This window comes from Octopus sinensis, linkage group LG2 (genome assembly GCF_006345805.1).
Source record: "Octopus sinensis linkage group LG2, ASM634580v1, whole genome shotgun sequence".
Lineage (NCBI taxonomy): Eukaryota > Metazoa > Mollusca > Cephalopoda > Octopoda > Octopodidae > Octopus > Octopus sinensis.
The window spans coordinates 169,697,741-169,815,240 of NC_042998.1; the positions used below are offsets into that span (position 1 = coordinate 169,697,741).

A 117,500-nucleotide genomic window follows, 5' to 3' on the forward strand; every position below is an offset into this window, starting at 1 on the left:
TGTGATTTTATTACTGGGTACGGGCGTATTGTGTGTGTGTTTGTGTGGGTTGTATTGTAGTTGTGTGTGTATCTGTGTATGTGTGGGTGTGTTTGTGTGAATGTGATTTATAATTGTTGGGGTGTGTGTAGGTGTGTGCATGTACATGTTTACATATGTGTGTATATGTGTTGGCTATGGTTTCTAGAATCATATTGCAAGTGTATATATGTATGTGTTTTTTCTTGGAATGTGTGTGGGTTTGTGCTCTAGTGTGGGAATATTGTGTATGTGTGTGTGGTTGCGTCGGAGGTTTGCATTGTTTTGTGTGTATGTTTGTTTTGGTGAGTATGTTAGAGTATGTTGAGTTGTGGTCTGTATTTTTGAATAAGATTATTTTCCCTATTTATTTGTGTTTGGTCAGTGGTGTTATCCAGGCATTGGTATAGTGGGAAAACTAGGAATTTGGGGTTCTTGTTGTGTGCACAGAGATCTAAATGCCCACTAATTGGTATCTGTCTTGTGGTGGGATCCCTCAATTGTTGGCGGTGAACTGTCATCCTTTCTCTGAGGGTAAGGCTTGTGTGCCCTATGTAATCTTTGTGGCACCCTTCACTCCTTATGGCAGAATAAAGTTGATGTATAATGTGTACAGTAAATATTCAAACATTATCACTATATTTCCAAATCCTTCTGCATTTTGCAAGGAAATTTTGGTTTTTCAAAGTTGTCTTAGTGTATAAATCGGCCTTCCTTTTGGTGGGTTGTAAATTTTTTTCTGAAAAATTCAACTTCTGTGCTGGAAAATACAATAGATATTTCCTTAGAATCTATGAACATTCTCTGCAAGACATCCAGCATGAGTTTTCACTTTCTAAAAGTTTGAGCTTGAATAAAAGTTCAACCTTACGGTTGAAGGAGACAAGTCATAATTTTTCTAACTAAAAGGATTTGTGATTGAAAATAGGAGGGTTGATGGTGGACTGGTTACCTAACTGGGTTCAAGTGAATGGAGGAATATTTGTACATGTGTACATGTCATAGTAAGAAAGAGGAAATAGAGGAGGTTCAGAATAAATTTTATTGAGTGCATTTGTAGTTATTTTACCTTATTATAACCCTATGTAGAGACTCTTTTATTGCCTCATTCATTGTGAAGTTGAAAGCAAAAATTGTGGAGTCTTTTTGAGTAAGAGTGCTGCTTGTAGAGCCAGCTTAATTGAGGAGTGTTGATAGGGGGATTATACAAATTATTGGGTCTCTACCTTTTGACCTACAGTTTTAAAAAATAATTTTTTGTAACTAAACGCTTTTAAATTTCAGACACTGGTAGAATGTGTCATATAAAACATCTTTTACTCTTAGCATTTTTGAGTAAAACTTATATTTACCAAGTTATTTCACGTTAAAGTTCTCGTATTTCAGTAATTTCAACCAATCAATGACATGTATTCAGCTGAATAAAATTACTGCTGTTGTTTGTCAACAAGAACTTCCAGCGGTGTATATTTCATTTGTCACTGTTATTTATGACAACCCTAACACACTAACCCTAAAACCAGTACAAACGCGTGAATGGTGTCATAAATAACAGTGACAAACAAAAAAATACACTCCCGATAGTTGTTGTTGACAAACAACTGCAGTAATTTTATTCAGTTGAATACACGTTATTGATTGGTTGAAATTACTAAAATATGAGAACTTTAACGTGAAATAACTTTGTAAATATAAGTTTTTCTCAAAAATGCTAAGAGTGTCCGAAATTTGAAAGTGTTTAGTTACAAAAAATTATTTTTTAAATCTGTAGGTCAAAAGGTAAAGATCCAAATTATTACACTACTACAGGAAACAAACTAGCAAATAAAGTAATAGTAAATCAGCAGGGCTGTAAGATAATGGTTTAGCCCTTTAGCATTCAGATTACTGTCAAATGTAATGTATGTTTCTTCACATTATTTTGAATTAAAACAGATATAATATTTGGGTTGGATATGGCTAGCTTAAATACTAAAGGATCAAAGTAGTATAGCTAAGCTGTCAAAAATGATGACATTTTAAAAGAAATAAATTTAAACTGGTATTTCATAAATCATCGACTTGACATATATGCCATATATTTGGTGTAGACCTTGTTTCACAACATCTCACATATTTTTGTCCCTGATGCTCACTACTATGTACTAATTTTAATCCAAACAGTCTCTTCTACCTAGCCTCATTCAATAATAGTATATTTCTACTGAAAAACTAAAAATTATTGACTCTAACTGACAAAATGTAAATTGTAGTATAATAAAATTTTCCTATTTCACCAATACTAATTTGACTACTCTTTTATATCAAAAATAATTAAGATCCAAGGTGTTCTATGAAGGAAGATTTGTTAGAAGTAATTCTTTTTTCAACCTCAAAAAGAAGGATTATGTCTCTTATTTAGTTTATTTCTTTGAAAGAGACCAATTGTTAAGTTGTTTTATGTATTCAGTCATTTGGTTTTAATTTTGATGTATTTTTGTTCATAGCCTTTTAATTGATAAAGCAGTTTTTATTTTTTTTAGTTTCACAAGTTTTGTCTTATACTTAAGTTTAACTTCTTTCATAAATAGTATAAAATAACCACAATGGTAGAACTATGGTCTTTAACCCATTACTATTTAAACCAGCCATATCTGACCAAATATTTTACCTGGTTCCAGCATCTCACACCTACTCTACCATTACATGATTAATTTTAAAAGTTGTGAATAAATAAACATTGACAGAGTAATCTGAATGCTAAAGGGTTAAAGATAAACTTTAATAGGTTAGAGTAGCATGTAACATGGTAATTTATATTGTGTATGTATATTGGGTACTTTCAGCCTATATACATAAGATTCATAATTAGTCTATTTACAAACAGAGACCTGAGTAGGTGGCACCATGTATTTACATTATAATATAATTGGTTGTACCATGAGGAGTTGGAATTAAAGGTTTTGTGTACTGATACCACAGCCCTGGTTTTGAAGGTGATTGAATTAGGCACATCCTAAAATTTAGTTTGTTTCTGCTTTGTGTTTAGAATTAGAATCTTACTTTAACCCTTTTGATCCCAACCTGTCTCAGACTGCCCTTGTTTCTAAATACAAATTCACTGTTTTCAAGTGATTAATTAAATCAAAACTTTCCATCAAAATTTCTTCTTACTCATCTATGTTCCAAACACCAGCAATAATAAAGTTATTTTGCTAAATTCTTCATTAATTTCAAAATTAATTGAAAGGAAGATAATGTATTTCAACAAAAATTTAGTAACAAAAGGGTTAAGTGTTGGTTAAAGATATAAGGTGTAAAATTCTTCAGAAATTCCATTGCTTAGTTCAATTTGTAAATGACATGATAAAAATGAAGAGTTACCATTTGTGTTGTGCATGGCTTAACATCATCCATTCAACAAATAGACATTTGATTAGTAATCAAATCCTACAGAGTTGACCACACTGGTATAATTGTCTAAATAAGGTAAAAGAAAAACAATTCTAAGAAAATGAAATAAAATAGACAATGTTGGATGAAAATAGAATTTTGAATGCACTATAAAAAAATAATCTGAATGACATCAAGTGTTTGACAAGGAGTTATAAATAGTTCTTTTATTTGATTGGCAGGGTAGGAACCACATAAGGGCAATAATAAACTATTAGAGCAAAAGAATGTTGGTAAAAGTTGAGTTGGAATTTTGAAGAGGTCATTTGAATGAACTAATTTTGGCAGGGAAAGTTTAGATCTGAGGTGAAAGTTAATGGTCGTGAAATTGCAGGTAGGATTTAGATGTTGATATATATATTTAGCATGGAAGTATGTGCTATTTTCACAGTCAGTGCAGTTGAAACTTTCTAATAGCATGAATGTCAGAAAGAATAAAATAGGTCTCCAGAAAATGTGATTTGTCTCCTCCCAACAAGAAATCCTACATGGAGAGCTTGCTAGCTTACAAGTGGTGTCTGAATCTGGGTCTGTTCCAAAAACATTTCTTTGCTTCTTCATTTGTTTATATTTTATAATTACTTTTTAAGTATAGCTGTCTTTATTTAAATATTGTTGACAAAAAAAAATTGTCTTAAAAAATTATCCAATTTTTAGTTTCCTTCCCACCACTACCATTACTAATATCACCACCACCATTACCACACCACCAACACTACTACTACTACTATTATTACACTATCATCATTATTTCTCACACTCGCGTAAGTTAAACATCATACTATTTTTTATACTATGTTCTAACTTACTCATTTTATTTTTGTTATTAATTTTGCTTCAGTTGTATAACTAAACTGAAACCTTTTGTTTGATTTTCTCTTAATTTTTTCTGTAATAGTGTAGATAAACAAGTTCTTTTTTTGGCAGATTTGGACATTTGCATATTTTAAGAGCATTTGTTATTATTTTGGTGCAGGTTGGTCTGATTGAGTAGACTTAAGACTTTTCAGCTGTAACCATCCCATCTCGTTTTCAAATAGTGTAACTTTAACTACATGAACACTCATCATTTTTCTTTGATGCTAATTTGGCCTATGAGAGGGATTTAGTCATTATCTCTAGCAGATCAAGTGACCATTATAAAAGCTTCATTAGGGCTCATTTAGGAAGTGGTTTATATGGGTTGATGCTCTTTTTATTGTTAATCAACTACAATCAGAGTTTATTGCCAGACAGAAAAATTACAACAGGTAACAGTGTATATGTGGCCCAGGGGTACAGTGCAGTGGTTGTTTATGTTAATATCTACTTGATGTTTTTTTTCCCTCCTATGTGTATTAGACCAGGCTTTGTATTGTGTTCTTGAACAAAAACACTTCATCTCATGTTGCTCCAGTCAACTCGGCTCTGAGTAACCTTGTGACAGACTGCTTTAGGGGAAATGTGATTTTGGTCACTTATATGGCTTGAAAACTGAGTAACCAGCCCTATGCATCCTTGGATTCAAGACAGTACTTACTTTATGTGCACTAAATTGACAGGTTTTTATCATTAACAATCACTTTATCAACTATACAAATGTGTAGAAGCATGAATATCACATCATCTACGATTGGAGTAAATATTTTGGGATTAGTTATTCTTTCAATGCCAATTGCAAAGTGTTGAGGGATAAGCAGGTCTTATAAGATTTGAGACTGATATTAGTTGGTAATCTTACAGATATTTGTAAAGCAGCATCATTAGCATGTCAGATGAAATGCTTAGTTTGACTTTGCTTTTCATCCTTTCGGGGTTGATAAAATAAGTACCAGTGTACTTAGCCCTTCTCCCAAACCTGCTAACTTAAAGTCAATCTTACAGATATTTGTGGTCACTTGAATGAGTTTTACAGTGTGCTCTTTATATTCATATAAATATCGAAACTTCTTTCATTAGCCAACTTATATTTGCATCAGAAAAAAAAACCCCTGAAATACTAAGTCCTTTTCTAATTCTATAAGTCGACTCTACTGTATTTTTATATCATACAAGTTGAAGTTTTCAGACCAAAATTTAGTCAAAAAAGGTAGGATAACTTATACACTAAGACAAAATTGGAAAACTTCTTTCATTAGCCAACTTATATTTGCATCAGAAAAAAAAAACCCCTGAAATACTAAGTCCTTTTCTAATTCTATAAGTCGACTCTACTGTATTTTTATATCATACAAGTTGAAGTTTTCAGACCAAAATTTAGTCAAAAAAGGTAGGACAACTTATACACTAAGACAAAATTGGAGGACCAAAAGTTCTATGTGAAATGTAGTAAGATTTGAAAAGATAGTGATGATGTTTGAATGTTTACACTATATACTATTTTGACTAGTATACAGAAAATGTATAGTAATAATTAAAATCTTGTGATAAATAGACTCAACTGTCTTTCATTGCAAATATTTTCATTTATCTCCTAATAAACAAATACTCTTTGTGATTTAAGCAATCTCCTATGGTTGGTCAGTGTCCATTTTACAGCAGTCACATAATTTATTTGATATTATCATCATCCTCATCAGTTTAATGTCCACTTTTTCATGGTTGCATAGTTTCGATGGAGCTTATTCAGACAGATGTCTCAAGTGTCCTGTCTCTCTCCGACCTTCACTTGTTTCCAAGCAGGATAGTGTTTCTCTATGGCTGGACATGTATACATGGAAATGAGAAAATGAATGACAAAACTTGTTTAACAGTTAGGCTTGTTTACAACTTGGGTTTTGGTGTCAAAACAAGGAGAAACAAATACACACACATGCACACACATGATGAACTTCTTTCAGTTTCTGTCTACCAAATCTACTCTCAAGGCTTTGGTCAACCTGGAGCTATAGTAGAAACACTTGTCCAAGACACCATGCAGTGGAACTCTGTGTATGTGTGTGTTAAAAAGTTTGCTTCCCAACCACATGGTTCTGAGTTCAGTCCCATTGCATGTACCTTGCCCAAGTTGCCACGCAGTGGGACTGAACCCAGAACCATGTGGTTGGTAAGCAAGCTACTTACCACACAGCCACTAAATCTTTATTTAACTTCAATTCCTAGTTATTCTGAAAACATGTAAACTGAAATTATAAAAATATGAATGATGCAACAAACCCTCTATCCATAAAATCACTAGCCTTGCTTCAAAACTTGAAACCATTAATATTACTATTATCTTAATACTATTAGGCTGGCACAGATGGTAACCTACTGAGTAGTAGATAATTTTATTGATTAATGACTAATTTCAAATCCTGCCAGTCATCATCAACATTGCATTTTATCCTATTGTTGGTCTGTAGAAATATTTACTATATTCAGTTCAACAGACCACAGCTGCTCCACCATATCATCATCATCATCTGTGTGTGTGTGTGTGTGTGTGTGTGTGTGTAGATACAAATTATATTACTGAGAAATTTATACAGGTGTAGGAGTGGCTGTGTGGTAAGTAGTTTGCTTACGAACCACATGGTTCCGGGTTCAGTCCCACTGCGTGGCACCTTGGGCAAGTGTCTTCTACTACAGCCTTGGGCCGACCAAAGCCTTGTGAGTGGATTTGGTAGACGGAAACTGAAAGAAGCCCGTCGTATATATTTATATATATGTGTGTGTACATATGTTTGTGTGTCTGTGTTTGTCCCCCCAACATCGCTTGACAGTCAATGCTGGTGTGTTTAGGTCCCTGTAACTTAGCGGTTCGGCAAAAGAGATCGATAGAATAAGTACTAGGCTTACAAAGAATAAGTCCTGGGGTCGATTTGTTTGATTAAAGGTGGTGCTCCAGCATGGCCACAATCAAATGACTGAAACAAGTAAAAGAGTAAAGAGAGTCAGCATGTCACCAACTGACCAAGGTACACCAAAACCCAAGTCACATGGTGAGCAGAGATGATGACAACAACAGGACTCTTTGCTTAGTATAGAGGATTTGGTTCCATTGAATTATGCTTTTCCTTTTAGACAATGATACTGTTAAATACTTTCAGGTTCCTACATCTACAATACTTCCATTCCTTTAAAAATTTACCCTTTTGTTATCATATTTCTCTTGAAATACACTGCTTTTATTGCAAATAATTTAGAAAATAAGAAAAAACTTATTAAAGCAACTTGATCATTATTAAGCTGGTGTTTTGAGCATAATTTAACATGAAATTTTGAAGGAAGGTTTTAACTTAGATCAGTTTAAAACAAGAAGTTTGCATCCTAGAACCAGGGGCAGTTTTGCTCAGGTTATCAAAGCATTAATTTCATTTTCTTTTTTAGGGTTAGTAACTTTCTACTTAGGGTTAGTAACTTTCTACTTACAATCAACAAAATTGGATGCAGGAGTTAGAATAATGGCTAGTATTAGTGCTAAAATAATAAGTTGATCTTGTTTTTGTTGAACAGCTGAGAAGCATTTTATCGACTTCAGTCCAGAGTTGATTTCATTATGTTGTGCATGTCTGCATTCCTGTTTATCTAGAACAGCATGGGCTTTCTTTTTTGAAAAGTGGGCTGCATGAGACATGGCTCATCACCAGGCAGGCCACACTACTAAAAAGGTTTAATGTAATATTTCATTAGAAAGTCCTCAGTTTGCTTAAGACTTACATATGGCATTCCATCAGTTACAAGAATGAGGGTTCCGTTGATCCGATCAACCAAACAGCTTGCTTGTGAAATTAATGTACAAGTGGCTGAGCACTCCACAGACATGCACACCTCTAACGTAGTTCTCAGGGAGATTCAGTGTGACACAGAAGTAACAAAGCTGGCCCTTTGAAGTACAGGTACTACTCATTTTTGACAGCTGAGTGGACTGGAGCAACTTGAAATAAAGTGTCTTGCTCAAGGACACAATGTGTCACTGGGTATTGAACTCACAACTTTACGATTGTGAGCCAAATACGCTAACCACTTAGCCATGCACCTTCAAATGACTATGACTGATCTAGAAGTAACTGACATATTACATAACCAAAGAGATATGTAGTTGATAGTAAGAGAAACTCTTTGATGTTGTCCTCCATACTAGCCTAGAGTAAGCACCGAGTTCTTGCCAGTAACAAGAAGAACAGAGTTCCTGGGTTGTTCTTTTTGTTTCTATTGTTGTGAGTTGTGTTAATTCATTATTGATTACTATCAAGGGAACCTGATTGCCACAGTTTTAGAACTCAAACTTTCTTCCTGCACAGCTTTACATTGTAAGCAATTATGTTACTGAACACTTCTTGTAATCCCTCAAGCTGTCGTGTTCTTTCAATTTCAATCTCCATTCTTCTTCCTTGTGAAGATGTTTTGTATAGATCTTTTTGCTTGTTTCAGTCATATTAGACGAAAATTACATACACCCTACCATTAGTCTGTAGTCTCGAGTCAACCCACATTTCTACTTCTTCATGCAAGAGTTAGAATCAACATTAACATCAGTTCCTCCTGCTCATTTGAGCTCATTGGGCAGCAAATCGACACAACTGGTTTCTGTTAGCTATAGTTTTCTCTACATTTATCCATTTACTATTGGCCTTTTTCATGCCAGTTATGAATGTTCTGCCTCTTGTAGTTTTCAGTTTTTTTTCTCCTTTGTTTTTCCTTCCAGTGGTGTCTGTTTGAAAGCTGTTTTAGAATGGTATTGTTCTGGTAGATGGAGTATGTGACTTGCTAGTTTTAATCTTAGTTCTGTTGCGATTTTGTTAAGGGGTCTTCTGTTGGCCCTCTTTAGAATATCATCAGTTATGTGTCTTGCCAATATGTTCTCAGAATCCTTCTGTAGCAGGAGTTAGAATTGAACACATTAAACTATGTAGCCCTATAGACCTAGATCACATACTGGAATAGAATTTGGCTATATTCATTTCTAGGAAACCATTAATGATAAAATAAAACAACTTGGTCAGAACTGACCTTGTGCTATTTAACAACAAAAACAACGACAGTAGTGATATGGAAATTTGAAATTTCCACTCTTATTAATTTTTTAATTTGTTTCCGGTATAATTTATTTGTACTTATTTTGAAGTCTTGCCAAATATGTGGTTTAAGCCTGTGAAATTATTCTTTGTTTCTTGGGTACAGGCAAAAGCCAATAGATGTGTGTGTGTATGTGTGTGTGTGTATGCACATATGCTCAATATGATGGTGGAAGACCTCCATCATTCAACATCGAGGATTCCATTGTTCGATCAACTGAGTAACCTGCTCTTGAATTAACATGCAAGTGAATGTGCATTCCACAGGCATGTATACACTTTACCCTTTCATAACTATTTTTTTAATGAAATACCCTGCTTGTGTTTCAATTAACTTTGAACTTAAGAATTTAGTAAAATAATTTTGTCATTATTAAGCTGGTGTTTAAGCATAGATTAACATGAAAGGGACTCTTATATTCACATATACAACAACAATAACAGTAGTGTGGAAATTGGGAATGTCTACTTTTCTTTTAATTTTTTAAATTTGTTCTCTGTAAAATTTTATTGAATTTATTTTGGAGTCTTGCTAATGTCTGGTTTTGAGCATACTCTATTTTCTGACATACAAGTTGAATTTTTCAGCCCAAAATTTAGAGCCAAAAGGTTAGAGTGACTTATACTCCAAGACAACTTTGGAGAACCAAACATTCCATGTGAAATGCAGAATTTGGAAAGATGATGGCAATGTTTGAATGCTTACACTACTTCATCATCATTTACTGTCCATTTTCCATGCTGGCATGTGGATGGTTTGACAAGAGCTGGTAAAGCCAGGGGCTGTACCAGGCTACATTGTCTGTTCCAACATGGTTTCTATGGCTGGATGCCCTTCCTAACACCAACCACTCTACAGAGTATACTGGTTGCTTTTTATGTGGCAACAGCACCAGTATTAATTCTGCTGTGATGGACGGGTCCTCTTGAGAACAGCAAGGTGCAAGGCATCTCGGTCCTTTGTCATCTCCTTTGTAAGGCTTAGTGTCTTGAGATCAGCCTTCAATACTTTGTCCCACATCTTTCTAGGTTTTCCTCTTCCACAATTTCCATCCTCTTTAAGTGATCAATACTTCTGTATGCATCTTTCTACATGATCAAACCAACACAGTCTTATGTTGTTTGTCTGCTGGAAAATATCATATTAAATTATTCTTAGTTTCTTGAGTACAGGCATGACTGAACAGATAAAAAGTTCACTAGACAGTCATGTGATTCTGTATCAGATACATCACTTCACAGTATTTTGAGTAGATGTCTTCTATCATAGCCTTGGTTTAAATGAAACCTTGTGAGTGAAATATTTAGTTGGCTGAATCTGTGAAAGCCCATCGAGTGGAAGAGGGAACGAGAGAGAGAGAGAAGAGACTGACTGACAGAGAGTGAGCGTTTGTATGCATATGTATAGGCACAGCTGTGTGGTTGAGAAGTTTACTTTCTAACCACATCATTTTGAGTTTGCTCCTTTTGGACAGCACCTTGTGCAAGTGTCTTCTATTTTAGCTCCAGGCTGACCAAAGCTTTGTGAATGAATTTTGTAGATAGACCCTGAAAGAAGTCTATTGTGTGTGCGTGTGAGTTATTGCCTTCTCATCTTGACACCGTGTGATATTTGTAAATGAGCATCACTGTCATACAAGCAGTATCTTTCATTTACAATCTTCCACAAAAGCATGTCTGGCCATGGGGAAATATTATATTATTTGGAAACAGGTGCAAGTTGGTGACAGGAAGAGCATCAAGCCATAGAGAATGTGCCTCAATGAATTCCACCTGCATGGTTAAAATAGACATTAAAATGACAATGATATACACACACACACTGCTTTTGGACATTCTTACTCATCTCAAAGCATAATAATGATCCTTTTTGTAATAGGCAGAATGCCTGACAATTGGAGGGAGATAGTTGTAAGTCAATTACATCAACAGTAGTGTTCAAATGGTACTTATTTTAGCAGCCTCAAAAGATGAAGGGCAAAGTCAGCCCTGGCAGAATTTGAACTCAAAATACTAATGGTTGTATCAGCTCACTGATCTAACAATGATAATAATAATAATAATAATTTATTTTGCTATCCTAGCCCATTAATATGTATGAGAGAGAGAGAGAGAGATGCTGACCCTACCCAGTGACATAATTTCTTGTTACCTTTGTACCACCTGCTCATGCTGTACTACAAATGTAACAGTAAGCCAAATGTTAACATCACTACCAATATCCCTGGTATATTCTGTTGCCCCATACATTTCAACACAGCCTATGAGCAAGTGCTCAACACCAACACTATCTGTCACCTCTCCTCATCCTTCGTTGTAAAACTATGCACTTTCACATATCTAATACTTGTTGATGGAACACATATTGTATCACACTGTTTTATGAGCATATGGAAGCTCCATTCTATATTGGTAAGACAGAAAATGTCATTACCCTTTTTGTCCTTTCTTCAATTAATTCATCAGACAAGGAATCATTGTTTTGATATACCTCTCTCACACTTGTTTTGCCAGAAGTGACTCGTGTCCAATATCTCCCTCTGGCTTTCAATGCTGTTAAGGATATATTATCACTACTGCTCTTCTTATAACTGAAAACTTGGCTATCACCATTTCTGTGTGTCAATGTTAAAAAGTCTGTTTTGTTTTTCTTATATAAGTGTGTCTATTTGTCGAATAATTGTCATTTTTTTTTCAGTGTATTTTTCAAAGTGTATCTATGTTTATTAGTGTGTCTGTTTGTTCAATTGCTGTCTTTTTTTTTTTTTTTGCTTGTCTTGTTTTCATTAAAAAATTTTGTTTGAAATTCTTGGTTGTATCTTTGTTGTCACACTTTACACTACAACCCCAGAAGTAAAGACCATGTTAAAGCAGGAGTGAACCATATTAAGACATGAGTAAATGAATTTTTTTTTTTCATTTAATTTCAATGTCCACTTTTGTAAGCTTGCATGGGTTGGATGGAGTTCATTGAAGTAGATTTTATGTGGCTGGGTGCTCTTCTTGTCACCAACCTGTTCAATGAACAGTATGCGAAACTCTGAGTAGCAGTTTTTTGTAATTTTTTTTGTGATGTTTTTGCAGCTTTAATAATAATAATAATAATAATAATATATATATATATATATATATAGTTTGGACTCGCATGTAAATTATGATGAGTTTAAAAAAAAAATTATACTGTGAATATCTATGCAGTTTGTTCACAAGAACTGCTACAGGGTATTTTTAATCAAAAATCAAGCAAAGGAATTAATTCTATTGAAAATTGTAAAGTATAGAAAATGCAATAATAATAGCAGATATATATATATATACACATGTGTTATTTATCATGTTTATACTGAATCTGTTTCTTATAAAATCTTTCTTTATCATTGCAGAGCCAAGTGTCAAAGTTGACTCTCAAGCTCTTCAACTTGAGCAACTAGCTGCTGGAATACGACGTAGCATTGTCTTAGATGAAGAGGTTTTCGAAGAAACTTTCCTGCGCTGCATGATTTGCCGCGACCGTTATGAGGAAAGTGTAAAAGTTCCCAAAATACTTCCATGTCATCACTCTTTCTGCCTGCCATGTTTGATGCAGCTCTATCATTCAGAGTGTGCCCAAAGAAACAGCCTCACTCATTCTCGTGCAGTTGGTGTTGGTGGAACCATAACGTTTCAATGCCCCAGTTGTCGTAATTCTTTTATGACATCGGAAAGTCATGTTGTCCAACTACCAACTGATCATCGAGTTGTTCAACTGTTGGATTTCGTCCGTCATACAAATACATATACAGTTAACTTCTGTTCCAAGCACCATCTTCAGCCATTAAACTTCTTTTGCGAGCCGTGCATCAAACCTGTGTGTCGTGATTGCACTGTCCTGGATCATAAGGATCGACATGGCCATTACGTTATGGATGTGAATGAAGCACTGAAGAAGTATCGCCCTGTTATTGAGTCAGCAGTCTCTAACATGGAAAATGAAGCAACTTCTCTAAAGAGCAAAAGCGAAACTCTTGAAGATTTGGTGAGATGCAAAGATACTAACAATGACACTATAAAAAAAGAAATTAAAGACGTGTTTGTTGTCCTGAGAAATGCCCTGGAGAACCGTGAGCAAGATTTGATTGAAATAGCAAATCAGAATGTTTCGCGAGAAAAGCAACGGATTATACAGATTATGGATAAGATGGAAGAGAGACAAATGGTAATCAAGGAGGAATGTTCAAAACTCCGGGAAGCTTTATCTGACAGCAATATAGAAGAAATGTTTAATCTGCATGAAAATCTCAAGGCAAAAGCTAAAAACCCAATCCATGTAAGGGAGATAGATGACGGTCTCCAAACTAATTTATCCTTCCATTCAAATATAGACTTTCTATTAGAACAAATTGATAATTATGGTAAGATAGAAGCACAGGTAACCATAAACAACATCTCAAAAATGTCTAAAAGTCATACATAGGAGAAATTATGGATTACTAGATAGAAGTCATGTCTGATTCAAAAGGAAATAAAAAAGCAGTTTTAAAATTACAAAATTCACTGCTTAAGTACTTGGCAAAGTGCAAGGGTTCTTATACCCACTCACCCCCACAAAAAAAAAAAAAACTCCCATCATTATGTAGGAATCTGCAGAATGAAATTCAGTGTTTTCACTCCAATCAAGGAACTATAACTGTGCTCAAATTATCAAAGGGAATATTTTCGATACAAAAACTTTACTAAATTTATTCCTTGTCAATGACTCTTACAGTAATTAAAAAGACTGAAATGATAAAAAGAATTATTTATATGTATTTATATATTTATGTATGTTTGCTTAAATATTTGTATAAAATTTATGCACTTTGAACAGTTGAAGTACAGGTGCATAAATTATCTTGCTTTCTGTTCATCAATAATTTAATCATCCAGCTTCATGCAAGCATTTCATTTCTTAATGTCTTACTTTGTTATTGTATGCATTTGGAAAACCACTTATTTATTTATTTACTATATACTCTGATCAGATGTACATTTTTCTATAATTTATTTTGAAATGAATAACTGATCAGTTAAGTGTAGCCTGTGTCTATTATATGTATAGCTTTTTTCGCTCCAACTTACATTCATGGATTTCATAAATCTAACAAATCCATGGATAACCAACATTTCCATTCATTCTTGCAATAAAAATAAAACTCACCAAATTGTGTAAACTGTATTCATTAAAAAACTGTTTTTGTTGTTCTGTGTAATTGTTTTCATCGTTTTCCTTAAGGAATCCAAAGTTTTGGAATAAAATGTTTATTTAAATAAATTAATAACATTTGCTCTGGTTTTGTTTATAAAAGCACATTGTCATGAAGAAAAAAGCTGTGAAATTGAGTGATATACATACTAGTAAAATAGATGGTCATGAACTGAAACATAACAAGATCCATTGTGTTTTGCACCTGGGCAAGGCATATAATTTTACTTACCCGAGGCATATTTTATGATATTTTCTGGCATGCAAGTCAACATAGTAAATAGTGTAAACATGTAGTGTAAATATTCAAACATCATTACTATTATTTTGCCATGTCCTACTACATATCACATGGAATTTTTGGTCCTCCTAAGTTGTCTTGGTGTGTAAGTCAAATAACATTTTTTTGGCTATGAATTTTGGTCTGTAAAACTCAACATGTATGTTGGAAAATACAGAATGTTACAACTGTGTGTTAACAATAAGAAGGACTGGCAACTGTAAGGCAAAAAAAAAAAGCTGTCCTAACAATATACAAATGTCCAAATTTGCTAAAGACAACTGCTAGCTCTGAAAGTCAAACCAGTGGCTAAAATGCCTTTTGGTATTTGTTTTGGCTCTTATGTTTTGAATTCAAATCTTGCCAAGGCCACCTTTACCTTTCATTCTTCCAGGATCAATAAAATGAAATACCAGTCAAATACTGGGACCAATGCCCTCCCATCAAAATAGCTGGCTTCACACCTAAATTAGAAATATTTTTTACATTAAAACTTAGAACTATTTTATCTAAATCTCATTTTTAGAGCAAGTTTCATTACAGTAATATTCATAAAGTGGTGGCATGGTGTCAACTTAATGTGACAGTCCCATGAAAGGGAATAATACTACTGCTATTTAGCCCTAGGAAGCACTGCTTCCTGTTGGCCTTGACACATTTCCTGTGTCCTTATGTTTACAAAGAGAGAGATAAGCATCTCCACCTAGTGAAGCCAGCATCCAGAGACTAGTTTCTCAGTCATTGCTCATCATCAGTCTAGAGTAGCATGTGTAGCAATGACTTAGAAACTAGTTTCTGGATGCTGGCTTTGCTTGGTGGAGATGTTCATCTCCCCCATTGTAAACATAAGGACCCAGGAAATGTGTCAAGGCCGACAGGAAGCGGTGCTTCCCTTTCATGGAACTGTTGCATTAAGTTGACAACATGCCACCACTTTATCATGTTACTACTGTATAAATCTCTCTGAGAGATTTAGAAATGTATTATTTCTATTTTAGTAATATTCATGTCAGAAGATATTGATTGACTTATATCAAGATTATTATACTGTTCATGAGCTGGTGGTTAATGGTTGTTAGATCAGGGGTTCAATTCTCATACAGGTTAGCTCATTTGTGTCTTTGAGCAAGGTACTTAATTTTATGTTACTTCAGCACACTTAGCTGAAAATGAGTATGAGTGGCACCTGGAGGTTAACTCTAGTCGAGTGGCTTCCATTCAAAGACAAGTCTTGTACCTGTAATCTAAAATATCTTCAAACCCAGGTAAGCTCTTGTCTTATGAGCACATGGGCTCAAAGCAGAATTTTATTTCCTTGTTATTATTGTTCATTAGAGCTCTCACTCCAAGCTTGAAATTCTAATATTTTTGGAATTCGGGTTCTTATAATAAAAAATATTTACCAGTCATGTTCTTATTGTGTAGCCCTCAGGTCAGTTCTGGTTGAATAGACCTATGGCATGCTGATAGTTTACCAAACAAAAAGGCAATTCACTTTGTTATAAGAAATAGTATTGTGAAATGAATCCGTGTATAAACATTTTTTCTCACTTGTTCTCTCTCACCTTTCACATTATAGCATTTATACACAAATGTTTATACTTGTAGTGGTACTATTTTAAGATTTCAGTTACTATGAAGTCAAGAAATGTGTTAAAATATATTATTAAATATACTATTAACATTTGCAGCGTGGAAGGTGTTTATAAGCCATTTAAGAAACACAAAAGCCGTTCGATTCACTTCAACATTTAAGTTTAATTTGTCAAAATATTTTCGTCGCTAAAATCCGCGACCTGTTCACTGACAAAAATCCGTGTGTTTCTTAAATGGCTTATAAACACCTTCCACGCTGCAATTGTTTTCGTTTCAGCACACGATCTCAGATCAAATTACTTGCTATGCGAGTACATTTCCGTAACTATTAACATTGTTTCAATTCAAACATTTTAGATTTTTAGAAAAAAAAGTAGGAGAAACTATGAGTAGAGAATTATACCTTTTGTTAATATTGATTTCAAATTTTGGCACAAGGGCAGCAATTTCAGGGGGCAGGGTAAGTCGATTAAATCGACCCCCAGTATTCAACTGGTACTTATTTTATCAACCCCAAAAGGATAAAAAGCAAAGTCAACATCGGCAGAATGTAAAGACAGACAAACTGCCACAAAACATTTTGCCTGGCGTGGTAATGATTCTGCCAGCTTGCCACCTTACCTTTTGGTAATATTGATTCATCATCATTATTACTAAAGCAAGTGAGCTGGTAGCATCGTTAGTACACTGGGTGAAATGTTTAGCAGTATTTCATCTGTCTTTGTGTTCCGAGTTCAAATTCCACCGAGGTTGACTTTGCCTTTCATTCTTTTAGGGTCAATAAAACGAGTACCAGTTGAGTACTGGGGTTGATATAATCAACTTAATCTCGCCCCTGAAACTGCTGGCCTTGTACCAAAATTTGAAATCATTATCGATGATTACAACGACCTTTGGGATTCTATTGTGTAAGAAGTATTCTTCAGTAGATTCATTTAGAGTTTGGTTTAGTTTAACCCTTTTGCCATGGCTCTTAGACACAAATTTCCTATTTTAAAGTGAACTAAGTTAAAATCATCATCATCATTGTTTAATGTCTGCTTTCCATGCCAACATGGGTTAAGTGGTTTGGCAAGGAGCTGTCCAAACTCCAATTGTCTGTTGTGGCATGGTTTCTACGGCTAGATGCCCTTTCTAGTGCCAGCCACTTAACAGAGTGTGCTGGGTGCCTTCTACATGCCATCTGCATTGGTGCTTTTTATGTGGCACTGGCTCCTGAAAGGACAAGCTTGCATGTGTGGAAGACAGCGATTTTACTTAGCTTGACATATCAAGTACAGCAAATTATCACATCTCCCGGAAGCACAGTGTCCACAGATCCTTTCTCACCACTTCGTCCCATGTCTTTCTGAGTCTGCCCCTTCCACAAGTATCCTCCACAATTAGAGTTCAGCAATTCTTTACACAGCCGTCCTCATCCCTACACATCACATGACCAAACCAGTGCAGTCTTCTCTCTTGCACACATCTGATACCTCTTAAATCATTTACACTCTGTTGTATGTGTACACATATTACCCATCCAGCAGAGCATGCTACCTTCATTTCTTTCAACCGTGTGCAAATCCTCTGTAGTCAAAGCCCATATTTTATTGCCATGTAAAATCTTTCTCCAAAATTTCATGTTAATTTGTTCTAAACTCGAGCTTGATAATGAGTTATTTCACAAAATTCTTCATTATTTTCAAAATCCTTTAAAATAAAGTAGTGGATTTCAACAGAAATATAGTAAAGAATGGGTTAAAGTACCGTAAATCTTTGAGTATAATCTGCACTTTTTTCCCAAAATTTAAAGGTCAAAATCCCCAGTGCATACTATATACGAGGCTAAAAATGAAAAATATTTTCTAAGCAATGTCCAAGTCTCTATTTGCTGTCCGGCAATGTTTATTCAGACGCATTTTGTGATGTCGGGCATGAAAATACCTTAAGCTAAGCCTGAAAGTAATGAAGAATCATCTATAACTTGCAGTAAGAAACATTTATTAAAATAAAAGTATTCAGAACACAGAATAACATGTGACAAAAACAATTTGCAAACATATTTACATTCCCATATAACAGTTAGGAATATCATTATTGTATTACACATGTGCGGAAGTGTTTGTTCGACTAGGTGCTGCTGGCTTAATTATGCACAATTCAAGTTAGAGAAGGGGTGCGTATTATACACAAGGTTTAGGTTTTTCAGAGGTACAACCCCCTAAAAATTCCCTGTGTATTATACTCAAGGGTGGACTATACTCGAGGATTTATGGTAGTTTACTAAACATGGGCATTGTCTTCTCTGTAACAACTTTCATTAAAATGTTCATAAAGCTAGTATAAGTGAAATAGTGAAGCTGGATATGCTTCATACAGTCAAAAAGCTCTTATAGATTTGCTCTATCAATTGTTCTCTATAAGAAGAGGTATCAATCCAAAGAAGACTGAATAATAGATAAATCATATACCTTGCAAAGTTATAAAGAATTGCTTGTGCTCACTCATGGAACCTTATAGCCAAGTAATAGTTTTTTGCGCTTTGTTGATATTTGTCATTTTGAGAACTGCTGCTCTCAATGTGCAGAAATAGCAAAACATTTTTTTAAAATTTAGAAATTGCCTGATATGGTTAGAGAGTGGGTCTCTCCATGCTTAATATCACCAAAAATGGAAGGGTGACAAATAGGCAGAATCATTAGCAAGCCAGGCAAAGTGCTTGGTGGAATTTTGTCCATATTTACATTCTGAGTTCAAATTCCACCAAGGTTGACTTTGTCTTTTATCCTTTTGGGTCAATAAAATAAGTACCAGTTCAGTACTAAGGTCAATGTAATTGACTTACACCTTTGCCCAGAATTGCTGGCCTTGTGCCAAAATTTGAAACTAATATTATCATAAACAGCTGACTCCCAGAAATTGGCAGTTATCAAACACTGCTTCTTACATTCACAATCATGTTCTTATATTGTTGCTGATCTTATATTGTTTATCTGCAGTGAGACCCAGTACTTGTCTAAGGCTTTGTGCATCCCCCCTCCAAAAAAAAGCTAGCAAAAGCCCTTATTTCAATGTTTTAGGTAGCAACATGAAAAGTGTCTTGCTCAAGAAGACAACACAGAGCCCAGTCCAGGAATTGAACTCACTACTCTATTATTGTCAGCTCGATGCTCCAACCACTGAGCCATGTGCCTTGACTTAAGGGTACACCCCAAAATATCTTCACCATCTCTTTCTTTTCCAACAGAGGTAGCCATGTATCCCCTCTACAGCAAAACACCTGTTTCTGTCTCAGATACTTTAACCTCTCATCACCTGACACAAAACTACCTCCTCTCTGTTGAGGAGCTTTTCTCTTGAAAGTTACTTGGTAATCTCACTGATACTGGCGCCAAATAAGTACCCAGTACACTCTCTGAAGTGGTTGGCATTAGGAAGGACATCCAACTGTAGAAACCATACCAAAGTAGTCTTCTGGTTTGCCAGCTCTTGGTGCTGTCTTCTTGCTTGCCCAGCTTCTGTCAAACTGTTCAGCTTGTGCCAGCATGGAAAATGGACATTAAATGGTAATGTGGATGACAACAATTGTTTTAAAGGTCTGAAAATAACTGTAAGTATTGGTTGACTTTCCAAGTGTCTTTTTTTGTTTTTGGTTGGGGAAGCACAAAGTGATGCTACCAATGATTCTCTGTAAATTCATCCCACACTAACCTTTACTAAACTGGAGAATTTTGTGATAAATTATCATACATCTATATAAATTATATTGGTGGTATACTATATTGCTAATTTCTATTTATATGGCTCAGTAGTTTAGAGTGTTGGGATCACAATCACGAGGTAGTGAGTTCACTTCCCGGACAAGGTTGTGTTGTGTTTTTAGACAAAACACTTAATTTCATGTTTTGCTCCAGTTCACTCAGCTGTAGAAATGAGTTGTGATGTTACTGAAGCCAAGCTGTATTGGCTTTTGCCTTTCCTTTGGATAATATCAGTGGTGTATTAATTTCTGTTGGTTTGTCTGTAGATCAAAGGCTGTCACCATCTACTTTCCAACTCCTATTGATACGTGAAATTCTCCCTCACAGCTTCAATTTTTTGCATCCTTCATTTCATGACTCAAATTATCAGTTCTATGTGGCTAGGATGATCTCCCTTCTTTGGAAGTAGCGAGTTTGCTTCAGCTTGGAGAGAAGCTGAAAAGAAAAAGTTTTCCAATGTTCTGTAGCATGAGGATCAGAGGTTTGAGGTGTTCTGGGTTACAAGACAGTGAGTCAGATAAACATCATGATGCTGTAGGAGAGAAGTGTGTTCTGGTTGTTTATGGTACACTTGTACTTAGTGATTCTGCATATAAAGAAGCATGGAAGTGTCACTATGAAAGGCAGAAGAATGTAGAGAATGCATGGGAGGAGAGTCCTCCTAATATAGAACCAACAGTCGGAACAGCTATTTAAGTTAACAGTAGCATGATGACCACTGAGAGGCTTAAAACTGGCGGAAGGGGATATGGCTTAGTTAACCAGGTTGTCCAGGAAGAGGTCATACACTACTGGTGTAGTTGCATTATAGTCAACTGCTACAAAGGTAAAAGAGATGCCTCAGACAGAGATAATTACAGAGGTACCAAATTGTCAGGAGCAGGTCATAAAAGTTGTAGGAAGGGGTCATAGCTTGACTAGTTATAAAGGAAGTTAACCTAGATGAGGTGCAGTGCCAGGGAGAAGTACTACTAATGCTACCTTCTTAGTAAAGCAACTGCTGGAGAAGCACTTAGCAAAAAATAAACTGCTGTACTTGGCATTTGTTGCCAAGGAAAAAGCTTTTTATAGGGCCTTTCTTTTTTTGATCTTGTGGTCATTGCAGAAGCTAGGGTTAGATGAGTGGATGGTGAGAGCTGTCCAAAACGTACACAGTTGCTATTAGTAAGGTGAAAATCAGCAACGAGTATAGCACTGAATTTAGTGTGTATGTAGGAGTTCACTAAGGATTGTATGTTAAATGATGAGGGTGGTGATGATGATGATAAAGTATGTCTTCTACTTATATTTCTTCTGATGTTATTTAATACTCTGTTTAGAATCATACATCATCATAATAAAAATAATGAAATTATTGTATACAGTGCTCAGGTGCACCACAACTTGTCAAAAGTGCGTATAAAGCATATGCAGTAATGTACAAATGTCTGGGAAGTGAACAGTGTATGAGTCAGATACATGCTTGCGTGTGTATGGAGGGGAGAAAATCAAGTGTAGTGTTGGTGAATCTCAGGAAGCATGGAAGTTTTGAAGGATGCGGTGCTCCAACAACTAACGACTGATGCCAGCAGTTTGTTCCTTACTTCAGCAACTCTTAGCGTGAAAAAATGTTTCCAAAGTCATGGGAGCTGTGCTGTTTTCTGACTTTGTAAACATGTCCACGGGTGTTAGACAGGTGGAGTTTGAAAAGATCATAAAAAGATCTCTCTTTTTCAAACTGTATATCTATTTCCTTTCACTCCCATATTTTGTATATTTTGGTAAAACTACCCATACATTATTTTATATTTTTACAATTTAAGTTAGGCATGGAGTTTGTTCCTGATTATCTGTGAACTTCGCATTCTATTTCAAGTGACAGCCTGGCTGCGTTTCGCTTGTTCTAAGACATGTACTAAGGGAGAGCACCGTGAATAAACTTTAAATGTCACGATTGAACTCGGTCGACTCGTACGTAGCAGATAAGGCTTACCAGTCCAGGAAGGTTACAAACTTCTCAATTCCAGATTCAGTTACAACAGAGGTTCTCAACGTGAACAGTACCGCCTCTTGGGGAACTCTGGGCATGCCGAAGGCGGTGTTCGGCTTTAGGGGACGGTGAGGTAACAATTAACATACTAAATTTTACTTATGGTAGTAATTATGTTACACATGATAAAATTAGTAATAGCTTTTAAGATAAAATGTGAACTCATCGGGCACAGGTAAGTTGTTGACTTGGAATATATAAAGTAAATTTACACCTTCTGTCTTCTTTAATTTTTTAATCATTTCACTGTTAAAAGCTCATACAGGTTCTCTAGAAGTAGTAGATAAATAATTTCTGCTACCTAGATGATCTAATTAGCAGTGGAGGAGAGGAGGATGTACTGAAAGTATAAGTACTAGAATAAGAATAGGACGGAGAAAGTTCAATGGGCTTTTACTTCTGTTGCCAACCAAAGGTTTCCATCTAAGAGAAAGGAAGATTTTATGATGTATGTGTATGAAATACAAAGCTACATGGTAGTGAGACGTCGACCTTGAATGCAGAAGACATGTGAAGACTAGAGAGGAATGTAGCAGGTGTGCTCTGCTGGATGTGCAATGTCAGTGTACATGTGTGACAGAGTGTTAATGTATTGAGAAAAAGGTTAGGTATAAGAGAAATTAAATGCAGTGTACAAGAGAGAAGACTGTGCTGGTTTGGTCATATGGTGCATAAAAAAGTGTCAATCACTTAAAGTGGATGAAATTTGTGGAAGAGAGAGACCCTGGAAAACATGGGGGTGAAGTATTGAAGGCCAATTTCAAAATGCTGAGACTTATGAAGAAGATGACAAAGGATCAAGATATATGTTGCATTGTTGTACTCAAGAAGACTCACCCACCACAACAGAATTGATATCCTAAAACCAATTTGGTAATGCTTGTCCATGAGGAGCTCTGCCTTGTCAACTTCCTCCCACTACCCATATTTCATCCCCTAACACCTATCACTACTATTACCTAAGAGCACAGAATAGGCCCGTACTACACCTGCACCTCTGGCTTTTCCCAGTTATCTTTATTCCCCCATCCAGCCAATTACCTTCTTCCCCAGCCTACAGTCTTCACCAATCACCTCCTTTCTGTGCCTTTTCTCCCCTCCTTGTGCTGCTTTCTACCATCAATTCCTTATTTGCTTGTTATCATCCTCAATGCCCTCACAAATTTTGGTTTCAAATTTTGGCATAAGGCCAGCAATTTCAGGGAAGGGATAAATTAATTTGATCCCAGTGTTCAAGTAGTACTTATTTAATTGATCCTGAAGGAATGAAAGGCAAAGTTGACTCAGTAGAATTTGAACACAGAACATAAAGATGGACAAAACGCAGCTAAGCATTTTACTCAACATTCTAATGATTCTGCCAGTTTGCCACCTTGAATAAAAATAAATATTTCATTTGACACAGTAATGTTGATGCTTAACCACCAGGTCTGTTAAAAGACACAAGGTAATAATCATAAAAGGAAGACAAGAAGCAATAACTGCAAGAAAAAATACCATTTTACATAGGGATAGGTTTAGATAAATATATTGAAGACTCAGTAAGTAGTCGTAATTTAGATTTTGCGAATGGCTTTTAAATTATTTTATATTTTATTAAATTTAAAAAAAAATCAAATATATAAAATGAAGAATTAATATAACTGAAATAGTTTTGCATGTTTTTCTCTCCCCACCTTCAGTCGTATATTCATGTTCTATCTTTGGAACATATATATATATAAGTGTGTGTGTGCTCTGAAGAGAGAACACAAATATGATAAAGGAATGGGATAGAGGAGAAAAACATATTTGGAATGTGTAACATATATATATATATATATTGTTAAATATTATTATTTTGAAAAATTAAGACAGTTCTTAAAAGCCAGGAAAGCATAACCAAGTATAAATAATTAAGAGTTCTATCCCAGTAACATTGGTTACATATTCCAGATTAAAATGGCTAAGTTACCTCCAAAGAACAGATACAATAATTTGTGTAGTTCATATGTTATTTCAAAACCAAATCCTTCACCGACAACTACATGCCAACGCCCCTTGAATTTTTTATCCATAGCCTCTTTAATTGATCGGGCAGCCAATTCATTATTGTCGACAAACTTCTCACAGGCAACAATGACAAGTTCCAGTGTTTCTGTTTTCATTTCTGGTACCATGTCTGAATATTTGACAAGAGCATACCCTGGGAGAGCAGCTTTTTGTTCAGCTTCCTTCTTTTCAGTTGGTTCGGCCATTTGTACTTCACATAAGTATTTCAAAGTTTATTTGTCTTTCATTTCTCCAAGGCAGTACTGGAAATACTTCTGAACTGCAAAGAGAAAGCAGCCTTAATGGGTATGTGCCAACACCACTTTTATCTTAAACAATTACATCATATATAACACTCTTCACCTCTTTCTAGCCTTTAAACCCAACCTTTAATCTGTTGTTGTTACATTCACTACTGCCAAAGAGTTGTCTGTGGTTAAAATGTTTGCTTTGCAATTACATGGTTTCAAATTCAGTCTCACTACATGACATCTTGGGCATGTCTTCTACCATAGTTTCAGACTGACCAAAGCCTTGTGGTTAGAATTTGGATGGTGGAGACTATATGGAATCTCATCAGAGTAGAGTTGGTTTTAAGCCAATTAGACAGATCTGTTCAGATTGGGCCTCTTGCTAAGAGAGGGGGCCCCATGCCAAGAGAGGGGTTCCAGACACTCTTGAACAGAGTATGCTATGGTGGAGTTTTAGTATATCAATGTGGCTAATGGTGGAGCCTCAAGCCCTCAATGCTTTTTGGCAGGGACTGGCATACTACACAAAGCATAAAACATCAATCTTCAGCTTTTGTAGAGTAGAGGGCCCCACTAACAATTCTCCGATCATGACATTTCCACAATAGTTACTTTTTTTTCTTCCTTTTTCCTTTTTTTCTACTTTCGTTAAGGTATCTTATAGCCAAATTTTAGTGCTGTCAGCTATTGTTGAATTTTTCTTTCACTTTCTTGAAACTTCAAATGAAAGTTTATCAAAAGGAAGTTTATCAATTTATGAACTTTTTTCAGCCCCTACCCTTGGCTTGGATACAGACTGATGCTGGTGGGGGGAGGAGGAGAAGATAACTCATGTCAGCGCCTGAACTCACTACAGAGTAATGTAAATATGTTGCAATAAATGAAAGCATGGAAATTCGTCAAATAAGAATAATAATAAAGCTGAAGTGAAGAACAAATATATAGTGCGTGTGTTTATTTGGTAAAAAAAAACCCCCAAAAAAAACCGACCTTCACGAAATGTAACAATGTCTGTTTCAACACACGACTTCACATCAAGAATATTGCAAAATAAATACATAAATGTAACTTCTAAATTTAAAAAGCTGGTACCACGCAGCTGTAAATAGATCACAGTTGATTGTTATAGTCTGTTTGGGAACTGTATATTTGGCAAGTAATTTAATTAGCTTTCTATGCCAACCTCAAATCATCCCATGGACTTGAAGCAGGTAAGGGGAAACTACTGTTGTGTAACATGTTTTGAATCAGGACATAGAGAAAAAGTTCCAAATAATATTCCAGCATACCATAAGATTATGTTACTATATTTTCTTCTCTGTTATAATGGTATATAATCTTTGCCAGTAATGAAAATATAATTTGTCTTTTGGGATGTTAGTTTTTGAATAATTTCCAATAAAATTGAAGAATCAAATTGCAATCACTTCAACTTTTAATCAGATGATTCTTATAATGATGTATGTTGTTGTGATTGTTATGTAGCCCCAGATCAGCTCTGAAAAAGCAATAACTTTGTACTTAGGTTGTCAGATCAATGACATGGTACAACCCACAAATCCTTCTTTGTTATATCATCTCTGTCTAACTGAGTAGCATAATGCACAATCCAACATGTAGTGATAAATCACATGGGGGTGCAATTTATTAATCTGGATGTATTGCACAATCTGCACTGTCAAGTCTACTGCTGCATATCTGCAGATTCTGGTGCTGGCTAGAAGTGGCCAAATTGATGTCAGTCAGAATGCAACAGTTGCTGGCCCTGAGCACTTATTGTTAGTATGGTGCATCACAGCACGGTATTTGGGACCTGTGGTGCTAGTCATGTTGCAGCTAATTCTGTGTATATGTGTTGTTTTTTCCCCATTATTGTCTAGGCTAAGTTGAAGAGATTATGTTTTGTAGCAGTGCTCTGTGATATTGCACCTGTTTAGGTGTTTGGAAGATTCATATAGTGTCAGGAACTATGAGAACTGAAAATTTATTTGGCAAAAAACTGTGTCCTGAGTATGTCTATATGTACTTTAATTTTCAGTAATTTTGTTTTGTTGTGTAGGTTGTCCATGTGTGTGTGTGGTCCATTATAATGTAATGAGCTTATTGTATACAGTGCTCAGGTACACTACAACTCATCAGAAAGGGTAGCTAAAAGTACATATACAGTATATAGAATAATGCATATTATGAAGTTTAGTGCATTGTTTTGTGTTCTATTTAGAGCTTGGCAATTTGATGTGGAGAAATCGAGGGCTTATGTATGCCTGACATAGTCAGGTAAATTTAATATATTGTTTTTATATCATTGTTGTTGTTTCTTTCTGTTTACCAAATGTGATAACTGTAAGTGCTCTAAATATCTTTCTACCTTGTTTTAATAATAATAATAATAATGAAATTATTGTATACAGTGTTCAGGTGCACTACAACTTGTCAAAAGTGTGTATAAAGCATATGCATTAATGTACAAATGTCTGGGAAGTGAACAGTGTATGAGTCAGATACATGCTTGTGTGTGTATGGAAGGGAGAAAATCAGGTGTAGTGTTGGCGAATCTCAGGAAGCATGGAAGTTTTGAAGGATGCAATGCTCTGACAACTAACAACTGATGCCGGTAGTTTGTTCCATACTTCAGAAACTCTTACGTGAAAAAGATGTTTCCGAAAGTCATGGGAGCTGTGCTGTTTTTTGACTTTGTTGTCTTTACCTCCTCTTTTTGTATGAATATTGTAACCCTTTGTATTTTAGTTTTCTATGTGTAGTGTGATTATGTTGTTGAGTGTGATATTTGGTCATATTGCATATTTTCAAGTGTTTCTGGTAAGAAAGGGAAAGACAGATTTTTTTAGACTGTAGTTGTTTTTGAATCAACAGCCGATCTAGATTTTATTTCTTTTCAGTAAACTAAAATTGAATAAATTTGTGTTTTATTTTAACCTTTTCATTACCATATTTCTATTGAGATACACAACTTCAGTTTCAATCAATTTGCAAAATAAAGAAGAATTTAGTAAAATAACTTGGTGTTTGTGTGTCTGTGTTTGCCCCCCCCCCCAACATCGCTTGGCAACTGATGGTGGTGTGTTTACATCCCCATAACTTAGCGGTTCGGCAAAAGAGACCAATAGAATAAGTACTAGGCTTTCAAAGAATAAGTCTTGGGGTCGACTGGCTCGACTAAAGGTGGTGCTCCAGCATGGCTGCAGTCAAATGACTGACACATGTAAAAGAGTAGTAACTGGAATAGAAATTAACATGTAATTTTGATGAAAGGTTTTAATTTAGATTGCTCTAAAATAGAAAGTTTGTATTATAGAACTGGGGACAGTCTCAGGCAGATTGATATCAAAAGATTAAATAGAATGGGGATTTTTTATTTAGTTACACAAAGTGAAAGTGAAAGTTAATAAAAAGAGGGTGGTCAGTGAGAATCCAAACTATATCTCTGAGAACAAAGATTCTAAGCATATTGAGTAGATAGATTTAAGGGTACTAGTATAACAGTGTTGTAAGGGAGCTTAGGGTACAATGTTCAATAAGTTTAAGGTAGAGGAGCACTGATCGCATATTTAATTAATAAAAAAAGTGAGTCCAATTATTTCGAATGATATCAACAAGTGAAATTCACTAGGGATAAACATAGGGAAATTATTAAAGGTTAGCTAACAATATGGCATTTATTATTTATGCACAATATGACTTAGAGTGAAGCAGTTGCAAATGGGAATAACAAACACAATATCAATACTACCCCCAAAAAATAGTAAAATTTATTTCTAGGAAACAGTTGAATTACTATTAAAAATGTTCAATGATAAGAGTTCCCTATTTAACACTTGATGAGAGAGTTGGAATCTAGTTAAAAAAGAGGATGAAGACTTTGTCACATAAACAGAATGTGCAAAAGATTTAAACTGAAGGAACTAATTCTTAATATGTTTAAGTGCCTCATTTGGTACAAGGGCTTAGAGCAAACAAAGATGCAGAGGCACTTACAAGAATTCTCACTAAACTCGAACAAGCAGACCAGAGTTTAACCCTGCAGACAGTTGTAGAGGAGTGTCAAAGAATGGTAAACTTGTCAGGACATAAAAATAATTGAAGAGTACAGGCATGTCAATCAGAAAGGAATAAACAAAAAAATGTTAGGACCACACCCATGCTACAGATGCAGAGGCCTACATTTCAGGAAGGACTGTCCTTTCAAAACATGCAAATATTAGTTGCCAAAAAAATAGGACACAAGAAATCACATTGTAGAGCAAAATTAGGAAGGTTGAACATAAAAAATTCTAAAGTTCTCTCAACGGAAAGTAGAAATCATACCAAAAAGAGGAAATTTGTACATGTAAAAGTAAACAAAGTGAATATTAAATTACAACTAGATACTGGTAGCAACATTTTGATTATTGAAACTGACACATGGAAAAGAATTGGGAAACCTACATTATGAAAAACATCAAAAATTGCATGAAGCATGACAGGTGAAAAACTACACATCATAGGTGAAATTTGGAGCGATATTACATTTTGTGGTAAAACCTGTAGAGCAAAAGTTTTCATGTTTAAAATGCAACCGATCTGTTTGGTACGGACTGGACGAAATTGTTTGATCTATGGGACCTCCCCATAAGTCTGTACTGTAAAAAAAAATAAATGGCTGTTCCACCAGTAAAATAACTTATCAAATGAATTGAAGAAAAGATTTTTAAACTTGTTCCCTGAAGTACTGTTGGATAAATTAGGTCTCTGACTGAGGTGTGTTTTCAAATAAATGAAAATGTTGTACCTATGTTCAAACCCAATAGAATGGTACCTTTTGCTGTGATAAAACAAATAGAGGAAGAATTAGACAAACTAGAAAAAAATTAGAGTTATTCAAAAAGTGGATTATTCTAAATGGCAGCACCAATTTTTTGTATTAAAAAGAATATAAAAATCAGGATGCGTGCCAATTTTTCTACTTGTTTGACCAACTGTCTAAAAATGTGTCACTATTCACTACCAACTCTGGGGCATATTTTCACAAAATTAAACAGTCACAAGATATTTTCGAAACTGGATCTGTCTGATGTGTACCTACAGATTAAAGTAGATGAGGAATGCTCAAAATTTCTAACTGAATACGCATAAAGGACTATATAAATATAACAGATTGCTATTTGGTCTAAAGGTTGCACCTGCAATTTTTCAACAGGTTATGCATGCAATGTTAGCAGACTGTAAATTTGCAATTCCATACCTGGATGATGTATTGATTAAGTGAATCTCGTGATCAGCATGTCGAATATGTAAATTGTATTTTTGAAAAATAAGGAGATTATGGTTTCACACTGAGTGAGGAGAAATGTGAATTCTTTTTTTTTTGCCTAAAATTAAGTATTTAGGATAAATTATTGATAGAAATGGAAGATAACTGAACCCATCGAGGGTAGAGGCAATTATTGGTATGCCTCCTCTGACTAATATAACAACCTTACAAGCTTTTATAGGTCTAGTGAATTATCAAAACTACATATCAAACATGTATAATTTGAGAGTTCCACTGAATAATTTGCTAAAAAAAAAAAGGATATACAATGGAATTGGTCAAAAAATTGTCAAAATGTATTTGACGATATTAAAAAAATATTAATATCGGGTTTGTCGTTGGCTCATTTCAATCTTGCAGCAGAGATTGTAGTTTTTGATGCTTCTGAATATGGGAAACTCTGCTGACAAAACCTTGGGCAAGATAGAGTTATCCCACTTAGATTGGTTCCAGTTACCAAAGATAGTTGACGATGGCAGAATTTCACTAGTTGGCAATCAACAAATTCCAATATTTTGAACAAGTATTTCTTCTGAAGAGGTCACTGGCTAAACACCTCTTTTATGGAGTTTAAAAATGTCCCCAGGTCAAGTGAGTTTTTCAAGATTCTTGCTCTTTTGGCCAAGCAAAGTTTACATCATTTGTTCCCATTGATGTATGGCCCTGGTTGTTTTAGGAGCTTCCATTTAATTATGTATGCTGTACCCTCCTTTTTTAAACACCATATGTAACTGGCCAGGGATATGCTGTGTTGTTGTGCCCCTCTGATATCCTAAAGGAAGACCTTTGACTGTTTAAATGGGCAGTGTGTCTGTGCCCTTGTGCTGGTGTTGTTACAACTACTGTTGTTGCCAGACCCATTGCTGGTGCTGCTTTGTTTGTTTGTTGAGCGAAGTGGTCTTCGTCCCAGAGCGGGAGAAGTCCAAAACGTGGTCCTTTGCTATTCGTATGACCCGCAGAAGAGAAAGCAGGTTAACCCCCGACACCGAGAGCATTGACGGATGGATGGATGTGCATCCAGGCTCAGCAGTTGCATAGGAAGTCGAGGATAAGAAACAGGAAAAAAGAGTGAGAGAAAGTTGGAGTGAAAAAGTACAACAGGGGTCACCACCACCCCCTGCCGGAGCCTCGTGGAGCTTTAGGTGTTTTTGCTCAATAAACACACACAATGCCTGGTCTGAGAATCGAAACCGCGATCCTCCGACCGCGAGTCCGCTGCCCTAACCACTGGGCCATTGCGCCTCCTGTTGGTGCTGCTGCTGGTATTGCTGCCATTGTTGCTGTTATTGCTGGACATGTTGCTTGTGCCACAGTTCCCAACATTGCTGGATGCATTGTTGATGCTGTTGTTATTACTGCTATAGCTGATGCTGCTGCTTAATGTTCAGCCAGTGTAATTGTCACCACTACTACTTCCATTGCAATTGCTGTTGCTGTTGTTATTATTGGCAGCTGTGTTGTTGGTACACTGCTGTTATTGCTACCAATGCTGCTACTGAAATTGCCAGAAGCACCTCAGACCCACACACTACACCTTTGGAGTTGTATTGACACCCCCCACCCCACTTGCCACTCATTGTTATCCCTGTATGATCATCCAGCCTTTGCATGTGGTTTAGAGGTGCTCACTAGTACTTTTTTAATGTTGTATGCACAGTTGAAAGAGACCTTTAAGTTGTGTCTATTAAACAAATTCCTGTATCTAAGTAACTGTGAGAAGTGTTTATCCACTAATCTAAGGAATATTCTTACAATCATGAGTGCAACATCCTAACCAGGAGGCCAAGTGCTTTCAGAGTCACTCTATATCAGCAGTTCTCAACTGGGATCCATATGACCCCTGGAGGATCATTATAAGATTTTTAGAGATCCAAGCAAGCAAGATAGTAAATTAGGTGTATGCAGTAGTATATTAAGTGTCCATGAAAGAATATTGATTTAGATGTATTTATTGGAAGAAACAGCTAGTTTTCTTTCGAAAATGTTTCACATAGTTCAACCTATACAAGTTAATGTTTGAAAAGCAAAATAGGAATTTTGAAAGAAGTACCATAAATCCTTGAGTATAATCTGCATGTACTATATACGAGGTTAAAAATTTAAAATATTTTCTAAGCTGTCCGGCAATGTTTATTCAGACGCATTTTGTGATTTCGGGCACGAAGATACCTTAAGCTAAGCCTGAAAGCAATGAAGTCATAAAAGAATCTTCCATAACTTGCAGTAAGCAACATTTATTAAACTTTATTACTGTTATTTCTTTATTTTCTGCAAAAAAAATGCACAAAAAAGTTACACGTTTGCATTATGTTTTATACAATAATAATAAAGGACGTTACCATATACATTTTTACAAACCAAGGACGTTATATAGACCTCCTTGACTCAAGTTAGAAAAGGGGTGCATATTATACACAAGGTTTAGGTTTTTCAGAGGTACAGCCCCCGAAAAATCCCCTGCGTATTATACTCAAGAGTGGACTATACTCGAGGATTTATGGTATCTATAAAACTAGCTTTTAAACATCGAGAGGCTATGGGGGTCCACCAGATTAAAGTAGTAATTAAAGAGGCCCATAGGTAAGAAATGGTTGAGAACCATTGATAGGTGCAGGCATGGCTGTGTGGTAAGAAGCTTGCTTCCCAACGACATGGTTTTGGGTTCAGTTCCACTGCATGGCACCTTGGGTATGTATCTTCTACTATAGTCTTGGGCTAACCAAAGCCTTGTGAGTGGATTTGGTAGACGGAAACTGAAAGAAGCCTGTCATATATCTATCTATATGTGTGTGTGTGTGCATGTGTTTGTCTTTTACTTGTTTCAGTCATTAGGCTGTGGCCATGCTGGAGCACTGCCTTGAAGAATTTATAGTTGAATGAATTGATCCCAGTGCTTTTTTGTGAAGTACTTATTCTATTGACCTCTTTTGCTGAACTGCTAGGCTACAGAGACGTAAGCACAACACTAATTGTCAAGTGATGATGGAGAACATCCTCAGACACACACACACACGTGACAACTATGTGGTGTGGTTGGGAAGCAAACTTCTTACCACACAGCTACGTCTGTGCCAGATTAATTCTGACATCTTCTACCTCAAGATATGATATAATAACCAGTTGGGGTTGTTGGATTGAATTCTTATTTATTAACCAATTACACTTGTTTGGTGCCAATGAAATTACAAATAAGCACAATTTCTAATTTTAATTAGTAATTTCAGATACAGAGGCCACCTTAAAATTTTAATTACTACTTCAGGTGAGTGAGAGTACAAAATTTATTTCTGCCTTATTACATATGGGCTATAAGCCAGTGAGTGTGGAGGCGCAATGGCCTATTGGTTAGGGCAGCGGACTCGCGGTCATAGGATTGCGGTTTCGATTCCCAGACCGGGTGTTGTGAGTGTTTATTGAGCGAAAACACCTAAAGCTCCACGAGGCTCCGGCAGGGGATGGTGGTGATCCCTGCTGTACTCTTTCATCACAACTTTCTCTCACTCTTACTTCCTGTTTCTGTTGTACCTGTATTTCAAAGGGCCAGCCTTGTCACTCTCTGTGTCATGCTGAATATCCCCGAGAACTACGTTAAGAGTACACGTGTCTGTGGAGTGCTCAGCCACTTACACGTTAATTTTATGAGCAGGCTGTTCCGTTGATTCGGATCAACCGGAACCCTCATCGTCGTAACCGACGGAGTGCTTCCATAAGCCAGTGAGCTGTCAGAATGATGAGCATGTTGGACAAAATGTCACTAAGCATCTTGTTTTGCAATTGTCTCTCTTTATGTTCTGAGTTCAAATTTTGCCAAGGTTGACATTGTCTTTTATCCTTTTGGGATCGATCGAATAAGTTTTTTTTCCTTTCTTCGTTTTTTTCTTCCTTTTTTGCTTGCTCGTTTTTTTGTTTTCTTCAGTTTTAGATTTGTATTTTAATGTAGTTTTGTACGTGTTAAGGCATTCTTTCGATATGAGTCCCATTTACGTGTATTTGTTTACATTTGAAGAAGAAGATCGCCACTTTCCGTAAAATTTTTATTTTTTTATATATGTGGGGTTAGGGGTGGTGGTGGTGGTGGGAGTGTATATTTTTTCTTCGGAAATGTAAATAAACCCACGTGGGTTTATAAGTGACAGTTATGTTAATAGTACTGAATGATCGCCATATCTCTCTCTATATAAACGGCAGTTTGTCTGTGCGTGTTTCTGTGTGTCTGTTTGCTTGTACCCTCACCCTGACCACGGCTTTCAACCGATTCTGATGAAACTTGACACACACATAGCCCAATGTCATAATTCAAAACTAACGCAGCGAAAATTTTGAAAAGTTCCCCCAGTTCTGAAAAAAATCGATAAATTCGACATGGGGTCGAGAATCAGGAATACGAACCACAAACAGTCTAGGGGACGCAACTCTACCTTTTTTAAATCTCAAAAAAAAATTTACCATCATTTTTTTCCATTTTTTTGCTACTTTTTGGCTATAACTCTCTAAAAATGCTTTATAGTTATTTCCCTTACAAACCTGAGCAACGCCGGGCGATACTGCTAGTCAAACTATATAGATTATATCAGATTAGTATTTTCAATAAAGATTTTCGTTAACAAAAAAATAAAAAGTCGAAGAAAAAAACCCTACACTAGTATGGAAAAATGAAACTACAAAAATAAGTACCAGTTGAGCCTGGGGTCGATATAAGCGACGAGTCTCCTACCCCAACAAAAATTCCAGGCCGTGTGCCTATACTACAAAGAACTATTACATATTGACAGAATACATATAATGCTAATTTCGCATTGAAAACTTCAATACTTTATGGTATTATACATTCCCTTTGTATACATGTTTTCATATTCACACTTGCTCATTCATACACCCTGGGGACAAAAAAAAAAAACGGCAACATTTAGCTTTTACCCCTTTAGTGATGAATGAAAGAAAGATGGTAGAGCAGTGTTATATGGGGAAGGGAAAAAGACAAGGAGTTGTGCAGTTATTTCTGTTTTGTTTTGTTTTATTTCATTTAAAAAAAAAAATTTTACCTTCGTGTTTTTAACATTCCTTTCTTCCATACAACGAGATTTACGAGTCTGAAGTTTTTAAAATCTATGTTTTTTTTATCTACATCTTTCTTTGTCTTCCAGTCCCATTTTTTTTTTCCTTCCCACAAAAGTAGTGACAAGTGTTCCAAAAGTCCGACATCAACAGTTGCGGAAAATAAAATATTTTGGCAATCCCTGCCTCTCAGCTATCGAATGCGTGTTTGTTTCTTGTCAGCATTTTTCTAAGGTCACCATAAGAATTAATGAAATTGCTGAACGAACCTTACTAACATTGATCAGGACGTAACAACCTATTGTTTTCTTTATTTAGACTTCCAATGTGGAGTTCCTTTGTAGTCGCTCTACTCGCAAGAAGTAACAGCCAAATTCATCTCAAATCACATCCGGCTGTCTCTAAAAGGTATACATTGAAAATATTCTGCCGAGGTCGACTTTGCTTTTCATCCTTTCGGGGGTCGATTAAATAAGTACCAGTTACGCACTGGAGTCAATATAATCGACTTAATCCGTTTGTCTGTCCTTGCTTGTCCTCTCTGTATTTAGCCCCTTGTGAGAAGTAAAGAAATAGGTATACATTGAATAATGTGGTCTGAGATAAACTATACCTGAAAAGAAGGAATTACAATGGCTTGAATACTATTGGCTGTGGGTCTGCTCAATCAGAGCCGATCTGGCACTAAACAACAATTCGATTATAGATAGTTATCTCTATAAATACACAATGTGAGTGGATTTTTTAAGGAGCCCCTAAGACCAGCAAGTTTTTGAAACACACACACATATTTGTTTCATTTCTGAACGAGTAGTACTTACCAAATAAAAGACATAAGCCCTGCCATTACAGTTGGATCTTTTCAATCTGTGGCGTTTATGGAATTGCAACGTATGTTAAAACGCAAGAATCATCGAATACCGACAATATTTATATATTTGCAGTTTTGAAGATAGAATCAGTTTAAATTGTTAACTGCACACGGAGATTTGATGTAATTTATCAAGATTACAAGCTAAAAGAAATTGTTCTTAGGTTAATTCACGACTGAAAATTATGGTATTTTGAACAATGAAACAATGATTCAAATCAGAACCTTTTTATCTATTTATTTTTTCTTTACAGAAATGTTTTATTTTTATTTTTTGGTCGAATAAATCACGACTTTTATTTACCTTTTAAATGCTTCCTGGGCAACGCAGTTTTTCCGATTTTGTTTCCTCATAACTTTCAGAAAAATAGCTCTTTTTATAAAGAAATGGTAAATTTTGGTGGTAAAAATTTACCAAAGAAATTTTCCGCATACAACTTTCAGATGATGTAGAGTACAATTATATCGGAATTTGTTGCGGAAAAAAAAAGGATAATTTTCGATCCTTTCGATCTTTTCACTAAAAAAAACAACACTCGGATTTTTTGCATGGAATCAAGTACCCTGACCTCCCAATATGCTGCAAACGCCTTATTTTTGTTCAGAAAAAAGGTAGTGTGGGAAACCGCACTAATCATTGGAAATTTTTCTTTTTTTGCGTTGAATGAATTCCGGTGACCTTTTAATAAGCTACAAAAGCCTTTTTGGGGTTCAGAAAACAGAGTGGGGTGGGATGGAACCCACAGAAATTTCACCCCACCCCCATTTTCAAATAGTTCTTTCTATTTCTTTACCCATAACTTTAGATAACATTTTGCAGAAATACGTTTTCGAGAGAGTGTGGATTACATTGGATTGAAAATTCAAAGAAGTTTGAAATGAATAAGTGAAAATGCAGAGTTTATAGAAGTTAGTGATAACGAAGTGTGTGGAGAAATAACGAACGATAAATTCATCTAAAAATAAAACACGGCAGAGTTTTTGCATGTATGTGTGAAACGAAGTAAAAGTATAATATTAAAACAAAAATATCTTTTTCCTACCTCTTCAAATCACTGGATATAATACATATAATAATTCCAGATCGCAGAATAGATTTGAAAAACTAAAGCATTTTCCCTTTGCAATTTTTTACACCGAAACGAGTTTCATTTTTGTGTGTGGGGAGAGAGAGATGGGGGTAGAAGGGAGAGAGAGAGAGAGAGAGAGAGAGTGGGTGACGAAGTTTATCTAAACTTTGAATGGTGTAACAATATATCATAATTATATATATCATTAAATATCATCATCATCATTTAACGTTTGCTTTCCATGCTGGCATGGGCTGGGCGGTTTGACTGAGGACTGGCAAGCCAGGAGGCTGCAATAAGGCTCCAGTCTGTTCTGGCAAGGTTTCTACAGCCGGATGCTCTTCCTAACGCCAACCACTCCGCAAGTGTAGTGGGAGCTTTTCAAGTGTCACTGGCACGGGGGCCAGTCAGATGGTACTGGCATCAATCACATCGGCCGGTATCCCCACCCTTCCCAAACAAAAATAAGGGGTTTGCAGCATATTGGGAGGTCAGGGTACTTGATTCCACGCAAAAAATCTGAGTTCTTTTTTTTTTTAGTGAAAATCGTGCAGGATCAAATAATACCAAAAATAGTTGGCATGTACACTTCTCGTATATCTACAAAATACAATCATAATCTACACCATCTGAAAAGTATTTATAGAAAATTTCAGTAAGAAATATCAAATTTTCTGAAAATTATGAGGGAACAAGATCAAGAGTGTACGTGTGTAAGCATACTGTTTTTTTCTGATGTCATTGTAGCTCCATTTCATTGGAAGTGAGCATAATCTATCAGTTGCACAATAGATTCCTTTTGATTATATCCGAGAGCAAGTTCTTAAATTTACTGAATCAACTCCAGAAGTAGAGAAAATTTTGTGGCTTCTCTTTACTAACAAGGCAATAATTCTGCCTTCTTTGATGACGAAGTTAAAACATTTTTAAGTGTGGTATATATGATTTAATTTCATTATGTGAATACATGACAATCTGTCCATTGCGTTTTTATCTTTAGAACCCTACCAAAGGGTTTGCTCCCTATAAGACACTCTAAATTACAGTGTACAACTGGTATTTAATCCACAAAAATGTTTGATTCAGATGGTTGATACCAGTGGCCCAAGAACGATGTTTGCTTAGTGGGTGCGAACTCATGTCCAAATTTTTTTTATAAACAAGGCTGACTCTTTTTTCAATCTCAATATCAAAACAAACACAAGTATAATAATATTTTTTTATTATTATACATGGAAAAGTAATGCTTCAAATCACTCCAAAATTTTTTTTTATACTCGCTCGTTTTGGCGATGAAGTTTTCCAAGATGATGTCCAACGTCTTTTCATTGCACAATATTTTATGTATATGCATTACAGGACAGTGTCAGACAATGCTGTATCGTTGTGGTTAGGAGTCAAGTCTTCAAAAAAAAAAAAGGGAAAATTTTCCAATGATTCTGGGATGGGGTGGGCAGTTTCCCACTCCACCTTTTTTCGAACAAAAATAAGGGGTTTGCAGCATATTAGGAGGTCAGGATACTTGATTCCATGCTGAATATTCTCTCGCTTGATGCAATATACATTCTCATCACAAAGTCTTGTCCAAAGTGCTTTCAGAAAAATGGTGATTTGGTGAACAAAGTTCAATGCATCAGTGACCAAGGCAACCATAAATCCAACTTTTTGGAGGACAAAGTTCAGAGAGTGGTTTTCGCAGTGTACAAAATATGTACCAGGGAGCATGTATTTTAATCTCTTTTGTATGCCTGAAATGTTTCCGCTCATGGTGCATGCACTATCAAAGGCAAAAGCAGCATAATTTTGACGATTTTGTATGTGTATTTTGTTTAAAATGGGCCTTTTAACTGATGTCACTGGTTTACCGACCCTTTTCAGAAGACGACAGCGTGTAGTTCTGGATTCAATTGTTTCACCAATGCGCTTGGCAAAGTTCTCCACTTGTAAGACTTGTCTTCTTTACAGCTTCGCACTTAATTTGTGAGGCAGAAGGTTGAGAAACAGCCCTCGACTGACTCTTGTTGTCTCTTTCATGATATCTTCCATTTATTTTAGATATTTCATATGTTGATTTATCTTCTGCAAGTTCAGAAGTAATAACAGATTTCTCTGAAGCAGTTAAATCACATTTACGACCTATAATTACACAATTATCAAACTACTCGTTAATAATTTGGAACATCGAAAATTCGTGGAAATCATGCAAACGGTGGCAGTTTGGGCGGAGGTAAAGAATATGTACACCACCCTTTTCGGCGTAACAAAAGCCCTAACCTAACCCTAACCATAATCCTAAACCCTAACCCGGCAGAGATAAAGAACACGTACACCACCCATATTTGGCGTAACAAAATCCCTAATCCTAACCCCAATCCTCACCCTAATCCTAAACACCAGGTGTACATATTAACCCTAACCCTAAACAACGGGTGTGTGCATTCTTTATTTTCGCCGGCGGTTTGTTTACAATTGTGCAAAACATCACGTTTTTTACATACCACACGTATATAAATGTTGCCATCATTCTGTAGAAATTTCGTTAAATAAATTTTAAACAAAATAAACACATGTTACAATGTGAAACACAGTGCACACATACATGCACACGCGCACACACACACATGCAGATAGACAGATAGATACATAAATACATACATACATACTTACATATACATACATATATATATATATATGTGTGTGTGTGTGTGTGTATGTTATAATTTAGAACAAACAGTGAAAAGTTGTCATTATAGTACTCAGAGTTTCGAATGTCAGAGCGAAGAGCTACGATACATTCTCGTCGGCTATTAATGGCAACAGGCGCTATGAAAAGCCTCTTAATAAAAGGGAAGTTACTCTAATAGGTAGAAAAATAAAAAAATACCCGCAACCATATTCTCACAATACATAGACCTCTTGTGTTCACAACGTCTACATATGTACAAACATGTATACATACATGCACATTCACACGCACAAATACATATGTATCTACGTACTCATACATACACACATGTATATGTGTGTACGCAACCTCATCCTCATATACACATGGGTGCTTACATGCATATACGTAACATAATACATATATATATTTAGACCAGTGTTTCCCAAACTTTTCGCATCAAATTGCAATATCGGCCAAAAATGCTCCATCGCCGACCTGTGTAAAAAAAACCCGGACACAACCTCCCCAAGACAACCCCCCCCCCCGTATAATTTGACACATCCTATATCGTAGATTTGTTGCCCTGTTGGTGCCGCTTGGACTAAATATGCAGTTGTTTACAAATTCCTCATTGTGGGTTTGGTTTTGATATTTGTGTCCATAAAATTCTGACGTTAGCTCTTATGCAGACAGATTAACTTCTGGAAACTTGCGCTTTCTTTTACACTGATTTTCATTCTCTCCAAATGAGCCATTGATCAGAACTACCGATGCAAAATTAAATAATGATTGTATTATAAAGGAAAAGAATAAAACCTTTTAATGAGAACCATGTGTCTGGTGCGATGCAGCTAGTGCAGATACATTCAGTTTCAAGCTGGTCAGCTTTAGCCGCAAGTCTCCTTGTGTCACATCCAGTCCAATTCTTTTATGGGAAAGTAAAGTTCCAACAAGGTTAAATCCAGATTCAACCAGGTATGTGGTAGGGAAGGCAAGCAAAAGTAATTTCAGATGTTTCCACTACTACGGGTTGCTTGAAGCTAACTTTCTTACACCTCGATCCTTGGAACTAACATATATTGATTATTCATTTTTATACTTTTTGTGATCTAGTTATATGTTTTATAAAAATATATTTTATTTTTTATTTATGATTTGGTTTATGTATACCACTGTTTGAATTGCATAATAGTGTTTTTTTCTCTAATTTATATATATATATATATCTGCTACGAAACTCTATAAAATGTTCAAATTCCCCACAAAGGAATTGATTTGATTTGAAAACCCCACTGGATTGGGAGAAAGCGCTAATAATCCGAATGATATGATCTGAATGATATGATAGATATATATGTAAAAAATGTAATATATAAATAAATATCTATAAATATGAACCATCCGATCTGATTACCTCATTTTTTCTAATATATATATATATATATATAATATATATATATAAAATTGAATTTTTTAATGTTGATGATGCTTTAACTCAGTAATATATCTTCCTCGGAATTTGGGGGTGTTTTCTTTTTATTTATTTTAGCTCTTCGTTCCTAATTTCTAAGACTGGGAAAGGTAAGTTGGGAATCCAATATTGAATTTTGGAGCCCCAGAAAATTTTAGAGTGTGCAAGTGCACCCTGCACCCCTATTCCTGGGCCCTTGATCGATACATCCTATTTGCAATGTCTTTGTAATTAGTAACACGCTTTTTATTCTGCAGTCTAATTGTACTTAATAACGTCACGTTGGAATGAGCAGAATTTATTCACAAAGAATGTGGCTCAAGTGAATCCACATGGCTAGTCTTCAGTGGTGCAGGAAAACTTTTACTAAATAATGTTTTAAAGAAACAGCGCTGAAGTTGATGTTAATGGCATATGAACTTACATTTTGACAGTAAGATATTTTAAAATTCTTTCTTGATATGGAAAATTTCTTTTTAGATGCCCACTTATGAAATCCGTATCTTTAATTTCTATAGTTCCTTTTACAGTCAAACCAATAATCTGTTAAACTTAAGTTTAGAGTCTGATAGTCTGTGGTATGGTTTCAATACTTGTTCAGATCAATTTTTCTTGATTTTCAAAAATACTTCCTTTGAGAAAAGCATACGCATAACTTTCGTAAGCTCTTCAATATTTGTGCTATCAAAGAAACAACTGGCTCAATAAGCAATGAGAAAGTCTCAGAGAGCTACAATTTTGGGATAAAAGATTAGGTGAATCCTCCTCGAAAATATGAAAGACCAAGTTGACCTCTGCAGGATTTGAAGCTAGAACATAAAAAGTCGTAACTAAACTCTCCAAACATTTTATCCGACGCATTAAAGAAAGATGCTGCGAGAAGAGACAGATGACTCAATGAGCTTATGTAGAAGGTGATATGTTGAATACTTGTTTAAAGAAGAAAAGAAAGCAATAAAAGAATCGAGAGAAAATACTGTGTATTGGTGCAGTGTGTTAGTGATGGGAAATTTGCCTATTAATCAGACCCTCCCACTTTTCTTTGATGCAGTCTTTGTTTGCATATATATTAGTCTCACCTTCCCAGTAAGTTTCTGACTTCACAGAAAAAAGGTCCTTCGGTGTACTTGTTATGACATTGTTATAAATATGCAGTCTCCAGCAGAGGTTATCAGATGTGAGATTTGGTATGTAGAAGCTGCGAAGGTTTTTAATTGTGAGCTGTTTACGTTTTGGTGTTGTTGAATGAGACTGTTGTCATGTCATCCTACAAGGATGTTTACAATCTTTTTTGTTTATAGAAGTATTGCCAGGCTTCTAACAAACTAAATAATTACAGAATGTATTAAATGAAGTCACGAAAGATAATCAATAGCTTGTTTCAGGTTTTATTCAATTGTTACTTAAATACCAACTGCAACGAATTTGAAAAAAGACAAATGTTCGTATTATGGTTGATAGTTTGTCTACATCAAAAATCTCAAAGTCACTTTTTCGACCGTTCTACAGACAACCGTTTCCCTGTCGGCATAGGCGCCGAAGTAAGCATCATACCAGTATCCCTAACACCATTTATCAGGAAACCCACATCAATTCTTCCACAGGCAGTCAACCATTCTCGATTCCAACTTTGGCAAATAGTCTTTTACTCTGGACTTAGGCCTGCGTCAAGTTTTATTAATAGATTTTTTCCATCGTTAAATTGCCAAGTGCTATTTTAGGAACTGATTTCCTACACCATTTTGGCTTTTTAGAAGATATTAAGCAGTGTAAGTTTTTGATGCTACTCCCAACATCAGTGTGCAAGGTATAACTACCCAGATGTCCACTGTCAGCGCGGTTATTTTAGTCAGCAACCACACGGTACAACTTTATTCTCCTCAAGTACCCAGAAAGTTCGCCCAGTGTTTCTCAATGATTTTACTTTAGTTGGACAAGTGAAATACATTCCCTGTCTCAAGGAACTTGTGCGTAAAAAAATATTATATATCTTTATTAATAATTTTATTTACCTTTTATGAAATTAGATTTCATAAGAGATTATGCAAATCGTATCACTGACTTTAAAAGGTTTGGCTGAGCTAAATCCATGAGATGCTACAAAGATAAATTAAATGCAGCTATCTGGGTCACGATCGTGACCTGTCAACCTGTGCCTGATGACCACGATCATGGCCCGTCGCGCTTTATGTGTTAAATATGAAAAACGATATCTGAACTTGAAATACTTCAATTTTACTTTCAACCCGAACCTCATTATAAACATTAGAAACTCATATTTAGATTTAATTCCATCATAGACCTGAAAAAAAAAAAAGAAGAAAAAAAAACATTATCTCTTGGCAACTCGAAGTGTAAATAGTATTGGCGGAGGTAAAGATCATGGACCGCACCCCCTTTGGGATTTAGGGGGTGGGGGTTATTTTTACATGAATACACTATATAGAGGGCGGAGATTCCGAATCTGCAAAAAAAATCTGCATTTCAAAATTTATATCCCCCACTCCTAAATTTCTTAAATTTTCACTTAAAAAAAAAAAACATTTGTTTAGGCGAAATACGTAGAAAAATATGGAGATTATGATTCTGAAAAAAAAATTTTGTAAAATTTCAATTTTTCAAAAAGAAATAATAAACACCCCTCCCCTCCGCCCTATGAATGACAAGAAGTGAAATTAAAGTGTTTTCTCTACTAATGTTTCACGCATGCACAGAATTATAAAATAGCAGACGCAAAAAGTATCTAAACAGAAAACCTGACATGCTAGAAACGCGTTTTCAAAATTTTAATACGAGTTACCAAAGAAGAAAAAATTTCAAAATTTAAATACGCCCCAACCGGAAATCTGACAAGCTAGAAACAACAGCCGAATCGAGGATCAACTTTCTAAATCCGAATTATCAAAAGAGAAAAATAAAAATTTTAATGTAATTTTATTGTGTGTGTGTGTGTGCAAAAAGTGTAATTTGTATATACCTCTCTTCCAAAAGACCGCCAACCACATGTTCGTCATGAAACATTAGCAGAGAAAACACTTTAATTTCACTTCTTGTCATAGGGTGAAGGGGGGCGGATGTTTTTTTTTTTTTTTTTTAAATTGAAATTCTACAGAATTTTTTCCCCAGAATCATAATCTCTGTATCTTTCTATGTATTTCGCCAAAAGAAATTTTTTAAAAAAAGGGGAAATTTAAGAAATTTAGTGGGGGGGGGGGTAAATTTTGAAATGCAGATTTCTTTGCAAATTCGGAATCTCCGCCTTCGATATAGCGTGTTCCTGTAAAAAAAGTTTTAAAAATCGCAAAGAAAAATCTTTACCTCCGCCGAAGTATTTCGCAAAGATAGTTTTTAATTTTGATAGGAGTGGCTGTGTGGTAAGTAGCTTGCTTACGAACCGCATGGTTCCGGGTTCAGTCCCACTGCGCGGCATCTTGGGCAAGTGTCTTCTACTATAGCCTCGGGCCGACCAAAGCCTTGTGAGTGGATTTGGTAGATGGAAACTGAAAGAAGCCCGTCGTATATATGTATATATATATATATGCGTGTGTGTTTGTGTGAGTGTGTTTGTCCCCCTAGCATTGCTTGACAACCGATGCTGGTGTGTTTATGTCCCCGTAACTAGCGGTTCGGCAAAAGAGACCGATAAAATGAGTACTGGGCTTACAAAAGAATGAGTCCCGGGGTCGAGTTGCTCGATTAAAGGCGGTGCTCCAGCATGGCCGCAGTCAAATGACTGAAACGAGTAAAAGAGTAAAAGAGAAACAAATAAATAAATTGTGAAAACGGTGCAGTCCTAAAAGAACTCTTTGGAATAGAATATGTTAAAAGTCTAACGAGTCATCATCTGTAACCAAGCAATAGCGTACCTCATAAACGAGGGGAGATAACTCGCAGTTATCCCACCAGGTGTCAGTTAATGCCATTAAGGTTGACGATTGCTCACATGTTGTGCAATGCCATCAAATATATTTATATTACATCTGAAAAGAAAACTATTTCATCATTAATATTTTGTGGTATGCTTATTCCTGAAATAGTCCAAGTTTACAATATCGGTAAGTTCTATATTACTGTATATTTACTTACTCTTTAAGTATATTTAATCGCTATTTCAGTAGTCACGTTCGCAAAATGCCTGATTCGCCTTTCCTATTTAGATCTGTTTATAAAATGAAATTAGTTCTTTTGTCGTGAAACATACTGTTAGCTGTTAGTCACTTTTTTTAATGTTAGTCATACTTTTGTTTTGCTTCAGATATTTAGTTTACTTATTGCCGGTTGGTATATTTGATTTTGGGCAATCTTTCGTCTCTAGTAGACCTTTCCGTCGATTTCCGTAAAAAAAATTTTTTTTTTTCACATATGGGCTTGCGGGAACTTTTGAAGTAATGAGAGCGAAAGAGACTAAGAGAAAGCGATTGTATGACGAGGGAAGTTCTTTTGGAGTTACCGTGCATTGATGTACATGTGTGTGTTTGATGGGGTGTGGGAGACAGACAGTATGTTGTGTAAGTGAAGTGCTTCTGTTAGTGTGTGTGAAAGAAAGAGATAACTGAAATTTTTTACTCGGTGTATGTGTATATGTATGTATATTACTTCAAAAGTTCCCGCAAGCCCATATGTAAAAAAAAAAATTTTAACGGAAATCGACGGAAAGGTGTACTAGAGACGAAAGATCGCCTTAAAGTCATTCCAGCTGTGACTACCCCATCGTTTGGTATGTCCAAGAGCGCATTATTCCACGCGCTTTTCCTAATTTAAGACAGTATGGAGTGATTTGAGAGAGAGATTACTAGGTTGCTGTTTCTTGTAGCTTGAGCGACCACTTAGAGGTTCTCCTCAAAGATTTCCTTAATTCCTTACACTTTAACGTGCTTGCTCACATTATCAGTATCTGTGTTGTATATTTTTGAAATGTTATTAGTTTAAAATCACAAATAAATAAATCTACTCTTCCTCAAGTCTTTTACAGGTGAATAATTAACTTCAAGATAGTCATTTATATAAACGTAATAACTTCAAGATCTTTTACGTATTATTTTATTTCAAATGAGTTTCTGTTTTGAGCAGTTAAAACTGATATCTTTTTATCTTGTAATAAGTTTTCTTTTATTATGAAATCTAATCACGATAGGGTACCTTTCGTCACAAAAAATGTTTGATTTGAATGCCGTAAAGGAGTAAATTACTGTTTATACATCTCTAATGTACAAGTATCCTGTACAAATAAAATAATAGTCAGTGTTAGTACATAAAAGATTTTTTTAAAATTTCAATCTTTTATCTAGTTTTCTAGATTTTTTTTTTTATTACGAATTTTCACGAAATTTTTTCGACCCTGTTTTCCGTATAATGGAATTAATATGATTATGACCCCCTCCCCTTACTTTCCACTGTTTTTCTATATATTTTTTAAAATTCTTGTTTTTAAAATTAGTGTTAGTATCAGGGTCCGATTCTGTCATTCGTTTCTCTTTATAATTTTTTAAATACATCGAAATCAAAAGTGAAAAACTTTTTAAACAATCGCGCATGCGCGCGTATGAGAAAATCATTTACTATCAGAAAATTGTTATTAAAATAAACTATCTGTAACAGTTTCTGTCTACCAAGTCCACTCAGTAGAAGACACTTGATCAAGGTGCCACACAATGGGACTGAACCCAAGTTGCAGGTAACCCTTCTTTACCCTGTTATCATATAGTCCAAGTATCCAAAACTTCACCAACTTCATTTTCCTCTTATAAAGAAGGCTTTCATTTTTAGCAAAAAGTCAATTGACAGTCTTCACACTTTTTCACATAACCCTGGATTTCATATGTGAAACGCCAGGGACAAACTGCATGTCCATGAACAATATTAGCAGACAGACAGCTGTCTAGTGGTACGAATATTGCAGGGAAATAGGTACCTAAAAATTATTGATAGACAAGAAGAAATTAGGTGGACCGAATCATATAGTTCAGGTAGATGAAAGCCTTTTTAAGAGTGAAAATGAAGTTGGAAGAGTGGTGAAGAAAGGTTACCAGCAACTTGTTCCTGACTGAAAACATTTTGTGAAAATTCATAAAAATAAAAAAAAAATGTTATGAGGGATTTCAACATGTGCTTACATCATAACTCCTACGTTTGGGGGAGTGGTGACGATGTCAATTTTAAATGTACATTTTATCACTCTCGTTTTCTTTTAGAGTTATGATGTAATTTGGTTGAGTCATTTTAAATAGAACAATAGACAATAGTTTGCTGTGTTACTTTTGTTTATTGAGTTAACCATATGGTATGAAGTCATTTTCAAGATCTATAGGTGCAAGCATGGGTGTTTAAGAAGCTTGCTTCCCAACCATGTGACCTTGGGTTCAGTCCCATTGTGTGGCACCTTGATCAAGTGTCTTCTACTGAGTGGACTTGGTAGACAGAAACTGAAAGAAGCCCATCTTGTATGTGTTTGCTTCCCCATAATTTAGCAGTCCAGCAAAAAAGGTATCAGGTTTAAAAACTAAGTGTTGGGGTTGATTTCTTCGACTAAAAGGGGGTGCTCCATCATGGCTGCATTCTAATGACTGAAACGATGTGAGTTTCTATGCTATCAGTCCACATTGGAATCTTGGGCAAGAATGCCGAATCCTGAATTCAGTTCACATATATGGGATGTGTGTGTGTATATATATATATATATGCATGCACATATATACTCTTGTCTATACACACACAAGTATATACATGTGTGTGCACATTATATATATGTATACTAGCAGCTAAGCCCAGTTTCACCTGGTTGGTTTGGATGATGTGGTTGACTGTAAAACCTGCTGTGTAAGCATTCGACTTAGGTTAAAAAACAATTTTAGAATGACTTTTTTCTGTCAAAACACTAAAAGTAACTGACCAACAAAAAAAAAAGAAAATCAAGATTCAACCGAATGAAAAAATAAACCCTAATACTAAGTGAACAAAGATGAACCATCCCACTTCCACTGCACACACACACACATTCACATACCCCCCCCCCCATTACATACACACATGTATTCAGAGTTGAAATGCTGCTTGATTTATTTTTTCAGCATACAATTTTCATCATCCCACTACCAAGTATGACATTATTCCTTCTTTCCTTATTCATCTATCACTCCTTCCTTTCTCATTCATAAGCACAAGAGTATTATTATAGTAGATTATCTTGGTAATCATGGGAACTATGAAAAAATACAAAGCCCAGCATCACCACTGGATCATTCTACACATCTAATTTTTCATACAATTCCACCCAACCGTTTGACCATGAATCCCAAGACAAAGAATCGCCCATGTCAAATTTATATGTATAGATTGATATATATATATCAATGTATATATGTTTGCACTGGGTATGACTTTAAACTGCACCAAGTGGTGAGGTTCCAGTTTGGGGGTTTTAGAGAGCATGGAGTCACCACTTAGCCCTTAATTACCATTACTCCCAGGTCTGTTCTGACTCAGAGCAGTAGTACCCATCAGAGTTCCATCTATGGGTTAAATAGATTTCACAGGGGCAGCGGAGGCTCTTGTTATTTTGACAAAGCCATGGGGAAGGCAGCTTTTCTAGGAGACTTGCAATAGAATGGATTCTACTAAAGGCACCAATACCAAGAGGTGATGGATTAAGTTTACTCCCCAAGAACCAATGTGGCCCATTGACCAAGCTCAACACAGTCTCCTATCCAAATTCACTAATATGACGTGAGAAAACTAAAAAAATAAATGTTTGTGTTTGTTATTCATGTCAATTTAATCATCACCACCAAAATCAGCATTTAATAACTGTTTTCCATCCTGGCATGGCCAGGGTCCACAGTCTGTTTTTGCTTGGTTTCTATGGCTGGATGCCCTTCCTAATTCCATTAAAAGTACTATTATTTGATTTTTGTGGAAATAAACATTATTAATATAAAACCTCTTTTTCAGATTACAATTCTTGAATGATGAGGACCACCACTGCTGAAAAATTGGCTAAACTTCAAAAAACACCTCAAAACATCCGTAACATTTGTATTTTAGCTCATGTTGATCATGGTAAGTAATGCTGATAAATTACTTAAAGCCACTGAACTGTGTTTAAATTCATTGAGTGTGTAGTATTTAGTATTATACACCAATATTTCTGGACATTGTTATTGTCTTAGTTGTTATAGTCACAATATTCTGGCTGTTGTGCCCTCTGGTGTACTTAGATGCCTGTTGTATTCAATAATGCTCTTACTGTTTATTTAATCCATGGGGTTAGATTGTTGTCCATAACACAGATACTCTTATATTAGATGTTTTCCTGTTTGTGATATTGTTTGCTTACTTCACTTGAACCAAAGCATGTATGCATAGATGTGCACACACACACACACACATATATATATATATATATATATATATGAAGGGCATCCAGCTGTAGAAACTCTGTCAGATCAAGATTGAAGCCTGGTGTAGCCCTCAGTCAAATCGTCCAACCCATGCTAGTATGGAAAGCGGACGTTAAACGATGATGATATATATGAATGCATGTGTGTGTATATATATGTATGGGGAGAAAGACAGAACAGCAGTAATTGAATGTTCATCCGGTGAGTAAATTAAAGTACTTAACCAATACTGATAGTAAATATAAGCATTGATTATATTCACTATGTCATGTCCTGCAGAACAATTATGAGATGTAAATTAGGAACTTTAAACCTAACTTCTTTTTTACTTTTTATAGTTACACATTTAATGTTCTTACTCTTTTCATTAAAGATACCAATATGGTGTTCGTTTCTATGCTAGCCCTACTGAAGAACTTATCAAAGCCTAGTTCACAATCTATCTCTTTGAGCCATTTTATCTCTGAATGTTGTTTCTTATCTATTATTTTGACTTTGTTTCACATGAGTTGGCAATTTTCCTTTTTCCTCCATAATTGATCAGCCATGCCTTATTGCTTTTGCCCCCCCCCCCCAGCATTAGTGTGGGTACTCATGCCACCTAAAAAGCACTGGTGATAATACCACATAAAAAGCATCTAGTACCCTCTAGTTAGAGATCAGCTCTTCTTTATGCAGCTGTCCTCATCCATATGCACTATGAAACAACACTGAAAAATAAGACCAAGAACCCTTCCATATGCTTTCATAAGTTTCTCAGTATACTTATAGAGATGAACACCAAACACGTGCCTTTAATTAAGAAAGGACACTGTTTTCAACCATACAAAAAATAAATAAAAAGTTGGACTAAAAGTTCTTAATGTCCATAACCTAATTGTCCTACAGCACAATGGACATTGGATATAAGTGTTGATTGTTGTTCATATTGAGAGACTGCTCTCTAACTGGATGTCTGAGCATAGTTGTTATGTCTGTTTCAGATATATTTTATAATATAGTTTAGTCAAAATCTATATTGTGTTGTAAGAGAGATGACTGTATCTAGATAATTAAATAGTTATATACACCTATGTGTTAGGGCTCTAAAATGGGCTCTTAGTATTATTTCTTTTTATTGTAAGTTTGATTTCTCTGTGTGTGCACACACATACATACATAAATATGTATTTAAAATATTTCTTTTAAGTTTTGTTAGATTTGAATATGAAGGAAAAACCCAATAGCCATGTAATATATTTTTGTGTGTGTGTATGTATATATATATATATATATATATATAAAATTTGGAATTTTATATTTTTTATATTTTATATTTTTTTAATTAATTTTATTTCTATGTATTGGCTTATAATTTTCACTGTTTGATTTGCCTAATAGCGGTTTTATCTCTAATTTAATATAATATATATATATATATAAATAACAATAATCTTACAGTTATTTTATATTAACAAAATATATTTGCGTTATGTAGCTTAATTTTTCCATCTATATTATGTATAATTTTTTTATAGGAAAGACTACCTTGGCTGATTATCTTGTGGCTAGTAATGGCATCATTTCCCAGAGGATGTCTGGAAAGGTAATCATTTCTGTGTTTTTTTTTCATGAATTTTATCTTGTTTTATGTTGTTGCTCATGATCCATCAACTATCATACCACTGAACTAACAAGCTGTGTACCACTCCTGCCATAAGCCACCCAGGGCACCTACATTCATGTTGCATTTCAGTATTGACACCTTGTACAAAACTCTATGGTTAATCCATTATCCCCAAATCTGCAGCCTTCTGAGATTCTCTTCCAGCCAACATCTTTCCCTACATGTATTAACTTAAATATAATTGCATTGGACTGGTAAGGCTAAGGATATTCTTCTTCTTAGTGTTGTGAAATAAAAACAAAATTCATCTTCTTCTGACCTGTGTTGGATAGGTTTATGCATCATCTTACTTTCTAATTTTTCTAATTGTCATGAAATCTATATGAAAATGCAATGCTTATTCATTCATGTTATTTTTAATTTAGTTTGTCAAAATATTCTTGTGGCTTTGAAACCATGACCCTTCACTGACAAAATTCGGAATTTCAGCGCATGATCTCAGATCAAATCACTTGTTATGCAAGTACATCTCTGTAAATCTAAATGTAAATGATTAAAAGCCACATCATCTCGGAATAGCTCTCTGTAGTGAAGACGTTTTAGAGTCTAAACTACTCAAGGTTAAGACATCTTTTAGCCTTCACATTTATTTTGGTATTTTAAAGGTAAACTGGTAAATGAGTATTTTATACTTGTATACTTGTATGAACTGAAACCAAAATATCATCACCACTTTGCCATGCTTACATGGGTCAGATGGAATTTGCAGAGGCAGATTTTTCTGTAGCTTGATGCTGTTGCTGTCTTTAACCCTCACCTGTTTTCAAGTAAGATATTTCCCAATGGTCAGACATGTTTTTTATGGAGGACTGGAAACAAACAAAATCACTTGTATAACAGTGACACTTGCTTACAACCATCACATGATGTCAAGACATTGTGTGTGCTGGTATTTCCTTTGATAGATGGAAGGGAAATATATACATGGGTATATTTCTACCAAACCTACTCACAAGGCATTGGCCCAGAGCTATAGTAGAAGTACCTAAGGTACTGTACTGTGGGACTGAACCTGAAAACGCATAGTTGAGAAGCAACTACATGGCCATGTCTGCATCTATAGATTGTGTTTGAATTTTTAACAAAAATATCATCACAAGTCTTTTTATTTTTGAGATTATCTATTCTCTTCAGGTCTTATATTTATTTATATATTCTGAATGTAATAAAGAACTAGCTTACAAATAAGTTCACAATATCCAAAATGCATTTCTTTATCCTGGTTTTAATTAGTTTTTGTATCAAACTATTTAATGCATTTGGTGACAGTAAAACAATTTTTGTTTTAGAAATATCACTGTATTTTAGTAATAAAACTTTGTTTTGAAATTTGTAGATCCGTTACATGGACAGCAGAGAAGATGAACAGTTACGAGGGATTACTATGAAGTCCAGTGCAATTTCTTTACATTATGTACATGGTATGTTAACTTAATTTTCTTTTCATACACTACAAAAACAAAAGTTTATTATAATAATTCCAGAACTTTAACTGGCACTCCTTTGGTTATGATAAGAGTTCCAGTTGATTTGATCAGCGGAGCAGCCTGCTCGTGAAATTGTGCAAGTGGCTGAGCACTCCACAGACATGTGTAGTAGTTTTCAGAGAGATTCAGCGCAACACAAAATGTGACAAGATTGACCCATTGAATTACAGGTACAACTCATTTTTGCCAACTAAGTGGACTGCAGCAATGTGAAATAAAGTGTTTTTCTCGAGGACACAATGCACTGCTGGAAATTGAACTCACAACCTTGTGATCACAAGCCTAGCCACTAAGCCACATGTCTTCATTTAGAGAACTAATTGTGTTCCTAGTTTCCAGAAACTATTTGCTGAGCTATCCATAGTTGGTATTTCCTGAATACTCTCAAATATTCATCATTTATCACATCACTCTTAGTTCCCTGTCAGTACCACAGATCCTCCTGCATTTAATACACTAGTAAATTCTTATCAAATCACTACATGCAGCAGCATTAGACTTTTAGCATCAATAATCTATAACGTATTTGTTATTTCTTTGCCTTCATGTCCTTCGCTTCCTCATTAATATTCTTACTAACTTCAAATTCCATTGAGATTGACTTTGCCTTTCATCCTTTTAAGGTTCAATAAAATGAGTACCAGTGAAACACTAGGGTTGATGTAATCAATTTGCCCCAAAACTTCTACTGTTACAACACTATTGTTTCTGTTAGGGCTAAGTTCTTCCAATCCAGTTTATATTCTGCTTTTAACAACCTCTTATAGTAACATATCCAATGAGAAATACTGGTGTGCATAGAGGCTGTGGTCATAGTGTAACAAACTTTAAAGTGATCAAACTAGTTTTCCTCTGCTATAGATTTCCTTTCATCATCATCCTCAAGGAATATTTATTGAACAAAATACCTTTTGGCTTCCACATCTTCTTTATCCAAGTTATGATTTTTCATTTAGACCTTCCTTAGTGGAGGCACATGGCCTAGTGGTTAGAGCAGCAGACTCGCGGTTGAGGGATCGCGGGTTCGAATCTCAAATGCGATGTGTGTGTTTATGAACGAAACACCTAAGCTCCATGCAGCTCCGGCAGAAGATAATGGCAAACTTCTGCTGACTCTTTCGCCACAACTTTCTCTTACTTTTTCCTCCTGCATCTTGCAGTTCATCTGCGACGGACCGGCGTCCCATCCAGGTGGGGAAGCTATATGCCAAGGAAACCAGGAAACCGGCCCTTATGAGCCAGGCATGACTTGAGAAGGAACAAACAAACCCATTTAACCTTCCTTGCATTCAGTCTAAGCACATTGACCGCTATTCTATGTTCACATTTGTGAAGGCACGTGGCTTGGATATTTGGCTCACAATAGTAAAGTTGTGAATTCAATTCCCAGCAGTGTGTTGTGTTTTTGGGCAAGAAACTTTAATTCTTGTTGCTCCAGTTACTCAACTGGCAAAAATGAGTTGTATCATGCTGAATTCCCTGAAAGGGTATGTGTGTCTGGAATGCTCAGCCACTTGCACATTAATTTCGTGAGCTGGCTGTTCGGTTGATAGCATCAACTAGAACGCTTGTTATCATAACTGACAGAGAGCCAGACATTGAGGAAACGATTTGTCCACAAATATTTGATAATCATTTTTCTTTATCTTGACAAAGTTTTCATTTTAATTAAGTCACTAAATGGGTTCTCTTTTATTTCAGAACAAGAGGATTATTTGATAAATCTAATTGACTCTCCTGGACATGTTGACTTTTCTAGTGAAGTGTCGACAGCTGTACGTCTTTGTGATGGTGCTATTATTATTGTTGATGTCATTGAAGGAGTCAGCCCACAGGTCAGTATCTTTTCATTTTTCTTTCTGTTTCAAAAATATTGAAACTTTTTCATGGTTTTCTGCTTTATAAAATTTACAGGTGCAGGCTTAGCTGTTTGGTTAAGATGTTTTCTTTGCAACCAAGTAATTTCAGGCTCAAACCTGCTGCATGTTACTTTGGGCATATCTCTTCTTTCTACCATGTATTTGTGTTTATTAGTAATTTCTTAGTGGAATTCTGTGCTGAAGTTCATATGTATATCTTTTAGTGATGTATACCAGTGAAGGATATAAAAATGAGTGAGAAAACTGAAAAGCTGGTGTTTCACAAATGAAGCCCTTTGAGATATTTGTTCTGCATCAAGTTAACAAATAGTTCCTTATCACGCTCACTATTAGAAATCCAGAGAATTTGTGGTTGATTTCTTGAAGATCTGTAACCAACAATGCTCTTTTCACTAATTACTATATAAAGTAAATAGAATCATGAATTATATTCAAGTGGTTTAAACAGCTGATAGATTTTGTAAGGAAAATTTATTGCAGAATATTATTACATAGAAGTTGAAGGTGGTGAGCTGGCAGAATTGTTTGCATGTTGGACAAAATGCTTAACAGCATTTCTTCAGACTGTATATTCTGAGTTCAAATTCTGCTGAGGTCAGACTTGCCTTCCGTCCTTTTGGGATCAATAATATATGTAACTATAGGACACTGGGGTTGTGGAGGTGCGTGGCTTAGTGGTTAGGGTGTTGAACTCGTGATTGTAAGGTTGTGGTTTCGATTCCTGGACCGGGCGATGCGTTGTATTCTTGAGCAAAACACTTCATTTCACGTTGCTCCAGTCCACTCAGCTGGCAAATATGAGTAATCCTGTGACAGACCGGCGTCCTGTCCAGGTGGGGAATTTCTACGCCACTGAAACCGGGAAACCGGCCTTTATGAGCATGACATGGCTTGAGAAGGAAACATTGGGGTTGATGTAATCAACTTGTCCCCTCTCCTAGATTTGCTGGCCTGACACCAAAATTTGAAACCAATATTACATAGAAGTTAATGTAAAGTAAAGCAAAGCTTGCTCTCTGTAATATTGTATGGTTGTAGAGTGGATAAATAGGACTGATATTCTAAATATAAATTTAATCTTTGCCATCTAAGGTTATGATTTTCGCCAAGCAATAACTGTACCTTGGATGATGTTCAGTCTATGTATATATCTCTCATTCTTGCTTTAATAGTCACTATAAACTCCATAGCATTTAAACTTGCCTTATCCAATCCAAATATTCTATTTTTGTTCAAACTTGTCAGATCTGACCTCTCACACTTACCCTACAATGTTGTAAAAATAAAAAACTGTGTCATCAAAATCTCATATCAATGAGATAATGCATGATTAATTTAAAACAATGTGAATAAATGAGCATTGCATTCAACAATAATCTAAATGCTAAAGGGTTGAAGCTGGAAAAAATACATTTAGTTAGTTTATTTAAATTAGTTTCAGAAGTTATATAAATGAATCTCTGAACAAGTTAAAATATTGTCTTTACTAGATCTCATTATAATACTCATTGTGTTGTTGCTCTAATTTACTTCTTTAGACTCATGCTGTGTTACGGCAAGCCTGGCAGGAAGGTATTAAACCAGTGTTGTTGCTCAATAAAATTGATCGACTGATACTTGAACTCCACATGGAACCTCAAGAGGCATATTTACATCTTCGGCAGATTCTGGAACATGTAAGTTTCTCTGCTTTTAATAACGTCTCTAACTCCTGATAGAATTCATATCTTGAATGTTTCAAATAGGTGCAGGTGTGGTGGTGTGGTAAGATGCTTGCATCTCAACCACGTAGTTCTGGATTCAGTCCTACTGTGGGGTACCTTGGGCAAGTGTCTTTTGCTATGGTCTGTCCAAAGCCTTGTGAGTGGATTTGGTGGACAGAAACTGAAAGAAACTCGTCAAGTCTATACATATATAAATGCAAGTTGTCTGTTTGTGTCAAGTTGTTGTCTACATCCTTTAACGAATTTTCGTGAAACTTCGCAAACATGTTGAAGTAATATCCAGTTTGTTACTAGACTCATTGAAGTTTAATAAAAATCTATAATTAGATGGCTAGGGCCCCTAAAAGAGTTCACACACACACACACACATATTATAGGGAGAGTACTTTAACAACCAAGGGAAATAACCCATTCATTTTCCTAGCCAAGGGAGATAACCCATTCAATTTCCTTTGCATCAAATGGTTCCCCAGGGAAATTCCACGGGACGCGTACGAAACATGACGGTTACTCACTTTACAGGCGCCGAAAACCACAAGATGGTAGAAACACTAACAAGCTCAAAGTTAATGGTCAAGGAATAGAAATTGACAATAGGTAGATCGTGCCGGTCAAAAAGTATTAAATATGTATGTAAATACATCAATAAGGGCTCAGATATGGTGGTTTTTGGAGAATAGGAGGGCAGGTAGGCAGATGAAATCAGTAATATAAGGTGGGCAGGTATATTTCCTCTAACGAGGCAAAGTGGCACATTCTGATCTTCGAAATCCACGAGTGGCATCCAGCAGTGGTGAATCTATCTGTACATCTTGAAAATGGCCAGCGTGTATATTTCACAGAAGACCATGCTCAAAACATATTTCTGAATCTACCAGAAACCACTTTGAGAGCTTTCTTCAAATTATGCCAATGTCATCTGTTTGCCTGAACACTGTTGTATGTTGAGGTTCCTGTGTACTATATCAGTGCACACAATAGATGGGCCAAACACAAGTAAGGATCACTTGTTGAGGACTGGGGAAGGACATGCTGTTATCAGAAGTGAGGCCACTGGGTAGGTGTACACTGTGCTCCCTAATCAGCAGAAGTACTTCTTTCTGCGTCTACTGCTGCACACTGTCAGACCTTCGAAGACACAATGGGGAAGTTTGCATGACCTGCAGAGAAGCCTGCGTCAAACCTGGACTACTGGAGGACAATGTTCACGGGGACCACACACTGGAGAAAGCAGCAGTCAGCAGAGCACCAAGTCTACTGCTCCGGTTATTTTCTATCATGTTGATGACCTGTGGCTTGGGTGAACCACTCAAGCTTTGGGCGACCCATAAAAACCAGTATGGCAGAGGACATCCTACAAAGGATTCAAAGGCAAACCTCAGCGGAAATTGCCACGTTCAATAACGCTGTTTAGAATGAGGCAGTACTTGACCTGGACACCTATGTGTGTGTGTCTGTTCCCCACCACCACTTGACAACTGGTGCTGGTTTGTTTATGTCCCTGTAACTTAGTAGTTCAGCATAAGGGTCTGATAGAATAAGCACCAGGCTTTAAAAAAAATATATGTACTGGGGTTGATTCATTCGACTAAAAAATATTTTTGGAGGTGGTGTCCCACCATGGCTGCAGCCTAATGACTGAAACAACAAATAAAAACATCAAAGATAAATATTAGTGTTTTTTATTTTGTTATTGTGTCTAAGTTGGGAGGTGAGAGTGCTTGTAGATCATTAAGGGTTGAGATTGGTCTGGTTGTCATTATCATTTAATGTCTGTTTAACATGCTAGCATGTGTTGGACTGTTTGACAGGATCTGGTAAGCCTTAGGGCTGCTCTGAGATCCTGTGTCAGCTTTGCCATGGTTCCTACAGTGAGGTTACCAAGTAGCTTGCAAGATGGGAAAAGAGAAAGGAAAAAGCTCCAGCAACTATGTGGTGGTGATAGTGGTTATTTGAGCTAGGAGATGGCTTAATGCCAAGTGTTGAAGGATTAAAGTACAAGAGAGACAAACATAGGTGTCTTACTGTAGAGGAGATACATGGCTACCACACATTATATAAGGATGGGCAGGGGAGTGCCAGAGCAAACTCTTTACAAGAAGGTGAAGAATTGAACATTAGTTTTATGAAATGAAGCTTAATGTACAGTTTAAAGATGTGCAGGTTAGTAAATTGTGTAAATACATTGGAAAATCCAAACTTTTGTAGACCACTGATCCTCAAATTGAAAGATAACATAATAAAATATAATGATAAACATTATATATTTACTATTTAGAATAGAAAATATCTGAATATTATTTATGGAAATACAATTAACATTTTAGAAAATTTCTGTTCTTGGTTTTGCTTCTAAAGAAACTTACTTTTTTTTTATGTAGATCAATGTTTTAACCAGTGAATTGTTTACTTCTGAATGGATGGAGAAAAGTTCCAATGTAAGTAATTTTTATAAACTTTAAGAATGTGTTTTTATTTTGAAATTAGCATTTAAGATTGTCTTCAATATTAGTTCAGTTTATTTTTGATATATATTTATTTTATGAAGTATCATATTTTAGAAAATGTTTTCAAAATAGTTTTGACACATAATCTCAGATCAAATAACTTGCTTGGCAAGTATACCTCTGAAATTTTCTAAATTGGTTTCTAGATATCAGCCATTGATGCTTTAATGAAATCATTATACAAATGTTACCATCCCTCTGCAATATAACATAGCCTTCTGTTATTACCGTAGGTAAAATGTCGATAAGTATCCATGATACACTCCAATTGCATATTAGAGTATATGCTGCATGTTGAGTGTGAATCCCAGATTAATCTACCTAACTGTAACTAATTAGAGTTAATCATCAGCAGCATGTGCTTTTAGTATTAGTAAATGTGAATTTCTTTAACTTGTAATGCTGTTCAAATTCTATCATATGTTTAGCTTACACAGAGATGGAATTATTAATGAAGCTTCAATAACAAATTAATTACAAAATATTGATCTGTTTTTCTTGAACAGAATAACTGTAATTCATTGGTTTCCAATCTTTTCACTACTAAGAACCCCTTTTATTTAACCCTTTACCGTTCAAACCAGCCATATCCAGCCCAAACTGTTTTAATGTTCAAACTGGCTTGATCTGGACTTCTCACAGCTTCCCCATAATGTCATAAATATTAACTTTTTTTTTAATGGATTGGCTTTAAATAAAAGTTAGGAAAATTTTCTGAAAACAAGAAAAGAAAATAACTTCTACCATATTTTAAAATTTTGTAGATGCCACTTAATGCAAGTGAAGACTCGGAGGTAAATATAATACTTTCAAAATTTTCCATTTTTAGGTGTAGGGTTGAAGTATATCTGCAAATAAGGGGAAAAGTATTTCAAATATTTAAATGAAGCCAAAGAAATACATAAGCTAAAAGTAAAGGATATGATGGTTAGTTGGCAGAAAAAGTAGGTATTGGATAAAATACCTTGTAGTGCATGTTTTTACATTCTGAGTTGAAATTCCACCTAGATCTATTTACCATTTATCCTTCCATGGCTGATAAAATTAGTACTGAGCCTGATGCAATGAGGCATTGCCAGCTTGGTCACAGTTCAGTGACTGGATTCAATAAAAGTATGAAATCTATGTGAGTGCTATAGTCAATTCAATTTATTATTAATACTTAATTAAATAGGGTTTCAGGTGGAGGGAAAATAAATCAGTCTTTGCAGGATTTGAACTTGGTGTAAGAGGAGGTATTAGACACCACAAAACATTTTGTCATCACTCTACTACAATGTAATTTCTTGTAGTATTATTTTTAAAAATCTAAGTTTTACAGATGAAAGGCCTAAAATTGTATCAAGGTAATACTGATTTTAATGGTTTCTAACCATTGATCTAACTACTCTGTAAAGATGTTGGCAAACAAGCTGAGATAACTTAGTCGAGTGGACCCTTTTAGTGTTGCTGAGAACATGGTAACCTCTTTAGTGCTGGTACAATGATAAAATGTACCCAATGCTTCAGTAAAGTAGTGGCTCTAAGAATGGGGTTGAAACTAAGCCAAAAATGATATTGTACAAATGACATGAAGTCCTCTGACCCATTTAAGAGGTTAGTGACTCTAAATATGAAATTACTTGGATCCAACCTAAACCGGCATAAAAAGATGTAAAATAATGGTTTCAATTTTTGGCACAGAGGTAGAATTGTAGAAGTGGGGGTAGTCAATACCACTGACCTTAGTACGTCCCCGGTATTTAATTTTATCAACCCCCATAAGGAGGAAAAGCAAAGTTGACCTTGGTGGGATTTGAACTCAGAACATAAAGAGATGGAAGAAATTAAACTAAGCATTTTATCCTTAAGCTGATGTAAAACAATGTTAGCTGCAGCAATGGCAATTTTCATTTGACTGCAAAAACTACTTGGTTGTCACATATTTCATTTTTTAAATTTTTGAATACATTATATACATTATAGAGTTGGTCAGCTGACTTGAACATGATATTAGAGGAAGAAGGTGATGACTCCAACATCTACTTTTCCCCAGACCAAGGCAATGTGATATTTGCTAGTGCCTTGGATGGCTGGGGTTTCAGGTAAGTTTTCTCAACATTCATTCATAGAATTTCAAAAAGTATGATTTACCTTACAGTCAACTTGTGACTGAACTGGTTACAACACCCAAGGTACCTTGTTTGTGTGGCACCTTAACCACCTAAGGGAGGCTGCAACTGAGTGGTTTCCAGGAGCTATGATCTGGATGCAGCCCAGTCCCTTTAAAGTGTTAAAGGCTGAAACACTTGCATGAGGGTGGGGGACGACTTCTCTGAAGAATTCTGCTGTTCAGCTCTCCTTAGAGTTTCTTACTATCTCTCTCATTGAAAAAAAAAACAACCCAATACAAAGTATCTGCATATAAATATGTATGGCTGTTAAATTTATTATGATTGTTTTTTGTCTTTTTTCTCTAGCATCAGTCACTTTGTTGATATGTATTCAGAAAAGCTAGGTATCAGTACTGCAGTTCTAAACAAGACACTGTGGGGAGACTATTATCTTAATTCAAAAGCCAAAAGAATAATGAAAGGCGCACAAGTGAGTGTTTTCTTTTTCATTCCTTCTTTTTTATTCTTATAAGTATTTTTATCCCAAATTGGAATGGTAGAATTTCAATGTCTACTTATTGAGTGAGAATAATGGAAAGTGATTGTTGTTCAGGCTGTATCTGGCCCAAATGATCTACCTTGTTTTATGTTCAAACTGGCCAGATCCAGTCTCTCACACCTATCCTGCAATGTCATTCTAAAAATAAACAATCACATCTAAATCTCAAAGCTATGAGATAATGTATTATTAATTCAAAACAATATGAATGAATAAGCATTACATTTGACAGATAAATTTAAATGCTAAAGGGTTAATCCAAGATTACCTCTGATCAAACAAACTTGTTGGCGAAGAGCATTTCAGTCATGAACTACATCATCTGATGTGTTCTTTCCTTAATTATTTTGGTAAGCGATGATCTGAGGGTCATCTGGTTGTTATTTCATGCAGGCTGAGCAATGGTTAGAGCAGTCATGGGCAAACTGCAGCCTGTGGGACTGTGTGAATGGCATGCCAAATGAAAGATTACTGTGAATAAATTTTTAGTAATGCAGCTTCCCTGATGATAAGATGTCTCATGCAGCCTACCACATGATGCCTGATGTAGAGGCTCTTTTGTTGGCTCAGAGCGGAATGGTTGACACGATTTATTTAGGTTGAATTATTTAACGCTATTTATCAGGAAAAATAATCAAATGATATCTATTGATCTGTTGACAAGGTCTTAATTAAGAGTGCAGTTTCCAAAGAATTGGAGCTTTTGAATCCTGAGAAAAGACAACATTCAAAAGTGATCCACAAGTTGGGAAATAATTTTTTAATATCATAGATTCCTATTTTGGCTTTTTTTTTTTTTTAAATATGATTTTATATGAGTTGTTGGTTTGGTAAAAATTTATAAAAATGTGTTTTTTTTCTTCAGGCTAAAAATAAAAAACCCTTATTTGTTCAGTTTGTCCTCGATAACATCTGGGCTGTGTATCAAGCTGTAATGATTAAAAAGTAAGTTTTCCCTGTGAATAAATCACATAATATTTTTCATGCTTAGTGAAGCAATTACAATTACTCTGACAATGAAAGTGTTTCAATGAACTTTCACAAGTGATATGTTTAGAGCAGCTTGGGTGGAGGTAATATCAACTCATGTGCTAATGAATGTAGTTTAGTTAACAGTTTACTATTGCTTTTAATTTTTATATTCTATTTATAAGTCATTCTGTTGAACTATGTATATATCGTAATCACTTCATTGTAATTAATATTAGATAAAGTAACATAGGCGAGCTGGTAGAATTGTTAGCATACCAGGCAAAATGCTTAGCGGCATTTCGTTTGTCTTTACTTTCTGAGTTCAAATTCCACTGAGGTCAGCTTTGCATTTCATCTTTTAGGGGGTCGATAAAATAAGTACCAGTTGAACACTGGAGTCAGTGTAATTGGTTTACTTCTTTCCCAAAATTGTTGGCCTTGTGCCAGAATTTGAAATCAATATTAAGATAAAATATCCTGCACTAATTCACACTTCGTGCAAATTTCCAGAGATGCATAACTCATCATTTAACATCCATTTTCCATGCTGGCAAAGGTTGGATGGTTTGACAGGAGCTGGCAAGCCAAACAACTGCAATAGTCTCTAATATCTGCTTTAGCATGGTTTCTATGGCTGGATGGCCTTCCTAATGCCAACCACTTTACAGTGTGTATTGGGTGCTTTTTATGCAGCTATTAGCATGAACAAAATGATGTACAAATGTATAAGTGTTTCTTAAATAAAATTCCATATTCCTAAAAGAGAAAGATTTTCATATTCAAGTGTCTTTCTTGAAGTTTAACACATTTTCGAAGTTTTGGCTACCATTATTATCATTGGGCTATCTGATACAAAAATTCTTTATCTTTGTTATTAATTTCTTCTAACTCCTAAAATTTAAATTCATTAGACTCAGTTGGTAGCCATACTGTTGAAAAGAATGACAAATTTTGATCAGCTTAGTTATTTAACTACTTATTTAGTTATTATTAATATTCTCCCAGCTCTTTTATAATAAAGCATTTAGCTGGAAAATTTGGGGTGCAATATCATTATTAAAATCTTAATTTTTTTTTGTAATCTTCAGGCATTCAATTAAATACCGAAGTATATTTTATCTATTTTTTCTCTTCAGAGACAAAGAAATGATTGCAAAGATTGTAAATTCATTAAATCTGAAAATTTCTGCAAGAGACTCTCGGTCTGATCCTAAAGTTCATATTCAAGCTATTTGCAGTCAATGGCTCCCTCTTTCAAATGCAGTTCTTTGTAAGCTCTTAATCACTTCATTCTTTACCTCTTTTTGAATCTGTTATATGTTGCTTCAGTGTTATGAGTTTTGTCTTCTTGGATTCAGACAGCAGAATAACAAAAAATAAATAGATTTCAAAATGAAATTTCTATAAACTACTGTTTGTGATTCTAAAATTGCTTTATATAAACAGAATAACTAGATTATCATTTTATAAATATTGGGTCATCCCATAAATAATGCTGTTTTTTCAATTGCATGAACTAAAAGTCGGAGAGTGACAGGATAAACCACCTACATCAACTTGCTATAAAAGCAGGTAGTAATTTTACTTTGACCTTACTCTTAGTGCAAGTTTTGTAGAATGCAGTTCAATTTTTAACAGTTGTTTTTTCAAAGCTATAATGGAAGTGACAAAGGAGCATATTCAACATATTTTGCTTTATGAGTTCAACAAAGGCAACAACGCAATGGAAAGTGCTAGGAAAATTAATGCAGTATATGGGGATCAGACAATAAGCGTAAGCCAATGTCAATGGTGGTTCAAGAAATTCCATGCCAGAAACTACAGCTTAGAAGGCGGGCCTTGTCCTGGAAGATCTGTAGAGTTCAATGTGGATGTCCTGCAAACCCTATTGGAACAAAATCCCATCGTAACTATTGAGGTACTAGTAGAGAAGCTTGGATTTGGTCATTCAACCATTCATTGACACCTGTGTGCCATCAGAAAAGTTAGCAAATTGGGTCAATGGGTTCCTCACAAACTTTCTGAGACTAACTGCATGCAGAGAGTGAATGTGTGCTCTTCTTTGCTGTCACGTCTCACAAATGAAGTTTTTTGGAACCAAATAATGACTTGTAACAAGAAATGGGGTCTCTATAAAAATTTCAAGTGCTGAAGACAGTTGGTAGGGAAAGGAGAAACACTGGCATTCTAGGCTAAAAAAGATCTTCACCCACATAAGGTGGTGTTATCTGTTTGGTGGGATATGAAAAGTTTAGTCCATTTTGAACTTTTAAACCCAAACCAAATGATAACAAAGGAGATTTACTCTTAGCATCTTGAGTGGCTTAAGTCAGCACTAGAAGGAAAACAACCATCTTTGGTTTCAAGACGATAGGTGTTCTTCCATCAGGATTATGCTTGACCACATACAGTGAGGATGACATTCCAAAGGCTGGAGAATTTTGAATGGGAAACGATGCCCCACCCACCAATTTGCCAGACATTGCTCCATCTGATTATCATTTATTCTGCTGTCTTCAAAATTATTTGGACAGAAAAAATATGAATTCTCTAGACAAGGTCAGAACAGTACTGGAGGAGTATTTTTCATTAGGGACAAGTGAATTTTGGAAGAGGGGCCTTGCAAGTGTACCAGATAGATGGAAGAGCATTGTAGAAAATGAAGGAGAGTATATTTTAGATTGAAAAAGAACTCTATCTTAATTTTGAAAAATAAAAGATTTGTAAAAAAAACTGCATTATTTATGGGATGACCCAGTATTTTCACAAAATTTCTATAGACTGTAACAAAGGGAACTCTGCTTCGTGTTTGGTCAAAAAGAAGCAGCAGATCTCCTCTATGAAACAAAGATTTGCTGCTGCATTTTGATCAGGTTTTTTTTTTTTTTAACAAATTGGACAGGTTGTTTATTAACCCTTTCGTTACCAAACCGCCCAAAGCCGCCCGAACAAAATTTTGGTTTATGAAACCAAACCGCCCAAAGCCGCCCGAATTTACCTATTCATATTTAAATGAGAATATCAGAGCAAATCTCTTCAGTACATTCGTGAAAACACGTATTATACTTCGTAAACAGTTCGACTACAGTTTTGTACAATAATCGAAGTGTAATTTTAATTCCGTGAATTTTGGGAGATTTTTTTCCGAAATTTGTTCCTATTGTGTTTTCAAAATTTGTAATTCTGACAAAAAATGGATACGAATTTCATTATATCAAGCAGCGAGTCAGAATTCGAAGGATTTTCTACTGAAGACCTTCATAAATCTAACTCTATGACTGAAAAAAAAAAGCATGTGGTATTTGGTAATGAATCTGATGTTTCATTTTCCGAAAGTGAAAACAGTGAATCTGAGATCTCTGATAGCGATAAAGAAAACGAATTGGCACCTGAATGGAGTGAAAATTTAAAAACTGTTTCTTTCGGTGATTTTTCTGAAGAAACTGGACCAAGCCACAGACTTTCCCAGGAGAGTAAAGCCTTAGACTATTTCTTTTTACTTTTTCGAATGAGCCTATTTGAAATCATTACAGTGGAGACGGACCGTTACGCTAAACGTAAACAAAGCAAAAGGAACGATAGTTTGTGGTTTCCCTCAACCTTAAATGAAATTAAGACTATTTTGCCGTAAATATTATTATGGGTATCAGAAAGTTACCCAGAATAACAAATTCTATCGTAAAATTTTGTTATATACCCAATTGAATATTAGCTAATAACCCATTTTCTATAGCGATGTTTGAACAAAATTTTAATAATTTTATATTTTGTGGAATTTACCTGTATCTACCTGCAATTAGTCACTTTGTGACAAAAATTATAGTATAGAATTGGTTGAGAATATTTCATTAAATTATCTTCCAAAAATCAGATTGATATATCGATAAATAAAAAAGTTATAGTTGTTTAATGAAACCAGACTAAATTTATGATTACGTTAGAAATTAATTGAAACACATAAGGGGTGTAATTTAGTCAGAAATATAGTAACGAAAGGGTTAAGATAAATAATACAATATTTGGAAAGTTGGTCAGAAGTTAGTTTTTGACTAGAACATGGGCAAGCAAGTTTCTCCACAGGAAGATGGTTGTCAATATGAAGAAATGCATGTAATGTTTTACGTAGGAGTTGTAGAGAGAAAGCAAAATTTTGTTTTTATTATAGAGAAATTGGGGAACATTTTTGTTATGCAGTGTTGGTCAAGACAAAGCATTAGTGTTAGTGGATTTGTTTACTGTGATAATTTGTGTGGAACATGCTATGCAACTCTATCTGCTATGGTGTATGGACATATTGGCATATCATCATCATCATTTAACGTCCGCTTTCCATGCTAGCATGGGTTGGACGGTTCAACTGGGGACTGGGGAGCCCGAAGGCTGCACCAGGCCAGTCAGATCTGGCAGTGTTTCTACAGCTGGATGCCCTTCCTAACGCCAACCACTCCGAGAGTGTAGTGGGTGATTTTATGTGCCACCGACACAGGTGCCAGACGAGGCTGGCGAACGGCCACGCTCGGATGGTGTTTTTATGTGCCACCGACACAGGTGCCAGACGAAGCTGGCGAACGGCCACGCTCGGATGGTGTTTTTATGTGCCACCGACACAGGTGCCAGACAAGGCTAGCAGACGACCACGCTCGGATGGTGTTTTTATGTGCCACCGACACCGACGATGGTATGAATACATTGTGTGGAGAATTTGATAGTGCATATTGCGTTTGGAAAGGTTTAACAACAGAACTCTGTGAAAGAGGTCAGAAATATTGAAACTTTCTGATTATTAATAGTAACAATAATATTAACAGGGAAGGAAATGTAAAGTTCCAATCGGTTCAACATGCATCATCATTTAGATATATGACACGACACATTAACCAGACAGACAACCACTTTGTTACAAGATGCCATTCTATTTTCTTGGGACTTGGTTCCAAAATGAAATAACACCTATATTGCTACTGTAATGAAAAGGAAAGATGCATTTGATGCTAGCTGCTTATTTCTGGTGATAGATTACTATTTATCATCATCATCATCGTTTAACACCTGTTTTCCATGCTGGTTGGACGGTTTGACCAGAGCTGGCAAGGCCAGGGGCTACACTAGACTCTATTGTCTGTTTTGGCATGGGTTCTACAGCTGGATGCCCTTCCTTGCTCCAACCACTCCACAGAGTGTACTGGTTATTTTTTATGTGGCACCAGTGCTTTTAACGAGGTAGCAGCACATTGTCAATTGATAGTTTCTCCTAAGTTTTACTAATTTATGTAAATTCAAGTGCTTGAACTAGTTTTGTATACTGTTGATTGCTAGACAATTCTCTCTGCAGCTCCATGACGCTTGGGATAGAGGAGTTTATATTAATAATTTAGTAGACACTTATTAGTAAGATTATCATCATAGCTATTATTACTACGTTAAAAATTTCCTTTTGTATGACTTCAAACATTATTTGTTATAATTTTACTTTAGTCTTACCATACTTTAGTCTTACCAGAACAACCTTTAGTCTTACCAGAACAACCTTTCTCTATTTCATATAAAGTCTATAAATATTGCTTTGAGAAATAGCATGCACAAAAACAAACAAACCAAAAAGGAAATATATTTTTTAACATGGAACCTTTTTTTTAATGTCTTGATGTTTATATTTTCTTTTTGTAGCAATGGTAGCAAAGAAAATCCCTGCTCCAACAAATATGTCAAAAGCTCGCATTGAGAAACTCATGTCCAGCAACTCCCGTGGTTTTGAATCACTTCCACAGAAGAGCCAAGATTTAAGAAATGGTATGAGATTTTATCATCATTCTTTCTTGTTTCATTTAATTATTCTTTTACTAAATAAGGAATCATGGAATGTTACTTAACTATTCTATTATTCTCACCTGCCTTGTCAGGAGGTTGTCTATTTGGTGTTTTTCTTTTACTAATTACCCATATATTCTGTACAGTCAAGTTTGTCATCCATTTATGGCATAAGCAGAGAGACTTTAAGCCCTGCCATTGAATAAATCATCACAATTATCCTTAGTTGTTCAAGGCACTAGATGGTGCCAAAGCTTTTGATTTTGGTATTATGTAGTGCCTTACAAGCATTATGAATGGTCTAGAGGTCTTTCAAAATTCATCTAATTTTGAAAATGTAATTGAAATTTTTCTGTTCTGCCTCTGAGCTATAACAACTTTATTTAAAAGGTAATGGAACTTAGAGTGATAGAAAATACACTTCAGTAACACTGGTCAAAATGTGGTATAAAATGGGACCTGAATAAAAGGTATTGAAATTTTTCTAGAAAAACGACTGCGGCTCTTGCAATGTGGGCTTCTTGAATTTATTTCAAGTAAAACCATACTTTTGATGGTTGATTGCTTTTGAGGACTCGTAGCTGCTGGTGCCACATAAAATGCATCCATGCCAGGGCTGTGTAAAAGCACTCTAAAGTGATTGGTGTTAGGAAGGGCATCCAGCCATGGAAACCATGCCAAAACAGACATGGGCAGCTCTTCAGCTTGCCAGTTCCTGTCAAACTGTTCAACCATTGCCAGCATGGAAAACAGACGTTAAATGATGATGATGATTTTACTGACATTTCCTTGTTAATTGGCTAGGACAGAACTAGTTCTGAAACTAAGATATTGGAATAGAAGAATAATCATTCCCTAACAAAATAATATTGCTTCTTATTGGGTCCATTGTGATAGTGCACTGTTGTCATTTTTCTTTTCTGTATGAGTTAACTCTTTTCTCTTTGTGTTTTGTAATATTTTGTAATATTTACTCTGTTCCATATTTATTAGATTTTCTGGCTTGCAGTTCATCAGAAGATGCTCCAGTAATTATATTTGTTTCAAAAATGGTAGCAATTGAAAGAAAATCACTTCCTCAGCATAAAGCAAGGTACTTATATTTTGGAATCTGGAAATATTTGTGTCAGTTTTACTATATTAAATGTTCTGAAAATGAAAATGCTTCTAATATTTGGAGCATATCAGTAACATGAGCTGAAGAGAATTACAATACATGAATAGAAGACCGTTTAGAATAAATCTGCATGAGATAATCTAAGACTTATAGAAAAGCATTTAGAATATAGTTACTTTGGCACAAGCTCACGTATTTGTTACAAAAGATTGTAGTCATTTGTATTTTCTCTAGTACATTACTGATACCTTATTTTATCAACTCAGGTGGGGATGAAATGTAAGGGATCATAAGAATATCAGTTTGGTTACTTACTAGTTCTGCAATTCCTCCTTAATCCTTTGGAATAAAGTAACACTTCTACCTTTTCTCCCTATTAATTCCCACATACAAAAAATGTGAAAATACACTAAATGTCAGTGATAGTTGCAATATCTGCCTATTTTTAATTGTAAGGAAGAAAAATGAGCCCCTCAACCGTTGTTGTTTTTTTTTTTACTCCTACAATATATTTATTGGTGCAGTTTAAATATGTTGACTCTGTGACATTTGCTGTATATTTTACAGGCCTTTGACTGAAGCTGATATGCAAGAGAAAAGAAGAATTGCTTTACAAAAGAGGGCAGAAAGGTTAGCTGCAAAAGCCACAGAAAATACTGAGAATGCAGAAGACAAGCAAAAATCCAAAGAAAATTTACGTAAGTCAGTTTGATGGCATTTATTTTATTTTAAAGAAACTTCAGTTTAATCCATTAAGTACTTTATTGGGTCAATTTCACATTGCAGTTAAAATTTTATGTTCAATTTAAAAAAAGTGAGCATTGGAATTAAAAGAAAAACATTGTCGTCATCATTTTTAACATCTTTTACATGCTTGCATGAGTTGGATGGAATTTGGTGAGCCAGATGTTCTTCCTGTCATCATCATGTTTCCTAGTAAGATAATATTACCCTGTGATTATGGTGGCAAGCTGGCAGGATCGTTAGCACACTGGGCAAAATGCTTAGTGGTATTTCGTCTGCCTTCACATTCTGAGTTCAAATTCTGTTGTGGTCGACTTTGCTTTTCATCCTATTGGGGGTCAATAAAATAAGTAGAGGGGGTGGGGGAGGTGTAATTGACCTCCCCACTCCCCTAAAATTGCTGGCCTGGCATAAAAGTTTGAAATCAGCATTTCCCTGTGATTACATGAGTTTTCATGAATGTTTGGAAACGAAGGACATGGCTTGCATGGCAGGGAACTCATTTGCAATTATCATGCGATATTAAGGCAAAGACACAGTCAATAACATGCATATATATACACACACACACACGATGGAGTTCTTCTAGTTTACATCTACCATATCTATTCACAAAGCTTTGTTTGTCTATGGTCTTTAGTAGAAGACACTTGCCCAAAGTGCCAAGTAGTGGGACTGAACCTGAAACCTTCTGGCTCTATCTATTACTTATTTGAGTCATTTGTCAGTAGCCATATTGAGGCACTGCCTTGAAAGGTTTTAGTTTAATAAATTGATCCCAGTTCTTAAAGCCTGGTGCTTATTCTGTCTCTTTTGCTGAACTTGGATGTTATGGGGACATAACCAACCCTAGTTGTCAAACTTGTGGGTTACAAACAGAAAGACACATAGACATATGCATAGATACAGTTTGTTTGTTTTTATATTCAGTTATAATAAAGAAAATTTTACATTTGTTTGATGGGTTACTCTATACTTTTGTAGAGTGAATTTTTCTTATACAAGAATGCTCTATACTTTAGTAGAGCATGGATTTATTTTTAAATTTCTAAATATCTCAGAGAGATATAAGTAGTGGTGGAACGATAGAGCAGTTGTATACTGTCAACTTAACGTGACAGTCCCATAAAGGGAATCACACCACTCTTACCGTCGGCCTTGATACATTACCTGTGTCCTTATGTTTCAAGGGGGAGACAAGCACCCCCATCCAGCTAAGCCTGCATCCAGAGACATGTTTCTGAGTCTTGCTCGTCATCAGCCTGGAGTAGCATGGCTTGCTAGCTGGTTGAAGATACCTGTCTAGACCTTGCAAACATATATAATTTCAGTGAAGTAAATTCACTGATCACAAAAAATATTTATTTTTCTTATACAAGAATGTTGTTGACGTTGACTTCTAAGTCACTTTCATCAGCTTGGGCATACTGTTGGACCAAACCCAGGATCAGGTAGTTGGAAAGCAAAGTTCTCGCCATGCTTGCATCAGAATGTTGTAATGTCCATATTTTTATGTCATTTCTGTATTTTATTTATTAATTTTTTTTTTTGCTTTAGCTGGTGATCCTGTTAATAATGACACTGATTTAAATGGAACTGTAGAACCTCAATCCGAGCATGTATTTGTTGCCTTTGCACGTATATTTAGTGGTACAGTGAGAAAAGGATGTAAAGTGTTTGTTCTTGGACCAAAGCATGACCCAGAAAAAGCTCTACAAGTAAGTTTTTTTCTTTCTTTTTACCAAATCAAAATTGCATGCCCTTTTTACTTAACTTTTTTAAACAGTTCTAGATTTAAGAGATGAGGAACTATGTACATTATTTATATTATTTACATAGGCGCAGGAGTGGCTGTGTGGTAAGTAGCTTGCTAAACAACCACATGGTTCCGGGTTCAGTCCCACTGCGTGGCATCTTGGACAAATGTCTTCTGCTATAGCCCCGGGCCGACCAATGCCTTGTGAGTGGATTTGGTAGACGGAAACTGAAAGAAGCCTGTCGTATATATGTATATATATATATATATGTATGTGTTTGTGTGCCTGTGTTTGTCCCCCTAGCATTGCTTGACAACCGATGCTGGTATGTTTACGTCCCCATCACTTAGTGGTTTGGCAAAAGAGACTGATAGAATAAGTACTGGGCTTACAAAGAATAAGTCCCGGAGTCGATTTGCTCGACTAAAGACGGTGCTGCAGCATGGCCGCAGTCAAATGACTGAAACAAGTAAAAGAGTATTCGACAGATATTTGTTCTCATCTTGTTTGTTGTTAACACTTTTTGGCTGATATACCCTCCAGCCTTCTTCAGGTGTCTTGGAGAAATTTCAAACCTAGGTTCTCATTCCTATGGTATTTTTCGATGTTATTATTGTTGTTGTTGTTTAGGTCACTGCTTGGAATCGAACTCGGAATCTTGGGGCTAGTAGCCTGCACTCTTAACCCCAAGATTCTGAGTTCGATTCCATGCAATGATCTTAATAATAATAATAATAATAATAATAACAATATCAAAAAATACCTTAGGAATGAAAACCCAGGTTCGAAATTTCCCCAAGACACCTGAAGAAAGCTGGAGGGTATATCAGCCGAAACGTGTTAACAAGATGAGGACAAATATTCGTCGAATGTAAATGTTCTCTTTTAAGAAATCATTATTATTGAGAGTAGTCTGTTTAGGCTCTTTGTAAGCCCTTGAGGTAATTTGAATTTTTGTTCTGCTTATTTTTTATGCCCAATTTTAACCATGTTAGCAAAGATTAGATAAATATATTAAGGCATTGTTGCTCTTATCTGTTTGTCAAAGGATCTCATGTAGTCAGCCAAGATAACTTGTTGGCAAATCACTGTTTCTAGCTTGCTGATTTTCAGAGAAATGCAGATGTAAACAAACACAAACATGTGCATGTACGCACGCACACACACACACACAGGGGCTTCTTTTAGTTTCCAGTATCAAGACAGTGACGCGCGCGCACACACAACATATATATATATATATATGATGAGCTTCTTTCAATTTCCATTTACTGAATGCACTCAAAAGGCTTTGGTTGGTGTCGGGTATAATAGAAGACACTTTCCTGGAACTATGTCGTTGGAAAGCAAACTTACCATACATCCACATCTGACTTCATGATATTATTCACTTTGGTTCTGAGTTCTGTAATCATCAATAGATTACTGTCTATATTAAAAGTCAGTTCTTTGGTAATTACATAAATGAATTAGCTATAAGTATATTTTGTGCTCTAAACAAATTACATAGAATGTTAAGAAACTGAGGATTCTGTAGTCTAGTTGTAAATCAATTGTATATAAGCCAGTTGTAACGTACAGGTTAGATTTTTGTACGCTATCCATATAGTGAGTAAAATCCCTATCTGGCAACCAGACTTGGTGGCTGTCATCTCAACCAATATGCTGCTGTGGGTTAGCCAGATGATGGATTCTGGTGGTGATGTTATTCATGCTTTCCAATCCCATGGCACTGGCCTTAGCATGCTTGAGGTCAAGGCGCTACAACTTCAGGTCTTCAATATGTTTCATGCATATGGTACTGATTGTTAATTTTCCAACCACAGGAGGCAAAAACATAAGCTGATCTTGTAAGCAGTCAGTCACTTTACACATTGATTATTAAGTTTAATCTAGCGTTCTACTTAAATTTAATTAGATTTTCATTGTGACACTAATTACTACTTAGTGTTTATATAGTTTTGGTTTAGTTGTAATGAATGTTGTTATAAATACAGTGAACAAAGGTGTTGGGTTGGCAGAATCATTTGTGCATCTGAGAAAATGCCTTTCAGTATATGTTCTAATGTTTCACATTCTGAACTGAGATCCCAGCTAATTCAATTTTGCCATTAAGTTTTTTGAAGCTGATGAATAAAGTACCAGTCAAGTGATAGGGTCAGTGTAATCTATTAAGCCCTTCCTTCCAGCCTCAACTCCATCTGACCCATGCAAGCATTGAAAAGTGGATGTTAAAATTATTCATCATCTTTTAACGTTCGTTTTCCATGCTGGCATGGATTGGATGGTTTGACCAGAGCTGGCAAGCAGGTGAGCTGCACCAGGTTCCAGTGTGATTTGGCTTGGTTTCTATGGCTAATTGTCTTTCCTAATGCCAACCATTTTACAGAGTGTACTGGATGCTTTCAACATGGCTCTTGCAGGTTAATCTTCAGCAGTGGGAGCAACCCTAACACTTCTGCTCTGGAGGATGGGTCTTCATGAGTACAATAAGGTGCAAGATATCTAAGTCTTTTGTCATCTCTTTCATAACTTTGTGTCCTTAGGTCATACTTTGTCCCATGTCTTCCTGAGACTCCCTCTTCCATTAGTTCCATCCATTTTGAATAATCAGCACTTCTTTATGATGCATCACTTGACCAAACCAGTGCAGTCTTCTCTCTTACACACTGCATATAATTCCTCTCGTGCCTAACTTTTCTCTTAGCACACCAGTACTCTGTCATACATGCACATTTTATATTGCACATCTAGGGGAGCATACTAGCCTTGCATGTCCTCTGCATTCAGGGCCCATGTCTCACTATCATGTAGAATGGCTGTTCTTACTTTTGTTTAAAGTAAATAATTTATAATACTGTTATATGAATTGTTTGTTTAATTTGTTATTGTAGTTTATTGCTTTTGCTTTCTCCTCATTTTCATTCTGAATTTCTATTTCTCTACAGAATGAACAATCAACTTTACTTGAAAATTCTGACCTTACTGTTAATGAACTTTCAAGTGGTCAACACATCATGTCATTTATAGTACAAGATTTATATCTATTTATGGGAAGAGAGCTGGAAATTATGGATGAAGTACCTGCAGGAAATGTTCTTGGTGAGTTTAGATAGTTTACTTGTAGAAGTAGCCATGGGTTAAAAAGTTTGCTTCAAAACCATAAGATCTTGAGTTTGATTCCATTATAAAGCATCTTGTATGAGTATCTTTACCATAGCCCAGATTAATCCAAGTCTTGTGAATAAAATTGGGGAGGTAAAAGCTGTGGGAGCCTATTGGATGGATTGTACAAGTAATTGTGAGGTCCAAGCTATATCAGTGTGACAAATATTGTGTCACATGGATACGGCTTGGAATTACATTAAGGATATATATATATCTTTTTGTTTGTTTCAGTCATTGGACTATGGCCATGCTGGGGCACTGCCTGAAAGTCTTTTAGTCAAATGGCTCAACTCCAGTATTTATTTTAAGCCTAGTACTTATTCTATCAATCTCTTTTGCCAAACTGCTATGGGGATGTAAATAAAACAACACCAGTTGTCAAGCAGTGGTGAAGGACAAATATACACTATACACACATGCACATATTTTTATATACAACAGGCTTCTATCAGTTTCACTCTATCAAATCCACTCGCAAGGTTTTGATCAGCCCAAGGCTATAGTAGAAGAAAGTTGCCTAGGGCCATACTGTGGGACTGAACTTGGAACCATGTGGTTGGGAAGCAAACTTCTTACCATACACCCACATCTTTTAACTTTTTGTTGAAAGTTTTATTTGTTTATGAATTTAATTGTTTTCGTGCTTTTTTTTCTTTGTGTTGGTAAATTTGAATAATAGCATCTCCATCTCATGAATCTCAATGTTTAATCTACAAAACCCAGAGTTCTTATAAACTAATTCTTTGCTTATATCATAATTACTTTCTAACAACTGGAAGCACTGTTTCATCTCGTGCATATATCAGTGAATGATTGTGATATTCAGTTCCTTTTGCAACTCAACTGCCCTTAACTTGTCTTGCAAATCTTTATATATAAAAGAGAAGTTGTGTGTCTGTCTCCGACGATTTAGATTCCTAACTACTCCCACATTTTGCGGTGCAGTTGTGATTCATATCGAGCCCTTCTGAGTATTAGCGCGCGTCTACAATGAGTCTACGATTTAAAAAAAATTTACCATCATTTTTTTCCATTTTAATGCATTTTTTCGCTATTATATAAGGGAAGTAACTCTCTAAAAATGTCTTCGATGAGTCAACGATTAAAAAAAAATTTACCATCATTTTTTTCCCATTTTTAATGCATTTTTTTGCTATAACTCTCTAAAAATGCTTATATAGTTATTTCCCTTACAAACCCAAGCAACGCCGGGCGATACTGCTAGTTTTACATAAAATAGTTTGTTCTTTAATCACTGCTGGCTTCCTGCAGTGGATCTTCTTTGATCATAGATTTGTCCAGTTAAAGCTGACCTGAGGCCAGACAACAACAACAACTTCTTCCAGTAAAAGATTTGTCATTTACTCTTTTACTTGTTTCAGTCATTTGACTGTGGCCATGCTGGAGCACCGCCTTTAGTCGAGCAAATCGACCCCAGGACTTATTCTTTGTAAGCCTAGTACTTATATCGGTCTCTTATGCCGAACCGCTAAGTTACAAGGACGTAAACACACCAGCATCGGTCGTCAAGCGATGTTGGGGGGACAAACACAGACACACAAACATATATATGCAACGGGCTTCTTTCAGTTTCCGTCTCCCAAATCCACTCACAAGGCTTTGGTCGGCCCGAGGCTATAGTAGAAGACACTTGCCCAAGGTGCCACACAGTGGGACTGAACCCAGAACCATGAGGTTGGTAAGCAAGCTACTTACTTCTCATTGTTGGCTACACCATTGCTGCTGTTGTATCTAAAGTTCTGTTTACTTATCAATGATCCCACTGTACTTTTTTACTTTCTCCATTGTTTACTCTGTTTACACTATATTGGGTACCTATTAACTCTCTATATTCAGATAAAGGCATGGCTGTACGGTAAAATGTTTGCTTTCCAACCACATGGTTCTGGGTTCAGTCCCACTGCATAGCACCTTGAGCAAGTGTCTTCTACTATAGCTTTGGTTCGACCAAAACCTTGTGAGTGGAGTTGGTAGATGGGAACCGAAAGAAACCCATTGTGTGTGTGTGTATGAATATATATATATATGTATGTAATTTGTGTTTGTCTCTACCACTGCTTGACAACTGTTGTTGGTGTGTTTACATCCCTGTAATCTAATGGTTCAGCAAAAGAGACCAATAGAATAAATACTGGAGTCAATTTATTTGACTAAAATTCTTGAAGGCTATGCTCCAGCATGGCAGCAGTCTAATGACAAACAAGCCAGAGGTTATTTTCATTATACAGTTGGGCTTTTTATTGTTTTGAATTCATTTTGACCATATTTTTTTTTCGTATATTAGATAGAACCCCAACTTGTGCAAATTTGTATGGTTCTTCGATTTGTTCAAAGTGCTTGTGTTGATGCTGAAGTACATTCATAGTATCAGTAGTTACAAGCTGTTACACAAACTGTTGTATCAAATCCATATGTTAATTAGCATTTGTCCTGCTATTTTTACTACTTTTAATCCTTTTGCTGCAACCTACTCCCTCTGCGCTTGCACATACTCACTTACTCGAGCATATCCCTATTTTACCTTTGTATTAGTTGTTGAGTAGCCCTAGTCAATATAGTTGTATAGGTTGAATAAATTTGTGGTACAAAAGCTGCTAATCATATAGGTCATGCATTCTGGATATACCATATCATCTGTCTAATCTAGAACCATTCTATACCCTGTGACAATCAGTAACCTGTGACATGTTGCTTAGCAATTAGGAAGGCCTGATGTCTTCATTTTGCCATAAGTGACTACAGACGAGATTTGTAAAGCAGACTCAACCAGTATATAAAAGTTTTAGTTACTTGAGAGTCACAGAATTTGGGCTTAGAATGGAAATAAAGCTATTTTGCTGCGTTTTATGTCTAGTGCAGAAGATAATGAATTTATTTCAGTGGTAGTGTTGTATTATTTTTGAATTAGGTATGTAGTCATGGAGTTGAAGTTACTGTATGAATAGGAGTTATCTAAGGAATTTCTCCTGCGTTGTTACTTAATTTCCTCAATCTGAGATTTAATATGTAAGGTTATTAAACATGTTTTTTTACTTTTGTGGTATTGGTTCAATTTGTAGGAATTGGAAATTTAGAAGAATATGTTCTGAAGACAGCAACATTATGTGAAACCATAGCATGTCCTGCTTTCACTGAAATGCACTTCGAGGCTGCTCCCATTGTACGTGTTGCTATTGAGCCACAAAATATCTGTAAGTCTGTTTTATTTTTTCAGTATTATTTTAAAGTTGAAGGCAGTGAGCTTGCTGAATCATTAACATGCCAGGCAAAATGCTTATCATTTTTACATTCTGAGTTCATCTTTATGTTCTGAGTTCAAATTCTGCCATGGTCTACTTTGTCTTTCATCCTTTCAGGAATGATAAAATAAGTACCAGTTGAGTACTGGGATCAATGTAATCAACTTACTCCTTCTCTTGGTATTGCTGGTCTTGTGCCAAAATTTGAAATCAGTATTATTTTGAAGTTGCTTGAGTCTTATATTACAAAAATCTTTATATGAAATGTAACTTTTTTTTCTTTGTTGCTGTTGTTAGGTGATATGCCTAATTTGGTGAAAGGACTTCGTTTGTTAAATCAAGCTGATCCCTGTGTAGAAGTCCTTGTCCAAGAAACTGGTGAGCATGTTATTGTTGCAGCAGGAGAAGTTCATTTACAGCGTTGCCTTGAAGATTTAACAGATAGGTAATTACTAGACTTTGTATATATGGCTTCCTGCCTTTATTACAGAAATTATGGAAAATTGATCAAAGACGGTTTCAAACTTTGATTTTTTTTTTTTTCGTTTCATTGCAGGTATGCTAACGTACAGATCATTGCTTCTTCACCGATTGTGCCATTCCGTGAAACAATAATTACTCCTCCTAAAACTGATATGGTCAATGAAGCTATTGTTCAAATGACTGATACAAAATGTTTACGTATGAAGAATATGGAGAATGATATAGAGGAGATTAGACCCGGTCTTATTGAAATACAAACATCAAATCGAAAATGCACTATTCACCTCAGTGCAAAACCTCTTCCAGAAGAAGTTGCAAGCATTTTGGAAAAAAGTACAGAGGTCTTAAAATATTTCCAAGCTCAAATAAAAATCCGAACTTCTAAAGGAGACCAATTAAAAAGTACTGAAATAAATCATGTTCTGGATGAAGGTGTCCGAAATCTAAAGAAACAGTTAGATGATGCTTTTTCACAAGCGGGTAAAGAATGGCAGGGGTTCACCGATCATATATGGTCCTTTGGGCCTCGACATGTTGGACCAAATATACTTGTGAATAAAATCCCTAATTACCAAAGACCTTCGTTATGGAACATTACAGATGATACCACTGGCATGCTGCGTAGTTATGATGATAGCATTATCAGTGGTTTTCAAATGGCTACTTTGTCGGGCCCTCTTTGTGAAGAACCAATGCATGGTGTCTGTTTTATTATTGAACAGTGGGATTACTTGGAGAGTCTTAATGGGACATCATCATGTTGTATAGGTGATACAAACGGTGCATCAGAAAAGAGAAAACAAGACTTAACATACACTAATGAGGTTACATATGGCTCATTGTCAGGGCAGTTAATGTCGACTATAAAAGATAGTTGTAGAAAGGTATTCTTAACTCAGTCAATGCGTTTAATGGTTGCTATGTACAAATGTGATATTCAAGCTACTGCTGATGTACTTGGTAAGTTGAATTTCTTTTGAAAGTAAATTTCCAAATTTTTGCATTCATATGTTTATGAAATATTTACTCTTTAATTCAAAAGATAGATTTATAAAAAACTTTACTCTGTAATATAGATATGAGCTTTTCCTAGTTGGAAATTTTAAGTCAGAAAATATTTTCTTGCTAATTCAGCTTTGAATGATGTATTAATTTCAATTATTGGTTCACTAATGTTAAGTGTTTCATACAATCTCATACACTTTGCTGACCGTTAAAATACTGGATTGCACATTGGTTCAGCATTTTCAACAACTGGTGTATTGTCTTCATGAGAAAGGTACATGATAAACATAATTTTGCTTGTTTCATTAACATATTTAACCCTTTAGTATTTAAACCGGCCATATCCGGCTATAATATTTAATCTGTTTTATGTTCAAACTGACCAGATCCAGGCCCTCACACCTACCCTACAATGTTATTCTACATTAAGTAATTACACCATCAAGATCTTGAAGATATGAGATAATGCATGATTAATTCAAATCAATGGGAATCAATAAGCATTATGTTTGATTGAATAATCTGAACACTAAAGGGTTAACTTTCAACTGGCCAAACAGAGTGCTTTGCTGTCTAAACAATGGCTCTGGCAGTATGAAAATATTAGTTTCTGTTATGTCGCAATACTACACAGAGGCGGTGTGTGCTATGAAATCCTCGTCACACATTCGGATGCCTTCTACTCTGCTCTACTCTACCGACTGCTACTCAACTGTACTCTCTACTACTTGACGTCTAGACTTCTCCCTCTATATCAACATATTGGGCTAGCCTACTTCATCGTCTGAGGGCGTCCACACAACAGTTTCAAACACTTTTTCATTCTGACATAAGAAAAAGGAAACAAAGATAAAAAAATATTTACAATTGCAAATCTTAGAATGTACTTTTTAAAATGTCATTACTTTTAACTACTACTCCACCTGCACTAATTTGAAAAAGATTTTAGTTGTTAATCCTTGCTCATATATTTACTTATTTCAGGTAAACTGTATGCTGTACTTGGAAAGCGCAATGGTAAGATACTTCATGAAGATATGAGAGAAGGTACTCGGGTATTTAATATTGAAGCAGCTCTACCAATTATTGAAAGCTTTGGTTTTGCTGAAGACATCAGGAAAAAAACAAGTGGTTTGGCTAGTCCACAACTCCGTTTTAGTCATTGGGAGGTAAGGAAAAATTTTGATTAAGGATAAATTAAAAGAACTGATTATATACAGTGATTTCTAACATAGCCAAAATATGTTGACTTAATCAATTTTAGACTTTGACATATTCCTTTTTGATCAAAGCCAGTGAGTTTTGGATTTGGTTACTAAGCACTAAGGTATTTTGTCTAGTACTCTGCTGGTACTGTCACTTCATTACAATCATCAGCGCCGCCCCGACTGGCCTTGTGCTGGTGGCACGTAAAAAGCACCATCCGATCGTGGCCATTGCCAGCCTCGCCTGGCCCCCGTGCCGGTGGCACGTAAAAAGCACCCACTACACTCATGGAGTGGTTGGCATTAGGAAGGGCATCCAGCCGTAGAAACATTGCCAGATGAGACTAGGCTTGGTGCAGCCTTCTGGCTTCCCAGACCCCAGTTGAACCGTCCAACCCATGCTAGCATGGAAAGCGGACGCTAAACGATGATGATGATATCCACTCATTCCTGCTCGCATGTCTTGAATAGGTAATCTCCAGCATGGGTGTCACACCATTTGATGTGTTTCTTTGTCATTTCTTTTGTAAGGTTCCACCTTCTCTGATCATCATCAACAACATTTAATGTACGTTTTCCATCCGGGCATGGGTTGGGTGGATTGACAGGAACTGGTAAGGCCAGATGTTTTGGCTTGGTTTCTATAGCAGGATGTCCTTCCTAGTGACAACCACTTTACAGACCAGCTTTTATAATTTCTCCTATATCTTCCATGGTCTTTAGCTTCTATAGGGTGTCTTAACTGGAATTGCTTGGTATGTCTTTACTCAACTGTATTCCTGTATATGCATCACATGATTATTTATACCTGTGCAGTTCATCTCTTTTGCTCTTTACATCTGATTTCACTCAGATCATTTGTGCTTCATAATTCATGCACATTAACATTGCATACTCAGCAGAGCATTTTTGTCTCATTTTTATGTTCAGCCTTTGCAATTCTTCTGCATTTAATGCCCAGTGTTTTGCTGCTACACATCAATGTACTTCATACATGTCATGCAATCTTCCCTTCATTCCTTTCAAAACTCTATCACCGCTGTTAATTATGTTACATAGGTAACAGAAGCTATCAACTATTTCTAGAGAAACTTCTCTGCAGTTGAAAGTACTTATTTCCTAGATGCTCTTACTATTAACTATTCCTGTGATCTGCTATAGATGAAGTCTTCCTTTCCTGATAACCTGCCTATGAATCCATTACTCCTCTTGTACACTTTTTTTTTTTTTTTGCATACTGAGCAAGGGCCACTTCCCAGTGGTAGCAAAGTCCTGTTTTATTCTATTTTTTTCTACTAGGCTTACTTTAAGGACTTAATTTCATGCTAAGACTTTTTTTTGATAATTATCAACATACAACAGTTCCTTTTTTTTGGGGGGGGGGGTTAGTCTCTTAAACTTCTTTTATGGTCAGCAGAACTATAATATGCAATAGAGGGCCTTGATTGCTACCTGTCTGTATGCTAAATTCTTCACTAAACTCGCACCTTGCTTTCTTTACATGGCTAGCATTACAAAGCACTTGTTAATTTTTAACAGAAGTGCTTCCAACTCTTCAGTACTGGCTTACTGTTAAGTGGGATGATTTGGAAGTTCTCTTACTTGGATATGTGATACAAACAATTTAGAGCTAGTTATAAGAAAAGAATCACTAATATCTTTGACTAGTACCCAATTGATCCATATCAGTACTTTCAAGCACTAAAAGTTACACTACAAATATGGTACTAAATATATTTTCTCCAGTTAATAGCTAAACAGCATCCTTGTGGAATACTTCAATGAAAGCATGACATCCAAGAAGAGAAAATTACAAACTAGTTAATTAAAGAATGTTTGTGTGTATTCATTGCATTATATTGGCTATCTGACCTTTTAGGAAATAGGTATATGTAAAGATTAGCAATTTTTAATTACAAAGTAATTGTGAAAGCTACAACATTAGTATTATGATCTTTGAAATGGAAGTTGGTAAATTTTGTTTTTCTGAAAGAGAGAAATTTAAGCTGACTAGCAAGATTGGCCAAGACAATTTTCAAGTTTTGTTAGCTTTATATTGTAAATGATATTTCTGTATTTGATCCATTGCATGTTGCAAAGCATTTAATATTGGTTTCAAATTTTGGCACAAAACCAGCAACTTCAGGGCAGGGGGACAAGCTGATTGTTGCATCAACCCCAGTTCTCAGCTGGTATTTATTTTATCAACTCTGAAAGGCAAAGCTGACCCTGGCAGAATTTTAAATCGGAACACAAAGACTGATGAAACGACACTTAGCATTTTTGCCTGTTAAAAGCATTTAGTATTAAAATTAAGGGGCAAGCTGACAAAATTGTTAGCATGCCAGGCAAAATGCTTAGCTGCATTTACTCCATCTTTACATTCTGATTTCAAATCCTGCCGAGGTCAGTAAAATATATACCGCTTGACCACTGGGGTTGATGTATTATTATTCAATGAAATTTAATAGAAATGCATTTCTTTTGGCATACAGACTTACCCACTCTCCCAAAATTGCTGGCCTTGTGCAAAAATTTGAAACCAATATGAAAATGAATTAGTGTTGCCCAATTATTCTGAAAGTTAAATTAAGGAAGATAATTTAACAAATTATTTCAGTAATTACTATTTAGAAGGTGATAAAGTTGTTGAGGCATTGAATAGATGTTCTAAGTTCAGATTTCACTGAGATTAACTTTGTCTTTGATCCTTTCTGGATCAATAAAACCACTCCAAATGGTAGAACTGTTAGAGCATTGGCCTTTGTGTTCTTATGGCAACAACACTAGTGCCAAAGTATATTGGCTCTAAAGCAATGGCTTTGGACAACATCTGTGGCATGGAGAAGAGCCTTTCATGCATGGACAACTGTCAGTAACCACACACACACAACCTTGATAGAAAGTCAACTCCAGCTGACAAATGTTCTTAAATGACTTTGTAATAATTCTTTTGGGACCTGGGGATCTTGAAGCACATGAAGTTACACACACACACACACGTGTATTGGGTCATCCCATAAATATGTTGTTTTTTTTCAATTGCATGAACTAAACAGTTACTTTTTCAAAGCTATAATGGAGGTAACAAAGGGGCATATTTTGCTTTGAGTTCAATAAAGGCAACAATTCAATGGAAAGTGTGGGGAATATTAATGCAGTATGTAGATTAAACAAAACTTTATCTTAATTTTAAAAAAATAAAAGTATTTAAAAAAAAAACCTATTACTTATGGGATATCCCCTGACCCCTATATATATATATAGTGTTAATATTGGGTGGAAAATCCCTTTTGGATAGAAAATATGTCTGCCTGTGGGATTCAAGTCATCAAAAGTAATTTATGATAGCTAATGTTCTTTTATATTTTTAGGTGGTTGACATGGATCCATTCTGGGAACCTCAAACCGAGGAAGAATATCTACATTTTGGAGAAAAGGCTGATTCAGAGAATTTGGCTCGGTCGTATATGAATGCAGTCCGTAAACGAAAGGGTTTAAAGGTTAATGAAAAAATTGTAGAACATGCAGAAAAACAAAGGACGTTAAAGAAAAACAAATAAACCTTACTAATTCTTTAAAATTTATGTTGGAGACCAATTATTCTAATGAATGTAATTTTACAAACTAAGGTATATTGTCAAAAAATAAAAATGTATTCATAATCTATTTGATTTTTATTTTGCTGTCTGTCTCTGAGAAAATTGTTATATTCATTTTTGAAACTGGTATTGCTCAGATTTTATAGCCTAATGGGTTTTACATAAAAAGTTAAATATATCACGTGTGTTAGTTTGTTTTCAATAGATCAATGAACTAATATTGAAGCAAATAATTTGTCCAAACAAATTCATTTTCTTTTTTAGTTTTGTCATAATATGAATGGCTTCCATTAGACACCAAACATTACAATTTAGTAAAGGGAAGTAACCGTTACTTCACTGCATGTATAATTTTTAAGATTTGAGTAACCGCCCCTTTGCTGTGCCTCGGGTATACGAGTTAATTCGTTCCCGGAGACTGCTCGTCAATGACATCTATTGAGGTGAATACAATTTCTGCTGTTGTTTGTTAACAACTTCCTGCGGTCTCTATTTTGTTTGTCACTGTTATTTATGACATATTTCATATCAGTCACGTTCGTATGAATAAAAGGTTATGGGTGGGGAAGAAGGGTTTCTTTTTTCTTCAGAAATGTAAATAAACCCACGTGGGTTTATAAGTGACAGCTACACCGCTAGAAGTTCTTGTTGAACTTGTTGGCAAATAACAGCAGAAATTGTATTCACCTCAATAGACGTCATTGAATGGTTGAAATTGTCGAAATGCAAGAAATTTAACAACAAATAGCTTACAAACTACAGAATTTTCTCAAGAAAGCCAAGAGAAAAAGATGTTTTATGTAACACATTCTACCAGTATACGAAGTTTAAAAGTGTTTAGTTACGAAATAATTATTTTAAAAATCTGCCGGTCAAAGTGAAAAGATCCAAATTTTTACAATTTGTGTGTATTTATTTTATAAATGTAAAACAACACCACAGAGGAATCGAAGTAAGCTTGAATAACGAGCCATGATATGATAAGGGATTACTGTACTTACAAAGTGTTTGGTAATTATAAAGATTCTGATGCTTTTAGTTGCAAAATGTTCAGGAGCTGCTGACAATTAGGGAAAAAACTCATTTTTGGTTTAATATGAACAAGGGTCTTAAAATGTAACCACTCTGCATTTATAACTTGACAGTGAAAAACGGAAAGCATTAAAATGAAGAAAAATAGATAAATTATACATTGATGTAAGGAAAAGTTTTTGAACTCCGGTTAGAATTTGTTCAACATTTATTTATTTTGAGGGGGGAAAACTATTTGTCAGAAAAAAACAATAAGTATTTTAGCAACCATATTTCTTAATGAGAAATTTAGAGATTGGATATTTAAACTGATAGACGAAGTATGATACAAAGAGTATTTTTTTTTAATATTTAGGCTTAAAAAAATTGTAAATAGACATTTAAAACATTTTACAAAAATATGAACAAAAGTGAGAATAATGGAAAAGTTTTCATAATTGTTTTTGTCTTGGGAATTTTGCCTGCAAGAATTCATTTCTCCAATAGAAAAAAAAGTGACAATGGTAGGGAGGTGGGAATCACTAAAATCTTAACATTTTTTTGTTTTTGTTTTTTTTTTATAGAAACATTAAACTATTTTAAGGACATATAAATGACTGATGAAATGTTTAAAATTACAGTTGGCATTCATAAATTTTTAAAAACATCTTTGTTTACATAGTTATTTTACAAAAAAGAAATTCTTATAAGTGAAAATGTAACTGGTTCCATAAAATTCCGGGCTGATGGATACAACATTCTTCCTTTTTTTAAAAATTTTTTTTTTACATGGATGATATATTTTTTTTTTCATTTACAGAGAAATTATAATGATAATGAGTGAACAAACCAGCTTATTTAATGGATACCTTCAGACAGTTTTGTTTTGTTTTCTGATCATGTATCAAATTGTTCTTTGGCATTGTGTTGACAGGGGAAGGAAGGAAGGAGAAGAAAAAAAACAAACAAAAACACTGAATCATTTACTGCAGACTGAATTGGTGCCAAAATATATAAGATTGTATCATTTCATGTGCAAGCTGGACGGAATTATGTAGCTCAGATTATATGGGAAAATGTCAGTTAAAATGAAAAATGAATACAAATAATATTTTTTAAAAAAAGATTAAATTACATAATATAGATTCTGAAAAAAATCCTTTTCTGAAACAAATATTCGATTAATCACTTGCATATGTGTAAGGCATATAAAATCAATAACTCTTAATACAGCCTGCAGATACATTAATATATGATTAGGTCAACAGGAAATTAATTGGGAGTAACTGACTGTAAATCTATTAAAAACTTACATGAGAACTGCTAAAAGAAATTTTGTTGAAAATGTTAGAGAATATGTATAGAATTAATAAGATTTTTTTTTTTTACTTGTTCAATATAAATCTATATACTTAGACCTACAATAGTTTGGAAAATAAATAATCCTAATTATTTATGTAAAAAAAAAAAAGTTGACAAGTACTTAGATTTCAATACTGAAATGTTTTGATAAGATTAAGTCAAACTATTTAAAGTAAAAAAAAATTTTTTTTTAAACTAAAATGTTTTGTGTACATACAAGCAAAAAAAAGTTTCAAAACCAAAATTAAGCATATTTCTCTTAACTAAATAATGGCAATTAATCCAAAGAGATGATAGATAACTGACTAGATAGGCTGTTGGACCATTTCGTTGAAGATTTGACAAAGTGAGTATCTTGTCATTAACAATCAACTCTTGAATGGCTCTGAAATAAATGCAGTAAGCAGTTATAGATGAGAGAATGATATATTAGCTGTGTCAACTGAATTGACACTAAGGACACTTAGGAATTAAAATATGAATGGAATGGAAATGATTTTTGTGGAGAATTAGTAGAAGAAACAAGGAATAAAATTTCCAAGATTACTACATAATGAGAAAATGCTTTTTTTAGTACATTTTGTCATTATTCATGAGACATTCAAAGTATAACAGATGGTATTGCAACAGCTTTTCTAACCTATATAAATTAATTTGAACACAACATATTGCATTAGTCATTAGTTCAATAATAAATTATTAATTAAAAAATATATTTCATAGAGCTGTACTAGTGAGGAAAACAGTAATGGCCCCTTTACCATCAATGTGCTAAATATTTTGTTATATTTCATATGAATACAAAACTACTACCCTACAGAACATCCTTTGCTATATTTACTCTTTAAATACTAGTCTGTGAGTGTTCAAAACTAAACAAACTGTTTTTAACTGTGGAACTCAAAGTAGATAAAGCTATAAATAACCCTTTCTGCTATAGGCACAAGGCCCGAAATCTTGGGTGGGTGGTGGGGCTAGTTGATTACATTGAATCCCAGTGTTTCACTGGCACTTAATTTATTAAACCTGAAAAGATGAAAGGCAAAGTTAACCTAGGTAGAATTTGAAGTCAGAACGTAAAGGTAGATGAAATGCCACAAAGCACTGCTCAGTGTGCTAACAATTCTGCCAGATTGTAGCTTTCATAAAGCTATAAATAATAGCATGTAGGTTTTAAAAATCCTTAGACAGAAAACAGGTGAAGGCTCCCCTTGACTTTTTTCTAATTGAATGGTTTTTAACCTGATATTCTTACAACTTGCTGTTATCTTAAGCTTTATCTACTTTGAATTATTCTACTGTTAAAAATGATTTATTTCATACCTCTTGAAATTTCAAAATTTTAATGATGCAAACAAATAATATACAAGAACTATGCTGGATATCAATCTTGCTATCAATCTCAAAGTCTTCTCTTCCACAATAAACTATAAATCACATACTTTACATCACCACATGTTGCATAGCCCAACAGTACAATGGAATCAAAATACTAATAATGAAAGATGATATGGATGTGTGACGGAAATATTTTATGGGGCCAGTAAAGAATTAAAAAGTGCGTGGATATATTGCCACATTTAATAAAAAGTAAAATGGTTTTAAAATTGTTCATGATATAGAAAGAATTATGTGGATGCAAACTCTAATTTAACTTATTAATAAAGAAAGGAGAGGCAAGCAATTTCCCTTTTTATTTGGTAGGCTTGCCATCTGAACTGTTTTTAGCAGCATAATAGACTCCTTGGCAAAGTATTGCACTGGAGTCTCTACATTTATTTCTTGACAACAAGCATCATCTTACATAGAGTTGGACCCTGGGTGTGTTTAGTGTGCCTATGTCTTAGTTTTGAGAAGGACAAGACAAGTTTTAAAACAAATTTGCATATAGATTAAACTATTAGCAGCATTACTAACCTTTTTAAGCCCACTAAACTCTGCTGGAATGCACTCTACTAACGATAAATAAGTACAGAAGAACTACTGCATCCACCTAACATACTTCCCAGAAACAACTAAATTGGGCGAAAGAACAGAATATGCACACCTGGTGTTTAGAGTTAAGCTTTTTGTTACGCCAAAAACGGGTGGTGTACGTATTCTTTACCTCCGCCACTAAATTGAACAACAAATTAACTGAGATTACTTTGTAAGACTGAAAAAGTATGGGGTATTTTTTCTCTCTCCTGTACAAAATTGCCAATACATAAAACGAAATATTATTCAGTTGAACAAGAACTAACATTCAAGTGAACTGTTAATAATTAAAGAACAATGAATAAATTGTCTAATTTAGTAAATGTGCAGTTATTAGGATGTAAATTTGAAGTATCTAAGATACTTCAACTTTAAATCTGTCGGCAATTTATGATGTTATTGCATAGAATATTACCGTTTTTCTCCGTTTCTGCTGCAGAGATAGCATATAATTGTCAGAGTGGAGCTGTCTAATTTTCGCGTACCTTTGGAACAAGTTCTCACAACTTCCACACTGAACAACCTGTTCGTCACAGAATTACGTCGGGTGTATTTTTGAAGGGAGATAACAATTAAAACTTATTGAGATAGATTAGTCAAGGGAGATAATTAGCCAAAACTTGCTCAATTTTAACAATTTATTTAAGTTTTAATGATAAATGAATGTTGCTTTATTTTCCTTTTATATTTTCAAGACAGATTTCACAGAATTAACAAGAACAAATTAAACGAATGACTTACTTGAGTCAGCGATAAGAAATATATTCTTTATATATTTATTAAAGAACAAAAATATAAATTTAACACTTTGATCGTAGAATGAGTATTTTTATCTCAATTTCTACAGTGGAGACACATTTCTGAGTTACTATTCTTAGCAGGTCTACCACATATCTTCTAGTTATCTAAGATAAACAGATATTAGAGTCAATCCAAGAAGCAATTAAATATATAACATGAACTATAATGATACTAAATATTGATGCAATATCACTTTGGAAAATGGGTCTTTTCACATGGCCAGCAATTTTTTTGGAGGTGGGTGGAATTAATTACATCGATTCCAGTGCTTAACTGGTAAGACGAATTTGAACTTAGAATGTAAAGACAGACTAAATGCCACTAAGCATGCTAACGATTCTCTCAGTTCACCACCCTACTACCTGCTAATATTCGTAAGCATAAACTTATGTTTTAATGGACTAATAGGTGTAGCTATTAATACCGAGAGTATGTTAATTCAAAGATAGTCTAAGGCCCTTTCTTATTGTTTTTAATATAAATGAGAACTTTAATCCAGTATATAGGTGCAGGCATGGCTGTGTGGTATGAAGCTTGCTTCCCAACCACATGGTTCCAAGTTCAGTCCCACTGCATAACATTTTCACCAAGTGTCTTCTACTATAGTCTCAAGCTGACCAAAGCCTTGTGAGTACATTTCGTAGACAGAAACTGAAAGAAGCCTGTTAGATATATATATATGTATATATTTATGTGTGTGTTTGTGTTTGTCCCACACCCACCCACCTCCGCCATCACTTTACAACCAATGGTGGTGTGTTTATGTCCCTGTAACATAACCGTTTGGCAAAAGAGACCATTACAATAAGTACTAGGCTTACAAAGAATAAGTCCAGGCGTTGATTTCTTCGACTAAAGCCCCTTTAAGGCAGTGCTCCAGTATGGCCACAGTCAAATGACTAAAACAAGTAAAAAAAAGATGCTAGTGCACACTATAAACATTATTAAATTGTAATAAAATAAATGTTGACTTCCTTTGTTGACAAATATTTTACCATGTAAGTACAGTATTATTATTATTGTTATTACTGTGGTGACAAGCTGGCAGAATCGTTAGCACACTGGGCAAAATGCTTAGCAGCATTTCATCCGTTTTTACGTTCTGAGTTCACATTCTGCCAAGGTCGACCTTGCCTTTCATCCTTTTGGGGGTCAATGAATTAAGTACCAGTGAAACACCTCCTCCAAAATTTCAGGCCTTGTGTCTTTCATAGAAAGGATTATTATTATTGTTATTATTCAGTCCATTAAATCTAAAACTCATTAAATCACAATTTGCTAAATCAAAGTTTTATTGTATTTCATTTGTAAATATAGATATTCTATAAGATTCATCTTTTTAAAAGACTGAATTTCAAATTCATTAACATGATTTTTAAAAAAATTAATTAATCATTTCTATATTGTAGCCAGACATTTTCTTTCCTTAATCTTACATAGTGTACTAACTATAATCATTAAAAATGATTCTGCTATTTAGATATGAAGGTATCAAGTGAAAAAATGCTTTTGAAAGCTGTCACAGGTGTATAAAATGATTCTAAATATATCCATGGAAAGCAAACAAATACAGAAAGTTTTTAGTTTAAGAATAAAAAAGGAATTAAAAGATGGTCTTCAAACAGAAGTAAGACTGAAGGACTTCAGTAAAGACATTGTGCTTACTACATTAAAAAAAAACAACAACAATATGAAGTATTTTTCAATATACCCTAAAACCATATTATAGTTATAATAAGCTACATCTGGGAAAGAATGTTTTATCTGAGCTTAAATAAATACATAAGTAAATACAATTTTTGGAAAATATTTAGATATTAATTTTTTTCTACAATTTGTATTTACTTAAACTTAATTTAAATCAAATTTTATTTTCGTTACATCACAAACACAATAAATCTGGACCTCATAAGCTAATTTTGTAACCACTCCGTGAAGCTTCTTTTTTTCTCCTCTGAAGTTATATAAATAATGAATATCTTAATTTAACAAAAATTCAAGGTTTCAAAACAGAAAATTACAGCTAAATGCTCATTATAACAACAACTGATCTATAATCGTTTCTACTCAGGTAGGACTGAAATTTCAGGCAGGGGTGCAATTGATTATATTGACCTCAGTACTCAACAGGTATTTGTTTTATTGACTCCAAAGGGATGAAAAGCAAAACAAACCTCTTTGGAATTTGAACTCAGAATATAAAAATGGACAAAACACTGCTTAGCATTTTTTCCAGCATAATATTGAATCCGCCAGCCCACCACCCTTCAATGAATTTATAATGATATTAATATTTATTTTTCAGTATGGAATGTAGGTATTTTGAAAATACCTCATGGAGTGACAACTATGCCCTGCATAGTTATGGGCTGCTCTTTTGCAAGGTATAAAACCTGTTCAGCCATCCTACTAGGGATACAACAAAGTCATGCATGTGACTGCAGCATGGCGGATTGTGAAGAGATAGCGGAAGATCTCAACTGAGCCAACAGTGCTTCTTACACTGATACTGAGCAGACAAATCCTAGATCAACAGTTAGGATCACCAAGCTCTATCAAAGGAGTAACTACAATGCATCCATAGAAGTGGTGTCCATGATTGTGTAATCAGCTAATGAAAGATTCCCTATGACTCAAGCTCCCAATTCAAATTCCTAATAATGGAATTGGATGGCGACAGAAAGACATGGGAATCTGCAAAAGCAGCTAAAAGAAAAAAAATTGGTATAATAATCAAGTACTTGCTGATTTGACATCTTAAGAGAATAATTTATGATTCACCATGTTTTTACGTACCAGAATAACGTAAAAAAGTTAAATATATATATATTATATTTTATGAATCAAAAATTTCATGATGTTAAGGAGAACCTAAGAAACACATTTCCAATAAAAAGCAGGTACCTCAAGATCCACGAGTAAAGCTGTTAATATGCAAAGATATGATGCATGATTATCAGACCCTTCATGGTTCTTGATGGAATGCAATACATATGAAAATAAAAAAGTCATTATTTGCACTGTCTACTGCATGATCTGGAATTATAAATTGCGTAGGAGTGGCTGTGAGGTAAGTAGCTTGCTTACGAACCACACGGTTCCGGGTTCAGTCCCACTGCATGGCACCTTGGGTTAGTGTCTTCTACTATAGCCTTGGGCCAACCAAAGCCTTGTGAGTGGATTTGGTAGATGGAAACTGAAAGAAACCCATTGAATATATATATATATATATATATATATGTGTGTGTGTGTGTGTGCATATATGTTTGTGTGTCTGTGTTTGTCCCCCCAACATCGCTTGACAACCGATGCTGGTTTGTTTACGTCCCCGTAACGTAGCAGTTCGGCAAAAGAGACCAATAGAATAAGTACTAGGCTTACAAAGAATAAGTCCTGGGGTCGATTTGCTCGACTAAAGGTGGTGCTCCAGCATGGCCACAGTCAAATGACTGAAACAAGTAAAAGAATAAAAGAAAAGAAAAGAATATTTATTCTTAATATGTATCAGCAGATTCAAATGCAAAATTTGTTACTGTTATGCAAGAAGATCAATTACTTTCATTTTGGTAAGTAAATATTGCTAGGAAGAAAGATTATTCCTTATAAGAAAGTGGATCAGCAATATGATATCAAACTAACTTAGCACAGAATACATTTTGGCATCAAGTCAGTTTTTCAAACACCTTCTTGATTTTTATAAGATATTTTCATATGTATTCGTTCAATAATTGGTCTATTTTCATTGTGGGTAAGAGTTTCTTAGTTTCATCTAAGAGTACTTGGCATAGGAGTGGCTGTGTGGTAAGTAGTTCCTTACGAACCACATGGTCCCGGGTTCAATTCCACTGCGTGGCACCTTGGGCAAGTGTCTTCTACTATAGTCTCGGGCCAACCAAAGCCTTGTGAGTGGATTTGGTAGACGGAAACTGAAAGAGGTCCATCGTATATATGTATATATATGTGTATATATATATATATATAATATATATATGTGTATGTGTGTGTGTGTGTCTGTGTTTGTCCCCTCAGCATCGCTTGACCAATGCTGGTGAGTTTACATCCCCGTGACTTAGTGGTTCGGCAAAAGAGACCGATAGAATAAGTACTAGGCTTACAAAGAATAAGTCCTGGGGTCGATTTGCTCGACTAAAGGTGGTGCTCCAGCATGGCCACAGTCAAATGACTGAAACAAGTAAAAGAGTAAAGAGCAAAATGAGAGTATAAAAGCGTAAAATCTATTTCTTAAATTTTAGTTGTATTTAATTGATACTCAGCCAAAAATAGCTGCCAGTAAGAACAAAAAAGAGAGAGAGTTTAAATTAACCTAAGCAAAATTCAGAAACAACAGACTAAATATATGTATAGTTGTTATTAAATGCATTTAATCAGATATGTGAAAAGGCAACAAAAATACCAAAATCTGGAAGTGAAGAAAAAAAAAAGTCTGGAATTGGTGGAGGCTGATAGACTATATATATATATGTGTGTGTGTGTGTGTGTGTAGTCTATCTCAAAATGCTGACTTGTCTCTACTTACTCCCACTTCCTCATCACTTGTCTTCTTCCTTCCTATTCCAGTACAATAATGCTCAAACATTTTCCTGACTGACAGTTTACAAAACATAAAGTGTACTTCCTGTGGGGGTGTTCCTCTTGTCATTAACCATAGTTCAATGGAAGAGGAAGGGAGAGAAAGAAAATTATATATACAGTGATAGTATCCAAAAGGGATTTAAAATAAACCATCCCTGAAAATAAATGCTTAGTAACAAATACCACCAACCACCTAAACATGATAGTTTAGTATTGAATATTTCCCTAAAATATATATTTTTGTAAGTCTTTAGAGTGATGTAGAAAATCTGTCTGCAAGAATTAATGTGGTAATTCATATATTTTGATATGAATTAATAATAGGAAAGAGAAGAAAATTTGGAAATAGCCTAACAATATGGAATTTTTTGTGGCTTGTGTCAAGGTGTTGTGAAAATATATTACTTGTAATCTCTAATCTCTGTTTATTCTGAATGTTTTATTTTTTTCTGTAAAGATTAGGTACAAATCTGGCTGTGTGGTATGAAATTTGTTTCTCAATCACATGGTTTTTGGGTTCACAGTGTGGCACCTTGGGTAAGTGCCTTCTACTACAGCCTTCAGAACAACAAAAATCTTGAGTAGATTTGGTAGAGAGAAACTGAAAGTAGCTGATTGTATATATTTGCATGTGCCCAAGTGTGTGTGTTTGTTTGTGTCTCCTTGTTTTGATATCGAATTCTAATTCTAAATGAGTATCAGTCCATTCTGCAAAACTACAGTTATGGGAAAATATTACCTTGTTTGGAAACAGGTGATTGTAGTAAAAATCAGTCTCAATAAACTCTGATTTGTGCAAGAATTGAAAAGTGAATGCTAAAACAATGATGAAGAAAACAATGACAGTGAGTGTGAGTGTGTGTGTGTGTGAGAGAGAGAGAGAGAGAGAGAGAGAGAGAGAGAGAGAGAGAGAGAGAGAGAGGCAGGTGTCAAAGAAGATGTACACAGAATTTTGTAGAGTTTAAATAAGAATTCATTTGCTTGTAAATAAAATAAGTCTGACAGCATTATCAATAAAACTTCTAAAAAATTGATGATAATAATTTTGAAAATATTTCTCATTAGGATAGCTAAAGAACAATGAAACAAAAATAAATGAAGATTGGTAAAATAACAATAAAAATAAAACCAAGTTTCTGCTTACTTATAGATTCAAGATAACTTCAAACAAATGAGAAATTGCAGAGTGGCATGTAATTTATTTATATATATATATATACAGCTAAGCTAAATATGATTAATTGATAACTACAATGAGAGACTTAAAAACAGATGTTGAAAATTCGAAACAAGACGAATTTGAAAATATTTTCTAATCTCATGAGTAGATTATATCACAGTAAATTTGTTCAGGCTTTTATTTTTGATATATAAAGTATATATTTTTGTAACTTAGCTATCTACAAAATTAATAAAATTGGATTCGTTTCTTTCATCAGATGACTCCTTTCCTATAGTACTACTATTTATAGTACATCTATATATATCTCATTTGTTTATTTTTCTCATCTTATTTGTGTTATCATGCACAGACCCATCTTCACAATTCTTATATCTCTGAATTAATTTTCTGTTATATCTCTAAAATTGCCATTGTATGTCTAGAGTCACTGGAAAGAAGGTTACAATAACCATTAGAAGTTATTGCTGCTCTTCCCAAACCATCTGTAACCCTTGAAACAACTACAGAATGTGGAGTAACAATTGATCCAAGTAACAAACATTATAAAATCAATGTTTTTCAGCATACAAGTTGAATGTTGCAGACCAAAATTTGCAACCAAAAAAGATAGATTCACTGTGGAAGAACCAAAGATCCAATGTGAAATACAGCAAGATTTGGAAAGGTAGTGACGATGTTTAAATGTTTACACTATATATACTACATTGACTAGTATGATTGAAAATATGGTATTTATTTTCAAATCTATATACTCCTAAAACTTTGTGATTGCTTGCTTGCTTGTCTGTACTTTAATACAGCGAAACCACCACATAATGGGGAAAATATTCCGAAAGTAAGGTACCTCTGAAATGTGAATACAAATGGAAAAAAAGAAATTTCATGTAAATCAGATCATGGATTCCCGAGATACGCAGTTTTTTGGGGTACCTTCATAAATAGCCAAAATGGCGCATAATGGGAATATACTCTGAAAGTAACATAACTCTGAAATGGGAACACATGATACTGTCTAAAATTGTTTTCATTAATTTTATGCTTACGTTATATAACAATTCCTTTTGCATTTTTGTAGAAGTGTGCACATGTGCCATAAATAAATGCTGTTACTGGAGTTCAAGTTTATCTTAGAAGTTCTAATTCTATTAGATGCTGTAAATAATCAATAAAACCTTAAACATGAACCTTGTAAACCAGACCTATGTGGGAATATTTAACTGAATCATCATAAAATTAACTTTCCTTTCAATGCAATGTTGAAATCAGCTTCAATGATTTATAACCTGAGCTGTCAGTGACCCAATGAGTAGTCTAGTTTTTAAATATTCATGAAAAATTTGCAATAATAAATGTAACTTTGTAAAAAAATAACAGCTGTCAACAAAGGCGTAGGAGTGGCTGCGTGGTAAATAACTTGCTTAGGAACCACATGGTTCCGGGGTTCAGTCTTCTGACCAAAGCCTTGTGATAGGATTTGGCAGATGGAAACTGAAAGAAGCCTGTCGTATATATGTTTGTACCCCCAACATCGCTTGACAACTGATGCTGGTGTATTTACGTCCCCGTAACTTAGCGGTTCGGCAAAAAGAGACCGATAGAATAAGTACTAGGCTTACAAAGAATAAAGGCAGTGCTCCAGCATGGCCACAGTCAAATGACTGAAACAATTAAAGAATAAACTCCATATTTTCCACAGGTTTGTGCTAATTTATGAAGCATATATAGAAATTATACAGGCATTGGAGTAATGGAAATTCCTTGTAGTATTTCCTCTTCATGTTCCAGATCGAAATCATACCAGGGAAGGGATCAATTCAATCAAATTACTAATTTATGTATTTGTGCTCAGTTTAAGAAATCCTCATTATTATTAGGTAGTGTGGTATTTATTTGTTCCTACTCTTTACATTATGAGTTCAAATCCAGCTGAAGCCAACTTTATCTTTTGTCTTTCCAGATTGAATAAAGTACATACCACCAGCCAAGTTTTGGATTTGATGGAAATGATTAACCCCAACCCCTCAAAATGGCTGACCATTTACTTAAATTAGAAACCATTATTATAATCATTAGGACAGTGGGTTGTTAGAAACATTAGAATGCTGAAAAAAATATCTTACAGTATTTCTTTTGGATCTTTACATACCGAGTTCAAATCCCACTGACGTCAACTTTGCATTTTATCCTTTCAGGTTTAATAAACTAGTTTCAGTCTAGAACTGGGAATGATGGTGTTGACTTACTCCCTGCTCTCAAAATTGCTGGCCTTGTGCCTATAGTAGAAAGTGTTATTATTATTATTATTATGGCAGCTAGTTGGTAAACTTAGTAGAGCATTAGAAAATATGCTTTGTGATATTTGTTCTGGCTCTTTACATTTTGAGCTCAAATCCTATCAAGGTCAACTTTGTTTTTCATCCTTTCGAGGCCGACAAAAAAAAAACAATTAAATACTGGGGTCACTGTAATCAACTAACATCCCTCCCACTAAAATTGATTGCCTTTATGCCAAATTTAGAAAGAATTCTTCTTATGATTATTATTATTATTAGGTGTAGGTGTGGTAAGTACCTTGCTTACCAACCACATGGTTCCGGGTTCAGTCCCACTGTGTGGCATCTTGGGTAAGTGTCTTCTACTACAGCCTCGGGCCAACCAAAGCCTTGTGAGTGGATTTGGTAGATGGAAACTGAAAGAAGCCCGTCGTATATATATATGTATGTATGTGTATATGTTTGTGTGTCTGTATTTGTCCCTCCAATATCGCTTGACAACTGATGCTGGTGTGTTTACGTCCCTGTAACTTAGCGGTTTGGCAAAAGTGACTGATAGAATAAATACTAGGCTTACAAGGAATAAGTCCTGGGGTTGATTGGCTCGACTAAAGGCGGTGCTCCAGCATGGCCACAGTCACATGACTGAAACAAGTAAAAGAGTATTATCATTAGCAGAATCAGTAGAACTAGGGAAAAAAATTTCTTCTAGTATTTAGTTATGTCCCTTTAAATTCTGATTTCAAATTCTACTGTGGTCTAAGAAATATATGTACCAGTGAAATTCGTAGTCTTGCACCTATACTAGAAATTTTTATCAGTATATATTAGTGCAGTGAAAAAGCAGAATCACTTGAGCATAAGCCAAAATATCTTGTGGTTATTGCTCATAGCTCTTTATAGTCTGAGTTCAAATCTTGCCACAGTCAACTTTACCTTTTTCTTCCTCTGGGGTTGATAAGATACAGTTCTAGTCTTATTTTGAGGTTGATATAATTAACCCCATCTCATGGTTCCTGGCTCAATTTCACTGCATGAGACTTTGGGCAAGTGTCTTTTACTATAGCTTCGGGCCGACCAATGCTTTGTGAGTGAATTCAGTAGACAGAAGCATGTTTTATATATATATATATATATATATATGCACACAAATATGTTTGTGTATGTGTATGTGTGTTTTCCCTCCCCACCACGCATCACTTGACAACTGATAGAATAAGTACTAGGCTTACAATGAATAAGTCCTGGGGGGGCGATTTCTTCAACTAAAAACCCTTTAAGACAGTGTTCCAGTATGGCTGCAGTCAAATTACTGAAACAAGTAAAAGAATAAAACAATTAGTTATTAGGGTAGTGAGTAACAGAAATGGTACAGTGTTTGCATTTTAATTAACCCTGAGGCAGTGTTTGATCAAACAGCAGCAGTGATGTAACATACATACAATTCACTTTAACCCTTCGTGATCATATGCCAAAAATAAACTTTCCTTATCATTTCAACTGGTGCTGAAGGATCTCTGGAGAAACATTACTCAACAGGGTGTGTACTTCAGAGATTAGGCTGTTTCTCCAGGTCATGCTGCTATTTCTCTGCATTGAGAAATCACAGGAAAGAATTGAAGGATTCTTCAAGCTGATCCAACCAGCAGGTTTACCTAAGAACAGATCAAGAACAGTGAAGGTGTGTGGCTTAGTGGTTAGGGTATTTGGCTTATGAATTTGGTTCAGTTCCTGGCAACATGTGTCCTTGAGCAAGATGCTTTATTTCATGTTGCTCTAGTCCACTCAGCTGGCAAAAATAAGTAGTACCTGTATTTCAAAGGGCCAGCCTTGTCACTTTATGTGTCACGCTGAATCTCTCTGAGAACTACATTAAGGATACATATGTCTGTGGAGTGCTCAGCCACTTGCACATTAATTTCCCTAGCAGGCTGTTCCATTGATCGGATCAACTGGAACCCACATCGTCATAACTGATGGAGACCTAGAAGAAGATGATTGGATAATAGCCATAGTCTCAGTTGGTCATGCTTGATAATCCAGCCAGAGAGACTAATGATGGTGGCTTCAGATAGGATCCTACAGAGGAGGTGCCATGACTTCTTCCAAGAATAATTCACAGAGAAGATGGATAACTAGTTACAGTTGGTGGGAGATGACAAAACTGGTAGAGTGTTTTGTAATATTTAGTTTCTTTTATGTCCTGAATCAAGTCTTATCAGTGGTTTCTCTCGTGGTTAAGAAATTAAAATAAATACTGGAAATATTGCAAAATCAATTCAACCAACTTTAACCTTAACCCATTAATAATATATGCAACTATTTCATGAATCAATGAGGGAACCTCTATGTGGTCATTCGAGCTGGTAAAATTGTTAGCATCTTTCCATTCTGAGGTTCAAATGCTTCTGAGGTTAACTTTGCCTTTCATCCTTTTGGAGTTCAAGAAATAAGTACCAGTTGTACACTGGGGGTTAATGTAATCGATTAGTCCCTTCCCCCTAGATTTCAGGCCTTGTGTCTATAGTAGAAAAGATTATTATTTTTATTATTAGGGTGGTGTATTGGCAGTATCTGTAGTACTGGAGAGAATACCTTGTGGTACTTATTCCAGTTCTTAACATTCTGGGTTCAAATCCCGCAAAATTCAGCTTTATATTTCAATCTTCTGGGGAGAATAGAATAAAATAGCAGTCAACCGTTGAGGGTCAAAATAATCAACTAACTTCTCACCTCACAAATTTCTAGCCTTTTCTTTATGTCAGAAAGCTATTATCAGTGTGGTGACTGGCAATCAGTAAAGACTCAAAAAAATCTAGTAGAATTTTTTCTTGCAAAAATGTAAGTTTAAAGATACAGTATTTAAAAAAAAAAATATGTATAGGTGCATATGAGTATATACTCAAATGCATGCACACACACATACACATACATCTGTATAGTACTTAATGCAAATAGATTCAGGGGAATACATCTAATGGATATACTGTTATTAAATAACACAAAAATATATATATATATAGTATACAAGTCAAGTTTTTCAGACCAAAATTTACAGCCCCAAGATGGTAGACCACTTTGGAAGACCAAGAATCCCATGTGAAACGCAACAAGATTTTGAAAGATAGTACAGATGTTTGAACGTTTTCACTACATGCTTACACTATATATTACATCAACTTGTATGCCAGAAGAAAATAGTTCAGAAGCAGAGAAGAGAATGTTAGATGCGTATTTATGTTACTTTGGGGTTTGTCAGTAGTATATACTCACTGGCAACCCTATGTTAAAATAAAATCCGTATTCACTGATAGAAAAAAAACAGTGATTGAGAAAAAAAAAGAAACTTGCACTGATGTTGCAATTAGCTGCCTATCTGAATAAAAGTTTATGTGCAACAGAAGCAGTATTAGATTAAAATAGTTATCTGTGTATCATCACTTGGTAGAAATGTGCATTGAACACTCACCACTGATGGTGGATGATGGTGGATATCTGCTGCTGATATATTTTTGTGTTATTTAACACAGTATATCCAGAAGAAATATTTCTTGTTTTTTTTTTGTGATGTATTTGCCTTAAGTATGATATACAGAAGGCTATTTTAATCTAATACTGCTTTTGTTGTGCATAACACACACAGACACATGTACACAAACATCAATTGAAGAGAACCAAGCTAAAGCAGCTTGCTGAAAAAAGATCAAAACTAACAATTTATCTTCAACTACTAAGTCTAATGTTTAACTACAAATGGAAACTGAAGCTATATCAAGAGAATGAAATGAAATAAAAATTATTGAGGAAAGCCAGTGGGGAAAGAAAAAACAAACTAAAAATATGGTTTACATTAAAGCAAGCCAGAATAACCTTTACAATCCTTTAACTTCAACCATTTGATATTCTTGAATCTATCTAGGTAGGAAGTAAGTGATATTTGATAGTTCAGCACAGGTTTCTCTACAAAGGAGAATAGCAAACAGAATACATTTTCGAATCTGTACTTCTGCAAGTAATACTTACAAAGTTATTGAGATAGAAATAAACAGAAACAAATGAAAGAGCAAGTGGGAAAAAACCCCCGAACATTCAAACTAACAATAATTCTATAGTCAATAGGAAATATAAAACTCTAATGAGACCATCAATCACAGATGAAATATAATATAATTAAATATCTTAAAAGTCTAATAATCTTGATATTCCTTTTTATATACCTTTCATTAGCATCCATTGCTTTAATGTCATTCTAAACTTAACCCTTTAGATACCAACCCAGCTGAAACTGCCTCTGGCTCTGTAGTACAAATGTCTTGTTTTCCTAAATTTTGAATTAAAATCTTCCACTAAACCTTAGTCATAATTTATGTTCCTAACACTAGCTTAATGATAACTGAGTTATTTTACTAAATTCTTTGTTATATTTAAAATTAATTGAAAGAATCAAAGACTATCTCAAAATAAATACAGTAACGAAAGGGTTAAACAAAATGAATGACTTTGTATGAATGAGAAGGATTTGTTAATTTAAATGTTAATAGATATCCTCAATAGAAAACAGCAGAAGAAATCGTTCTTAGAATGATAGAGGAGTATATGGTTCTTCAGTAGATATATGATCAAAAGGAATTTTAGGTGTGACCATTCCATCTTGGTTTTCTTTCTTTCAAATACTGTGTGAACCAATGTGCTTCTCCCTGTGCCAAGATGGTAGGGAAGAGTCTTCAGAAAATTTTGATGCTAATTCTAGAGACTTTAGCAACGAGAAGTTCCAGTGTTGATTTGCATACATTATAAATTGGATTTACTAAAATATTTTCCCACTGTTGGCTGGTAATGGTACGAGAAAAATATCTAACTATATATATCTAACCATATATATATATATATATATATGATGATACATATATAGCTACATATCATCATCATATGTTAAATGATGATGATGATAACTATATATTCTTTTACTGGTTTCAGTCATTTGACTGTAACCATGCTGGAGCACCACCTTCAGTTGAAAGAATCAACCCCCAGGACATTCTTTAGAGGCCTAGTAATTATTCTATCCATCTCTTTTGCTGAACTGCTAAGTTATAGGGATGTAAACACACCAACATCGGTTGTCAAGCGATGGTGGGGGGCATAAAAACAGACATATAAACATTATATATATGTATATGTATATATATATGTATATATATATATATATATATATATATATATATATATATATCCGACAGGCTTCTTTCAGTTTCTGTCTTCCAAATCCACTCACAAGGCTTTGGTTGGCTTGAGGCTATAGTAGAAAGCACTGGCCCAAGGTGCCATGTAGTAAGACTGAACCCTGAACCATGTGGTTGGGAAGCAAGCTTCTTACCACATAGCCACACAGGAGTGGTACCTTGGGCAAGTATCTTCTACTATAGCCTCGAGCCGACCAAAGCCTTGTGAGTGGATTTGGTAGATGGAAACTGAAAGAAGCCTGTTGTGTATGTATCTATCTATATATATATATATGTATTTGTGTGTCTGTGTTTGTCCCCCCACCACTGCTTGACACCAATGTTGGTGTGTTTAACACCAATGTTGGTGTGTTTACATTCCTGTAACTTAACAAAAGAGACTGATAAAATAAATACTAGGCTTATGAAGAATAAGTCCTGGGGTTGATTTGTTTGACTAAAGGCAGTGCTCCAGCATGGCCGCAGTCAAATAGCTGAAACAAGTAAAAGAAAATATATATATATATTGTATGCAGGCTAAATAGTCAGTATCCATAATGAAATATAAGATTATCTTGGAATTAAATAGAAGTTGAACACTTTTCTTTCAAATGATTCAGAATAATTTTTTAAACATTTCAGCTACATTACATAGCTGAACTCAAAGTAGTATATATGTCTACAAAATTTTTCATTACCTTTCATGTGTGTGTGTGTGTGTGTGAGTTGAAAGTTGTTCTCTATTCTAGTTTAGGTTACACTTATAAAATGATATATCTTTAAAAAAAATCTTAACTATATATATGTGGTCTTATACTTAAGCTATACCCTACACACACACACACACATTTTTGCGTATGTACATATATATATATATATATATATACATACACACACACACACACACAGAAAAGAGAGCAGGTCTAACCTCACAGCAGAAAATCATCTATGGAAAAGATAAAATGATATGACAAAACACCAATACAAAAGACAAACAAAAAAAGGTGTTGTTATGCCTCTCTGAAGAATAAGTGTTAATACAAATAAAATGTATTTAAAAAAATAAACCTGTTCAGTATTTTCTTGGTTTTAGATTCGTTCCAAGACATTTCTAACATGGAAGCGAGAAGTGCTTTATTATCTGATCATTTTCTGTGACCAACCCAAACACAAGGGGTAAAGAATAATGGCAAAGGGAGGAATAGCTTAAGATAATAACTCTTGTAGTTCCAACCGAATGACAGTTGAATATGTAGATTTTCTACAGATTACACACATACATAATGTGTGTGTGTAAATATATATGTGATGTGTATGTAAATATATACACACACATACCTTATATATATGTTTATATATATATATATATATACATACATACATACAAGCATACATACATACACACACAAATACATACACACAAACACACTCACATCATAATTACATATAATGAAGTAGCAGCTGTTTTCCTGAATCAAGATCTTATCCTATAATATAACCAGAAATAATTTGGAAGGATTATTTAGTGAAAACATCATACTAGAAAACTACTAGCACCTAATGTATATAAGTATGAAGGAAAATATTATTGGGAGGGCTTTGTATGGAAAAAGAAAATAAAGTACATCTGAAATATGGTGGTCTAATGGAAGCGGTCTTTGGTTATACAACTAACTACCACAATAATTTGTTTTTTTAACACCATGCATGAGTTTTAACCTGAGAGAGAGAGGGAAATTAAGGAGAGAAAGAGAGAGAGAATGAGTGAAGTGGAGGGAGGAAAGATGAAAAATGTTAAGGCATGTAAAACAAGCAGAGTTGTCCTGTGACTTAAGTCAACATAAATGTTGTGAAACTCATCTTGGGGCCATTGACTAACATAGTCAAACAATTATTCCTAGGGAAAATTCTTCAAATTCTGTTCAGGCAGCTATATATATATGTATATATATGGTGTTGTGGCACAAGCCTTACTGTTGGATACTTCTGGAAATATACCATGTAAGAAAAATGTTTTGTATTATTTCTAATTAGCTAATAAATTAATCCCAGTCTATAAAAATAAATGCTATCAGCTTCAGACAACAGGGTATTTAAATTTTACTTATCTTCACTGTATGTTACCAAGATAAAGCCAATATTTTTGGCATTTGGAACATAGCCTAAGAATGAAATCAGTCAGCAATACATTTAACATTTCTTTGACTTAGACAATTTACACATTAGAAAATTATTTACAAAAGGTTCTGCGTTAAAATTAATTTTCATTATGATCATAAGTTTAGAAAGGGTTTTATTAAAATATCTAATTATATATATATATATATATATATATATATATATATATATATATGAGGAGACCTACTGAGTCAAGTACATCATCAAAAAATCAAATGGAAATTGTAGTTGTGATACCTGTGCCAGTGGCACATAAAAAGCACCATCCAAACGTGGCCGATGCCAGTGCCACCTTGACCGGCTTCCGTGCCGGTGGCATGTAAAAAGCACCAACCGATTGTGGCCGTTGCCAGCCTCCCCTGGCACCTGTGCCAGTGGCACATAAAAAGCACCCACTACACTCACAGAGTGGTTGGTGTTAGGAAGGACATCCAGCTGTAGAAACACCGCCAGATCAGACTGGAGCCTGGTGCAGCCTCCTAGCTTCCCAGACCCGGTTGAACTGTCCAGCATGGAAAACGGACGTTAAACGATGATGATATCTATATATATATATACGCGTGGGTGTATGGTAAGAAACTTGCATCCCAACCACATGCTTCCGGGTTCAGTCCCACTGCATGGCACCTTGGGCAAGTTTTTCTACTATAGCCTCAGGCTGACCAAAGCCTTATGAGTAGATTTGGTAGATGAAAACTGAAAGAAGCTTGTCATAACTATATATTCTTTTACTTGTTTCAGTTATTTGACTGTGTCCATGCTGGAGCACCACCTTGAAGGGTTTTAGTCGATCAAATCAACCCCAGGACTTACGTTTTTTAAACCTAGTACTTATTCTATTGGTCTCTTTTGCCAAGCTGCTAAGTTACAGGGACATAAACATACCAACACCAGTTGTCAAATGGTGATAGTGGGGACAAACACAGACACAAAGACATACATGTAGCTTCAATTCAGTAAAAATTATAAGGGTTAACCCCTAGCAGGGTACTAAAGAAGTCTGTTATGTAAACAGTCATGGACAATGTGTGGCCTGCAAGACTTTCTGAATGGCATGTCTAATGAGCATGCCTAACCAGAAATTGCTGTGAATCTTTTTAGTAGTATGGCCCACCTGATGATAAACCATGTCTTATGTGGCTCACTTCTAGAAAAATGTTGCCCATGCCTGAAATACAACTGTGTCCAATTTGAAGAGTTGTGCTTAAATACTGAGCAAGAGGTGAATGTTATATAAATAAACTAACTTGCAAACACAGCCTTGATTATATTAAGAGTGGGACAGTGGATATAAACATTATTAGGTGCAGGCATGGCTGTGTGGTAAGAAGCTTGCTTCCTAACCACATGGTTCTGGGTTCAGTCCCACAGCAAGACACCTTGGGCAAGTGTCTTCTACTATAGCTTCAGGCTGACCAAAGCCTTGTGAGTGGATTTAGTAAATGGAAACTAAAAGAAACCTCGTGTGTATATATATATATACGTGTGTGTGTGTATGTGTGTGTGTGTGTGTGTGTGTGTGTCTTCATGTCTGTGTTTGTCCCCAACCACTGCTTGACAACCAGTGTTGGCATGTTTATATCCCCATAAAAGAGAAAAACAGAACAAGTACTAGGCTTTAAAAAAATGTCTTGGGGCTCAATTTGTTCTACTGAAACCCTTCAAGGTGGTGCCCCAGTACGGCCACAGTCATATGATTGAAACAAGTAAAACAAAAAGATTAAGTATCTAGTGTTAAGTGTAGTAGTTCAACTAGTGGGTGAGAGTTCAATCTCTGGGTCAGTCAAGTAATATATTTTCTGGTTCAAGTAAAAAAGAGGCGAGTAGATAGCTAACGGGAGAATATTCTTGGTATGGATAACAAAATGACAACAATCCATTCCACTCCTGTGGAATTTCATAAAGTGTTCAAGTAGAAATTCTGAGATATTACCAAATGTGACAAGTACTTGAAGTATGCTGGAGAATACAACAACCAAAATACTAAGACCAAGATGAGAACTCTGAATATATCAGTTTATAACAACCAATGCAAAGCTAATGTGTGTATGTTGGTAGCATATTAATGAAGAATGTGGTAATACCATTACTTATCAAGACACTGAAATACCTCAATTTATGAAAATTATATTATACACACACACACACACACACGCAAACACACATGCATACATACACACATACATAATTTTTAAAATATAACAATACAATAGACCCTCTGTTCAACAGAAAATATCCACTAATAATGATCATGATAAAAACTCCATGATAAATAAAATATCATCAAGCTAAAATTACTGCCTCCAGTGAAATATTTTTGTAGGTAAGTGATAGTTTTGAATGAAATCAACTCCAGTATATTACTGGTATGTATTTTATTACCTGTGGATTGAATTCACAATGTAGAAGGGCAAAGTCAAATATTGATTAATTCTCTCAAATTCTGAGTTTAAGCCTTACCAGGTTGGCAACTTTATAACACAACTTTCTGTCTATCACTCTCTCTTATGTATGCATGATGACAAAATAAACTATAGCACAAAACAACAAAATCTATTTTTTGCTGTTGTTTAGTAGTCAAGTACATCCAAAGTCAAAGTGGTCCAACCATGACCATCCCAACATATTTTCAGACAATATATTCAAGACCCCATCATTCAATATGCGTATAGGCATAGGAGTGGCTGTGTGGTAAGTAGCTTGCTTATGAACCACATGGTTCTGGGTTCAGTCCCACAGTGTGGCACCTTGGGCAAGTGTCTTCAACTATAGCCTCGGGTCAACCAAAACCTTGTGAGTGGATTTGGTAGAAGGAAACTGTATGTGTGTGTATATGTTTGTCCCCCCCAACATCGCTTGACAACCGATGCTGGTGTGTTTACGTCCCCGTAACTTAGTGGTTTGGCAAAAGAGACCAATAGAATAAGTACTAGGCTTACAAAGAATAAGTCCTGGGGTTGATTTGCTTGACTAAAGGCGGTGCTCCAGCATGGCCACAGTCAAATGACTGAAACAAGTAAAAGAGTAAAGAGTAATTTTTTTTAAATCTTGCTTTGAAACCTTTATCACTTGAAGTGACCATATCCAGTCCAAATATTCTACTTGTTTTATACTCAAACAGGGCAGATCCTGCTTCTCACATCCACCCTACAATATTATTCTAAAAATAAAAATTCACATCACTGAAATAATGCAGCTATGAGATAATGCATGATTAATTCAAAACAATGGTGAATAAATAAGCATTACATTTGACAGAGAAATCTAAATGCTAAAGAGTCAGTTACTTTTTTTTTTATAACATATTGGTAAATTTTGTTGGGATACAATAGTTCTATCTTACTTAGACAAGTAAATATAAAAGAAAGACATTAAACAAAAGAAGTGAAATTTTATAAACTTAAAAAGAATTGATTTTCCGTATTGCAGGTTATGATTTTAACTATAAACTTAAAAGAAACAAGTTTTCTCTATAGCAGGTTAAAAAACAATTAAGGGTTTTAAGTTAAGAATCAAATCAAGAAGATTGACTAACATGTTCATTTGATATTTTTCTTTTGTTTCTTAATAATTTTGTTTTGCTTCTTAATTTTTTTTCTTTTTTTAAATGAAATTAACATTAATTCATAAATACTAAAAAAATTCAATTCTAAAAAATCAGAAATTTCATAGGGAATATTTGATTGAGAAGTTGTACAATTAAATATGGCAGTTCAGCAACATATAGTTAATACTTTTGCATCACACATGTAATAGTTATTTGGCATTTAGTAGTAGTAGGAGCAATAGTAGTATTGATAACATTTGAGTCACAACCTAGGACACTACTGAAATACACATTTTATTATACAGAATTTAGTTAGCAATTTACAGTTACATATCTCTACAGTTTTTTTTTTATAGATGTGTTTTTATACAAAAATAGCACCCATTAACTTATTAATTTGAAGAACAGTGAAATGCCAAAAACTAAATAATGACAAAAAAAAAGAGGTGTAGAAGAGGGGTGGGAGATGAAGACATATGCTTGATTGTTGGGAAGATTATGTAAATCTATTCTTAATAATGACAGTTTGTGACTAACAGTACTAATAAGTACCAATATCGCCTCAACAGCACCAACACATCTGACAAGTCTACAGTGAAGACTTGTCATCATTTGTGTCACCAGAAATAAAATGAGAATCTGCATGATAAACCTTGATTAATGGATTAATAAGTAGGGACAATATGTTCCTTAATACTGAAAATCTGATGATTAACCTTTAGACCATTTGCTTTAAGGCAATATGAACTAGAGCACAATATAAAATTATTATATTAAAATAAAAAATATTTAAGTTTTACATCCTTTTTTCGATGGTGTAATTTGAAGAGTGTTTTGCTGTGACTACAGTTATAGCAGTGTATAATAATAATAATAATTATTATTATTAATCAGGTTTGCTTAGATTGAGGATTTACTGCATGCATATATTTTCATTGTGAAGTTAATCATGTTGTAGAGAGTTTTCACAGTATGTATACACACACACATCTATCTATCTATATATATATATATATATATATTGGGTTGTCCGGAAAGTTTGTACCGATTTATAGTAGCTTACCTTTCGACATATTTTAGAACATGGTTGAGTCCATAAAATAGGATTTTACTACACCTCCATTTAAAGCACAGTTTAAGCTATCTTTTCGTGGAAGAAGGTTTATGTTCCTATAATCGGTGTTAAAATGGAAGATAAGAAAGTTCATTTTCGGCACTTGATGCTTTGGGAACCAGACAAAAATTGCTGCAGCTCGGCTGGGATGTATTACCCCACCCTCCATATTCACCAGATATTGCTCCTTCGGATTTCCACTTATTCAGGTCTCTGCAGAATAGTCTTAATGGTAAAAATTTCAATTCCTTGGATGACGTAAAAATATACCTTGATGAATTCTTTGCCATGAAACCACCTCAATTCTAGGAAGGGGGGTATTTTCAAGTTAAAGGAAAGATGGAAATGCATTGTGCAACAAAATGGTTCATATTTGGTTGATTAGAAATGTAATGACAAGTATTTATTGACCTTTTTCTTTCCTTTAAAAATCGGCACAAACTTTCTGGACAACCCAATATATATATATATATATATATATATATATATATATATACACACATACATACACACACACACAAGGTATGTATTTTATCAGTTTGTGGGCAGGCTGTGATTGTAAACATAAGTAAATATATTCTCATGAAGTCACCTGCCCATAAACTGACAAAACATATACGCTGTATATGTCTATTTGAATTGTTTATATCTTTCAGGTTGCTTCTCGTTCATATTTGAATTTTTTCCATGGTATGAAATGTTGGGGCATACCAGCAGATGGTTCTTACACCATTTTGCACATAGTCTCGTATGTGGTATTGACAAGTCACAAAGATGACAAAACATTAATGTCTATCGTTCTTGCAATGGGACCAGATGTGAGTTTATCTTGCTTGTCTATGACTTCCAGGTGTTTTAACACCAAGTACATTATGAGAATATAGTCTCTTATGCCTACAATCACAGCTTCCTCACAAACTGACAAAACACATACCTTGTGTATGTGTGCTCAATATTGTTATCCCTCGGACTGCTTCCCATTCATCTTGAATACATATGTGTGTGTGTGTATACATAAACACACTTGTATATGTATGTGTGTGTATAGATAGATAACACACACTCATTATACCATCACACACACATAAATTAGCAGTGAAACAAACAAAAAGAGAGATATACATATACTCTCTCTCTCTCTCTCTCTCTCTCATACACACACACTCACGCACGCATGCACTTATAAAATTTACAAATAATTAAAACTTCAGTATCTAAATCCAGCTGGTTGGTTGGTTGGTTGGTTGGTTGTTTTTTTTTTCATTATTGTTGTTATTTCTACTGCTGCACATAACACCATCATCACCATCATCATCATCATCATCATCATTGTTCTTCAAATCATTTCTGATCTTGTTATTGAGGTGTACTTCTGATTTCTAGTCGATGATCTGATGTTTTCTTTTTTCTTTTTTTAGAATTTATTTATTTTTTTTAAGACATAAAGAGAAATAAATATTTCTTATGTGAAAAAAAAAAAAAAAACTCAAATGCAAGAAATATTACAACATATCTTCCACCAAAATCAAAGTTATTAATTTTGGGGGAGGGAAAAAAAATAAGAGCAAATGTCACTTTTTTTTTTGAAATGGTAATAATATATATATCTTGATGTTAAAAAAAACAATATGTAATATATTTACACAATAATGAGACTACCAAAGATGTTATCAGACACACAAGCATATATTCACACATGATTTAACGAAAGTGTATCTGCAGGTACATGGAAATAAAAAAATTAAAAAAAGGAACCTAAAGAGATAAAAGCCTTTATCAGGAGTTATGATTACTATCCATTGGTCTGCTATTTAAGAGATGGGGCTGGCTATAAAATTGTTTTGCTAATTCATGAACAGACTGGTAACCAGAAGCACGAGAACCAAGACACATTTGATACTGCGCTGGTTCCAAGGCAGGATCACAAGAAACATGATGGAATGCATGATACAACCCAGGGTCAACAGTGCGAAAAATAGTTAAGTTACTATTGATAAATTTTTGGTAAAGATCAACATCCTCTTTGCCCCATCCTTGAATACTCGTATCAAAACCACCAACAGCTTCAAGATCACTTTTATATATACTTGCAATTCCAAAACCAAACTGTCGCCAATTCCCATAGTCATTACGGAAATCTCTAATATCAAATTTGCAATTAACTGGATCAGGGCAAAAACTTCTTGTATCAAACTGACTGAACACAATTGGAAAATATACTTGAAGTCCCTGTCTGGTGTTCATACGAACACGTTGAAAAACATCCCTACTAACGAGAATATCGACATCCATAAAAAATAGTAGAGAATTAGGTTTTGTATCAGATGAACCTAACTTCAATGCCTTAGCCCGAGAAAATGCTCCATTAGCTTCAATAAGTTCAACTGAATTAGCACCATAGCGTTGTTGATACTGGACAATCAAATTTATAGATTTCTGTAAGGCTGTATCATCTGTACTGTCAAAAAGAACAATATTTAAGTGAACTTTTTCTTTTGCAATTAGAACAATTTGTTCATAGTTTTTCATAAATCTTTTAAAGGTTTCATACCGACCAGATAATGATAGAACGATATGTATAGTTTCTTTGGTTTTATCAACGTTAGTCCGTTCTGGAGATTTATAGTCTGTAAAGAGATGTGCAAAAGGATGAACAGAATCGTATGAAATGTATTCTTCTTTATTTGATGGAAAATAGTCTTCCAAAATTTCCATAGGGCCAAAATTCTGCTGTAAGTATGCATGTCTTCGAACGGGGACAGTCATTCGACGTCCCTTGTGTTTCCTGTAAATTAAAAGCAGGTCAAGAATATAGTCACAGCTTAAATATGGATGTAATCTCCGGTAACCATAAAGAATTTCTTTAAAATCAATATGACGGCCACGCTGTCTGGCATTTCCATTGATCATGTGTATGGTCTGCTGTATAACGTCATCAAGTGCTACACGCATATGAGCAGGCATTCCTCGTTTAGGATTAACGTCAGCAGCTGAATACAAGGGTCTAGTAAAAAAATCCCACTCAAAAACATCCTCCTCATCTTTTGGATTATATTTTGTTATAGAAGTCCTTAAACCAAGATTGTTTGGTTTCTCAGAGTCTTGTTCCCCTAGCAACTGATTTACTGAATTTATCTCCCGGTGTAGATTCAGGGTCTTTTGGCGTAAGCTCGATATGCGTTGTCCTAAAATGTAATTATGAACGCGGAATTGATGTGTTGGTTCCTTGATAGGATGTAAAGTGATGGCTTGATTTAGATCTGCTTTGTTCAGGCTGTATGTGAATGATCCTTTCTCCTCTTTGTAGTTGTGAAAGAAAAGATGCTGCATCTGTGGAAAAGAAAAATATGAAAAAGAAATTAAAATAATGTTAAAATAAATTAAATCAAATACATATTAACAAGTCTCTTTAAATCAAAAAAATCAAAACAATTATAAAAAAAAAAATGTTAATTTGGTTTATATTTTTAAATGTGTCCAAAGATTTTCTTCGAAACTCCAGCAAGGTTGGTACCAATTCTTGAACTTATTAATTAAATAGGATTGTCAAGGAAACAGGAAAGAAAGTGTATGCTGGAAATGATTTAAATTTTATTATTTTAAGCATTTTCAGAAGCTCACATTTTCAAATGAATAACAAGTTTAAGAATTTTCTGAAGAAATTTAATAAAGTTAATGAATCTAATTCGACTATAGAATTGGTAACATTTAATTTCTCCTACAATCAGTTCTATGTCAATGTAATCTTTTAATAAATATTTTCCATCCCTAAAAAATACCATATCTTGGAAAGTGAGTATATCATCCTTACAACATTACATTTTTAAAATATCTAATAAAATGCTTTATAATATCATTCATATCAAAATATCAACTGCATTTTAGAACAGCAAAAAAAAAATAGTCAAATTAATTTTTTTCCTTCTTGAGAAAAAATAACTATTCCTATTGTCTGCAGTAAATCCTTAAATTAATTTTTTTCATTCTGCATTTCATTTATGAATCATATTTTCAAAACATCATGTATTTATGAAATGAAATGATGAAGGAACTTGTACATAGTTTGTTATTTTAACTTGTAGAAATAGCAGCCAAATTCCATCTAAACAAAAGACTTTAAAAATATACATTGGATAATGTAGTACAAGATAAACTAAGGTTGAAAAGACTGGATGCTCATGACTAGAACTAATAAGATCAAAAACCTTTAAGCTCTAACCTTCCTGTCTCCACAACTTTTTTTCCCCACTCTGAAATAGTGTTTCCCAGACACATTATCCAATGTATTCACCACTGTTTAAAAATGTCAGGCTGTATAATTAGAGGGAAAAATAGTGGTTGTTTCTAACAGGTCAAGTGATCACATAAAGGCTTCCTTATTGGATAATATAATGCAGTCAGCATATAATTAATCCCTTCAACACTGGCCTAGTTGATATTGAGTATCATATTGAAATTAAAACCTTCTATTATAATTTTACTAGCAGCATAGCCCGGCGTTGCCCGGGTATGTAAGAGCCCCTAGTAGGCAACGACTAATCCCAATCTAGTCCTTTCCCTCTAGGGAACGAAGGCGCATGTGTAGGTTGCAATGTCTTCTCTTCACTCCCAAATAACTATCAAACAGCTATCGATAATTCAACCCAATCAATTCCTACCAGGAAGAAATTACATTCGAGACTTTACCCCCAAGCTGGGGGTGGGATTTATTTGGCTAAAAATGAGCAGTAGCTGTAGCTCATTTTCAGCCAAATAGACTGGAGCAATGTAAGATGAAATGCCTTGCTCAAGGACACAATGTACTGTCCAGTCCAGAAATTAAACCCACAATCTTACAACTGGCACAAGAGCAACCCCTCACAGCTGCTGGTGGTCACTTTCAGTTGAGTGAAGTTGAGTAATGTGAAATGAAGTGCCTTGCTCAAGGAGTACAACATGCTCCCTGATCTGGGAAATGAACCTACAAATTTATGATTGTGAATTTGATAGCCTCTTCACAAGGCCTTGAGCCTTTACTGCTCCAAACACCAGCTTAATTAAGAATTTGGAATGAATCAGTAAAATAATTAAATTTGTCCATTATTATTTTTAAAATTAACTGAAACACACAGGCATTTAACATTATTAGAAATATGATCATGAAAAGGTTAATAATTTCTAATAGGTAATCTCACAGGTCTGTTCAACATACAGACTTTTCAATGTACAGTTAATCTCCCATTGTTGAATAACTAGATGAGAGAGACAGCTCTGTTCAAGATAGTTGCCAAAAACTCAACACCACAATCAAATATCAAACTTTTTAGGAAAATGTGGTTTAAAAAGCATCACTGGTTTAAAACTAAACTAATAGAATAAGTCTGCTATGCAAAATTCAGCCCAAAGAATATTTACTGGCCCTTAAAACTAACCCTACTCCAATTAGAACAATAGCTTACTTGAAAAAAAAAAGAAAAAGAGATAGATTGATTGATAGATAGAGAGAGAGACAGAGAGAACAAATTGAGGTTAAAACAAGTTCAATTTCACTATAGCAGCTGTAAGAAATAGGTTCTTCAAAGTAAAAGACAAATTTGCTCTTAAAGAAAGATTTCAGCACAAATTGTTAGTCATTAGTAAAGGTTCACCGAGTGTTTTTGAAATCTCTTTAACACTTGATAACAATCCACCTAAGATTATTCTTAGTTCTAGGATACAAAAACTATGTATTTTAAAGTGTATTTAAATTAAAACCTTCCACAATAATTGTATGTAAGAGTCTTCTGTTGAAATATATTCCAAACACATGCTTAATAATAATAATAAAAAAAAAATTTTACTAAGTGCCTCCAAATTATTGATTATTTTCAAATTAATTAAAACACAAAAGCATTGTATTTTACCATAAAAAAAGGTTATGAAAGGATTAAATCTGTTAAGCTTTAAGAGAAAATAAATGACAAATAAACCAATGTTTAAATTATACAGCAGTAAAAGAAGAAAAAAATGTTGAAATTCTAATCTTGAAGTCAGGAAAAAGTACTGAGTTTAGTGACTGGTTAAGAGAGTACAGAAATATGAATGAACCATTGCTTATCAGTAGTAGCAATAAATGATAAAAATAGATTAAGTTTGATAAATATAGATTTGGAGCAGGGAAGGTGCACTTTTACTTTGTATCCTATAAGGGTCAATAAAGCACAAGTAAGTTGGGTGGAGACATTTCCCACTACGTTCCAAATTTACTGATGTTTGACAATTGCTTAAATTGTTGAAAAAAAGAATAGAAAAAATGCAATTCCTAAATCCCATTTTTTTATGAGTAGATTTTAGTCAACATTTTTTAAAGTCTGTAACAGAAGAAAAATATTAAAAGGTAATGAGATAATTCCTAGCATTTTTTCTTCTCTTATTAAACTGAACTGAAAAAAAGATATCATTTGTTGACATTACTATCTTAATTAGCTATGATTTCTTATTGCAAGATAAAGAGTTTTTTTTTTTTTTTTGGAACAAGATACAAATTGATAGCACACAAGATGAGAACATTTCTCAGTTCTTCTTCTTCAAGATAATGTTGATGACTTCAATGTATATCAAAATATTTTCATTACCACCTTCATACTTATTAATCTCTCTTTTCCTGCTGTTATTGATACTCTGTCTATGTTGTGACCTACAAGATCTCTAATACAGCTATGTACCTTGTTCAAGGAGAAAACACCAGAAGCAGATGAAAGTTCTTCACTAAAAAACTAAGAGATTGCAACCAGGAGTGGCTGTGTGGTAAGTAGCTTACTTACCAACCACATGGTTCCGGGTTCATTCCCACTGCATAGCACCTTGGGCAAGTGTCTTCTACTATAGCCTCGGGCCGACCAAAGCCTTGTGAGTGGATTTGGTAGACAGAAACTGAAAGAAGCCCGTCGTGTATATGTATGTATATATGTATATGTGTGTATGTGTTTGTGTTTGTCCCCCCCCCCAACATCGCGTGACAACCGATGGTGGTGTGTTTACGTCCCCGTAACTTAGCGGTTCGGCAAAAGAAACCGATAGAATAAGTACTAGGCTTACAAAGAATAAGTCCTGCGGTCGATTTTCTCGACTAAAGGCGGTGCTCCAGCATGGCCGCAGTCAAATAACTGAAACAAGTAAAAGAGTAAAGAGTAAAAGAGTATTAACATTTACCTATTCTACTTCCCTACCTCTGTAAATAAAAACACACACATGCACACCTGGCTGGTCATTTTATTAGGTCAGAGTTAGTCCCCTTACTCATTGCTGATGTGGAAATTCTAAAGTCGTGTTGTTTCCATCTCAAACCTTGGATTTTCACACCTCTATATTATGATTGGATTGTAAAAAAAAAAAAAAAAAAAAAAAAAAATCAAATTCATCCACAACTGAGATTTATTGTATGATCTTCGATTATAGAGAAAAATGGCCAAAAAGCATGGCCACAGTCATCATCATTTAGCGTCCGCTTTCCATGCTAGCATGGGTTGGACGGTTCTACTGGGGTCTGTGAAGCCAGAAGGCTTCATCAGGCCCAGTCAAATCTGGCAGTGTTTCTACGGCTGGATGCCCTTCCTAATGCCAACCACTCCGTGAGTGTAGTGGGTGCTTTTTACGTGCCACCCGCACAGGTGCCAGATAGAGCTGGCAAACGGCCACGAACGGATCGTGCTTTTTATGTGCCACCGGCACGAGGGCCAGGCGAGGCTGGCAACAGACACGAACGGATGGTGCTTTTTACGTGCCACCGGCACGAGGCCAGTCGGGGCAGCGCTGGCAACGGT

At 35.0% G+C, this 117,500-nt stretch overlaps 4 protein-coding genes across 15 annotated transcripts in view; 2 read left to right on the plus strand and 2 right to left on the minus strand.

Moving 5' to 3' along the window:
- Positions 1 to 14,599, plus strand: part of LOC115232357 (tripartite motif-containing protein 59) — a 149,609-nt gene extending 135,010 nt beyond the window's left edge. For 9 of the 11 annotated variants that reach the window (XM_029802198.2, XM_036500384.1, XM_029802201.2 and 6 more), the window contains one exon: positions 12,812 to 14,599. In XM_029802198.2, coding sequence (XP_029658058.1) covers positions 12,812 to 13,881 — 1,070 coding nt within the window. In that variant the 3' untranslated portion in view covers positions 13,882 to 14,599. Of the gene's footprint in view, positions 1 to 3,835; positions 3,979 to 9,552; positions 9,696 to 12,811 lie in introns of those variants that run through there. The other 2 variants (XM_036500385.1, XM_029802202.2) reach the window with 2 other exon arrangements.
- A 9,620-nt stretch (positions 14,600 to 24,219) lies between these two features.
- On the minus strand, positions 24,220 to 24,534 carry LOC115226740 (dynein light chain 4, axonemal-like). Its single transcript, XM_036500760.1, has one exon. The coding sequence runs from the start codon at positions 24,532 to 24,534 to the stop codon at positions 24,220 to 24,222; it is 315 nt and encodes a 104-aa protein (XP_036356653.1).
- Positions 24,535 to 44,923: 20,389 nt separating this feature from the next.
- LOC115231504 (elongation factor-like GTPase 1) lies at positions 44,924 to 84,525 on the plus strand. 2 transcript variants are annotated; one of them, XM_029801522.2, is made up of 22 exons: positions 44,924 to 45,080; positions 48,973 to 49,080; positions 50,939 to 51,006; positions 52,424 to 52,508; positions 54,276 to 54,409; positions 55,993 to 56,130; positions 58,560 to 58,616; positions 59,450 to 59,479; positions 60,651 to 60,769; positions 61,145 to 61,268; positions 62,203 to 62,282; positions 63,446 to 63,579; positions 67,977 to 68,099; positions 69,111 to 69,210; positions 69,802 to 69,932; positions 71,536 to 71,696; positions 74,684 to 74,837; positions 77,984 to 78,115; positions 78,461 to 78,608; positions 78,720 to 79,606; positions 80,636 to 80,820; positions 84,231 to 84,525. In XM_029801522.2, the coding sequence occupies exons 2-22, from the start codon at positions 48,987 to 48,989 to the stop codon at positions 84,417 to 84,419; spliced, it is 3,273 nt and encodes a 1,090-aa protein (XP_029657382.1). In that variant the 5' UTR covers positions 44,924 to 45,080; positions 48,973 to 48,986; the 3' UTR covers positions 84,420 to 84,525. The 2 variants fall into 2 exon arrangements, with proteins under 2 accessions (XP_029657382.1, XP_036356282.1); XM_036500389.1 differs by lacking the exon at positions 59,450 to 59,479 and having other exon boundaries at positions 84,231 to 84,419.
- A 26,580-nt stretch (positions 84,526 to 111,105) lies between these two features.
- The window catches only part of LOC115232570 (chondroitin sulfate synthase 1-like), a 266,167-nt gene continuing 259,772 nt past the window's right edge, over positions 111,106 to 117,500 (minus strand). Inside the window, exon 2 of the mRNA XM_029802534.2 lies at positions 111,106 to 113,049. Within this exon, the coding sequence (XP_029658394.1) occupies positions 111,496 to 113,049 (1,554 nt within the window). The 3' untranslated portion in view covers positions 111,106 to 111,495. The remainder of the gene's footprint in view (positions 113,050 to 117,500) is intronic.

What these genes read in the sequence shown, in the direction of transcription:
- LOC115226740 (XM_036500760.1), bottom strand. Translation starts at nt 24,534, where the DNA reads ATGGCCGAACCAACTGAAAAGAAGGAAGCTGAACAAAAAGCTGCTCTC.
- LOC115231504 (XM_029801522.2), top strand. Translation starts at nt 48,987, where the DNA reads ATGATGAGGACCACCACTGCTGAAAAATTGGCTAAACTTCAAAAAACA. An exon ending in TATTGAGCCACAAAATATCT is followed by an intron (nt 78,116 to 78,460) that starts GTAAGTCTGTTT and finishes TGCTGTTGTTAG; the next exon opens with GTGATATGCCTAATTTGGTG. An exon ending in AGCTACTGCTGATGTACTTG is followed by an intron (nt 79,607 to 80,635) that starts GTAAGTTGAATT and finishes TACTTATTTCAG; the next exon opens with GTAAACTGTATGCTGTACTT.